This window comes from Arvicola amphibius, chromosome 6 (genome assembly GCF_903992535.2).
Source record: "Arvicola amphibius chromosome 6, mArvAmp1.2, whole genome shotgun sequence".
Taxonomy (NCBI): Eukaryota; Metazoa; Chordata; class Mammalia; order Rodentia; family Cricetidae; genus Arvicola; species Arvicola amphibius.
The window spans coordinates 155,567,932-155,712,110 of NC_052052.2; the positions used below are offsets into that span (position 1 = coordinate 155,567,932).

Below are 144,179 nucleotides of genomic sequence, written 5' to 3' on the forward strand. Positions count from 1 at the left end.
TCCCTACAGTCCTGGGGTGCACCGTCAGCCTGGCCAGGATCTCCCCACAGTCCTGGGGTGCACCGTCAGCCTGGCCAGGATCTCCCTACAGTCCTGGGGTGCACCAGCAGCCTGACCAGGATCTCCCTACAGTCCTGGGGTGCACCAGCAGCCTGACCAGGATCTCCCTACAGTCCTGGGGTGCACCAGCCACCAGCAGCCTGGCCAGGATCTCCCTACCCTCCTGGGGTGCACCATCAGCCTGGCCAGGATCTCCCTACAGTCCTGGGGTGCACCAGCAGCCTGGCCAGGATCTCCCTACCCTCCTGGGGTGCACCGCCAGCCTGGCCAGGATCTCTCTACAGTCCTGGGGTGCACCAGCAGCCTGGCCAGGATCTCCCTACAGTCCTGGGGTGCACCAGCAGCCTGGCCAGCCTCTTTGCACAGCACCTCTGCTGTGTTTTTAACATGGCTCCCAAGACACCAAAGAGAACCTGTATTTATCTTAAATAAGATGATAAAAAGCTTTGATTTAGGAAAATGCATATATCCAAAGTATATTTTAGTCATTTATTTTCCATTTTAAAAGGTTTAAAAATGGCTCTAACCTAGGAGTAACCAGGAGACAGACACACAGCGGCACCTAAGCACGAGCCATAGAGGAGCTGGCTAGCTAGCAGTCTTCGGAAGTTTCATTTACAACAGCAAAATTCAGCACATAAAGCAAGTATCTAGTCACTGAGTTTGTTTTATTTAGTGATGATGCTTACCCTTGCCACAGGATGGCCAACCCTCAGCAACAAACCCTCAGCAAAACATCACTGCAAGAAAAATTTAAACTGACTGGGGTCACTTAGGGCTTCTGCTACTACTGGCATGCTCTGAAGAAACCACCTCACAAGACACAGCTCAGCTCATGCACGGGACTGCAGTGAGGGTCTTGCAGGACATCCATGCAACACAGCCAGCAAGGGTGCAGCTCAGTGGGAGGCACGGGCATCCACAGCATCACTCCCAAGCCTGGGAAGCTAGGCTGTTTAGGGAAGCTCTTATCAAGTGTCAGACACAGGGTTTTTAAAAGTTCTTCAAACTGATAACCTGAGCTGCTAAAAAGATGACAAAATGAATGCAGTATTTGATACGGTTTTTATTAACGGATGGCTTCAAGGCCACGGTCCACAGTTCACATGATTCTGAAGAGCAGTCTTATCTTCAGGAACTACCCACCTCCACACAAGCGTCTCTAGAGAAACCCACGTACAGGGGTATTAGCTTTCAACACTATCATTTAGATTTTGTACTTGGACACACTTCAAATTTATCTACTTGATGCAGGTGCCACAGGAGATAAAAATTCATGCAATGATATTTGGGTTCTTTTTTAAAGTAAATCTATCATTTGATAATTCAATGCTATATAAAGTACATTGAATATCTAAAATAAAACAAATGCCAATTATATCATCAATTAATAATATATTTATTCTCTTGAAACCAAACAGGCCCAAGTTCCTTTTTGTCTTCTTTGAGTCAGCTGTCTAAAAGCTTGTCCCTCTCAAATTTCCTGTGTAATGAAAACCAAGACATTTCATTTCTTCTTGGCAGTTAACAAAGATGGCAGAAAGTTCAAGACAGGTGAGCTCTTGAGACCTCGGAGTCGGAAAGGGCGTCTTCTTGGGCAGAAGGCTCATGATCACCTGTGGTTTCCGCTAATTCAACCTCTAACTCGTCATTGCTTTCTGCACTGTAATCAACTTCTTCAAGGAATCGAGGTTCATCTTCATCCAAAACATAAGTGGTAGGGCTGCAGCCAAAGCACAGAACACACAAGGCTTCGTGAGACCCAGACTTGGACACAGCACTCACAGGCACCAACCTGGACCTCAGTAATACAAGCAGCTCGGATTAACTGGAGACTTTACACAAATGAACAAGGTGTTTATAACAGCTGAAGGCCACCTGCCCCAGCAGTGGGGGTGACACGGCTGTCTTTAGTGACACTGAAGGGTCCATACACAGCACATCATAGGCACAAGGGAAATGGATTCACTCAAGGGTTAGTTCAAGGATTTCATCAACCCACACATTTTGAAGATTTATCTTAAAGTCCTACTTTAATCCCTGCAAATCAGGCAACAGGGAGTTCCAACAGGCTGTGTGAGAAACTGCGGCACCTAACTGCCTCCTGGGAGAATGAGTTAGAACCACTGACATCTACAGTGACTCACCGCTGTGACACTCAACACACAGACTACTTCCCAAGGCCACACCCCACAATGTGACACTCAACACACAGACTACTTCCCACCAGGTAGAGAATAAGATGTTTGTGCATTTCTTCAGGTAGTGTGTGAGGGATGAAAACAGCTCTCCCATTACTGCTTCCCAGTGGTAGGAATTACACACTCACATCAAGGGCACACTGCTGGGACAATCTACACACCCCGCAGTTGTGTCCAAATGAACACAAATTTCATATGTATGTTTGTTTACAGGCCACTTCCAAACAACTATTTCTGGTTGGTGAAACAACCACAAGCTATGCAACTAGACAAAAGAGAAAACAGTCTGTTAAAATAAGGAGAAGTGGAGGGTCAGTCGACCCTGGAGATGAGAGAATACACAGCTGAGCACAAAATCCCAGGCCGGCACGCTGGAGCAGAAGGCAAGGAGATCCTATAGTTGCAATTGTGAATGGAAAAAGTCAATTCTGTTTGAAAAAGCACTTCTTCCTCCAGTGAGCTTTACCCTTGCAGAGGAAAGTGTGGGTGTGGGTGTTGGTGTGTGCACGCGCGCGCACACATATGTCTGTGTGTCTGTGTTGGGAGTGGGGATGGGACTGCAAGCCATCTTATTCTGACACATAATGATTTCTCTTAGAAGTTCAGAGCTTTCTTGCCCAGTGGTTGTGGAGCACACCTTCAATCCCACCACTTGGGAGGCAGAGGCAGATGGCTCTCTGAGTTCCAGGCCAGACTAGTCTACAGAGCAAATTTCAGGATGGCCAGGACTACAAAAAGAAACCCTGTCTTGAAACAAGCAAACAAACAAAAAGTTCATAGCTTACACAGCATACCACAGTCCAGATAAAGATGCTGACTGGCTTGGAAAATGAACAACAGACCCAACATTCACAAGGACAACTTACTATGAAATTTAAACACATAGTTAAAAATTCCATAGGTAGTTCTTCATGGGCAGAAAGACTGTAAAAAAGATTGTCTGTTTTTTGACATGGTTGTTACTATCTCTCTTGCTTTTGAAATATAATAATTGGTTCACCTTTGACCTCAGTATTTCAGACACTCCTAAGAGTTGTAGGTGAGTCTTAAGAGGCTGAGACGGGAACAGAGTGAGGAGAACAGGCAAACTCCTGGCACACATCTGCTTAGTGCTGGCTGCGGACTGACAGCCAGAGAGGAGCACGGCAGGCCCAGCAGAAAGCTGCTAGAGGGCGGAGGACGGGGCAGCTCCAGGCAGGCGAGGCACTGAGGCAGAGACAGTGCTTGGCAAGAGGGAGCAAGGCGACAGACCCCACACGTTAGGAGCAGCGCTGGAGAGACCCTGAACCAGCAGATGTAGCTCAATGGCCACTGGGAGAGGAGAGGCTGGAACCAGGTGGGTTACAAGGAGCAGGGTCAAAATTAGGATTGATTGTGTGTGTAAAAGTGGATACAAAGTCCATTAACGGGAAATCAGAAAAGGGTCTGAGACCGTCTCCTAAAGCTGTACACCAATGAGAAGACAGAACAGGAGAATTGCAGAGTAAGGACAGCAAGGACTTGGGAGCCTCAGACCAACAGAGCAAGCTCCAGGGGAGTGCAGCAAGAGGCCGGCAGGGCTGTGCCAGAGGCTGTTTCCCTCTGGCAGGTCATGGTTTACTCCTCAGTTTGGCGTGAACAAACCACACCTGCTTTGTTCACCAAGCACCCTGCTCATGGTGCCGCCTGCTCTGGTAAAGAGAACAGAAGGAGTAGGAAACAAAGCCCTCCTCTTAGTCCACACCTGTACCTACCACGGTCACCCAGACCCTCGTCTCTCCAGATCCTCAGAACGCTCTGCTCCTAGGCTCACAGCAGCACTGGCCCTGCAACACGGTCACCACTGCTAGGAAAGGAGACACGGGAGTCTGCCAGGAAGGGTAGGGATCAGAGAGGAGAGAGAGCAGAGCAGATGTGTCTATGAGCCAAGCTTATGGAAGGAGAGGAAGGGAAGGAAGGCATGCAGTTCTCCACACTGCACATGCCCAGCCCTCACAATCTGATTACACTGCCATTTCCACCATCAGCTTGGCTGCATTCACTGCGGAGAGAGTTCTGACTCTTACACTCTGGTTTGCTTTCTCTCCTCTCTGTTGCTGCCCTACAGAGCATACAATCTGATAAAGATACTCTTGGTTCCTAGCTCTCCGTTTATGCATTCTCTTAAGTTCCAAGAGCAAACATGTAACCTGACTTCACCTAACCCTCTTGCATGGAGTTCTAGAGACATTACATAGCTATCTCACCTACACCACAGACACTGCATGTTAAAAACTCATTGTTTCCCCACTAAATCTATTCCTCTTCTGTATACACTCAGGAAGTCACACAACCCAAAATTCTCCAGAAGGAAGCTAGCCTTAATCTCCAGACAATACCAAGCCCTACATGATCTCTGACACACTTTGGTCATACTTGTTTCCTCTGGACAGGAAGTATGTCCCACTTTCTTCTCCCAAGGGCTCATGTTTCTTTTCAAAGTACAGCTTGACTTCATCCTCAGTTCTCCTAAACGCCTTGGCATGAGTTCCCCCTCCACACTTCCTTTGTGCCCTACACAGACATTCCATCTGACCATCATACACAGCTGAAGCTGCCCGTTCCCATGCCTGTTTTCTCAATACTAAGCCAAAGGTCAGGAACTATGACTTACCCACTTCCTGTGCCCCCAGAAAGGTCTAGAAGCACTTTTCAGGTGCTTCAATAAAGGTTTGTTGTATACTTTATGAATGTAAGAATGTGATGTCAGGATCCTACAATAAAGGTTTGTTGTATACTTTATGAATGTAAGAATGTGATGTCAGGATCCTACAATAAAGGTTTGTTGTATACTTTATGAACGTAAGAATGTGAGGTCGGGATCCTACCTACAGCAGCCCTTCCCCTCCGGGCACCAACTGAAACACGGCCATTCTCTCTCCCTAACAGGCTCCCAGGTGCCAGGGCTCTTATCTGGACAAGAGTTTTCACTGAAGGGTTATTTCCTGGTGGCTCCCCTTCCTGCTCCCCTCCCCATCTGCTAGTTCCTACCTGGGAATCAGCCCAGCTGCAGGCTTGTGTTGTGAAACCACTTCCACCTTGAGGCCCTTATCTTCTGCAGAGCCCCCACTACACTGACTGTGTCTGGGAATTAGGACTGAAGCACTGTGCTGTGGTCTGTCTACCTGGCATGGCATTTCACTCTTCCACTTGATCTCCCTGACCCTCCACCTCAGCCCGTTCAGTGAGGAGCAGCAAGGCAGCTGACAAGGTCATCAATACTCCTGTTTCCCTCCCCCCATTATTTTACTTCAGTGGGAAAGACTTAGGGCACAAGGCCAATCGCACCAATTAATTTTCATCTGCTGAACTCTGGTGTATGTCCTGTGTACTTTACAACTTAAAAAGAATCTTCACATAAATTACCTAACATAGTCATAAACACCTTCCTTTTCATAGGAAATATATGTATGTGTGTCACTCTGAAGTGACTATGACATACTTACAAGCATGTGCAAGCACACTCAGAGGTCAGCTAAGCTACTGGACAATATGGCTGGCCAAAGGACATCTATTTGGAAAAAAAGAAAGGAAGGAAGGAAGGAAGGAAGGAAAAAAGAAAGAAAGGAAGAAAGAAAGAAAGAAAGAAAGAAAGAAAGAAAGAAAGAAAGAAAGAAAGAAAGAAAAAGAGAGAAGGGGAGGGAGGAATAGAAGGAGGGAAGGGCACATCACTAAGCTCCAGCTATGAGCCAGAAGTCAGTCCTCAGAGAAGGGAGCCAGACGGTCAGGTCACCCATCATGCACAGAGTCACAACACACAAATGGCACCATCTTGTATACAGAGAATATCAACTACAATGAAGACGGTGGAGTTTAGAGGAGACCATCTGCAGAAACCAGCCCACGGCAACACTGGCAACTCTGAGCTACAGCTGTACAGTATGATCTAGCTCCAGTTGTTCTCGGCAAGAGCACTAGCATCTCTGTGACAACCAACAAGGAAGAAACTCAGAATGGGCAGACGAGCCGAGCGAAAGCCTCTGGAGCAGCAGGCTGAGAGGAAGAGGAGCACACAGCGGATCCACACTCATGGCTTATTGCGGTGAAAGGATACAGAGCAAAGTCGGCAAGGAAAGTGCGGGGCAAAGTCCAGTGGGAAGCAGGGCAAAGAAGGCAGCAGCCAAGGGTAGGGTGTCATCAGAGCGCCAGCCATTTCAAGGCACTGCAGGGGAAAGCCGGAGTGCAGAGCTGTCAGGATCCCTGAAAAAAGGGAGTTGCAGAGAGGTGACCCCAACATTCGAGTTTCCCAGAGGCATTTGACAAAACTGTTAAATGACAGCGCAAGAAGCTAAGCAGCACAGGAGCAAACGCAGAGGGACAGGGCCACAGGAGCGCTCTGGCAGCTGTGTGGAGCCAAGGACAGGAGGGCCCTGGGCCTCCACTGTGAACCCTGGGGGCTGCCACTTAGAGAGCCAAGGGGACTGAACCAGGAGTCAACTAAATTTCACACATTCACTTAAACCCTACTCCTTGAAGCTCAGCTGAGGACAGAGGAATCCTCTGATCTTTACATGACACCCCACTGGCATTTGGTAAACTGCCAGGCATGCCAAGAAACACAACTAGAAAACCCCCAACAGAAACAGCTCTAGTGTGCTAATTATCACATGGGAACTCTAAAATAACTGTGATCCCAATAAAAGGGAAAAATGAGAAAATGTAGTAACTGAAATAATCTATTCCCAGCAGACATACACACAAAGACATACATACACAGACACACAAACATACACAGAGACACAGACATTAGCACACAGACACACACAAAAACAGATACACACATGCACACTGACACATAAACAGATACATACACAGAGACAGACACATAAAAGATACATACACAGACACACATATAAATAGACACACATACACAAACACACAGAGAGACAGACACATACATATACACATAGATACACAGACACACAGAGACACAGACACTAAACAGATATACACAGAGAGACAGACAAACAAATGCACACACAGACACATAGACAATACAGATATGCATACACACACACACACACACACACACACACACACACCAGTTTAAGAGCACACTACATGACCCTAACCTGGAATAGACGCAGAGGAATCCAGCTGGGGCTGGCACACACTGCAATCCCAGCACTCAGAAGCTGACATAGCAGGGCTGTCAAGTCTGAGTCCAGCCAGGGCGGCTTAAAGTATGAACAGTTCAATTAAATACATGACAACAGTATAAAAAGTGAGGTCATAAAATTAATGTGTCCTAAGGTCTCAGCATTCATTGTCTGAGGAAGCAGACACAGCAATTTATACTGTGCACTAGTAAATTAAGGGTCCATTATGCACTGATAAACCTCTAGGGTACCAATGAAAGAATAACAAAAGAAAATAGAACAAGCTTATGCAGAGACAAAAGTGAATAACAAAATCATCCCCAAGATAAGGTTAAAAAAATTAAATAAAATAGAACACCAGATGTAAAAGAAAAATTAAACTCTTTTAATTTTATCAGTAATTCACTAAATGGAAAAAGAATGAATATACCATTACATGAAGACAATAGAACAAGTAATAAACCATACAGTTGTATTCTACACACACATTCACATCCTAAATAAGAATGCAGAAGAGCTGAGACTCAGACTAGCCAGGGTCTGTCTGTGCTGCTGGTGCAGGGTGGGGGGCTGTGCCACACAGAAAGAACACTTCACTGCGAGGCTTAACTAGACATTTCACGGCCCCTCAGACGGCACAGTTCGACCTGCCTGCACCTCTGACACAACCTCAACATAAACAAGGCACTGAGAGCTCAGCGCATTAGAAACAATTCCATCTCCTAAGGCCGGGTCTGCATAGAAACACAGCTGCAAAATAGAGAAGCATGCTCCTAAATACCTCTCATTACAGCATAGTCAAGCATGTCTTTGAAGTGTCAGTGACTGTTACATGATTTAAAACATACAACTACCACTTCCTCTTCATAAAAGCCACGATCATCATTATAAGGAAAACATATTTTTCTTTGATACTTTTTCTTTTGTGTTTTTAGCACTAAGGTCCACTGGACCCAGATTAGTGTATTTAAAATTGCTAAATTTGTTGGTTTAAGTTTAGCTGTTATTTCTTTACCAAACCTTGTCTATTTTCAGCCAAGTCCTAGTCTAAAATTTAGCAACAGTCCAAATAACTCCATGAGGGGTTCCTGCAGGTGTCGTCTAGAGAAGCAAACATAACAGAGTAAGAATGAAAACCTAGCTGGGTGGTGGTGGTGGTGCACACCTTTAATCCCAGCACTCAGAAGCCAGAGGCAGGTGATCTCTGTGAGTTCAAGGCCAGCCTGGTCTACAAGAGCTAGTTCCAGGATAGCTAGAATTGTTACACAAAGAAACCCTGACTCTAAAAACCAAAAGGGGGGGGGTGGAGAAGAATGATAAAAATCTGGTACAGATTGATTTTGATTTGTCAGCCTAGATCAGACTTCAGGGAGTCTAAGGCCAGGAAGTTCATTGTCAGCATATTTAAAACACAGTGCAATTTAGAAAAAGGTTTCCAGGCAACAATCAGTCCAATCAGTCCCATTCCAGGTACACAATAAAGCATGCAAGTGTGCAAGTGTGTGTACATGTGTACGTGATGTATATGTGTGCAAATAGGCATGCAGGTGTATGCCACAAGTCTTCCCCAGCTGGTCTCCACCTTAGTTTTTGAGACAGAGAACAAGCTCACTGACAGTGAGGCTGGATGGTCCCTGCTGGCATGACGTGCACATGCTGTCAGAGCCTGGCATGTCTGTGGAAGCTGCGGATCTGAAGGTAGGGCTCATGCTTGCACAGAAAGCACTTTATCAACAGACAAACTCCCCAGAGTAGGTTTTTCATGGATTTTTCTGCATATTCTTACAGTAGTCACCTCACAAATGTAATGATCCTTCCAGCACCCAGCAGCTCCCTCAAATAATTCCTTCTGTGTCTTCTACCCTCACCACAAGGTAGCTGCAACACTTTCCACCAGAACTTGCAACTAACACTTAAACCTAAGGGCTCATCAATACAACATGATCAGTCAGGGAACAGCAACACTGCCAAGCACTGACAGCACAAGACATCTTTTCCCAAGAGACCTCAGAAAGGAAAGGAAGGCAGAGCAAGGGAGAGCAGGTCAGAAGTAAGGGTGGGAATGCTGATTCTCACTGTCACTGAAGTGAGCTACAAATTTTAAAACAAGGTTAAGTCTATGCTGTGTTGTTTATGTAAGCACACATGTACACATGGATATCCATGGGTGTAATTACCTGAATAGAGAGTCTATGCTGTGCGGTTAGATGTAAAGGTGTTGCTTGTGTAAGCACACATGTACACATGGATACCCGTGGGTGTAATTACCTGAATAGAGAGTCTATGCTGTGCAGTTAGATGTAAAGGTGTTGTTTGTGTAAGCACACATGTACACATGGATACCCGTGGGTGTAATTACCTGAACAGAGAGTTTTGCATAAAAGAACTTAAGAATAGTGATGGCAAAGAAGCAACAAATAAAACTATCACTACACATTGATATAAATACTACTTTAACCTACAAGTCATCAAGACAGGCTAGAAACAGTGGCTAATTCCAACTTCAAGAAAAACTATGCACAAGATGGGCTTGAGGTCCTGCTGCTCCAGAGGGGAATGGACCAGCGAACAAGGTGGACATGCATAAGCATACAAAAGTGCTGTAGGGAAACAGGGCCATTCTGAGCACCAAGATGAACTAATGGTGGTTGTAGTTAGAGTGAATTAAACTTTAAATTATAAGCCCACCACGCACGTGCACATGCACGCACGCACGCACACACACACATCTAAAAATCAATAAATTAAAAGTTTGATGAGAAAGAGGACGCAGGCATAGCTGTAAAGTAATCCCAATGGAAAAAAAACTACCTAATTACTAACAGGGAAAAACTATATTTCCAATGGGAAACTTCAGCAAACCATCTTAACAGGTGACCAGAGGGAAGGTTCTCAGCAACAGGAGAAAGCAAAGCTATACAGCATACCAGGATGCCACAGGAGAACCCAGCATCCGCAGTACGCTTGCCTAAGATGAATGGCCTAGGTACATTAAGAGATGGAGGCAAATTCAGACTGAGGACCTGAAAACTACGGAAGCCTTAAGGTATAAAAGTCAAGGGAAAAAATCAGAAGTTAGGGGAAAACTAATCTGAGACAGACTAAGAATGATAGCCAGGGAAAGAGGTAGCTGAGTTCCTAAGGGCAGAAAAAGGGTGAAAATACACACAAAATCACCCCATCTCAGCTGCAGACTGTCAGAGAAAACACCCCATCTTAACTGAAGATTGCTGGGTATTTTTATAGTAGTTACACAGATGTTTATACAGTGGTGAGAATCAGATACACTCAATCTGTTCTTGTACTACACCCTCTCAAGAGAGTCTGATACAGTATGAACTCCCCATGACACAGAAGTAAACAAACACACTTACAAAAGGAAACAGTTATACTGATATTTGAAATGTTAAATATGATATGGCAGTAGTTAGCAGTATAATTCTTCTGAACAAACTTTTCAAATATACATTTCTTCCTTTTGAATGAATGAGTGTGTTGGGAGGAAGGCACAAATGGTGATCATCTGTGTAGATCACTAATAAACAAAGCTGGTCCTCTGGACTACTGGAGGCGAGCAACCTCCTTCCATGGGCCATGGTAACACTGTGACTCCAAGTCAGTGTCTGACTTCAGGGAAAGCTGACCACCCTCCACATTTTGTATTAGCACCGCATGTGGGTATGCATGTGTGGACGCCAGAGGAGAACTGAAGAGTCAGGTCTCTGCTCTCACCTGACATGGGTTCTGGACCTGAACTCAGGTCATCTGGCTCGCATGGCAATGCTCTACCCATTGAGTCATTCATCTGCCCACCAACACCATGGTGAACTCCGCATTTGCTTGCACTGGGGTTGGGCAGTATGTTAAAGAACAATGGCTGGGGGCTGGAGAGATGGCTCAGAGGTTAAGAGTATTGCCTGCTCTTCCAAAGGTCCTGAGTTCAATTCCCAGCAACCACAGGGTGGCTCACAACCATCTGTAATGGGATCTGGTGCCCTCTTCTGGCCTGCAGGCATACAGACAGACAGAATATTGTATACAAAATAAATAAATATTATTTAGAAAAAAGAACAATGGCTGCCAGAGATCACTGTCTAATGACCACGTCCACAAAGAGCCCGGTTCCTTTCTCACTATACTTGAGGCTGCTGTGCTGATTCACCTAACAGTGCACTGATGGATTAACTCAATGGCAAACTGGTACCCAGTAACACAAGTCATCACGGTTCTAGAGAATGGGACTATTCTTACCATACACACACACCACAGAAGAGAAGGCTACAGTCTGACACTATGACTAACAACTTTAGCTCTGAACTCTATGCTTACAAATAGTTCAAATGTCATATACAATGCATTTTAAAAGTGAATATTATTTTAAAAACCATTTGACATAAATAAATTGTCAAATGCGTGCTAAATTCAGCTGTTTTCAACATATAATCAGGTTACTGAACAGCCATCTCAAGTATGTATACATTAATAAAATAATTAATAAAATAAATTAATAAAATCTCTTGAAATATAAAACGTGACTCCAAGTCTTCTTAAGTTAGATATTATCTAAATGCCGTATTTCTCTGCTCCTTGTTTTCAGGTTCAAAGCGAAGTATTGCAGTTATAAAAGCAAAACTCAATGCAGAAGGCTCTTTCATGGCAGCGTTATTAAACATTAATAAATGAATCAACCACTACAGCTAGAAGCAAGTATTAGACATGTGACCTAATCCTGTTAACTGTACACGTGTTGTTGGCTACTGTGGTTGTCACACTTGCCCACTGACTGTCCCTGCGAGGTCTCACTAGCAGATAGCACCCAGGGGAAAAGAAGAGTGTCCTACCTTGTCACTTTACAGGTTGATTCGATTAAGTCATTTTCAAAGTCAAGCATGTTGGAAGGCAGATTATATTCCAATGAAGAAGTCAGTCTTTTCAAACGCATTAAACCAACACAAAATTTTGCTCCCATTTCTTCCAATTCTCGAGTCCCAATCTGTAAACCCTAGAAATAAAGTAAACACAGATTCTCAGAACCTTTGGTCTCCTTCGGCTGCAACTCACTGAAGTCATTGAAGTCACATCCAAAGAACGCTGATGCACTAGCAGAGCTGAACCACAGCTGTGGACACAGAGCTGCTCTGTGACATGGGGGGCACGCAGTGTTCTAGGTAACACAGGAAACTGCCCTATGCCATGGCATCTTATCGTGGCTCTCTGGGGTTGATTTAGAGACAGCGTCTCACCATGTACCCCAAATTTTCACCTTCCTTCCCCTGCCCCCCCCAACAACCCGACAAGTCTAAAAGAATATCCTGAAATCTGGACTCAGCTCTGGCTTCTGTGGGACTAACCTGAACTCTGCAATAAAACACATACTGCCACTGACCAGGATGCAAATCACGTTACCAACAATCTGAGGGAACAGAATACACGAGCAGAGAATTTTCTGACTAACATTACTCTTGTTCATGTGTGAAACAAAGTCTTCCTAACACTTCCTGTGAGCCATGGTTCTGACTGTCAATGCTGAAGTCTTCCTAACGTTGTACTGAGTCTGGACCTCCAAAGACCACCAAGAGACCACATCTAACGCAAAGGCAGAGTGTTTTTTATTATTATTATTATTCCAGCATGCTGGGGCTGACCATCCTACACAAAGGAAAGATGACTGTGACCCCGAGAAGGACGTGTGGGCTTCTTTTCAGCCTTACTGAGGGGAGTATCTAAGGAAGGTAGGTCATTTTAGATATGATGGCTTATTCATGTAGAAATCATATTAGTACATTTTAATTGGTTAGGGCTAGTCGGGGGTTAGTCAGGGCTACAGTTTCCATTTTGGGCAGGCCTGGACAAGTCCCAGGCCCTATCCTCAAGCTGCTGTGGAGACCACTCAAGCTTGGCCTGGCCCAGCACTGCATGGACTAGACCTCCTCCTGGCTTTTCAGGGTGTTACAGATTGACTGTCCTTTATTTGTGGCTTTTCCTCAGAAACTGCTTGTACAGTCTGAGGAAACTGAGAGAAGACTGAGCAGACTGTTATGGTGTCTGCTCAGCCCTTTCACACACCGTGTGAGCCGTGGCTCTGGCTGCCAATGCTGAAGCACTCGTACTGAAGTCGAAGCATTATGCACTTCTGAACACTGCCTTATAGATACTCAGTGTCTAAGCTGGTAAAAAGAAACGAAAGTAAGTTCCTAAACAAAAGAGAATGAATTCAACCAAAGTGGTAAATCATTTCTATGTTCCACGTCAAGTGAGAGTGCTTGTTTTAATTTTTCTGCTCCATCGAAAAGAAAATTACACATGGTTCCCATCACCTTCTTTAACATTTCCCCAAATATAAGGTTATCAAATGTTAAATGTCACCATATAAAACCACAAATACTGACTGCAAACTATAGAGCTTATCATTTATTTTCCAGATACAAAATGAACCAAAACAACTGAAAGCTTTAGGCCATCGAGAGCTGTGGGTGTGGCGGAGAGCGCAGCCTAGCAAGGATGGACTACAGCCAGCTGCAGTGCCGGCCTGCAGGAGTCCACTGCATGTGCAATGACGCACAGCTAGCACAGCAGGCAATTTACCCGAGAATGACCTTTCCTCCTGACCCACACAGCAAACATGTAAGACCGCAGAGGAAGAAGCATTTCCCTCCATAGGGTATTCAATTTGTTTTTTAAAAGCTTACATGTTTATACATTAAAAAACAAATAGGTCTGATGGGATGGCTCATCCAGTAAAGGTATTTGCCACCAAGCCTGACCACCTAAGTTCATCCTGAGACCCACTTGGTAAGAGAAAAAAAACTAACTCCTACAGATTGTCCTCTGGCCTCCATGTCTCACACACACAAACACACACACACACGCACGCACGCACACACAGCCATGTATGTACACACACACGCACACATAGCCATGTATGTACACACACACACACACGCACGCACACACAGCCATGTATGTACACGCACACACACACGCACGCACGCACACACAGCCATGTATGTACACACACACACACACACACGCACGCACGCGCACACACGCACGCACGCACGCACACACAGCCATGTATGTACGCACACACACACACACAGCCATGTATGTACACACACAAAAAGGTCACACACCCAAATCTAAATATAACTAGTTACTAATATACTTATTTTAAATTCATAAAAATAATATTTAAACTACTAAATTGACAGGAATTTTTCATAATAGAATGCTACTTGTGTAGCTTCTTATAAATTACTAAATAAATGTGTGATCCAATGTACCAATGTACTTTCCTTAAAATTATGGATCTAAATAGAGTTGAATAATTAAAATTCTTAAAGATTCCTAAGCAAGTGATCTAGTTTAGAGAAATTAAAAAGCAACAAAAAGCAGGGTCAGGAAGATGGCTCAGTGGGTAAACTGACTCATCTTCAAGCACAACGACTTGAGTTCAAATCCTATGCAAAGCTGTGTGTGCCTGGAGCAGGTAAGAGGAATTGGTAGATTCTAGGAACTCATTGGCTGGCCAGCCAAGGGCATTTCTACTTCTATAAATGGAAGGTTTGTATACACTTCAGAGAGATCCTATGTCAGAGAACAAAGTGGACAGTAACAGAACAGCAGAGTTCTCAACCTGGAGGCCAAGAGACCCTTTTACAGGGGCTGCCTAAGACCACTGAAAAACAGATTTAATTACAATTCATTATCAGTAGCAAATTATAGTTATGAATTAGCAATAAATAATTTTATGACTGGGAGTCACCACGACACGAGGAACTGTGTTAAAGGCCACGACAACAGGAAGGTTCAGAACCACTGCCTCAGAGGAAGACATTCCACATCTTCTTCTGGCATGGATGCATAGACAGGCGTGCACCCTGACACACCACATACATGCATAGACAGGCGTGCACCCTGACATACCACATACATGCACCCTGACACACCACATACATGCATAGACAGGCATGCACCCTGACATACCACATACATGCATAGACAGGCATGCACCCTGACATACCACATACATGCATAGACAGGCATGCACCCTGACACACCACATACATGCATAGACAGGCATGCACCCTGACATACCACATACATGCATAGACAGGCATGCACCCTGACACACCACATACATGCATAGACAGGCATGCACCCTGACACACCACACACATGCAGTCCTCACTCTGACCCAGAAACTGTCATGCTGTGTCACTCGGTCCCATTACTGTATGTTACGCACAGAGCTCAGTAAGGCAGATGTACATTTGACCTGAAAGAGCATGCATGAAGGGACACGGCGAGCATCTTCACGTCTAACCTCTCCCGGTGGGAGAGGCGGCTTGGTGGTTGCGAGTGCAGAGGAGCAGGGCGCAAGGCCCAGCGGTCACACGCACAGCTGACACGGCCTGGAACTTCAGCCCCAGAGCCTCTTCGGGCGTTGCACTCACGAGCCCGTGCGCACACAGACACACAAGTCTTCAGGTGCTTTACCTTGTATCTCCCCTGGTCACAGCCACACAGAGTGCTCTCCATGGTGTAGCTCCTTTGAACGCCTATTTCCCGCCACACCACAACCCGAGCTGTGGACTCTTTGGATTTCTCCACTACAAAGCTGCAGCTGCTCATGCAAAATGCTGGAGCAATGTGGCTCAGTATCTTGGGCAGAGTCTGTAAAAATAACATTGTGACCCAGAAGTTATTAATTCAAATACTGCTTTGTTTTTAAGTATCTATGCTCCTCCCGCTCACTCAACCTTAGCTAATTTAGAGTCTTCTGCTGTTCCAAATGGTAACCAGTGAGGAAACACATTTATAGCAGCAAGCAACGTACAGAGTACACATTTAAAAGTGTCTACAACAAACATGGCTAAAAATATAAAGAAAGGGACTTGAGAGATGGCTTAGAGGTTAAGAGCACTTGCTGCTCACGCGAAGGGCCTGAGTTCAGTACTGAAAACTCACATTGGTAACTGAAGCTCCAGGCATCTAATACTCCCTTATGGCTCCTGGGCAACCACATGCATGTGTGAAAACTTTCACACAGACACACATACATAGACATGCACAAGTAAATAATAAGCAAATAAAATATGAAGAAAAACATGCTTAAAATTAAAACAAATTAACCCAGAAAAGGTTAACTGATTTAACACTAAATGTCAATGACCTCAAGATTTAAAAAAAAAAAAAGCCCAACTAATGAAATCTTAATCTAAGCAGTACCAATACTTTTTCTAACTCAAATTCTCAAGCTCACCTAATATTGTAAACACGTGAGCAAACTCTAAAAACCATCACAGACAAAAAGAATGACTGTCTGGAGAAACAATCTCATACATGTCAATGTGGCCTCTATGTCTAAAGTGACCCACATGTGGGCAGAAATGCAGGAAACACTGAGCTCTGCAAAGAGGGTTCAGAAACAGAACCAAAAGCATTAGTGCTGCTAACATGGGCTCAGCTGTTGTCAGTGAGAAAGACTTGAAGTCATTCTTCGCCAGTTAAATTAAACATGAAGCAACTTTAAAAAATCTGTGGGGCTGAGAATGTGGTTCAGGAGTCCACAGGATTTGCTAAGCACACAGAAGGCCCTACGTTCTCAGCCCATTGCTATCAAAAAGAGGGGAAAAGGCAACAAATATCAGTTTTAAATTACTACACACCAGAAAAAAAATTAGAAAATGTGGTGGTTTTTTATATAAAAATGATTTAATTATTTATTATGTATACACTCCAGAAGAGGGCATCAGATCTCATTGCAGATGGTTGTGAGCCACCATATGGTGACTGAGAATTGAACTCAGGACCTCTGAAAAACAGCCAGTGCTCTTAACTTCTGAGCCTTCTCTCCAGCCCTAGAAAATGTGTTTGTAATACATGTAAAGCATCCTTATTTTTAAAATACTAATAATTAGATGAACATTACAAAAGCCAGACTTATGATAAAGTACTTCCAAAGGATAGTGTAATGTGCAAACATGAAAGCCTCAACCGCACTTCCAATTGTCACTGTGTAAATTCAGAGAACCAGGCACTGGTTTCCCGGGAAAGATGCTGCAGTAAAAAGGATGTGGATCACAGCAGTACCTCTCGTGGCATTCTGAGCATTAACTGGTTTCATTTGTATTACGGAGAATTTGGCAATAGTATTCAAATGGCCACCTACAAGAGACTATTCAAGAAATACATGTGGGTGCTCTAATATTGCAAACCCAAACCGCACAATCTGAATTTTGTGTTTTGATACAATAATGGAGATAAATCCAGATATGATGATCTAAAGTGATAATCAACAAACACCAAGCTGCTGTGTAGGTAAAGAGGGACGGCATGAGGGTGGGGTGGGCTGGAGAGACGTGCCATGGTTAGGAGAGCTGACTGCTCTTGCAGTGGCGGACCACAGCAAGCTGTGACTCCAGCTCCCACTCACCCAGACAGCAGGCATAAGCTCCAGAGCACTGGATGTTTTACAGAGAAGGAAGCTGATGTCTGCAGAATAGCTCAGGAACCGGCTGTCTCTTGCTAGTCCCTTCCAGTGTTTCGGCCCTCTTGCTATTCACTTTCAAACATCCTTTACCAGAATCTAAATTAAGTATTCCCTATTTCACCTCTCTGTCTGAGGCTGTGACTGTTGGATGCTGACACGAGACACGGCAGATCCTGTGACTCTCCTCCACAGCGCTACATGCTCTGCTTCTCTTTTCAGAATACTCAATCCTGAGAACCTTCCAGGAACTAGACACGGCTCAGCAGTTAAGAGCACTATTCTTTCAAAGGATCTGGGTTCAGGTCCCAAAACCCACAGGCAGTTCCCAATTGTCTGTATGGCAGTGTCAGTGCTTCTAGTACCCTCTCTGGCCTCTGCAGGCACTGCACACATACGGTGCACAGACACATGCAGGCAAAACATCCACACATAAAATAAAACCTTTAAAAAAATACCTTTTAGAAGATTACTACCCAGTAGCTTCGGGGAAAAGGTTAGTTGAGAAGCAAATATCAGGTACTTTCAGTGTCTAACATAGTCTTACTTCATTTTCACGTTTATTGATAGGCAGGAAGATGCATTTTGATATGCAATGATTTTTGAAGAATCATAAAACTCATAGCAATTTCTAGTGAAAGAGTTAATAGTTTTCCTAATGGCAAACAATGCTCTACCAAAGGGTAGCAGATATGTGAGGGAAAAGTTCTTAATCCCAACTGCCATTAGATCCAGAGTATTTGGGAATAAAACTAATAAATAAAAATTTTATTAAGAAAATAAGATTTGATCAAATAGACAAGCAATGTTTATGAATACAAATGCTCTTAAGTAATTTTCTCAAACTTAATTTAGATGCAACACTACTCTGACTCAAATCTCAAAGTTAATCTACAAATGAATATTCTAGAATTCACAAGGAAAATAAAGACAAAATAAATAGCAACTGAACAAAAAACACAAAGAACAAAAAGAAACTGCAGCCAACAAAAGTTTTAAAGGAATAATAAAACATGTCAGGATTCACATTATTAAAATGATGTGGCACACAGAGAAATAACTGAAATGTCTACAGTGATAAGACCCTCCTAGTGCACATGAGCACAGAATATACATGTATCAATACTACCATTCAGTAAAATAAATTGTGCTCACAGAACTAGTATCCACAGACAAAATAACATTGCACCAAAGTGTAACTGGCCCCCATAATCTCTTGGGAGTGACAATATTAAGAGGTATGGCTTTGTTGGAGTGGGTGGGTATGGTCTCGTTGGAGGAAGTGTGTCACTGTGGGGGTGGGCTTTGAGGTTTTCTATGCTCAGGATACTGCCCAGTGTCTCAGTTGACTTCCTGCTGCCTGCAAGATGTAAGACTCAGCTACCTCTCCAGCACCATGTCTGCCTTCACACTGTTCCCCACCATGATGATAATGGACTGAACCTCTAAAACTGTAAGTGAGCCACCCCAATTAAATGTTTTCTTTATAGGAGCTGCCATGGTCATAGTGTCTCTTCACAGCAATAAAAACCCTACCTAAGGCACATCTCCATACTAAATACAAAAATAAATTCTAAATGGATAGCAAAGATCAATATGAAAGCAAACCTAAAAATAAAAACTTTAAACAAAAACAGCAAGATGTAGACATTGAATCTGATCAATTCACATGCATTAAAATTTTCTAAGAGCTTACATGCATTTGCAATTCAAGTATTCATGAACTGTGTATTACCCTGTATCCCATGTCTTCCACGATGTCACAGGGAGCCGCGCTGTCGTGGGTGTGCCACACTGTCTCTTTGATGCTGCAGCCATACATAAACACATTCTTTTTTCGAGAATGGCCATGGTAGTCACAATACACCTTAAAAAGAGCATATGTTTTCACAGTTAAAGCCTTGGGTCTACACACATCACATTCCAAAAGACGTGTCTACCGGCTGACCCAGCAGCTCACATGTTAAAGACATGAGTGATGGTGTGAACCCGTAACTGCAGGCTCTGAATTCATTCAACTCCATTCCATGTACAAAATCATTTCCCTACACACAGCTTATTGCGCTCAAAGTTGTGAAAGAATGCTTTATCATGATCTTTAGTAACTTTAGGATGAATTAAAACTACACTGTTGCCAAAACAAAAATTTTAATATTTAGACTCATATATTACCAAATAAATGCAGATATATCAAGCCAACCAACAGCTCTGTCTTCTTTGGTCTTTAAATTTAGAAGAATCATCATTTAATAAAAAGTAAAACCAAGTTTTGCTAAGGATTTATAATTAATGTTTGAATTGCTAAATCCCTGAAGGTCTCACATGCTGTAGGACAATGATTTTTACCCTATAAAGATTTGTTTCTTGTACTTGTTTAATACATGCTGACTGGCCAGTAGCCAGGCAGGAAGTATAAGCAGGGCAACGAGAATTCTGAAAATAGGAAAGTTTCAGTCCGCAGTCGTGACCCAGCCACAGAGGAAGCAGGATGTGACTGCCTCGCCAGATAAGGTACCCAGCCACGTGGCTAACACAGATAAGAATAATGGGCTAATGTAAGTTATAAGAATTAGTTAATAAGAAGCCTGAGCTAATGGGCCAATCAGTTTAGAACTAACGTAGACCTCTGTGTGCTTGGGACTTAAGGGCTGCAGGACCAGGTGGGACAGAAAACCATCAACTGTCTTCTAAAACTGGTCTGGATTGTGATGTCTTCTCAGTTACAGAGAAGTAACCAAGACAACAGCCTCCTTAGCAATGGCCTGGAGAATCTGGGCTCCCGCACCTCTGGACAGACCAGTCTGCATCTCACACCAGAATCCATCAAAACGAATCAATGGCCTGAATGAGACCTGAAGCTTTCAAAGCGGTAGAGGAAAGCACTTCAAGAAGCCAGCACAGGCAAGGATTTTCTCAAGAGGACCCACAGTACAGGAAATAATTCCAACTGGCAAACGGGGTTACATGAAATCAAAATGTCTGCATGGAAAAGGAGGAAGATGGGCTGGAGAGAAGGCTCAAGAGCACTAGCTGTTCTTCTGAGAGGCTCTGGGCTCAGTGCCCAGCACCCATGTCGGCCTCCAAGGGACCTAGGCAGGCTCTCTTCAGAGCTGCTCAGGACCCTGAACACGTGTGTCATCTATTCACAGAAATGAGTAATTCTTTATTCTTTAAAGCTATAAAAACTATTTTATTTAGCCAGGCAGTGGTGGCGCATGCCTTTAATCCTAGCACTCGGATCTCTGTGAGTTCGAGGCCAGCCTGGTCTACAAGAGCTAGTTCCAGGACAGGCTCCAAAGCTACAGAGAAACCCTGTCTCAAAAAAAATTTATTTAATGTTTACAAATGTTTTACCTGCATGTACGTATATACACCAAGGGTGAGCCTGGTGCCTTCAAAGGCCAGAAGTGTTGGATGCCCTGAAACTGGAGTTACAGATCATTTTGAGCAATCATGTGGGTGTGGGAATCAAACTGGATCTTCTGGAAGAGCAGCCAGTGATCTTAAACACTGACACATCCCTCCAACCCTAAACCTTGGGTTTTTGGTTTTGTTTTTTTGGTTGGTATGGGGGAAATCTTTGACAACTACACATCAGAGGACTAATATCTAAACACTATAAAGAATTTTTTAAAAAATTACTAAAAAATAAAATCACCCACTCAGTAAATGGTATAATGAATCAAAAACAGAGTTCTCAAAGGAAGGAATATGGGTGCCTGGAAACCCACATAGAAGAGGGAGAGAACCAACTCCTAGAATTGCCCTTTGACCTCCATGCCTGCACTGTGGACAGGAATGCCAACCCTCACACAAGGAAGATAAATAAATATAATTTAAAAAAAGTATTTGGCATCCTTAGCCAACCACCAGAGAAATGTAAATTAAAACTGCTCTGAGATTTTATCTCACACCAACCAGGGTATTTGTCCTTAAAATCCAAGTAACAGGTACTGACAGGGAGGGAGGAAAGAGGAACCCTGCTCACTGTTCAGAAAGAGACGTGTGGAGCAGCTGTGGAGTCAGGACGGGCACTTCTCAACACAGCTAAAACAGAGCTCCTGGAGGACCCGGCCAAATCACACTCTTGATGAGAGTTTTATGCATCTGTAGAAACAGATGTAACTGGAAATGATCACATTAAGTTCAATTAAGTAAACACAGAAAAACAAATACCAGTATATGTGGAACCTAGGTTTAAAACTGTGTGTGTAGATGTATGGTTAATATATGCACATGTATGCAGGTCACAATCTAGAAAGGGGGACGGGCACAGGTGAGAAGACAGAGTAGTGGGACCTGCTGGGGTGGGAGGTGAGGATGGAAGAGAGCGAGGTCTAATGACACAGGGGTGTAAAGATGTCACTTTGCACGCCAATCTAAAAATGTAACTTAATATATACTATCATAATCAATAAGTACACTTGTGTATTCAAGGGCAAACAAATACAGCCACGTACCAGAGGTAAGCGCTTCACTGCGGCCAGGTACTGTAGTAACCCCTTCGCGTGGTAAATCGTGGGGTGCAAGTCTGGGTTTGGACTTTGCCACTGTCTGTTCAAATCCTCTCCACTTAAAGAGCAGCGGTGGCTGCACAAGACAGAAACACAATTGCCACAGACCGCCACACACCCGCCTGATTCAACTGTATGACTTATTCCAGTAAGCAGTCAAGTAAATGCAGACAGTGCTCAACTGAACATATATAGTATTCATTAAGTAAACACACATCCAACATTTGCTATGTATACAATCTTATGTCATATTAATGTAACAATGGTGATTTCAAATTTTAAAATAAAGTTTTAAATTTTAAATCAAGTTTTTTAAGTTATAAAAAAAATTAAATTGTGAATTCTTTGCTTTTCTTCTGTACTTTATAAAACACATCAATGGACACATCCTCTGCTGACTAACTAGTAACCATCTGCAATACTAATTCTATATGCTGAGTGCATTAGCTGCCTTGTAGACATGCAATCTGAGTCCTCCACCAGAGAAGGGCAAATACATGAAAACTATGCAGTCTGTTTTCCTTTGTCCATAGGAGTGATGTACTAACGTCATCAAGCACAGCACAATCTCTGGCGACACTGTTAATGAAGAAGGCAGAACTAAAGCATGAAAGGCCTTCCTCATACCTGGCACAGCTTCCCCAAAACAACTCAAGATTTCATGAAATGACATTCCATAGAAACAACACTAACACAGCCATTTAAAAGTCTATCAATGAATTACTCACCAAAGCTTGCTTTCTTCTAGAAAAAAAAAATCATCAAATCCATTTTCTGTATTAATTGAACGCTACCAGATCAGCGAATTCACAGAACAGCCACCCTAAGACTACGACATGGCTGAAACTGTGGCTCAACTCACTTTCCATTGATGACACCGTCTGGATTGAGCATAGGGACGATTTTAAAGATGTAGGATTCCCGTAAGCTCTGGGCGGTAGGGCTATTACCCATGAGGTATTCCAGTGTTCCTTTCATGACCCAGCTTGCGTTAGTTTCTCCAGGATGGACCCGAGCAGACAAGAAAATATAAGGGCGATTTCCTAAAGTGCACATAAAATATCAATTAAAATGAACAGCTAGCATGCTAAAAACCTGAACGACTTATCACTTTGGGGTCCAGAACTCTCCTCAGTTTTGAATTCCAATGTAAACTCAGGGTAATTCACTATGCACACACACTACACTAGGCCCTACAGTAGGAAATGCAAGCAAGCTGCCACATGAAGGAACTTGCAGTGTGAACACACACAGCGCAATAATGTACACTGTTGGAACCACTTTCCTATTTTCTAATGATTAAAATAACTTGAGGGGAAACAGTTTTACAAGGACTATCACCTGGTAAAGCTTAAAATATAAAATTACATTTCATACCCTCGTGGGGAAAAGGAGAACACTGACACTAACTCTGTATGACAGCACAGCGGGACAGCATGCACAGATGGGCAGAGCAGTCACTATGCGCTGACACAATCTACCAACACTGCATTTATAGAGCCCACAATCATACTACTCACCACCCCTACATCCATGCATAGCATTTCTTTTTGCTGTTGGTAATTTGAAATACTTATCAAAAATTGAACTATGATCTTATTTTTATTACCTCAGCTGTAAAACTGAAGTAATGTTAAAATTTTAAATGGTGGAGAAAAAGCAAGCAGCTATTTAATAGTGCCAGCTATTAAATGTCTCAGCTCTAAAATACCGCTGCCCTTCTGCTTCAGCACCTGGACCTGAGCACTAAAAGCAGGGCTGTGGAAGGAGTGCCGGGAGGAGATCTCCGCTGACTCTCACTCTCCAGAGGAGACATCGGAGACACAGAGGGAGGGCTACAGCTAGGTGAGGACCAAGACTAGAGCCCTAATCTCAGGCCGCTCTTAGTATTATTTCTATTATAAATACATAGAAAGCAAACGCAAATCAGAGTGCGTGGCATTCTGAGTGAAGAACATGGACTTACTGAATTGACAGACATGCTCATAATAATTGGACTCTGGCATTGCTGTAATGGTCACCAGGGGACAGCTGTTTCCAGACAAGGTTTCACACAGCACATCTTTTCGAAAATAAATTTGCTGAGGATTGTGTGCTGATTCCAATTTTTGAAGATGCATCTTGACAAAAATTTAAAAGCAAAGTATATAATCATTTCAAAACTTCCTATTGATATACATAAGTAACACATCTAAGATATCCACAGAACCAGAAGTAAATCTGGTTCCTAAAACTCTTCTTTAAAACCCTCAAGGCCAAATATAGGCCTCAGCCTGTGCAGGATGGGAGAAAGGTGTTGTCTGCTAGCTACACAGCACAGCAGCAGGGTTTCCCTCAGTGGAATCAATGTTCTAAATGAGTTCACACACGCTCAGCTGCCAATCTGAACCATAAAAAAGCATTTGGTTTGCAAAGCATTTAGAATGTTGGAATTGTAACTAAGGTCACGTAATAGCAAGCTAAAACTACATAACACAAATTATGAACAATTCCTTCTGATTTCAAGGTTAGTAATATATGTGTGTAATAATGAATATATATGTGTGTGTGTATATATGTGTGTGTGTGTGTGTGTGTGTGTGTGTGTGTGTGTGTGTGTGTGTGTGTGTGTGTGTGTATATATATATATATATTCCCTTGGAGGAAGAACTTCAAAACAGAACTTAATGTCACTCAGGCAGGGAGGGCTCCTGACGCCACCCTCTACTGAAAAGCAGTCAAGCTTGGAGCCACCAGCCTTTCCCCTCTGTTCTACAGGCTAGAGTGTACAGTCACGTCCTCCAGTTCCCTTCCTGTACGTGACCATCCCTTCAGCACCCTTGCCATTAGATCAGATACTCTGCAGTGAGGATAAATCTACCCCACCTGGCTTGATTTAGCTTGTTTAGTTTTGATATACAATGCAAACATTCAGCAATCTCACAGTTTATATCCACATTCTAAGAAACTGGAGTCTTGGATTACAGAATGAACCTAGTCCTTAAGCCAAAAAATTAATCTCCCTGCAGAAAAAATTCAAAATGTGGCCATACTTTCCTACTGTTAAATTAAAAAAAAGATTTAGTGCTTTTAATTAAGAAAACTGAAATCCCATTTAGTAAAAATTTGCTCACAGAAAGTTTGGAGAAATATCAATTTCTACAAATGATATGTGAAATACATAAATTTTCCTTCCTACTTCTTTTTTAAATTCTTCTTCATTTGTGCAAGCATGGGCGTGTGTATGTGTGCACACGTGTGCAGATGTGCTTACCCATGTGGGTACATGTGAAAGCAAATGCTGCCACGCAGTGTCAACATTCACTGCCTTCTATTTTTCATTTTCTTTTCTGAGATAAGGGCTCTGACTAAACCAGAGCCAAGAACCCAGGATCCAGCTGCTTTTGCTCCCAGCGCTGGGGTTCAGGAGCTCACTACACAAAGCTGTCTTTTTCCTGTGTGGGAGCTACAGACCTAAAGCTGGGACCTCGAGCCGTGCAGTGAGCGCCCTGGCTCTGCCAGCCCCAGGCTTTCACAGTTATCACGTCGTCTCATTTCCACCTGTAATGTTTGCTGGGCCCAAGCCTTCCCCTGCTCTATTTATTTCTTCAACCAGAAGCAACTTATCTCCAACTGTCTGATACTTACCCACAATACAGAGTGATATTCTAAAGTTTACAATCAGCATCTCTCACCTGCAGAGTTGAATATGTATATGGATAGTGATAGGCAAAATAGCAGACATCATCTTTATGTGGGAAGTTCACAGTGAATGTAATTGTATAGTAGGACTTTCCCTTCTGTCCACCTGCAGCAACTGAACTTCTTGAGAAGTGATTTCTGCAATTAAAAAGCATAAGGCATAGATGTTCTGATTTTCCTTTGCTAATTTTATTAAGTAGAATTTCAAAGAGAAAGAGAAAGCCCCCAGTGGATAGTCAGTTTAACTAACTGTTTTATTCCACAGACACTGGTATTACTCTTCTACTGCCTTGGTAAGACGCCTTGACCAGCACCTTATGGAAGAGAGCGTTTACCAGGGTTACAGTTTCAGGTGAGCGTCCATCACGTCATGACCATCACAGCAGGGGCACAGCAGCAGGCAGGCAGGCACTGGCGAGTAGCTCAGCAATAACGCCTTGACCCACAAGCACGAGGCAGGGGAAAAGCACACGGGGGATGGTGGGGACTTTGGAAACTTCAAAGCCTCCCCCCAGTGACACATCTCCTCCAACAAGGCCACACCTCCTAACCCTTCCCTAACAGTTCCATCAACTAGGGACGGCATGTTCAAGCAGCTGAGCCTTTGGAGGCCACCAGTGCTGTCCAGTGATTTCCAGCTTGTTCTTCAGATCCCCTGCTGTTAGATCTCGACGCTGCTCATCAAAGGCCTCCATCAGACGACAGGCTGAGGACTGCGTTCACGGAACACAGTACTAGCACTTCTCCGTAGTTAGTGCTGAGACTACCACAGGGACATAGCCAGGAAAGATGCTGCTTCCTAATGCGGCGTAAGGGAAACTGGCAGCATCACAGCTGCAGTGCTCTTGCCAAAAACAAACAAACTTAAGCTTTTATATCTAACTGACAGTGTATAAGAAATCAGCAAGATACACTTGTTAATAGCAAAGATGCATTCAACAAGACAAACACAAAACTCCTATATGAGAAATGAACCAGTTTACTGATAAAGAAACATTTAAGAAACACACTACCCACACTAAGTGTGATACGTGATGAGCAAGGGCAGTCAGCAGCATCCTCAGATAATTTTAACATGGAATATTCTGAAGGGCATTTTCCAATGACACTTCGGGATGAAGAGGTCACGAGGAAACCAGACTAAGTGACAAATGATGCAAAGAACTGCTGACAACTATACAGGAGTCATGTGCTTTTAATGTATTGTCATAGTAAATAAAATAAGCATTAAAAATACAGAGTGGAGGTCACCTGAACATTAGAGTAAAATGGGAAGCATGGACTCTAAGTTCTAGGTTGTTTAGAAGCAAAGCTACAGTCACAAACAGGACATCTATATCACACACACCACCTACCCTCCCACACAGGCTCAGGGACCACTTCAGAGGAGAAGGAGGAAGAACATTCTGCAGTCTAATGTCAGGGAGGACCAGTCTCAAACAGTGACCACTGGACATGACATGGTGGCGCATGCCTTTAATCCCAGCACTCGGGAGGCAGAGATAGGTGGATCTCTGTGAGTTCAAGGACAGCCTGGTCTACAGAGTGAGTTCCAGGACAGGCTCCAAAACTACACAGAAACCCTGTCTCAGAAAGAGAGAGAGAGAAAGAGAGAAGAGGAGGTCACTTGGCTCGCACTCCCACATCACTGTTCATCATGGAAGGACATCAGGACAGGAGCCTGGAGACCAGAGCAATGGTACTGCTCACAGCGGGCTGGGCCCCCCACACCCTACAGCCTGGTCTAGAGGAAGCATCTTCTCGACTGGCTCCCTCTTTTCCAGTGACTCTAGCTTCTGTCGAGTTGACATAAAACAAGCCAGCACACATACTAAGCCTGTTTTCACTGTTTTCCATGAACTTCTGTAAGAATACTTACTTGTAGTAACAAATGTCAGTCCCCATACGAATCCACCATGGTCTGGCATTTAGAGCTTCCTGAACTGAATACATAAGTGGCTGCATACCTTTGAAAAAAGAGGAAAGGGAAGAAAATATTTTTTTCAGAACTGTTGATGTAAAAATGAATCTTGTATTTCTAGAAAGCACCAAAAATTCAGGAAAGCTGAGGTACACTGTATGTCATTATTTTAGGATGAATTAAAGAAATCTCAGAGAGTTCTTCAATTATAATTTACCAATAATAACCCCTTTTAAATTTTAACTAAAATGGAATAACTTCAGAGTGAATGGCTACCATTTTTCTGATATATTGTATGTATTCAATCAATTAAAGATCATGTACTCCTTGAAGAAAGTAAAACAGCCATACATTAAGATATGAGAATCTACGGAAGATGGCCCTGAAGGTAAAACTCATCACCCAAGTATGAGGCTCTGTGTTCCAGGCCCCAGAACCCACATATAAGAAGCTGGAGGCAGTAGCACACGTCTGTAATGAAGTGCTCTTAGAGGACGGGAAGAGGCTCAACCAGCTAGCCTGGCTGAGGCAGCAGTCCAAACCACACACACATACACACAAATGAGTATCACTCCTCTCACTCTTTCTCTCTCCACCTGAGTGTTAACATAGGGTGGTGTCCTGGCTCGTTTTATGTCAATTCGATACAAGCTAGAATCATCTGAGAGAAGGGAACCGCAATTAAGATCAGACTGTAGGGCATCTTCTTAATTAGTGATTGAAATGGGAGGGCCCAGTACATGGTAGGTGATGTCAGCCCTAGGTTCCATAAGAAAGCAGGCTGAGCCTGAGCAAGCCATGGAGAGCAAGCTAGCCTAGTAGGCAGCATCAGCTCCAGCCTCCAGGTTTCTGCCATTTGAGCTCCTTTTCTGGCTTCCTTTGCTGATGAACAGAGCTGTGGAAGTGTGAGCTGAATCAACCCTTCCTTCCCAAGTTGATTTTGGTCATGGTGTTTCATCACAGCCATAGAAACTCTAACTAGAACAGGCAGGAACTGATAAAGAAATAGAGTTAAGTATACAAGGTACTTTCCAGATGTTGGTGAGCTTTAGAGCTGCATTGCTTGGTAGGCACAGTGGTGCCTCCTTTAATCCAGCACTCGGAGACTTGGGGCCATCTGCCCTCCAGGCAGCCATAGTCACAGTGAGATCTTATCTTCCTCTTCTCCCCCCACAAAAAAACCATAAAATCACCTCATTTCATTCCCTAACCTGATACAGTAGACTTTTTAACTGGAATTGAATTAAATTCATGTGTTAATTTTAGAAATACTGACAGCTTTTACTGAGATTAAGTTTGACTTTAAATTCTACTTTCAGTGCGTAATTACTTTCCTGGTGCAGGAATATTTCACTAAATGTATTTGCATTTCATAAGTTTTTTCCTCTCCCTTTCCAACTGGCTCTTTCAAAGCTATTTGTTGCTCACCTTAAAAGTGTGCTGCCTGACACACACACCAGCCCACAGCAGCGATGCTGCCTCCTGGATCTCCGAGTGAATAACATTCTACTGCGAGCTCCTTATCCACCTAGCCCCTCACATGGAAGTTACTGTTATTTTCTATTTTCATTGCATTTCAGGAGATCACAACCTCAAATGTTGACGGTGAATATACTGGTAAGAATAAACAATTGTTTTCTCTTAATTTTAATCAAAATGTTACATACTACTTGATCCAATATTGGTATAATACAAGATACAGTGAGTAACGTCTATATGCCCGACACTGCTGGTCTTAAATAACGGTCAGTATGCTCTCCCAACCTCCTGCCCTAGATGGTAAGTGCTATCAAGGCCACAATTCACATAATTTCACAAAAACTATTACTGCATTTAAAAGTCAGGATCATTTTACTTTGGGCCTCTCGTTACCCACAACAGAATAGCGTGGCTACTTCTCACACCACTGATGGGCACACTGTATGCTGGAGGCTTCTTACTGTGGGCTATCTTAGTTCTGAGAAACTACTGTTCTTTTAGCAGTAACTTGTTATATTGGCTATTACTTGGAATCCTGCACCTAGATTCTTAGGCTTCTTATTTCTTAGATTTATGTGCATTTGAGTGCAGGTAACCACACAGGATGGAGGTGTAGGGTTCCCTGGAGCTGGAGTCCGAGTCAGCTGTGAGCCTCCTGGTACAGATGGTGGCAACCGAACAGCCGTCTCTGCAAAAGCAGCTTGCACTCTCCGCCGTAAGCCAGCTCTCCAGCCCCTTAACGCAGCTCTTTTAAAAGTAAGTGTGGAGATCACACTAGGTTCAGAAAAGAAAACTTAAAACCATTTGATCTTTTCATCATTTGCTAAAATAAACAACAAAAGTATAATTTAGTTTTACAGGGTTAAAAACCTAATGTATTATTTTTTCCCGTTTTTTTGTTTCTGTTTTGTTTTGTTTTGTTTTTTTGAAGCAGGTGCCCAAGGTGGTTTAAATTCACTACGCAGCTGAAGCTGGCCTTGAACTCCTGATTCTTCTACTTTCCACCTCCCAGGTGCTGAAATCAGGGGTGCACCACTATGCTTAGCTCTCAGCTTTCAAGAGTTCACAGCCTGTCTAAATTTCTACCTCGGAGGCTGGAGAGACAGCTCAGGTGAGAGCGCTTATCGCTCCTCTCCAGGACCCAGGTTTGATTCCCAACACATGGTCACTCACAACTATCTCTACCTCTAGGTCCCGGAGATGGTCCTCTTCTTCCAATCAGCAGTACCTAACACACATACATACAGGCAAGACACTCAATCACATACAATTTTAAAATCTTAAATCTACTTTGGGGGACTGGTTAGATGGCTCGGTGGCAAAGTCCACTTTATACAAGCATGAAGACCTGAGTTCAAATCCCTAGAACACATGTGAAAAGCTGGGTGTGGTTATATGTATGCCTTTAATCCCAGCACTAAATGGGACACAGAGAGGATCTCTGGGGCTTACTGTTGGCCAGCCTATCTCCAGGTTCAGTAAGAATCCTGTCTCAAGCAAATAAAGCAGAGACAGATAGGGCACCGTAACATCCTCCTCCAACCTCTGCACCCATATACACCAAACACACCACACATACCAAACACATAGCACACACACACACACCACATACACACCTACAGTTGTGCTCTGGCCTCAACATTCATGTCATAACATGCATGCACATATACATGTCATATATACACACGACACACAAGTCATATACATACATACTCACACAACACACTTCACACTCTCACACACCATACACACATATACATACATACAAACACATATACTCATATAACATACATCCTAACGAGACTAGGGTCTTTGACAAATATCTTGTGCATGCTTGTTTTATGCTACCAACATGATCGTTATGATGCTCACATTCACTGCATCAATCAACAAACACCAAACAGCTACTAAGAGCCACATTATCAATGTACTCACATACATGTTGAAACAACAGGGAAGTATTAGTAACACAGCTAACTAGCATAAAGCCTCCATAGCAGCAGAGGGAAAGGTCACAACCCAGAAAGCCCCAGCTAACCTCCAGGGCATGGGGCATAGATTCCTGCTGTGTGCTGTGGCCTGTTTCCAAGCATGTTTGATACACATCAGAAGGTAGAGACTAATGCATGGAGAGAATAAAACAGCCTGAAACTAAAGCCTACTTATTAAATGTAAAACTGCCATCTAGTGGCAATTTAAGAAAATCCATTTCAAGTAACAGAGAGGGTGTGGAGATAGTGACACAGATTCTCAAATTTAGCAGAGTATTATTCTCAGAAATATGTTGTAAAACTGCTTTAGGATCATTTGCAAAAAAATAACAGTAATTAACAGAATCACCAAAAATGTCCCCAAAAGTGGAGCCGGGGTGGCAATTTCTCTAAGTGAAAGCAATGGTGAGGTCATCAATGGACCCTCTGCCTCCTGAGTCCACTTCCAAGTGTCCATCTCTCAGCAATGGTGAGGCCATCAATGGACCCTCTGCCTCCTGAGTCCACTTCCAAGTGTCCATCTCTCAGCATCCCCCAGTCCAAATGCCCAAACTTCCCCACCAAGTTGGGGAAAGGGCACGCCTTTAATCCCAGCACTCAGGAGGCAGAGGCACGGGACATCTCTGAGTTCATGCCAGTCTGGTCTACAGAGGGGTTTCCAGGACAGCCATGGCTATACAGAGAAACCCTGTCTCAAAAGAACAAAACAAACAAAAAATAGAAAACAAAATCAAAAAGATACAAAAAGACAAATATTAAAATCAGGGAGGGATACAAAATTAAGTTGTAATAAAGAGAAATTTTAATGTTTTGATTGTCTACAAAAACAAAACAAAGAAGTAAGAAAAGTACTAATTTACAGGGAGGTAAAGGTCAAAATTAAAGAAAACGTCTAAAGGAGATGAACAGAGCAGCAGCTGTGGTTTATGAAAACAGAGTATTTTAAATACATAAAGAAAAGCCCGTCCAGGACAGGCTCTAGAAACTACAGGGAAACCCTGTCTCGAAAAAACCAAAAAAAAAAAAAAGAAAAGAAAAGAAAAGCCCAAGCACAAAGACACACACTACTGTAGTTCTGTTCACAACTCTGAGCTACTGATGAAAATCTAAACGTCACTCACACAAGAAACACTCCATGTCAACACTGTCCAAACGGAACAGCCACTCAGAGGGAGGACACTAGACAGCATGTTTTATTTTGACTTTAATTTTGATATTTACCTTACGCAAGACCATGTAAAGAAAAATCTAAATTATCCTATAATTAATTAAAATTTTCTGGCACCTGATAAAATTGTACTATTTATAACAGATGTCCGTGAGCAGTAGTGGTGCACACCTTTCTTTTATCCCACGACTTGAGATGGGCACAGGAGGACCAGGTGTTCAAGGTCATTTAACATGATGAGGTCAAGACTAGTTAGGACTATGTTGAGACTCAAAAAATAATAATAAACTATTCAGAGAAACAAAGATTTTTAATTTTTTTGAAAATGGTAAAATGTTAAACTATCATACTACAATCAATATTATCCAAACAAATGCTAGCGTGTAGCTGAGGCCCCAGCTTATAAGAAATAATGTTTTTAACTCAAAGGAGACATATAAAACAATTCAAATGCCAGAATAATTTTTAAAAACCTGATAAACTATGACCAATAATGTGTGATAATAAAAGTTTGGATAACCCTCATTAAAATTATATCGAAGGAATATTTGAGGACCAGAGAAAATGACAGCAATACAATTTTTAATTAAAATATAGAATGAAACAGCATGGTTATGGTTTTATTTTCTTAAATGAGGCACAATTATGTGTCCGAAATGTCAGCACTGTGGTAAAGGCTATAGAAAGCTGCGTCAAGGGGACTGTCTCCACACAGGGCAGCATCGGTTTTATTTCCTTCTGAGCACCATTGTGTGAGACTGGAAGTGTGAAATACACACAAGCACATCCAGGGAGAAATGCACACAAGCACACCCAGGGGGAAATACACACAAGCACATCCAGGGAGAAATGCACACAAGCACGTTCAGGGGGAAATACACGCAAGCACATCCAGGAGGAAATACGCGCAAGCATGTCCAGGGAAAACTACACACAAGCACGTCCAGGGAGAAATGCACACAAGCACATCCAGGGGGAAATACACGCAAGCACATCCAGGGAGAAAAACACACAAGCACGTCCAGGGAAAACTACACACAAGCACGTCCAGAGAGAAATGCACACAAGCACACCCAGGGGGAAATACACGCAAGCACGTCCAGGGGAAATACACGCAAGCACGTCCAGGGAGAAATGCACACAAGCACATCCAGGGAGAAATACACGCAAGCACATCCAAGGAGAAATACACATAAGCACGTCCAGGGAGAAATAAACGCAAGCACGTCCAGGGAGAAATAAACGCAAGCACGTCCAGGGAGAAATACACGCAAGCACATCCAGGGAGAAATACACGCAAGCACGTCCAGGGAGAAATACACGCAAGCACATCCAGGGAGAAATACACGCAAGCACGTCCAGGGAGAAATACACGCAAGCACATCCAGGGAGAAATACACGCAAGCACGTCCAGGGAGAAATACACGCAAGCACGTCCAGGGAGAAATACACGCAAGCACATCCAGGGAGAAATACACGCAAGCACGTCCAGGGAGAAATGCACGCAAGCACGTCCGGGGAGAAATGCACGCAAGCACATCCGGGGAGAAATGCACACAAGCACGTCCGGGGAGAAATACACACAAGCACGTCCGGGGAGAAATACACACAAGCACGTCCAGGGAGAAATACACGCAAGCATGTCCGGGGAGAAATGCACACAAGCACGTTCAGGGAGAGTCAGAAGAGACTTCAGAACATGGTGCATCAGACATCTTCCTGAGGGAGTCAGCACAGAATCTGGAAGGACACTGAAGGAAGAGACTGCTTCACCTCTCACAGGGAGGGAGAGCTTTCTAAAGCATCCAGATGAGCACTTTCTATGTAAATCCTTCACTACTCAGCCGAGGTTAAAATGTTAAGAACATTATTTTTAAGAGAATAAATGAAGGTTAGAAAAAGACTACCTTACAGCACTGTTCAAAAATTACACTACTGCACAGAGATAAATATATCTTCATATTTTACTCTTAAAGGACATCCAACACACAAATAAAATCAATATACCTAACTGTTTTACTCTAAAAACTCTGTACTCAAATAAGGAACTAGTAGATATCTTTATTTATCTTGATGATACTTTGAATGAGTTTCACTTTGAAAGATACAACGAGGTTGAATGAAGGTGAGCAAATGTTTCTGAGAAAGGTCCTATTCTGGTGGCCCCACCACTCCAATCTGGCCTCAGAGGCTAAGCCACGTGCCTAGTACTTGGATGGATATGAACATCACAGTCAGTGACCGTGCTGTGCACTAGCGTCATGGAGAACAGGAGTATGGAGCAAACAACACAAGGACAGTCCTGTCACCAGCCATGCAAACCAAGGACACTATGGATGTTTTCAACAAAATAGACACATTTACAAGATTGCTTGAAAATTAAATACGGCTTCAAATCTCTTAAAAACTATTTATAACCATGCCAGATATTAAAATATCTATTCATCCCAATATTTCATTAAATGACAAAGCTTTTATCTCATACAAGTGGGTCATTCTAGAATACATTATTTCCTACTTCCACACAGCAGCTGGCAGCAACCTCTTCAACTACCAAAAGCTTTAATTTAACAACTTAGGGAAATGACTTGAAACACAGGACACCAGTATCTCAGATCTCCTGTTTAAAGCTTTCCAATCTTCGTAACCAATTATTGAGACCAATATCATTTTGCAACATATTTCTCCTCAATAAAGGGATGCTTTGTATGTTAGAGAGTATGTGTGTACTATATAAAAACTTGCTAGATTTGATATTTGAAGTTTTGATTTTTAAATACAAATGCTGAGTTTATGTAATCAGCCTCCATAGACATAGTCCTTGATTGCTGACCAGATGCTGAACAAATAATCCTTAAGTTTCGTATTTAAGGTATGAACATAGCAGCCTTAAATGACAAGCTATACTTCAGATTCCTATTCCAAAACACTAGAATTTTATTTAAAAAGAAAAAAGAAAGTGATCCAGAGAGCAGCAGTAAGGAAGGCAATAAACACAACAGTCCTTCTTCAACACTGTCAATAAACTGTGCAGTAAGGACTCATTCTTCAAGGGATGAAACTGGCCAAGAACAGACACACATCTGTCCTGCGGCAGATACCCAGTGAACCCAAGGGAAGCGAAGCGCGAGTTCTGTGTGGGCAGCTAAGCAGGATCTGGAGTCACAGCTACGATTATAGAAAATGAAACTGGGGTTATCAGCACAGGCCGTGCAAACAGAAACAGCAACACAGGAACAGTCACCAGTGACCCCTGGGAAGAAATGGACCCACTAGTAAAAGCAGAGGCTACTGCAGCACAGTCCCCACATAACAGAGCACCAACAATTCTCATCCAGTAAGGAAATGATGCCAACAAGAGAAAACTGCAAAGCCCGGACGGTTTCACTAGAAAAGACCATCATGCCTTGCAGAATTAGCGCCAGTTCTACACAAGGACTTCCAAAAGATGGAAGATGTGCCATGTTGTACCAAGTCAGTATGACCATGATACCAAAAGTGGGTTATGGTGGGGGCAGTTAGGGAGGGGGAAGTACAGCTTCCTAAGCAAAGAAAATATTTTTCTTTGCTTTTTTCCTCTCTTCTGGAGCTGAGAATAGAATCCAGAGCTTTCTGGACTGAACCACCACTGAACTGGTCTAAAATGCACACGCCCTCCACACATCTTCTCCACATGTGCCTTATCAGGCAGGACTAAGATCACAGGCGTTCAGCACTGTGCCCAGCTTAAAATGGAAAAATTTTTAACAAAACATTAGTAATTCTGTGATTTAATCTATAAATGAAAAAGGGCTAATTTAATATCCTAAAATAAAACCTATGCAGAATATTAGCAGACTACATAAAGAAGAAACCCCTGACCTACTGCTGCTGCTGCTGCTGCTGCTGCTGCTGCTGCCCAGGCAATATCTGAATTGTGTTCCATTTGGATGAGATCACCAACAGCTACTGCAGCCTAAAGGGATGTCTACACGAGGGTAGCCCTTCTTACCAACCAACCAGACTTTAAGCTATTTCAAACTGTGCATGATGACTGAATACATCTAAGGCAATGCTTCCATGCTGATTTCTGGTCCTGAATGCTCCTCACAGGAAAGAACAAGAGGCTCACCATAATTAAACTGGCTGTTGGACTTCTCACAGTTGATGATGTTGAACCTGTACGCAACGCCAGGCCGCATCCCGCTGACTTCAAAGTAGAACCACTGGTGATAATGATTACTGTTTATATCTGAGTTCAGAATGAGGTCATACTCGTTTCTAAAACACAAGACAAAGACACCTGATGGCAAGTCGGGAGTGTCTGTGCACACACAAAATGAGAAAGTTTGAACGGCTTACTTTCTAATTTGAATTACTTTGCGTAGATTCCCAGATTCAAATTTTGAGTTAAACTTCAAAATATCTCCTTCTTCTGGAGTGGCATAGCTAAATGAAAATTTTAAAATAAATATATTAAAATATATCACACTTAAACAGATAAGCAAAGACTAAAACTAGAGGACATTGCTTCCCTCCCTCCTTTTAAAAAAAAACTATAGCAAACAAGAAAATTCTGATGTCCATTTATAGTCAAATTATAATCACAAGAGTCTTGTTACTACATTTATACCCATAATAAGGACTTTGCCTTGCTGAATAAATGTCATTTCTAAAATACTGATTATCACATAGGAAAACAGAGACTTATTTTTAAAACTGCCTGGTAAGTAGCCATAATTTAACAAACCATGAAGTTTTTGATTTCCACTAACATGGACGGTTTAAGGGATTTACTAACATCTGGCTGAGTACCTACATGCCGGGCACTTCCATTGTCTGCCTGCCTGACCCTCAGAGAATGAAAACCCCTGCTCTTCTGAAAATTCTATTCCAAAACAAGAACAAATAAACTCCAAGAATCTCTGTATTTTTGTGCATCGTCACATCTGTTAGGAACAAGCTAGACATGCCCATGCTTGGGGTTCTGAGGTTTGTTTTCCATATCTAACACAGAAGCATGAACAATGAAACAGCTACATGTTTAATAGGGTGTTATTCTTTCCTTGGGTATAATATCTTAAAGTCAAGAATGGTGGCATATGTCTCCTAAACCAGGAAGACTATTTTAAGTTGAAGGTCAGCCTGGGCTACACAGTGAGTTCCACATCAGCCTAAACTACAGTGGAGAACTCTGCCATAAACAACAGCAAAGACTACTCTAGACTCAGGCACCACCTTTGACGGAGCTTTAACTCACAGGTCTACCTACCAACAACCATTCTTAAGCTTGTTTCCTCCAATCATGAAAGGTAAGATGTCAGATTTCCTTAGAACAGCAAGGAGAGGAGAGACCCATATAGAGTTCACTCAACTTCTTTGAGTAGCTGGGATTTCTATGTATTTACTGCAGTTAGGTCCTGACACTTACACACTATCAGTGATAATTCAAAACTAGCAAACGGCTGGCCTGACAAGCCGTATGGCCAGGATGGCAGCTCCAGTGACTGGTCTAGTGCTGCGGCAATAAAGGAAGCATTTCCTGGAAAACCTCACCTTTTAAGTGGAGGTAGTTTCATTTTTCTAAAACCACGTTCTCCTCCTCCCTTCCCTACCACCCTCCCTTCTCACCTCCTCCTGGTTTTCTCAGGAGGTCTTTTCTGTTGAGGCCCTTGGTCTTGCCTCTTAGTGAAGTGTCAGAATTTGCTCACTCCCCATGGGAAGCCTTACACTTTCTGAGGAGAGGATGAGAAGGTGCAGGTGTGTGTGTGTGTGTGTGTGTGTGTGTGTGTGTGTGTGTGTGTGTGTGTGTAGTGGGAACAGGGATAGCTATGTAAAATGAAAAAAGATTGTATTAAAAAAATTCTTAATAAAAAAGAAAAAATCCCATTAAATGACAAAAAACAAAAACACAATATTAGATTACTTTAAACTTTTACCTTAAAAAAAAAGGCTTGTCTCTCAACTTAAATGAAAAATGAACAAGTTTTACAATGATCGTCGGATAAAAACAGCAACAATAAAGGGGAAGATATGATGAAGGATAACGTGTTATAAGAACTTTAGGACTCAGACTCACTTGGGGTTGTCCAGGTCATACACCACCCGGTCTATGATGTCACACTGGTGTATCAGCCTCTCGATGTCTTGGGCAATCTTTGTCCTGAAATCATAAAAGACAAACTTGACAAAATTTACAATTATATGCCAAGGATACCAATGCACAACTTTCTCCAGAGTGAGTTTGTAGTGAAAGGGTATAAAATAAGTAACTGTATAAAATAAAAATAATCATTCTTTTACTTGTATACAAAAAGCTAACACAGAAATAAAAAAATAAAAATCAGTACATATCAAAGCTTGATCTTTAAAAGCTAACCACATAAAATACAGCCACAGTAAAACCTTATAAAGACAGAGGGTGGGAGGGAAGCAAGCCTAAAGTATCTATTGGGCCTCTCTACACAGAAAGCATATGGACTAACCGTTAAGCAAGTAATTCTGTGTGCATAACTGGAGGTAGGACAGAACCGGAGAGTTAAGACATCCTGCAAGATTTTAAAACACAGGTATCTAGGAATTTAGCCCAAGAATCCATCTAGTAGAATGTTATGGAATATTAGTTGAAGATGTGTTACATGTGTTTATGCTGTGGAGCATTTGTTTAATGGTGCAAAGATGTGTTGCATTCTTTTATGTTGCATTTTTTTAATTCTGTGAAGCTGTGTTACTTTGCCTGCCTAAAACACCTGAATGATCTAATAAAGAGCTGATTGGCCAGTAACTAGGTAGGAGAGAGAAAAAGATGGGGCTGGTAGGCAGAGAGAATAAACAGGAAGAAATCTAGGGGAGAGAGTGAGGAGCGAGAAAGGAAGGTGTGGAGGATGACAGGGGTCAGCCACTCAAGCACACAGTCAGTCACAGGGTAAGAAGCAAAGAAAGATATATAGAATAGAGAAAGGTAAAAGGCCCAGAAGCAAAATGTATTTAAAGAGAAACTGGAAAATTTAAGTTAGAAAAGCTGGCTAGAAACAAGCCAAGCTAAGGCCAGGCATTCATAAGTAAAAACACATCTCTGTGTATGTATTTGGGAGCTGGATAGCAGACCCCCAAAGATAATTAATTAATTATAGATAAATAAATAAACGAACCAACTATAACAGTATGCTTGCATGTTCTGCAGAATCCCCTTCCTGTGGGGGTGTGGGAGAAGAAAAGTGGGAAGGAGGAAGCACCAGAAGGACCAAGGTACGGCTGGGACAGAAAATTCAGACCTTAGCACAGATGCTGAGTCTAGGCCAACTGGACACCAAGTCCTGGTGACATTAATACAAAGCCATCTCTCCAATCGATTTTAAGATTTATTTTTATTATTAAATTGTGTGTATGTGTGCGCACCCAATATGTTAAATCCCCCCTAGTAACTAGCGTTACTAGTAACTGCAGTAAACTGCCTGATGTGGGTGCTGGGAACTGAAGTTGGGCCCTTGCAAGAGTAGCATGTACTTTAACCACTGACCCATCTCTTCTTAGAGAGGAGGTCCACTAAGTGAATTGATTTAACCCCTAACTTTGTTCACATTAGCTAAAGACAAACAGTAGAAATTACATGGGTAATAGTAAAAGACAGATCTCCTGAGTAAATTTGGAGCATGGGTTGAAGGGGAGGGGAGAGGCAGGGAGGGGACCAGAGAAAAATGTAGAGCTCAATAAAAATCAATAAAAAAAAAAAAAGAAGAAGCCCAGAGTGACATATCAGGAGCCCTGGCAATGGCTCTGAGTCCACAGTCAAAGGGACAGTGTTGGCTGTTTGGACTGCTTGTGTCTTTTTAAGACCTCCTGCTGGAGGCCCAGTACAGGGCAGCCTGGTAACACAACCTTAACTCTTCCTCACACCTTCAGGAAGGGAAAGGGAGCTTCCCACAAATGCTCAGGAGTCCCCGCTCCCTCAGGCTTCCCAGCTTCTCCAGGGTCTTTCCTTGGCTGTGTGACAGTGTGGCTCCTTGGTTGTCCCTCTGTGCTGATCGGGTAAGAAGCTATCAGCTGAAACCCTTAGCAATGAACCTTGGAGGATCTATAAACTTTCATGACCAGAAAATCCTACTTAATGGTTGTCAAGGGCCTGACCAAGAATGCTTAATGACTCTGGAGAGATGGAAGGTTAACAGTCATGCAAATGGTAACAGCTTCTGAGTTAGCAAACTTCTCAGTATTGCAAGACCTGTCGCATGCTTCTGTCAGTCGGGCCTCAGAGTATCTCTGAGAGACCTGGCAAAGCAGGTAATGTAACCCCCACGGACAATCAATGAAAATAAAAGAATGAGGGAAGAGCTTCAAAAAAAAAAAAAAAAAAGAAAAGGAAAGGAAAGAAAGGAAAAGAAAAGAAAAATAACTCAACACATACAAAATAGATTACAAGGAAAAAAAGCAGTCTGGTAGCTCCTCTTCCTGTTGCTGGAATAAAGCACTTTAAGGAGGAAGTGCTTAGTGACTCACAGTCCAGGGGACCGTCCATCACGACAGCAGGAAGGTGAGGTGCTGCCACCCTGCACCTCCAGTTGGGAAGCAGGGAGATGAAGGCTGCTGCTCACCTCTTTCTCTGCAGCCCAGGCCCCAGGCCTTGGAAAGACACTGCCCACAGCAGAGGTGAGTCTCCCTCAATTAACTTAATCTAATCTCACAGACATGCCCAGAGGCTAACTTAATGTAAATGTGTCTCAAAGGCAAACTAAACGAATGTGGATAATTCCTCCAGAGCAGGCTCTCCTCCGTGGGGTGGGGTGAGTGCACATGTGTTTCTGTATAACAGCCACACATGTATGCAAATGTCCATGCATATTCATCTGACACTGGGAACCTTCCATGAAGCTCTCCTGCCCTATCTGTTGAAAGTTTACCAATACGGCTAGTCTAGCTAGGCCAGCTTGCCCTAGGGATCTGTGTCTCCTTCTGACCACTGGAATTACAAGCAGGCCACCACACCACTCAGCATTTCTGTGGGATTTCAACTCCAGTTCTTGAATTTCCATGGCAAGTACTTTAACCACTGAGCTATCTCCTTAGCCCGTCCTAAGAGGTTATAGACCCTATCAGGTTGACAATATTTGCCATCACATCTAGTTTCAAAGATTAAATTATAGTTTTATTTCGCAACCCAGCTAGTTTACTGGAGACCATCTGTATAGCTATGGGACTGGAAGTGCCCGCTGGAGCCTGCAGGGTCAGCAATGGACACAGCTGAAGATAATGCTGCCCCTCTCTAAATCTATCCGTACAAAAGGCTCAGCTGTATTTTGCCCAGATGATTGACATCTAGAAGTACTGCTTCCTACCCTCTGACCTCATACTATCTCTACCGCCTTTTCCACAATGTTCCCTGAGCCTGAGGAAGGGACTGGGAGGAGCAGTGGGAGAGGACAGTAAAGCTCATGGGAAGAAGGAAGCAGTCTGCATGAGAACTCATAACTGTTCCATTGCCTGATAAAATGAAATGACAAATATACCATATTTAATTTTACTGTTATTTTATCATTTACAATGAATATATATAACAGATTTTTTTATTTTGCAATTGGGTCAGAGACTTTTCAACTGAATTTATTTATTCTATATTTAATTTTTGTTTTTTAAAAGATTAGGATCAATACTACAAAGGCAAGAAAACAACAGAACTCCAAATAACACTAAAACATTCCACAGGATAACTTTTTGAGCATGGGGTCTTGCTATGCTGCTCAGGTTAGCCTGGTTCAGCCTCCCAAGTGGCTGGGACCACACAGGTAAGCATTATCGTGCCTAGCTTACTAAGTAAATTTAAAGAAATGGCTTGCTTCTTTCTTCTGAAAGTAACAAACCAATAAAGCTTCATTAATTTGACACCTCTCATTTATAGTGTTACTAGATTCAGATAGGGAATCTATCACTTGCTTAGAGCAGGCTGAAAGAGACAAGGTAACTGGCATGAGCTAACTAAAGTCAGCATCCTCAATGCATTTCAGGAATAAGCATTTCTGAAAGCTTTCTAAACAGCTGCTCACTAACCACATTTGGTATTTCTGACTTGAATGTAAAACTTTAAAGCCGTAAGACTACCGAGCTATAAGGGCCAGCGAACATCTCCTATAAAGAAAGGAGAGTGTGTATTTTAGGCTGGAAAGCTACGGGATTTCTGTCACAACCCCCCAGTTCTGTCACTGGAGGGGAGGTCCCAAGGCTATCAAGTGAAGTATTAAGTGGTACCACATGCTACGGTAAAATGCACAGCTGGGGCTTAAAGACGCTTGTATTCCAGGATGTTCAGAGGCAACAGCAAGGCCTCCTTTTCAGTACATACTACACTTCTAACAATGTTATATCAAAAACTGACCAGACGTCATCTTTTAAAAATCACAAGAAACAGTTCAGAGACACTAAAAAGATTTATAAAGGTTTTTTGGGATGCCGAGTATGTACTGGCTGTTATCAACAATTTCTATATGTATTTTTGGCACATGAAATATCATCTCACTTAGTGCCTTTGTGAATAACGAAATCTCACTCTTTATTTCCAGCTAAACTTCCAAACAAAAGAATGTATCCTTATTGCCTCATTAACAGCATACTTTAAAAGCATGTCTAAACAAAGTATGAATAAAAAATTACTAAATACTGCTAAGATAGTATTTATTTAAACATCATTAAATAATCCTTCATACTTTTAGGTACAATCTAAACCAATTTTCTACATTATAACAGGTACTTATTCTTTCATTTAAATAAGTAATATGCTGGAAAATAAAGTAAGTCCATAAAATTACATTAATTAAGTATCATTGTGTCCTCTGCACTTGCTGAGAACTGGCAGAGGAAGGAGTAGGCCCCTTGTCTCAGACTCGAGCACCCTCAGAGATCCCTTGTCCTAGAGCAGGCTGATACCCTGACCCTGTGACAAGAAAAAAGGAGACTAGCAAATAACTCAAGGGTAGTAAAAACTGCACCCTTGAGAGCAGCTGTAGGGAAACACTTCCAATAGGTCACTACTGTATCCCCAGACTACAGAACGCCTGAGGTCACTAGGAGGAGGACACCACCTGGGATTCTAAGTTGGTCCTACAGCTCACTGGTTCAGCAAGGCCTCCCTGGCCATTTCTGCTGGATGTTCTAAGTGTCTGATTTGATGTTATCTATCTGCTACCTGCTATGTGTTCTTTTTCTTGCTATATACCCAATGAACTTAGTCATTCAAAATCCAAAGTATAGCAATCATAGCTGATTCTCCAGACACAACTATCAACAGGAACAATTTCAAAGCATCCCAACCAACGTACCTTTAACTTGCAGCAATCTTTTTCCTAGAGACCCCAGATAGAATTTGAGTATGCCTTAGGAGGAGGAAGAGATCTGCAGCTCACCTTTGTACACCATAAGGCCTTTCTAAAATGGGCTCTTTGAATGGAGGTGGAATGTGACCGAAATAGTCAGGATAAGCCACCTCTGAGTACTCTGGAACAGACTTTGTGCTTTTCACGATCTCAATGTAGAGGTCTGGGTCGTGAAGCGTTGGTCCATCGGGGACTTCCACAGAGGAGGCCTGCTCGACTGACGAGTTGGACTCGCTATCTTCATCATCTTCAGTTTCAACTCCAGTACAACAAAGCTTCCCAAGCTGGACCGTCCGCCCTTCAAAAAGAGTACTTCCGCACGTAGCCACCTGTGGACATGCTTTCGTGCACGAGAGGACCGTGAGAGGGGGACCACAGTCCTTCCTCGTGCCTACTTGTGAAGTACTGTTCTGCAATGTGATCCGGTCCAAGGCCTTCACAATGTCACTGCTGAAGCTGTGAGCTGAGAAAGCAGTTCTGTTCTGACCACCACTGCCCTTGCCATCTTCCTTGGCTTCCTCGCCCTTGGAAGACGTCTTCTCCTTCAGTACCGCTCCTTTCTTTACACTACCTGAGTTTCCAGACGCTTCCTCTCCAGCCGTGGGAACAACAATAGGGCCTCGGACTTTCCCCTCAAACACAAGAGGTTTGGGCTCTTTAGAGATTAATTCATAGTCCTGTTTAAGAAAAAGTAAGTTTAACCTGTTATCTGTCAGTATGCTAATAAAGTAAGAGCATGTTTGTTTCACATACTACTTCAGAAAACTTTTCCTCATCTCCATGAACGCCAGGCATGCATATGGTGCACATACATACATGCAGGCAAAACACTCACAAACATGGAAGGGAGGGAGGGAGAGAGGGAGGGAGGTTAAATGAATAAACAAACAGAGGCTGAGAGACCACACAACAATAGAATGCCTGCTTAGTGGGCATAAGAACCTGAGTTCAATTCTCTCCTGCCCTGCAAAAAGTAGCTTCCGAATGCCACCTACAAATGACATTCATTTTACTTCCACCCAGCAACTGAATAACCAGGCTTTACACATTGGAACAAGGTGCATGTTGGTCAGGTGCAGACACATCTAGCTGTCACAGACTTCAATGGCTAATACGGAAAGCAACCAATTTCACATATACTTATTATCATATGATATACCAGGAATTGACTCAATGATGGTTGAATAAAATTCTTCCAAACCCTATTAATAGAACCAATAAACTTTTATAATCCTCAATATTTCTTCTTACTATTCATACATATATTTCAAACTCTGAAATTTAAAGTGAGAAAAAGCAATCAAATGCCAGAACAACTAACTCCTTTGGCAATAAATTCAGTTATGTAAATAAAACAAGGTGCTATTTCCCTAACATATAGGACTAAATTAATTAACAACCTATAACTTAATGGCAAAATACACAACACACTAATAAATGTACATTGCCTTAGTTACTTGAAATAACATAGTTCAAGTGCTCTGACCCTCAGACACATAAGTCTTTACTTGCTACACTTACTGTCCTTGCTATCCTTACTCAGAACCCCTGTGAAAGGGCCTTTCAACCCCCCAAAAGAGGTTGCAACCCACAGGCTGAGAAATACTGATCTAAATCCTAACCCTGACACCAATTATAAAATTACTTTACTGTACTCCCATACCAAAGCAGTAATTTGCATAGCATTATATATTCCTATATGCATATAATTATAGGAAAATAGGTGAAATCATCATATGCTAATCAATTCCCACTCAAAACCACTATATCACTACTTGTCTTCCTTGATTTACAAAGTATTTACCTTCAAACGGTTCAAGTGAAACCAAACACATAAAAAGAGTAACTCTACAGTTGTTCTAGGTTAAATGAAAGAAAAACTTACCCACTCCACACTCTGCCCCCAAATACCTCTTCCCAGCTCCCTCTCCTTCCCCCACTGCTTCCCACCTGACCTCCCTGGCCCACCCCCACTATTTTCTCCCTGACCCCTGACCTCCTTCCACTATGCTCAGCTTCAAAGTTCCAATGAACTTCAAACCTACAGGAAGAGCAGAGAAAGAGGAAGCAGAAGGTCATCTTTTTCACTGTACTCCAAGGTCCTAAGTTTACTCCCAAAGAAAATGAAAAACTGGTAAATAGTTCTCATTTATGTCTCATAAACTCACTGCAATCTTTTTTTTAATCTATTGTGATTAAGGACATGGGATTTGGAGAGCAACAACATTTATATCAAAAGCTACTTAAGACTTAGTGGCTAGCTACCCCAAACACATACTTTCTGGCCTGGAGCTCACGGTGTACAGCTGGCCTCTGAACTCATGAGATCCACCTGGCTCTGTTTTCCTGGTGCTGACTTAAAGATGCATGCTACCATGCCTGCCAAGCTCACTCTAACATCAGATTTCAGAACCCAGCACAGTCACTACAGAGAATAAAAACGGCAGCTCCTGACTGCCTACAGTTCAGTCAACCTGGCTGGCTGTGTAACCCAAGCTGAATAACTCTATCTCAGTAAATGAGAATGAGGAACGCTAACACTGACGACCCAGATTTCAGGGCTGCGGTTGCCCTCTCCCTGTCCTGACCGCTGCCATGTTACACAGTAGGTACCAAGGGAAAAGCAGAGCTGCAGAACTCCTCAGTACTGCTAAAATGGGCAGAACTAACAAGGAAGACTACAGTGTGATTTTACAATGCAATTTTAAGAATATAAGACAAAATTTAAAAGCAAATCAAAGTGATGAACTAAAGTGACTATAAAATGTAAAAACTAGCCCAACACTCTGCCTTCTGACAGGTCATTAACTCAGCGCAAAACGTCACTATCACAGCCCAGTGTCATCCAGGAAAGGAAGACGAGTGTGGCTTTTCAGAAATGGTCTGTATTTATACCTGGAAATCATCAACGAGCTCAGGAAAGAGGTGCTCGTACATCTTCAGTTCTTCTACTGTGCGTCCTGGTACTTGCTGGGGCTTTAACTTGTTAATATCTGTTTCAATATCATCATTCTGAAATAATAAACATGTCATTAGTATAAAACACAAAAATGTTAGAGAAGATATTTTATATTTAAAGTGTCCCGAGATATTATAATTATTTATGATTAGTAAATAATCACTAATAAAATTTATATTCAATTTAATAGTAAATCAGTTCTTTTAATTAGTTATAGATTATCACTGCTGCTGATTTTGTTGTGTGGCCATGATTAATCTTAATGCAGCAGACAGTTTTCAGGCTCATCAAGACCAAAGTAAAATAAAAATAAAGATCACGTATGTTCTCTTTAATGTCCCTATTATTTGTCTATGAAGTAAAACTCAAGAAAATTAAATTGAAAACATTTATACATAACAAAAATGGTGACAATCAAAGTAGCTAGCATTCGCTGGCAGGAACTACACTATCCTCTAAGTCACTCTGCACAACCCCATGAAATATGCTTATTTGATCCCCACCATCTGACTGAGGATGAGGAGTGGTGTACGCCAAATGATAAGGAGCAGGCAATCAGACAGCCTGGCATGAAGAATTAGTTCCGGAGGTTCCGAAGTTTACATTCCAGCCAGTGTGACTCTTGAGCAGAGAAAGACCAGCACACGCTCTCATACTCAGCACTCAGCAGACCCTCTGCACACCCCACTGTCACCGTGTACACTGCTTCCTACAGGTCAGGAAGTAAAGACGTGGTGCAAGTGCCCCAAACCCAACTCCAGGAAAAGGAGAGAGTGCTTCAGGTGTGTCCTCAGACAGACGGGTGTGCTTCATGACGGGGGGGGGGGGGGGGGGGGGGGGGGGGGGGAAGACAAGCGTCAGCTCACCTAGCACCCTCAGTGCCCTCAAAGAGTCTCAACAATTAACTGCACACAAACTCGTAACTTCCACAGATGGGTAAGGAGACATAGGAAGAACAGTTACTAATTTTCAAGTGGGGCTCATTGTTAATTTCCTCTTTATCATACTGTCACAATAAACTACTTGATTTCAATCCTAAAGCAAATTTATTTTACTATATTTTTTTTTTTTTTTTTTTTTTTTTTTTGGTTTTTCGAGACAGGGTTTCTCTGTGGCTTTGGAGCCTGTCCTGGAACTAGCTCTTGTAGACCAGGCTGGTCTCGAACTCACAGAGATCCACCTGCCTCTGCCTCCCGAGTGCTGGGATTAAAGGCGTGCGCCACCACCGCCCGGCTATTTTACTATATTTAAATCCTTCCTATATAGTACCTAACTATATATGAACATTAATGAGTAATCTTAAGGAAAATATATGATATTTCCCAACATTCTATATTTGGGAATTCACTTTTATTTACATAATCAATAAATAAGAGTTTTATAATTACTATTGATAACAGATTGGTTTTGCCAGATGGTAGTGGCACATATCTTTAATTCCAGCACTAGGGAGGCAGAAGCAAGTGGCTCTCTGAGTTTCAGGCCAGCCTGGTCTACACAGTGAGTTCCAGAACAGCCAGGACTACACAGAGGCATACATCTCACTGTTAGGAATGGCCACTCTAGCATCAGAAAGGGAACCTGCAGTTGAGTTGTTGAGAACCTAAAGAGAGCCTAAACTAAAATCTCTGCAGAAAAAAAAAGGCTCATGCTAGTGAGGGAAAGGCAGTCTGGAAGCCAACCACCAACCACAACAGAGCAGCCCCAGTTCTCCTCTGCAGCACAGCCATTCTAAGACGCTGTGCACTGAGGACGCCCAAGTGTAACAGCCAACACAAGTCAGACGCAGACAGCCACGCAGGCAAGAGAGGCTCATGCAGTAACAGCTCACAGTCTCGGCCAATGCACCATGGGCATGCAGAAGACATTTCAGCAGAGCACACAGCAGTGGTGAGGAGGTGGACTTCCACCACACTGCCTGGCCTTGTCTACACAGCTGGGAGGATTTGATGGTCACAGTGCATGAAGAGCTTGAATTGGCACATGGTTAAGTGCTCAATAAATACTATTTTTTCTCATAACTATCACTGTTTTGCTAAGGCAAAGTAGACAATATAACTGCAGACAGCAATAACTGTCACTGGTAAGTCAATGTAAAATGGATGCCAACAACGGTTTTTCAAAAACACCAATGTCAGGAACAAAGAAATCGGTGGAAATATTTCAGATGAACAGACCAAGTAAGAGCCAATGAAATGCAGTCTCTGAGGCTAGATCCTGCAGCAGAGGGAAAACAGCTCACAAAGGGCATTCCAGGAGCAGATGACCAGCTGGACACGGACGGCAAGTGGCAGAATGCTAACAGCTGTTATGGCGGATGGTGAAGGATCAAAAGAGCTGACCTATCCAGCCCACGCTCAAATACCTACTTTTTAACATGTGCACTCACGCACACAGTTTCCAGCAGCCAAGTCAGTCACTGTTCCAATTCTCCTCCCTAATCTTTATACTCTTAATCATCACAGGTCTTGTTAATTAGAAGTGTGAAATGTGAAGAATCAACTATACCAGACATTTTGTGATGTTCATTACTAAAGTCTTCACAGCTGGGAACCTACCAATTCCATTTCTCATGTCAGGTCCAAATACCCGGTTACCCCAGATTTGTGTCTTAACATCAAAGTCTGACCTATTTTTCTTTGTGATCATACTGGTGGTAATAAAATTGGTTCTATATTGTTAATAAGATACAGCTTCTGGTATTCTATACTCTGAAAGGTGAAATATAGAGTGTATCCCAATTTTAAGGTAGTATTTCAAGATTTCAAGTATTAAAAGTATTATTTTAATTCATGTATATGAATGTTTTGCCTGCCTGCACATATATGCATTTCATGTGTGCCTGGTACTTGCAGAGGCCATAAGCAGTGTCAGTCCCATGGAGCGGGAGTTACACATGTTTATGAACTGCCAAGTGGATGCTGGGCATCAAATCTGGTCCTCTGCAAAAGCTGCCAGTGCTCTTAACTGCTCAGCCAGCATCTCTCCAACCCCAATTGTCCAAGATTTAAAAAACAAACAAAACCAGAACCAGACAAAAGTCAAACTAGCTCTCTCCTCAAAGCAGGCAGTAAACAGGCTAAGCCACTGACAATAAAGGGACCACTTTTCTAAAGATGCTGCAATGGCCCTTTAGCAGCAAATAAAGCAGAGACACATCTCTGAGCTGCCAGACACGGCACAGCTCCAAGAGCGCAGACTCTTCAGCTGAATGGCCCCCAGTTCAGCACTCTCCTCCTAAGAATTGTGACCTCAGCACTCAGCACCTCCACTACAGACGATACTCCAAAGATTGCTGACAGAAGAGAAGACCTTCTAGAATAAATCACCATAGCATTCTCAGTCTGCTTTTCCCCAGAGCCCTTATGTTCCCAAAACTAAGTAGAAAGCTTAAAAACTTTTCCTCAGGAACAATGAACATTAGATTAGAGCTGTTTTCAGACCAATAGATTCAGCTACAAGAGAAAGACATGGATGGCCAAAAGACACTTAAGGTCATGCTCAACCTCCCTAGCTATCAGGGAAATGCAAATCAAAACAACTTTGAGATACCATCTTACACCTGTCAGATTGGCTAAAATCCAAAACACCAATGATAATCTTTGCTGGAGAGGATGTGGAGTAAGGGGTACACTCATCCATTGCTGGTGGGAATGCACACTTGTGCAACCACTTTGGAAAGCAGTGTGGCGGTTTCTCAGGAAATTCGGGATCAACCTACCCCAGGACCCAGTAATTCCACTCTTGGGAATTTACCCAAGAGATGCCCAATCATACTACAAAAGCATTTGCTCAACTATGTTCATAGCAGCATTATTTGTAATAGCCAGATCCTGGAAACAACCTAGATGCCCTTCAGTGGAAGAATAGATGAAGAATCTGTGGAATATATACATGTTAGAATACTACTCAGCGGTAAAAAACAATGACATCTTGAATTTTGCATGCAAATGGATGGAAATAGAAAACACTATTCTGAGTGAGGTAACCCAGACCCAAAAAGATGAACATGAGATGTACTCACTCATAATCGGTTTCTAGCCATAATTAAAGGACATCGAGCCTATAATTCGGGATCCTTGAGAAGATAATAAGAAGGTGAACCCAAAGAAAAACATATAGTAATCCTCCTGGATATTGGAAGTAGACACGATCGCCAGGCAAAAATTGGGAACTTGAGGGTGGGGCGAGACGGGGCCAAGGGAAGATGGGGAGAGAGAAGCGTGAAGGGGAGGATGGGGGGAGCTCGGAGGAATGGGATGCTTGGGATACAGGAAGGGTGGATATGGGAGCAGGGAAGCATATATCTTAATTAAGGGAGCCATCTGAGGGTTGTCAAGAGACTTGACTCTAGAGGGGTTCCCGGGCTTCCAGGGAGATGCCCCCAGCTAGTTCCTTGGGCAGCTGAGGAGAGGGAGCCCGAAAAGGCCAGTTCCTATAGCCATACTGATGAATTTCTTGCATATCACCATAGAACCTCCACCTGGCGATAGATGAAGAAAATGACTGAGCCCCACATTGGAGCACCGGACTGAGCTCCCAAGGTTCTGATGAGGAGCAGAAGGAGGGAGAACATGAGAAAGAAAGTCAGGACCGTGAGGGGTACGTTCACCCACTGAGACGGTGGGACAGAACTAACGGGAGATCACCAACTCCAGTTGGAATGGGACTGATGGAACATGAGACCAAACCGGACTCTCTGAATGTGGCCGACGGTGGAGGCTGACTGAGAAGCCAAGGACAATGGCGCTGGGCTTTGATTCTTCTGCATGGACGGGCTCTGTGGGAGCCTTCCTGGACCTGTGGGGAGTTGGGAGGACCTTGGTCTAACATAGAGTAGGGAACCCGGATGGCTCCTTGGCCTGGAGAGCGAGGGAGGGGAGGTATGAGTGGAGGGGAGGGGAGGGGGAGGAGGAGGGGAGGAGATGGAAATTTTTAAATATAAAAAAAACCATGAAAAAAAGAGAAAGACATGGATAAAACATTTTATCTGTAAACCTATGCCCCAGAAAATCTGTTTGGGAGCCGATATACACAATTTATAAAGTTTACTCATGATAAGAATGAACCAACCTTAAAACTCTGATCTCGGTCCTCTTCACTTTCGACTTCATTTTCAGCTTCTAGGTCAGCGTCGTCATTGTCGTCACTGTCATCCACCACGTCATCCGCTGTGGGGGAAACACTGCAGGTCAGGCGGGGTCGGGGCCAGGGCACACACAAGTCCATCACCAAGAAAACACAGGCGGTTTCTTTTCATAAATGAATTATTATGTTCATCTACTCAACAGAAACTTCTTTTTTGTTCTTTGACAATTACATATATTTGGTTTCTTTGTTGTTGATGTTTCCTTTTTAGATGCCTTACTAAAAACATCCATAAAGATAGCTCAGCTCTAGAAACCTGAGAAAGTATGTGGAAAGTATGTGTTTCCGAGCCCTAAAAGTTACAAACACTACAAATTAAACATTTCACTGCTAATGTTCTCAGTTACAAATATAATAATGCCCTACGTTACAGTAGCCCAGATGAAGTATTATGATAAGCCTGAATGACTCACTTCATTCCTTTGCAGTTACTTATTTCCATGACCATGTGTTACAAACTAGGAATTTTTTAAAGATATAATTCCCACCCTAAAGGAGGAATACCATGGGGAAACCAGGCAGACAGTAAGTGGCTGCAAAACTCATAGAGCCAAGAGATGACCACTGACCATTTCACAGGGCAGCACCCAAAGGAGACCTAGGGGCAAGGTAGTGACATTATAAGAGGAAGTAAGAAAGTTAGATGACAGGCAATCGGGAAAATAAATATGACTGGCATGTCGAGTGTGCTTGGTAAATTTAAGTAGAATGAGATGGGATGAAGATTACACGTCAGCTAAGGCGGGGAGACTTGAACCTACAGAATATAGATGGGATTTCCAAGAAGAGAATGGCTTAATGCAACTTGCACTTTCTGGTTTGAGAGGAGAACATGAGTGAAGCAAGGCCAATCAGGATGGACAGGTAAGTGTCTAGGCCAATGCAAGACTAAGGAATGAAAGGAAAAGGCTTGACGAAACACTCAGGGAGTTCCATGAAAAGGGCATGGAGTGTAGTGTGGGTATACAGGAGAAAAGCATCAGGCTACTCACAGAGTAATGGAAGTAGTGAGAGCCACTTTCCTAAGCTCCCTGGCATCTGTACCCAGTGTGGCCTAGACAGAGATTACTGACTGCCCCCAGCAGTACCGTCCTGCTTCGCCTAATGTTAGTAACAGAACCCTTGCATTTTAGCAGAGGAATTGCAGCCTTCACTCAACAGTGACATCAACTCCTAAGGATAATTCAAGACCAGTGTAGTGTGATGCAAATTGATAAACATACACCCCAAATAAGTCGTATTCTCTGGAAGAGAGGAGAAAGCCATCCCTTGTTGCGTGACCTCTGACGGCCTACTCCACTGAGATCCACTGGCCACAAACCACTCGCCAATCAAGCAAATGAGTGAAAGCCTTGCTCCCTGACCTGACCTGCTCAGCTAAGGTGCCCATCTTCACCTCCTACTCTGTCAAGTGTGGGCACCGGCCTGGCATGGGACTCTAACAGCAGCTCAGTCTATCTTCACTAACACTGATATCAAATGATTTAAATTTGGGGGATGCAGAGAGGTTTTATAAAAATAAAAACTAAAAAAAGAAGGTATCATAACACATGCAACCACCTGGATCTATTTACCCTGAGACCTAACAGCAGTCTTTCATGGATGCAGTGGAAAGAGCTGACATATGGAAAAAGAATAGGAGCAAACGCTCTTCAGGAAAATATTCACTAAATTCAACAATAGCCTATCGCGAACAGGAAAAATACCACTTCAACAGTTCAGGAAAACACAGTTCAGATTTGGAGAAAAAAATGTCTTTAATTTGGGGCCAAATGTTCCAAGTATTTTCCTTTAGGTACATGCTCCAGATGTGAAACTTCCTACAGCTTCAGAGCATCTGAGACTCTCACGGCGTTGCACTGGTAAGGAGTAACTACACCTTCAGCATACAATCAAAACCAGTGGCTAGAAATCAAAACTGTCATCTGCTTCTTGTCTATATTAACAACAGCAGTGCAGGGAACAATTTCTACATGTCTCTCTGATAGCTTAGTAAGGCAAATACAGAGCATTTCTGGGACTGAGCCAGCAGCTCCTAAAGGACTTAGAAGCTATAAACATTGTACCTATAAACATGGTCCTCTTCCCCGCTTGCATTGTGTATTAGATCTACAGGTATGGATATATCTGTGTATGCAAATACATTGTTAGGCAGTACATGATATGCTGTGTGTACTGCACACACAGGTTTGATTCTATATACATGAGATACAGACACGGGAAAACTACTATATTTTACTCATTTTTCTTGTGTACCTGGTGCTATTAAATTTTTTGTTTGTCATGGTTTCCTGTAACACTGTAACAATACCCACCACAGTTCATACATCTCACCCTCTCAATAGGTAAGTCCTTTCTTTCTCTGTCTTTCTCTACTGACTTAGCTAATGATTTGAGATACATCTTTTAATATTTTATTACTACTTCTGAGGCATGGTATAGATAAAATTTAGTAATACTGTTCAAAATAACTGTCAGTTTCCTTAATAAACTTTATCTGGAATCTATTCATGATATTTGCTGAAACAGCTGGTTCCCTTATTTTGACCTACTAATAATATTTGTCACCCATTTTAATATTAGAGTGAACTTCGTTTCTTAAAAATAATCAAGATGTGCTACATAAATAAACACTGCCCAGTTCAATTTGCTCTATTTTAAAATTTTCATATTTGTTTTGATTAGCGAGATTTAGCTGTGGATTATTTCTGGTAATCCTTACCAGGTTTTGCTTTCAGCATCATGCTAGCTTCTAAACTTTTCTTTTTTTTCTATGCTCTGGAAAATAAAGCATAGGAAAATCCCTTGAAAGTTGAGAGAACTAATCTATGGCATCATCAACAGTTGATATCACCAAACAAACTTGACTACATATTCCATTTTAGGCTTTTTACTATTCCAGTCAGTTTTAGTCATTTATGTGTCCCTAAAATACTATTTCAATTATATATTCAAATGTATTCTTAAGAGTGTTCTCTCCAGCAGGACTCTGATCTACGTAACCAGGGACTTAGGGGCACATTTACCATCCACTGACTACTCACAGAGGACAGGCTGAACTTGACTGAATGGAGCACCTGCGTGGTCACTCGCTTCCTTCTGGGTCTATATTCCATGTAAACAGTGCTTCCGCACCTCTTTGGGGAAATATACACTTTTCATAGTTTCCCTTCAAGCTGTCTAACCTCCAGACAGTATCTGCTCTTTCACTCAGTGTAAGGGTCCTGATCTTTTCATATAACTTTGTTGTTGTTGACTTTTTGTTTAAGACAGTGTCTCGTTATATAGGTCTCGTTGGCCCAGAAACCACTTAGTAGACCTGGCTGGCATCAAATGCAGAGATCTGCCTATCTACCCCTCCCAAGTGCTGGGATTAAAAATCCCACAACAGCACCCTTTAAGAAGGAATATTTTACCTGTTTAGATCTACTATCGAAAGTGACATGCTTGCTTATGTTTCACAGTCAGATCTCTCAAGGGTTTGTTATTCATCTCTGAAATCCCCTTGCTTTTTACATAGCAGTGGTGGGTTCATTCAAGAAAAACAAAGGCTCCCAGAGTTTTACCCAGAATGACACAGGGGCAGGCTCTAACATACCTGTGTGTTCCTGTGGGCTAAGGAGGTCAGCATAAACACCTCTGTTGAGGAGGTTACATATGAAAATGTACATTTCTGCAATTACCATTTTAGAAATATAAGAACTGTTATTAGGAAATCTATCAACATGAAATGGATTTGTTCATGGAGAGGCTCTGTTTATGGTAACGACATACATTATGAGCCTTGTACTAAAAGTGGTTATTATGTCATGGTGACAAGGTAGCCGCTGTCAGGTGTTACAGAGTGGGAAGGTTGTAGCATTTGGTACAGCTGCTCTTCTGCGGGGCCCTCTGCATTCTCAACATCTAAACTCATCACTCGACTGGCTGCAGCATACTCCAGTAATCATGGCAGGAAGGTCTTAAGGTGCACAGCTCCATACCCACATATCTAAGAGCACACCACCTTCATGATGGAAGCTATAAAGGTTCAGAAACCTCAAATCGAACTTATCCTTCAGATAGATCTCCATAGATGGTACTTCACTACCTTTTGGTACTTACTAATCAAAAAGACAAGTCCTGAGTCCAGCTCCACCCACTCAACAAAGGTGTACCTTCATAACCACCCATGCAATTCAAAAAATGCTAAGGAGGAAAATAGGAGCTAAAACAGTACTGTTGTGATACCGAGCTATTCCATTTTGTCCTGAGGTCATGACAGTTCCCAACCCCCTGGGATTTCCTGGGTGGCAGGAATATCTTCTGTTCTAATGAGAGAACCCTTGGTAGAACCCTAGGTGTAGCTTCAGGATGGAGGCTGGTGACATGAACTTCACACCTGTTTCTCAGCCTCTACGGAGGAAGGAGGACCTACAAATGAATTAGTCATCAACAGCCAATGGTTTAACCGATTATGCCTACTTTATGAGAGCTCCATAAACTTTCTCAAGAATGTGGCTCCGGGAGCTCCTGGGCTGTGGACACAGAAGACACTAGGAGGAGGGTCTGCAAGAGCATGGATCCTGTGCTGCGCTTCCTGCTGATGTGCCTGAGTTATATCCTCTGTAACAATGGTGTACAGAGTGTTCCTGACTTGTGTGAGCTGTCCTAGCACGCATCTCTATGTAGCAGTTTACCAATACTGCCAGAGGCGTGGTAATGCCCTAACATCTTTATAGTCAGTCACTCCAAAATAGAGGAAGCCTGGACACGTAGCAGCTGTCCGACGTGGAGAGTGTCTTGTGAGATGGAGCTCTAGTTCTGTGGTGTCCGTACTAAGTCAGGGAGTAGTCTATAAAATGAGAATGCCATCTCAGCATCTAGAGTATCCAGTTTGTTGATATTATAGACAAGAAACAGTCCAGACCTGTCTCAGAGGAGGTCACATTTTAGCTAAGGAGGCTAAAAAAAAAGTGATTCTGACACACTAGGAAGTAATGGAAAACAAACTGAGAACACCCTCCTCGGCCCAAGACTCTCCAGCAGACTCTTCCCATCCCACTCTGAAGGCTTGTGAGTTAACTTAAATGCATTTCTAGTTTAGTGATTCATCAAGTCTGAGACACACACCGGAAAGGAGCCCACAGGAGGGTAACACCTTTCTCATGTTTTCCATGCCTGGTGAACTCACTACATTGCAGGTAAACTTCTGCTATCCCATAATCTGGACTCTGACTAAACATCACTATGAGGACATATTCTATTTCCTGCCTGTTGTTACTTTCTGCTGCATCACAGAAGAGCTTCCCAGCCACCATCTAACACCCACAGCTCACATCTCCACAATCCTGCATTTAGACAGAGGAAAGATAGATGTCCCTCCAAATTAAATGCTAGTGACATTACTGGAGTCAGAAACACCGTGCTCCAGAGGAGGAAGACTGTGCTCGTCCTGGGCCTGTCTCTACCACAGCAGTGTGACTGCTTTATAAAGACTCCTCTTGCCTGCCTTTCAGAATTGCTACAAATGTCCGCACTTTCAAAGTCTGTGGGAAATTTCAAAAGAACAGAAAGAGAAAATTAGAAAACCATTTCACTCAACTGTCTTACTCAGAACTCTCTAGACTCTATCTTGTTGACTTTTAAACTTTGTATGTTTTAAATTTTTATCAACACACACACACACACAGAGGTCAGGGAGTATTTGCCAGAGTCCACCATCTCCTTTTTCCATGTGGGTCGAGGACTGAACTCAATTCATCAGGCTTGGCATAACACGCCATTACCTAGAAGCTAGCTCACCAGCCTGATTTTTGAAAGGTATTTTTCTAAATGAGGCATTTTGGTATTTTATGTCAATTAAATCTGTTTAGATAATTAGATCTTATTATTTAATAATAATAAACCTTATAAAAATAACTTTTTCAAAGACATAGTAAGAAGAAAAATTTTATGAATATCCATGTAAGCATTGCAGCTGGGATGGAAAGGGAACCTGGCAGTAGGGAGCCAAGGAAGACCACAAAGTCACCTTAAATATAGCAGCTTACAGCCCTGCTCCAGGAAAAAGTTTCTAACAGCTCTGCTCTGCTCTGGAGAAGTGATACAGCTCGGCTCCACTAGGGGAAAGCTTCCCCAGCAAGAATGTTGCAGGTTCTTTATAGCTGGGCTCCACTCTGGCAAAAACATCACACTGCACAACAAACCTCACTAAAGAGAGTTACTGGGAAGAAGGAATGCAGCAGGGTACCTGCCTCGGGTGAGAAGCAGCAGCAAACTGAACAAGGTGCAGACCTTATAGAGGGCTTGGGGGGGTGGGGCGGATTTTTGTGGTCTGATTCTGGGGCAAACTCAGGGATTGGTGGCATTTCCAGCTCAGGGACTTCAGGGATTGGTGGGATTCTGTGCTCAGGAATTGATGGGATTCTGTGCTCAGGGATTGGTGGAATTCCATGCTCAGGAATTGGTGGGATTCCGTGCTCAGGAACTGGTGGAATTCTGTGCTCAGGAATTGGTAGGATTCCATGCTCAGGAATTGGTGGGATTCTGTGCTCAGGGACTGGTGGGATTCCGTGCTCAGGAATTGGTGGGATTCCGTGCTCAGGAATTGGTGGGATTCTGTGCTCAGGAATTGGTGGGATTCTGTGCTCAGGGACTGGTGGGATTCTGTGCTCAGGGATTGGTGGGATTCTGTGCTCAGGGATTGGTGGGATTCTGTGCTCAGGAACTGGTGGGATTCTGTGCTCAGGAATTGGTGGGATTCTGTGCTCAGGGATTGGTGGGATTCTGCAACCTGACTTGGGAACAAGTTCAAGGTTTGGTGGGATTTCAAGTCCTGGTCCTGGTGTTAGGGTTAGGGTTAGGGTTAGGGTCAGAGTGTTTTCCTTTGGCCTTGGGTCTAGTCAGAGGCAGGGCATTTTTCCCCTTGGTCCTTTTTACCATGAAATTCTTAACTACTACTTCTTTTCCATTTCAGTAGATACCACCAAAAACCACCACCAGTAAAAACCACATTGGAAAGTTAAAATTCTCCCATATTACATACCTACAGTGTTGCACTAAAAGTGAAAAACAGCCTACCTCAAGTCATTTCACTTTTTTTCCAAGTAAGTTGTTCAATTTTTGCTAATTGTGATGATTAGGTTTTTAACTTATGGGAGTAGCAATCAAGCCAGCGATGTGACTCAGTGGGGGCTGCCAGCAGCCTGATGTCATGGTTGATCCCTAGGGCCCGTGTGGTGAAAGAACCAACTTCTGGACGCTGTCCTCTGGCCTTCACATGTTCACTCGGCACGAGCATGAATGCAGGTGGCACACACAACACACAACACACATGCTCATCATCACCCTCCTCATCATCATCATCATAAGCAATAAATGTTTTTGAAGTTACACAGGTAATCCTAAACATAATGAAGGGCCTAAGCATCTGAGTCACCATCTTACACTCTGAAAATTTACCCTGATTATTGACTGATTTCCTGTTTTCACAACTCACTCTGACATACATGCAACACAGTACTTCTCTTATTAGACTACAGTTTCTCACATCTAAAGAAATGCTTATTGACAAAGATAGCGTGTAGATTTGTCATGCTCACATTAAGACACAGTTTAAAACAACCATGTCAACAGAGTCCCATAGCAGCCAAGGCCCTACCTTCAGGGGGTAAGCTGTAGAGCTGAGCCACAGGTCCAGTCACAGGGACAATCGGCAACTCGAAGTGGAAAGAGCTTTTGATGGTTGGTAGTGGCAAGCGGTTTTTGGGGAAACACTTCCTCATTATCAGACTAGAGGTGTTGACAAGAGGATCAAGGGTCCTGACGGCCAAGCATTCCTGTTCAAACAAGAATATGTGAGTTAGTGAACCACTCAACACCACTATACTCAAAATGTAACACAATAATCTCCTAGCACAGACATCACACAAATACTGTAACACAATGTAGTTATAGAATGGCATTACTCTTCAGATGTAGCTGTACTCTGGAGTCATGTGACTGGCTCAGTAGGATTTTTTTCCTTGAATGTTCACTAGGCAAAAATCAGTACTTATCTTTGGCAATGAAAGTCATCAAGTAGAGTCACTCAGACACTTGGCCTAGCATGAAGAAGAATACAGAGGCACTGGGAACTAGTAAGAACTAAAGCATCATGTGCACTGACTGCGCCTCTCAAAGCCGTAAGGAACAGTGGGAGCAGACCCCACTTCCACTGCTAAGAGCCTGGCTGGTTGGCCGATTGTCAAGTTCAGGTGATTGGATACTATTGCCAGTGACAACTGGCCTTTCAGTGGTACTTTGACATACTACACAATCTTCAATACATGACTGACTTAAACAGTCAAATTAAGGCTCGACAGTGTTAAAACCACCTGATTCATCAACATACATCAAATAACGATTACTGTATGCATCCAGGTGATAAAAACAGGCATCTATGATTGCTCCAGAAAAATGAAAACACTCAGAATAAACATGCCAAGTGTTTAGAAACCTTAAGCACCATCATGCAGAAAGGTTGTTTATTGTGTGGAAAAACCAAGAGAATGCAACTTGAACAGGTGTCCTGTCATTTCAAAGGGCAGAATATGGCTGCCCTGCAACTGCCCTCTACCTTCTGATGGCATCTCCTACAGGGTCACTAGCGTGCTGTCAGGGCTGTGTGCAGCTAAGATGCTAGCAGGGCTGGCATGCTATTTGTAGCTCTCATCTCTCTCTGTACCCTGTACTGAAAACTGGTCATGGCCAGGGCCCACACTCACAGCAGAGCTGCCCTGCAGCTAGAGCATCCTCATATACCTTGTGAGAGCACACAAAGCTAGGCCCACCTAGTCACCCCTGCAGCACAGCTCTACGGAGCCCTCCTACTGCGTGCCCATTATACAGCTGCAGTGTGAGACCCATGCTCTAGGCATGGGCACTTGCCACGCTCTCCAATCATCTCTGAGGTCACATGTGAAAACTAATGGGAATTATTGGTTTTACAAAATTTTAAAATATATGAACACTTTCCTGAGTACTTACATAATAGTTCATTTTTCTAAGAGCCAAAACAATATCAGTAGTGCACAGGCAGAACTGTGAGCAGAAGTGACTTACTTGTGAAGTGTTGTACAGAATTTTCATCCCGTTCGCATCAATAAACGCTTTCCTTCCCAATTTGATGTTTGTGACACTTTTTAAGCTCTGTAAAATTCCTTTCCGAATAAGCATGTTTCTATGCCGATTATCATGGCGGTGCCAATCTACATAAATTGTTAAAAGCACTTGAACATATCCTCTGTCTACGGCTCTCCTGGCATTTGTTTCTTTAACAAGAGAAAATTGGGAAAGGTTATTTTATATGACAGAATAAAACTTTAAAATGAATCAAACAAAAAGTAAAATATCATATTGTGATAAATTCCCAGCCTTTGAAAAAGAACAACCACATATTTAATAATTTTCTAACAAAATAATTACAGCAAGTTCCAGAAATCATTCCAATTTCTACACACATCCTTGCCTAATTATGTTATCACAATTTACAGTTGAGCCTCCTTCCTAGCCAGGCTTGGGGGCATACCTGCAACACTAATGAGGCAAAGGCAAGGTCACAAGTGTGAGACTGTCTCAAACAAAAAAATTGAAAAATGAGTGCATTTACTAAGACAAGGTCTATAATTTTTTAAATGCTATATGCTGATTTAAAAACTCCATATATTTTGAAACTTATATGGGCATTTTTCATAAGACAAAAGCACAACGCTTTTACTGAATGGCTATGAGCATGACTGTGTTAAAAACAATTGTCACTCTTGCTTATTTTTACTACAAACTCTGTGTTCCAATTAAAATTAACCCTACTGGATTATAGCTCATTACTTATAAAATTTATCTTCCCAGTGAAATTAGCTGTTCTAGATATTTCACAATTGTATAGATATCTACTCCTTAAAACACAAAAATTAAAATACAACTTGTTTTATATAAAAGGTAATAGTGTGTGATTAGAAAATAGTTCTTTCTAGGTACTAAAATCTTAACATAAAAAAACTATAAGTTTTTTGAATTAAGTCAATCTTAATGACCTACAACTATAAGAAACCCTAAATTGAACTGACCTTCTTACACTTAAGATTACTACCCAGAAGAACACGCCTACTAAAGCAGCAGCCATGGAACACCTCCACGGCACCACACAGCGCTACCAGAGCTGCTGTGGCAGGTTTATGAGAACTGCAGGAGCAGAGGAGTGGAGCCAACCCACCTAGGTTAATCTCTTCTTAGCCTCAGATTTACCCAACCTTAGCTTATGTTATGGGCCCCAAGATGCTGCTGCCTTTAACTGCCTAACAGGCACATTAGTTCTACACATGCTTGTGTGACTCGTACACTGCTGACGGTGCTCTGAATGCTCATGAGGAGGAGGTGGTTTCTGAGGAGAGCTCATGGTAAACCAGACAGTGAGTGTCTGACATCAGCACCGGGGAGGTGGAAACAGGAGGACTGTCAGCTTGGGCTATTATAAGACCTTGTCTCAGACAAGAGAGAAAAATAAAACCAAACAAAAAGACACTCTACTGTATCTACAATAGCTAATTTCCTACGAGGCTGTTATTTATATTATCAGTTCAATTTCTTGATTTGATCGATCAACAAAATTTTCTTGTATTTTAGACTGGGGAACTAACAAAGTCCTGGGGTTCAGCCCCCCACACCACGTAAACTGGGCAAGCTGGTGCACATCTGTAATTTTGGCACTCAGGAAATGCAGGCAGGAAGATCAGGAGTTCAAAGTCACCCTTTTCTACACAGCAAGGTCAGGCCAGCCTGGGATGGATCAGACTTGGTCTCAACAACAACACCCGGGAGTTTTAAGTGAGTGCACACTTTTGCTCACACCACTTGAAATTCACACGTCTTTAGTAGCCATGAAGAAGACTTAGTTAACAACTTTTTGGCCACTGCAATATTTACAATTTTGTTTCTGCTGGAATCTGCAACAGCCTAAATGATACTTAGGGGGAATGTTTATATTTTAAAATGAAATGCCAAATAAAGGATTCATTATCATTCAAACATGGGTGCTGTACTGGCCCTTAAAAAATGATGAGAGTCATCTACAATCTTCACTGAGCACAATTAAAACAAATCAATGGAAGAGTTTTACTCAAACTCAGGGTACAAAAGTCCCTAGGAGTCTGTCTGTCCTTTCCTCTCAAAGCACAAAAGCCTGAAGTTTTCCATTAAGCTGCATCATGTGATGTGTGTCCCTGCTCACACTCCTGTCACATTCATTCCTCCTATACACACTTTCCTTACCACATTTACTTCAGAGAGCAAATCTATCCTCTGAGTTAAGTGCCCCACAATAAGCAAGTTTTAATATAAGAGAGGATACTCCAAAATGCACTGGTCCATTTCAAACTATGCAGCCTGCTACATGCTATTTTGCATTATTAGGGTCCTGTGTTGTGTATCCTGTGTGTGCAGTGCAATTGGAAGAGATATTAAATACAAACTACTCATCAGATGCTTGGCTTCATCAAGTGTAACCCTGGTCTAAGTTTCTCACATCACAGACAAAAGGAGTTACCCCACTGAGACCCGTCCATTCCATCCCAAGGGTGAAAGTGTCAATGAGAATTCTGGTAAACAACAAAAAATGTATTTTTAAACTTAATTCTTTTTTTTTATAAAAACACAGAATCTTACTATGTAGCCATGACTGAGCTGAAGCTCACTATGCAGATAAGTTAGCCTTGAACCTGATATCAATGACCCTGCCTCTGACTCCAGCCACTATGCAAGCAAGATTACACTTTAATCATCTCACTGTTAAAAATATAGAGCCATGGAAACTTAGCAAACAAGGTGGCCCCACCCCGGACAATAGTTTCTGAACAACTGCCTGTTATGTACTGGGAGAGGAGGCATATAAAAATCTATCATCTATCAACAGAAATTTGAAGATTAAAAGTCAAGATTAAATGTTAATTAAGCAACTGGTCATATGGGAGAATACTATGACAATGTTTCAAAGACATACTGAGCCTGTTGGTGAGAAAAACCTCAATACATGTAGCACGTGTTCCCCAACAGCATCAGAAGACACATCTCCCATGTTTCAGCTCTGAAGACAGAGTGAGTTCTGGGCAAACAAATTTATCACTGCTATAAATTTGTATCATGTCACTTTTTAAATGGTATTAATGTGAACTTACAAAAATTAGTAAAAACAAAATTCCTAATAAAAATTACTATGTTAATTTATGTGATATGAAAATATGCATTATACTGACATGCTTATTGAGCTAGTTTATTCCATCCATTTGGATAATTTATTCAAGCACATCATTTTTATATTTCTAACTTACTGACATAAGCATAAAGCCTTGCCATTAAAATAAGTAAATGTCATATAAACATCATTTTTCTGAGAAATAAATCTAATATAATATCTGTAACTTTGACTACAAGAAACTAGTTTAACTATATACACTAAATCTAATTTCCAACTTCTTGAACATAGATATATAGAGTAGTTTAATTACTATTATTTCTAGTATTAAGAAACTTACTTGATTTTAGCAATGCAGCAAGAGTGTCTAAAGCAACCCTGTCAACACAACAAGAAAACACAAACAACAACAAAACTAGTGAAATGAATCTACAGCAAGGGCATGCAATCTTGTCAAATATCATTTTGTCCATTATCCATTCCAAATCATTTACTCCTGCAACAGCACTGATTATCTAGTGTTTTCCTCGTGTACATCTATCTCCCCCTCAGTTTAAAATTAAATAATAAAATTAAAATAGTCAAAGTACTTGTAAAATTTTAATAAAATTAACATTGTCTTTATGTCAGAGATTAGATAAATGAAATCAATACAGTGTCTGCATTTGACTTTTGAGAGTACACAAACAGCAAAAGAGATGACTCAGGGGCCCCAGCTACAAAAGAATTAATAAGAACAAGTTATAATGGTCTGGTTCAGACCTACAGGGTGCTTGCTACAGGTGTCTCTAACTTTCCTATGTGACAGCTGTTCAGCGCCATGGGCTAGCATCCTTGGACATAAGGGATAACTGTAAACTGTGCAACTTAGAAGCAAAGCTAATTGTTACCCCTTCACAGGACACAGAAAGAGTCCTAAAAGTTGAAGGGACATACATTTTCTTGAACATACTCATTTATTATATCAGCTGTCAATAATCGCCACAAAGACACCATTATCTATCACTGTAGAAAGTCTGTAAATCAAATGGTTTATAAAAAGTGGGTTACTAGGGGAAAATGTCCCTCGGTTTCAACTTCAGAAGTACAACCCTACATAGTATAATATCTCCTACAATTTTTCACTAAAATATGTGTACTATCAAGATTAAGCATTTCACTCACCATTAAGCATTTGTTGAATGCCTACTACACAGTCCTTCTTCATTTATACAAGTTAAAACAACAGGTAATTTTATAGTCTACATTATATAATAAATTGCACACATCTATGGAAAACTACTTAAAAAATTAAGACTCCGGTGATGGAGCAGCGGGTGCACATGTTGTGGTAGAGACGAAGCTGTGACCCGATGAAGAGATGCATGGATGGTAAGCGACCAGAAGGTCTGCAAGGCATGAATACTGACTCACAGTTAAACCTAGAAACAATCACTCAACTACACCAGAAACGGATGTTTCATGGATGTGGAAGCTACAGAATCTAAACTAAACTGCAGCATGCCAAAAACACACATGAAAAATCCCATAAGGAAACTAAACTAATAAAAGTCATTTGTTGATAAAGGCAATTACAAAATCAGAAAGGTGTCCCTTTAAAGAAATCAACAAGGGTTACTGGTGAGCTGTGTGGCCACTGCAATGCTCCCAAGAGCAAGCAGGGACATACAGAATGGCCAGGCAGCAGAAGCAGTCACCTAGAAAGTACTTCCTGTTTGGGCAAAGGCCTCTGTGTATATCAGACAGTCAGGAATGGAACACTTGGCATGGGGAGGTGTTGCTGCTGGCCACTTGCAGTCAATCCCAAGGGCTGGGCTCTCCTCCGAGACACCGAGGTCGCCAGGACCACCCAGTGGGATCCGCATGTCAGTCATCTACAGTCTTGCTGTGCTGCACAAGTCTAAAACGTGTCTATTTGGAAGACAGAATAGAGACACATCTGGGAAATAAAGGAGACTGTCTGCTGCTCTGTAGGCAATGCTGAGAAGCAAGTCATGCATTACGGATGTGCCAAGAGCCTGCCTGACAGAAAGGTTCCTTGTCTGATGTGTAGGGGCTGGATGTCCATGATTCTTACAGGAGATTATGCAGGAGTTCACCAACCAGCACCATCTTACCCTCAAAAACAGGGAACATACTGCAATCCTCTCTAGAATGGAGAAATAAAGGAGATTCTGTAAGAATACCCCAGGGCTTAAAAGCACAATGGTCTGCAAGCCTGGCATCCTTCTGGAATGTTGAATATTCCCAACCTGTGGAGTTATCACATTATAAAGATTGCATAAAACAACAGCAACATGGACTAAACTGTTCTTACAATTCATATCCTCTTATAACCTTAAAAGTAACAAAAACAATCTGTGGGTCTGTAGACAGAGTAGACACACAAAACTATCTACAAAGCCTAAGGAGGAAGTACACCTGCATACATCAACTATTCTCTAGCTGTTCACTCCCTGAGGATGGACAGTATGCTATGTCAGATGGATGTGTCATATTGCAGGGTGAAATCAAAGAGAACTACGGACTGTCTCTCTGTGGCATCTTAACTTGTATTATGTTATTATGCATCCCTCTACACCACAGTACAACCACTGAAGGGTACAAATCTGTGGGAGAGCACCTGACCATCATGGACAAGGCCCTAGGCTCAATCCCTGTTAGCAAGAGGGAAACTAGTGCATAAACAGACAAAATATATATTCCTCTGAGCATTTAACAATAAAAGCTGCAAGATCCATTGAATTCTTTGCATCTTTACATCAAGGAGGGGGATGTCACTGTGTATTTCTTGCCATGTCAATATAACATTCTCTCTATCAAACTTTTTACTACAGATACTATCATGACCACCTGAAACAGCAACCTCAGATATAAGTACACAGAGAAAAATCAGTATATAAAAGGCATTTCAAGGGACAAGGTACAATGAAGATAGCTGACAATATGGTGACAAAAGACCAGAACTCTCACGAACTATTAACAAATGAAACGAACTTCATCAGTTACAGCTGAACTGTATTCCACATCTCTAACCTCAGGATCTAACCTCACCAGGAAACAGGGTCAGTGAAGATGAAAACCATTAATAGGAGGTCATGCTGCAGGTAGGCAGGCTCTTACTATCGCTTGCAGGACACCCTTAAAGAAGACATTAAGACAAACACACATGGAGAATCCATCTACTGAGGATGAAAGCAGAAGGCACGAAGCTGAGACTGCCAAGGATTGCTCAAGAATTGCCAACAAACCAGCAAAACTGGTGAGAAGGCAGGAGTAAGGCTCTCTCCATGGTTTCAGAAGAGGACAGCCTGCTGAGGATCTGAGACTGGGCACCCAGGCTCTTCAACTGTGAGATAGTAAACGCCTGTCATTTCCAGCCACCAAATCAGCACGGGAAACTGATGCAATGCAATGAACGCAACTACTTACTCATCTTTAGCTAACTCTTTTATAAGTGAGACTGTGGCGGGGGTGGGGGTGGTGATGAAGGACTTTCATTGGTTAATAAAGAAACTGCCTTGGCTTTTTGATAGGGCAGGATTTAGACAGGTGGAGTAGACAGAACAGAATGCTGGGAAGAAGGGAAGTTAGAAAGATGCCATGCCTCTCCTCTCTGAGACAGATGCCATGGAGCCAGCCACCAGGTCAGACATGCTGAATCTTTCCCGGTAAGACACCACCTTGTGGTGCTGCACACATTACTAAATATGGGTTAAAGCAAGATGTGAGAATTAGATAAGAGGCTGAAACTAATGGGCCAGGCAGTGTTTAAATGAATACAGTTTGTGTGTTGTTATTCCGGGTGTAAAGCTAGCCGTGCAGGAGCCGGGTGGGACGAAAAGCAGGCCCTGCTTGCCTCCACTCTACGGTGGGGGGGAGGGCAGAAGAGGGAAGCAGGTGCCCTGGAACTGAGCCACAGGCAGTTGTGACCCACTGAACAAGGGTGATGGGAACCAGACCTGAGCCTCTTGCAAAGTAGCAAGCACATGTTGACCACTGAGCAATCTCTCAATCGAGTCAATGGCTAACTTGATTCCAAACTGTAAAATCCTTGAGAAAGGCTTCCTCCCAGCTGGCAGCTGTTTTCTTCAGGGAGGAAAGCTGAAGCGCGCACAGCCCCAGCACCAGTGGCTCTGAGCTTCACCTCCACAGCTGCATCAGATAAAGAAATTAGCAGCTTGCAATCATCTTGAAACTTTTATCAAAACATTATTCAAAAGGTATAAACTTGGTGCCACTGCCAGTGGCCCCTCAGTCTGCCCCAGCCATGCAACTGTCAACCACAATCAGAGGGACTAATTTGGTCCTATGCTTGTTCCTTCTAAATCTGGCTGGAGTTGATGAGCTCCTATTCGTTCAGATAGACTATTTCAGTGGGTGTACCCATCATGGTCTTGACCTCTTTGCTCATATTCTCACTCCTCCCACTCTTCAGCTGGACTTTGGGAGCTCAGCTCAGTTCTCCGATGTGGGTCTCTGACTGTTTCCATCAGCTGCTGGATGAAGGTTCTATGGTGATATTTAAGCTATTTATCAGTCTGACTACAGGGCAAGGTCAGTTCAGGCACCCTCTCCTCTACTGCTTAGGGTCTTAGCTGGGATCATTCTTTTAGATTCCTGGGAATTTCTCTAGAGCCAAGTTTCTTACTAACCCTATAATGGCTCCCTCAATCAATAAATCTCTTTCCTTGCTCTCATCTCTGTCCTTCCTCCTTCTCGACTATACCATTCCCTCAAGTTCTCCTCACCCCTCCCCTTCTCCCCTCCTCTTCCCCTTCCACTCTCCCTTCTCCCCCAACCCCCATGCTCCCAATTTTGTCAGGCAATCTTGTCTGTTTCGACTTTCCAGGTAGATCTACATATGTTTCTCTTAGGTTCACCAGGATTTATCCCTACTGCATGTACTGGCTTTTTGGGAACCTGTTCTCTTTGGATGATATCTTGCTCAGCCTATATATAGTAGGGAGGGCCTTGGACCTTCCCCCAAACAATGTGCCTTACCCTCTCTGAGGATTGGATGGGGTGGGGTGGGAGGGTTTGTGGAGGGAATGGGAGGAGGGGAGGGAGTGGGAACTTGGATTGGTATGTATAATGAAAAAAAAAGTTTGTTTTCTTTTTTAAAAAATAAAACAAAAGGAAAAAGTATAAACTTCAACATAAAATTTTGAAACTCTATGACATTAATAAGCCAGTCAATTCCTAAAATAAATTCTAAATGCTAAACTTAAAAGATAATATGAATTTATGAATGTTATAAAAATTCTTACATATTTTAAATGAATGATTCGGATTGGGTTAACTGATTAAAGTTTCTCACTTTCCAAATATTTATACTTTCTCCTAGAGTTTTCCAATTTTTGTATTTTCCACCCAGAAGAATACTAACAAGAACCCAAAGGACAGTCCACAAGCAATGAGGCAAGAACAAGGAGAGTAGTTGTTAATCAAGTCAGCACACCTACGTTAAGATGGAGGTCAAGCCCAGCAGTGACCTTCAACGTGAGGTGGGCCCTAATACAACTTGACTGCTCTCCTTGTAGGAGAGCTCACCCAAGGAAATCTCTTCTATTTCCCCTTCCCAGGGAAATACATGCATACCTCATTAGCCCTCCTTGTTACCTAGCTTCTCTGGGGCTGTGGACTGTAGTCTGATTATCCTTTACAGCTAATATCCACTTATGAGTGAGTACATACCGTGTTTGTCTTTCTGGGTCTCGGTTACCTCACTTGGGATGATTTTTCTAGTTCCGTCCATTTGCCTGCAAATTTCATGATATCCTTGTTTTTTACCACTAAATAATACTCCACTGTGTAAATGTATCACATTTTCTTTATTCTTCAATAGAGGTGCATCTAGGTTGTTTCCAGGTTCTGGTTATTATGAATAATGATGCTGTGAACATAGATGAGAAGTGTCCTTGGGATATGACTGAGCATCCTTTGGGTGTACACCCAAGATTGGTAATGCTGGGTCTTGAGATAGGTTGATACCCAATTTTCTGAGAAACTGCCATACACTCCCACCAGCAGTGGAGGACTGTTCCCCTTACTCCACATCCTCTCCAACATAAGCTGTCATCAGTGTTTTTGATTTTAGTTATTCTGACAAATGTAAGCTGGCATCTCAGAGTCATTTTGATTTGCGTTTCCCTGATGGCTAAGGATGAACAATTCTTTAAGTGTGTCTCTGTGATTTGAGATTCTTCTGTTGAGAATTCTCTGTATACCACTTTTAAATTAGATTATTTGGTATTCTGATGTTTGGTTTCTTGAGTTCTTTAGATATTTTGGATATCAGCCCTCTGTCAGATATGGGATTGGCGAATATTCCCATTCTGTAGACTTTCATTTTGTCTTACTGACAGTTTCCTTTGCCTTACAGAAGCTTTTCAGTTTCAGGAGGTCCCGTTTATTAATTGTCAATATCAATTGTGCTACTGGCGTTATATTCAGGAAACTGTCTCCTGTGACAATAAGTTCAACGCAACTTTCCCCTTTTTCTTCTATCAGGTATGCTGTAACTGGATTTATGTTGAGGTCTTTGATCCACTTGAACTTGAGTTTCATGCAATAGATATGGGTCTATTTTCATTCTTCCATATGCTGACATCCAGTTATGTCAGCACCATTTGTTGAAGATGCTTTTTTCCCCCACTGTGTAATTTTGGCTACTTTATCAAAAACTATAAGTGTGTGGATTTATATCAGGGTCTTCGATCTGATTCCACTGATGCATCAATCTGTTTTTATGCCAACACCATGCTGTTTTTATTACTATATCTTTATAGTAGAGCTTGAAGTCAGGAATTGTGATACCTCTAGAAGTTCCTTTATTATACAGGATCGTTTTAGCTATCCTGGGCTTTTTTTTTCCATATGAAATTGAGTATTGTTCTTTCAAAGTCTGTGAAGAATTGTTAGAATTTTGATGGGTATTTCATTAAATCTATGCATTGCTTTTAGTAAAGATTGCTATTTTTACTATGTTAACCCTACCAATCCATGAGCATGAGAGATCTTTCCATTTTCTGCTATCTTCTCCAATTTCTTTCCTCAAAGACTTAAAGTTCTTGTCATACAGGTCTTTCACTGTTTGGTTATAAACTGGGTTGGGTGGGTTGGGGTGGGACAGAGGAAGAGAATAATGAAACAGATATCTTAATGGGGGGCAGTTTGGGGTTAGGGAGAAAAAATTGTCAGGGAAACTCCCAGGAATCCACAGGATGACCCCAGCTGAGACTCCTAGCAATAGTGGGGAGCACGCCTGAACTGATCTTCTCCTGTACTCAGATTGGTGACTACCCTAATTGTCATCAGAGCCTTCATCCAGTAACTGAGGAAGGTGAATACAGAGATCCACAGTCAAGCACTGGCCCAAGCTCCAGGAGTTTAGTCAAAGAGGGAAGAGGGATTGTACAAACTGGGTTGGGGGGTGGGGGGTCAAGGTCATGACCAGGGGAACCTACAGAGACAGTTGACCTGAGTTCATGGGAGTTCACAGATTCTGAACCAATAGAGCTAGGGATCCTGCATGGAACCAACCTAGGCCCTCTGTGTGTGTGACAGGTCTGTTTGTGGGGCCCCTAGCAGTTGGATCAAGACTTGTCCCTGGTACTTGAGCTGGCTTTTGGAAACCTATTCTCCATGCTGGGTTATCTTGCACAACCTTGATGCCGGGGTAGGAGCTTGGTCCTACCTCAACTTGATGTGCCATACTTTGTTGACTCCCATGGTAGGCCTGCCCCTTTATGAATGGAGACAGAGAGGAAACGAATGGGGGAGGGGAAAGATGGAAGGTGGGGGAAAGGAACAGGAGGAGAGAAGGGAGGGGAAACCGTGGTCGTTATGTAAAGTAAATGAAAAATGAAAAAAAATACGAGCACGGTCTCAGTCGGATGGCTTAGCAAGTAAAGGCACTTACTGATAAGCCAGTTACCTGAGTTCAAATCTATGGAAGGAGAGACCTATTACTACAAGTTGTTCCCTGGCCTCCACATGAACATCATGGAAACCACTGGTGCAAGTATGCACACACACACATGTACACATGTGTACACACACATACACACATGTATGCAAATAAATTAAGAAAGATATTAAAAATTAAAGAAAATAAAGATACAAGCTGAGGGCTAGGCAGAGGTCTTAGTCATCTAAAAACAAGCAGTATAAGGCTAAGGCCTGGAGCCCGAGTCCTGTAAGACACACAGACTCTCAGTGCTGTGCATCTGTAACCTCAGCTCCCCCACAGCCTGACGGGAGGTGAAGACTGGAGCGCAGGTGAGAGGCTGCTGGCAAGCTAGCCAAGAGGACAGTGCAGCAGCAAGAGCAACAAGAAAGGCCATGCTCCAAGGTGGGAGGCAAGGACCAACTGCCCAGCATTGTCTTCTGAAGACCACAGCATTGCCATGGCAACACACATATACACAGATACACAGACACATGCACACTCACGCGCACACACTAATTTAAATACCAATAGGAAAAAAGGAATAAACGGGTAATTTAGGTAACTACATTCCTTTCTCAGAAGTTTTTGGCCTATTGCCCTACAATGGAAACATCTAAAAATATCCCATGTATTCCATTACAACAACACTCGTCATTGGTTTATTTGTGGTGCTTTCTTCTGAACCCAGGACTAGCTGGGCAGTCCCTCTAGCACCGCTGGTCTACAAATCAAGTCAAATATAATTTTGAAATGTTCTGTTTCTCCTATGAACATTTAATATTAAATATGGTAGCATGGATACAACAGGATATGTAGGTATTACATAGGAAGGTCATGTATTTTACACTAAAGTACACTAAAGATAAATGATGAACTTCTTTACATAATAAAAGAAAAATGACATGTAAATAAAAAATAAGTCTTGGAATACAGCTCACAAGTACAGCACTTGCCTAGTATGTACAAAGCCATTGGTTCAATCCCCAGAACCACTTTAAAAAAAAAAGCACTGTGTGTATACATCATACACTTTAGTATCATCTAGAGCTTGTCCACATCCAAGTTTCCACACTGCTAAACTAAACAAAATTATTATATTTATAGACACATGTGTGCTCCTAGGATTCATCTCATTAAATCCCTACAATTTATAATGAAGACACCAACACTAAGTATCTTTATATCTGGAAAAGACAAGAATGACGGGTTAGGTAACTTACTCTGGACTAGGCAGCCAGTGAGTAGTCGGGTGACATCACCTCCAGGCCCTGCCTGCACAGCCCACTGCACTACCCTCATTATGCCAAGTGAGCTCTCTAGCTATGATACAAATACTTTATTTTGTTACATTTTACCAGTTATGTTAAGATTGTACATAATGTTTAAAAATAAATAAACATGTGGGCTACAAATACTAAACTAATAATTATATGTGCAAGGAATCTTCCCAAATATTTTGAAATGTTTATTTATTTATTTATTTCCTTAGAGAAAGGCTCTCCCAATGTCCTAGGCTATTCTCCAACTAACAATATTCCTGCTTTACATCTCCCACATGCTAGAACAGGCATCTACCCCCACACTCATTTATTTTGACCTTTATTAAGAAAACAAAAAAAGTCCAAATACTCTGCACCCTCTTGGTTAAAAAATAAAATCTGGAGGTTGGAGAGATGGAGCAGCAGTACATACTCGTATTACAGAGCACCAGAGTGTGGTTCCCCGCAACCACATCAGGTGACTTACAACTACTGTAACTCCAGCTCCACGTGGATCATCTGACGGCTCTGGCCTCCAAAGGTACCCACATGCATGCACATGTATGCATAATTAAAAATATAAGATAAAATATTTAAAGAATAAAGTTCAGTCAAATACTTCAGGTTAACATGTTCATCTTTATAAACATTTCAAAGCTAAAACTTTAAAAAGATGTTTTTGAATATTTATTTTTATAATTTTTAATTATTGTGTGGGGTCATATGGGCAGTTTAGTACAGTGCCTACAGAGGCTCAAAGAGGGCACTGGATTGTCTGGAGCTGGAGTTACAGAAGATGTTGAGCTGGCCAACATGGGTGCTGGGAACAGAACTCAGGACCTCTTCAAGAGCAAGTCACACTCTTAACCTCAAGCTGATCTACTTCTCCAACCCCAATGGTCATTATATTTTTAGTTGCTTTATACATGCGTATCTATGTGAGTATAGGCTATATGTGGGCAGATGTGCACAGAAGCCGGAAGGGGTGTCAGGGCCTCTGGAGATGGCATTCTGAGTGTTGTGAACCACCCGACATGGAAGAGCAGGAAGTGGTGGCACCAGCAGTTGTTATTTACAAGCCCTCTCTGGCACCAGCAGTTGTTATTTACAAGCCCTAATCAAATAACAAATTCCGGCAGAGGGGGAGTGAACACTGACTCAAGACTCAGCAGGTGGGGGAGTCGTCTGACGAGCAGACACTTCAGCACAGAGATACAATTGGTGCCGCAGCACCCACCACCACCATCACCTCGGAAACATTTCATCTTGAAAAGTAAATGCAGGCAAGCTGCAAGTACACATAAAGGACATACCTGTATGCCAGTCACCTAATCCAGAGGTGACATATTTAAACCTCAAGAGACCCTTCAATAAACACAACACAACAATGGGCTCTTTGTTGTTTTTAAAGAAGTATGAGGGCTGGGCAATGGTGGCACACACCTTTAACCCAAGTATTTTAGAGACAGACATAGAAGGACCTCTGTGTTCAAAGCCAACCTGGTCAACCAAGCAAGTTCCAGGACAGTCAGGATTACACAGAGAACTCCTGTCTCGAAAAAAAACAAATAATAATAATAATAGATATTATTATGAGATACAACCAACAAATAAAACTTATTTGAATGCTAATATTAATAAGCTAAGTATTAAGAAGGCATTTCTTCAGCAGTCAGAAAACACAAAATGAAATTAAGAACCACTATTAATATTGTTAGGCACAGAAATGAACTTGTGGCAACATGAGAAGTTCATACCTGATAGTAATCAAACGTGATGGCAGATATAATACATGGACAGAAAGAAGAGTAAGCTAACAATGGTAGAATGCAGGCCCCTGCTGAGATTGGGAGTTCATGAACTATTCTACTTCTCTGGGAAGCTGCAACTCCCTTAAGATTCTGGGGTAATAATGGAGAGGATGCCTGAACTGGCCCTGCCCTGTAGTCACATTGATGACTATCTTAAATGTCACCATAGAACCTTCATCCAGCAACTGATGGAAGCAGAGCCAGAGACCCACGGCGGAGCACTGGGCTGAGCTCCCAAAGTCTAGTCAAAGAAATGGAAGAGCAATAATATGAGCAGAGGTCAAAACTATGATGGAGACACCCACTGAACCAGCTTACCTGAGCTAATGGAAACTCACCAACTCCAGCCTGACAGCAAAGAAACCAGCATAGGACCAAACTAGGCTCTCTGGATATGGGTGATAGTTATATGGCTCGGGCAGACTCTGGGCCACTAGCAGTGAGACCAGGATTTATCCCTACTTCTTCTTCTGGGTTTTTGGAACCCATTTTCTTTGGAGGGATACCTTGCTCAGCCTAGATATAGTGGGGAGGGCCTTGGTCTTGCCTCAATGCAATGTGCTAGACTTTGTTGACTCTCCATAGAAAGCCTTACCCTCTCTGAGAAGTGGGGCGGGGGAGTGGAGGGAACAGGAGGAGGGGAGGGAGTGGGAACTGGGATTGGTAATAAAAAATGAGAAAAGGTAGTTTTTTAAAAAAATAAAAAAGTTTCTAGGAACAATGTGTATGACTTGTTTATTTCTCATCTAAATAAATCCATGTAACATTTTAACTACAACAACCAAGAACATGGAGATTATTTTCTAGTAAGGCATTATTATCCTCTTGATATCACTGTAGCAGTGATGCTATTTTTCCATCCTTATTTAACAGAGGTGTATGCTCAAGTAGTCTACTAATTTACTGGGAGAAATAACCATACCATATGACCTATCAACAGTCCCCAATAAAACATGCAAACAGCACTGTGGCAGGAGCATAAACAACAGGACAATGATGACACACTGAAACCCATGGGGAGGATACATTCTGAGCCTTGCTGTGTGAGTTTTAAAAACAACTAAACATAACCCCCAAAACAGAGTGCTTCATCTCTGAGGTTAGAGAACCTATAAATTAATGGAAACACATGTGCACAATATAGCATATAACATATACTCATATACCCAGACATGTTTCAATAGAAGAAAAGATAAAAATAACAACATTATTTGAGAAAAAATTATAATTTCAAGACACATCAGGTAGTCTTGAGAAGGAGAATTAGCCAGTTGGTGTGGACAACAGTAGGCACTCAACAAAGGCCTCAGCGAATGATGCTCTGTAAACGGCCTATCCTCTCACAGGCTCTAGAACCATTCAAAGTCGACATGACTAAAATACTAATCTTAGTAAACTGAAAGTTTCTAATTTAAAGATTAAGCTGTTAATTTAGAACATCTTCACCATTATAAAGAGTCACTACTTAAGAACTAGAGACTCTAAATATAACTAACTTCAACTGCTTAGGCAACGGCAATGACTAAGGACATATTTCTACTCATGCCAAAACATTTACTCACTTCATAAGACCCGAATTCTTCTTATTGAAAGGTCCAATGATTTTAAACATCAGCTCCACAACTCCATTTTTACCTAAAGATACTGCGTTCACAGCTGAGAAACAGGAGAAAAACACAAAATAATATGGGTCTTAGTGATGAATCCAAAAGTATTCCAAAGTATTTAGTAAGTGTGAATGTGAGCTACCAGTACACGCTAAAGGTCTGCTGTAGGGTTGGGGGTTGATGAAAGAGCTACCCAGCACACGCTGAAGGTCTGCTGTAGGGTTGGGGGTTGATGAAAGAGCTACCCAGCACACGCTGAAGGTCTGCTGTAGGGTTGGGGGTTGATGAAAGAGCTACCCAGCACACGCTGAAGGTCTGCTGTAGGGCTCTGGGGTTGGTAGGTATTTTGCTTTATTTGTATGGGAAGCTGGAAGCAACTAGCACTCCAAAAAGAGTTATGATGAGATGACACAGGAAAGTGAATGTGGGGAGAAAGGGACAAGCACTGGCTCTGCTCTGAGAAAACTGAGCACAGCGAGAGCAGCAGAGACTATAAGCCACGACTACGTCATTGTCTAGATGCAGTAAGCGGTGTAGGCTGTTTATTCCCCATGGGCATCCCCACTTCAGAGTGAGACGGGGGACTTCTGGGAAAAATGATGCCTAAGTCCACTCAATGAGAACATGAGTTAGCTCTTAAAGGAACAAGGTGGAGTTTAGAAGGCAGAAGTTTCTGGAACAGCTCAACAGCTATGTACACCATGGGCATTGACAGATTATCAATGGCTACATGTGATAACACCTGTAAATGGGAAGGTGAGAAAAGACAGACAAGGGCCTTCAGCTATAGCAACTGACACCCAGTAACACACTAGCTGCCCATTCCAACAGCCTGGGCAGAGCAGGGGCCTCTGGAGAGTCCAACCTAGTGTGATGCAACCAGGGCCTTCACTAAAGCAAAACTGAAGACTTAACATTCTACAGAGGATGGGCAGTAAGAAAACTGCTCCATAATTTAAATTCTGAACAAGTATTAAATAAATTACACATAAACTGTGTGTGGTAGTTGTCTGCCTTTAATCCCAGCACTCAAGAAACAGAAGCAGGTGGATCTCTCTGAGTTTGAAGCCAGGCTGCTCTACATCGTAAGTTCTAAGACAGACAAGACAACATAGGGAGAATCGGTCTCAAAAACAAACAAGCACACACAAAAAAATTTACACAGAAACCATTTGTTAGCCTTCTAGTGCTTTATTCAATAAAATGCCACCAAAAAATACAGCTCTTCTATTCCCTGGGAACCGCAGCCCCTGCTCTCTGCCTGTGCCAGCCTTCACCATCACCCTGGGAACCGCAGCCCCTGCTCTCCGCCTGTGCCAGCCTTCACCATCACCCTGGGAACCGCAGCCCCTGCTCTCTGTCTGTGCCAGCCTTCACCATCACCCTGGGAACCGCAGCCCCTGCTCCGCCTGTGCCAGCCTTCACCATCACCCTGGGAACCCCAGCCCCTGCTCTCCGCCTGTGCCAGCCTTCACCATCATCCTGGGAACCCCAGCCCCTGCTCTCCGCCTGTGCCAGCCTTCACCATCACCCTGGGAACCCCAGCCCCTGCTCTCCGCCTGTGCCAGCCTCCCACAGTCACATCTCCAGCATCTTCTTTCCTCAACTGGCTGCTGTATTTAAAATTGTTTCACTTTTATTTCAAATCAAGTTTTAATTTTTCAATCAATTTTTCTCTTTCCTAATCAATGTGGTTTTTGTTTTGTTTGGTTGGCTTTGGTTTTCAACACAGGGTTTGATTCCTCTGTGAGACCTGGCTGTCCTAGAACTTGTTATATAGACTAAGTTGGCCTTAAACTCAGAGATTCACCTGCCTCTGCCTCCCAAGTGCTGGGATCTAAATTACTTTTTTTTTCCTAATTCATTCCTCAATTTTACTGTTTATGTCTGTTCTTTGTTGATTAAATATCAAATTCTTTCCTTATGTCCCTAGTCATGTAAGTGTTCGTTGCTTTTCTGAGTACACCTTCAACTAAGCGCTCAGCATATACGTGCACATGTGTATACACATATACCTTATACTGCATCAATATTTCTTCGTGATATTCAGACACTCTATAATTTATTTCTAATTTGTGTGTGTGTGTGTGTGTGAGAGAGAGAGAGAGAGAGAGAGAGAGAGAGAGAGTACATATGGAGGCCAGAGGTCAATGTCAAGTGGCTTTTCCTATTGTTCTACATTTTTTGAGATGGGTCTCTCATTGTATCTGGAGTTCAGTGATTCATTAAAACAGACTGGCCAGCAAGCTCCCTCTCACCTCTGCTGTAGGACAATGGCTTGTACTCTGTCACTTGTATTTTAAATAAATGCTGATTGGCCAGTAGTCAGGCAGCAAGTACAGGCTGGCTGACCAGGCAGGAAGTAGAGGCAGGGCAAAAGCAGGAGAATCCTGGGAACAGGAAAGAGACAGTCTGCAGTCATCACGCAGAAAGAGAGGAAGCCAGACACAAAGCAAGCAAGATATGACTGCCTCGCTGAAAAAGGTACCAAGCCACATGGCTAACACAGACAAGAATAATGGGCTAATATAAGATATAAGAAAGAGTTAATAAGAAGCCTGAGCTACTAGGCCAACCACTTTATGATTAATCTAGACCTTTGTGTGTTTATTTGGGTTATAAACAAGGACACTAGGGACCGAAGCTCAGGGCCTCATGCATGTACAACAAGAATTTACTAACTGAGCCATCTCCCTATGGTTCATGTGTTAACTGAGATTTCAGTCAGAAAACACACGGCAAATGTTTACCTCATAGGTTTGAGACCTAATATATCAAAGTGAGAGTATGGGGGGAGTAATTAGAAACAATCTCCCTTCAATTGCTCTTTTCTCTAACTTCCTGAGATGCCTGCACCATTCTCTGTGTGCTCTGCTGCCTCCCTGGCGATAAGCCAGTGCTGCAGGTAAAAGACTACGTGCCTTCCGCCTCTTCCTCTGTCTGTGAACGCCCAGAGTATCTTACTTTTGTTTTCTGTTGCTGTAATCAAAATACACTGACAAAAGCAACTTATGGGGAAAAGTTTTTATTTAGCATGTAAGTCCAGGAAACTGCCCATCATAACGGGGGCGGGGGGGGGGGGGGGGCAAGGCAGCAAGAGCCTGAAGTAGCTGCTCACACGAACCACGTCAGGGATAGAGAGCAGCACATGTACCCATCTCCTCTCCCCCTCTCCTTAGAGAACAGATCCACACACAAGGGCAGGGTCCTTCCATCTCCCAGACCGACTATCCCTTCCTGAGACCCTCCTTCCCAGGAGACTCTACATCCGTCTCCCACACAGACAGAAGCACTTCCCAGTGGCCAGCGCTCCACACTCTTCCACTGGAGGCTTGCCACGGGCTCTCCTCTCAGCCCAGTCCTTTTCAAAGTAAAGGAACATGTGAGAATTCTCACCTTCTCACTCCAAATCACTGTAGTTGACTTATGAGCCATATTGAAGCTTACTTTCCACAAATTGTAGAGATTTATAGACATTAGATGGTTTTTAAACTTCGTTTGTGTAAGCTCACAGCCCTGAGTAGATCACATCCACCCGTAAGTACTTACAGTTGGTAGAATAGACTCGCAAGAGCTGCAGACAAGGGAGAGCCAAGCGGTAGTTGTGAAAGTGCTGCTTGACCAGACTCAGGGTGACACTCAGCGCCCCGTTCACTCGGGCCTTCACTCCAAACTTTTTATCTGTTTAAAAAAATTTATTCAATTATTCACATAAAACTTTTGGAGAAAACTAAGTTGGAAAATAATTTAGACTAAGGATATAACTCAATGGTAGAGGGCTTGCGTAGAATTGCCAGGCCTGGATGTAACCACCAGAACTGACAAAACAGCAGTGACATATTAAATCTGTCTATACATTCATGTCGGATGTAAAGTTGATATGAAATAATCAAACTGATAATCATTTTTGGATAATTTCTAATACACCTTACCCTTCTGAAGCACATCCTATACCAACAAGGCAGGAAAATAAGACGGGGAGGGGCTAGAGTAGTTAGTCCAACATAGATGATCCCATGCAAGGCGAGCATAGCTGGTCTACTATCCCATAAGTTAATTCAATACACCTCCAACAAACACAGTCAGGAAGAGGAGTAAATAATTTAAATATCCATTACCAGTATTATTTAATATAAACATATTTTCATAACTATAAAAATAATATACACATTAATAAAAACATGAATATCTTAAAATAAAAATTAACGTGGCAAATATATCAAACAAATTTTTAAGGGGAAGCTGGAGAGATGGCTCAACAGTTAAAAGTGCTTACTACTCTTCCAGGAGACCCAAGTTCAGTGCCCAAAACCACAGCAAGCACCTTACAACTACATATCATCCCAGTGGGGAGATCTGATAACTCTGGCCTCATACACACACTAAAACGATAAAAAAATAAATCTTTTAAAATGCATGAGCAAACAGAGGAACTATTCTGATAACTCAGTACATGCTGTGGCAGGTAACAACTAAGTCATGGCTACTAACACTTCCATCTCCTTAAATATCTTATTTTTAATTTCTGATTAAGATGATAATTATACATATTTGTAGAATACAAGGTGATAATCTTAGTACACATATATTTAGCATGTGCAATTCAGGGTAAAGGACATTTCCACCTGGGAGCATCACTGTGTCTATAGAGACCCACAGAAGTCAGTCACCAACAACACAGATTTCAAGGCAGAAAGAATGAATATCCCTACGGTAAAGTAACCTATATGTCACAAGAAAAAAAAAACAAAAAGAATCACTCAAAAAATTACTGTACAACCTGAATGAATGGCATAAGAACAGAAAAGTTGTACAAATGCTAATAGGGAAAGTACAAATTTAAGATGCAGAATAAAGTAAAGACTTATGAATTATAATGGAAGAAACAGACACACTGATATCTTCATTTCACAAAAAGTAAAAGATAATTTGGTTATAACTAGTAGAGGAAGGATATTACCAATAAATAAAACTTTATTTCATTTTCATTTTCTACAAAATTATCAAAAAAGGGAATTCAGGAATCTCAAGTATAGAACTTAAAGAAAAATAAGGGCCAAGACAGATTTGTACTACATTTAGTCTCAAAGTCACCAAAGTTGCATTCCTTAAAACACGGTCTGTTAACAATACAAGCTAAATGCCTGCATCCTACATGCCAACATGTATGTGTAGCATGTTCACATCAAGACTCTTCAAAGTTAAGACAACATACAGACACTCTACACTTTCAGGTTCCACCCAAAGAGCACGACATGTTCTGTTTGCCTGAATAAGCAGCCTCTCCTTCTCCTGGGCCTGCCTCTCCTTATTCGCTGTGCTTTTAGTATTTACGTGCCTCTCTGCGGCTCGAACCCTCACAGTTTTTCACGTCTGCTTGGTCTTTGTAAATAGGAAGTTTCCAGAACACTGACCTGCACACAAATGTGACTATCAGTGAAAATACTGTCCAGCAACATGCTCACTTCTACACACTGTACTCACACTGCTCCTTCTAACTTCACCAGAAGACACATAGCATTCACTCTCTACATGTATATGTGTGTAAACGTATATACATATGCACGCACATGTATATGCACATGAGCGCACCCACAAGCACTAAGGCACTGACACTGGCATTCTTCCCCTTGTATGCCACATTCAAAACACCTCTTCATGAATCCTGGATCCTCAGTTCCTGCTGGTTAACTGTAAAACATTCCACTGTTAAACCCAAGATAAAGTAGTGCTTTACATTTCAAAATTTAAGCAGTTTAAGACAAAGATTGGCTGGGTGGTGGTGGCAAACACCTTTCATCCCAGCACTCGGGAGGCAAAGGCAGGTAGATCTCTGTGAATTCGAGGCCAGCCTGGTCTACGAGAGCTAGTTTCAGGACAGCCAGAGTTACCCAGAGAAACCCTGTCTCAAAAAACAAAATTTAAAAAAAAAATTTAAAAAGACATAAAGATTCAAAGTCACAAAGATGGTTCTAGATTCAGTAACCATAAAACAGAGCTCTCACCTTTGGGTCCGATCTTTGCGAGGATGCAATGAGTCTGTACCATCAACTCCTCGTGGGGAGGGGAGTCTTTGCTGGCATTCATTAGCAGTTGTAACAGTATTTGTGAACCACCTTTGGCAACTAAGAAACTTGCTCTTCGGCCTCCACCTAAAAAGTTTTTAAAAAATATTGCAAACAGCATATCCTCCCACTGTGAGCATCACAGTAAGTTAGTATTCAAGAAATGTTTCAATCCAAGCATTCATTTCTACAACTAAATACTATCTAAATCATATTTTGTGTTTTGGTTATAGGGTCTCATTGTACAGCCCAAATTAGCCTTAAAATCTGTGATCCTCCTACACCAGTTTTGTGAAGGCTGGGAAGACAGAAATGTGCCTTCATACCTTGCTCCTATTTTATTTCATTTCACTTATTTATTTAAAATGCAATATACAAAAACAAACACAAACGACACTAAAATTCTAGGGTTAAGGTGCTGTATAAGTAGGCAAGGAAATTTTGAGGAGTATCTGAAGATGTCAAAAATAAAGCACTGCCCTGGAGAGATGGCCCAGCGGGTAAGAGCTTGCTGTGCAACCAACCCTAAGGCCATCTCAGCCACCCATGGAGTAAGCTGAGCACAGTCTCACAGCGCTGTGGACATGGGATCTGCTGGCTAACAGCCTAGCTGAAACCCTTCAGCTCCAGGGTCAGACCATGCTTGAAGGAACATGGGGGAGGAGAGTAAGAAAGTGCCCTCTGCTAGCACACACATTCCCCACACAAGGAGCAACAACAAGGACAGGGCATTTCACTTCCACAACTTTAACCTCAAGAACCTTTAAGTACATAAGATACAAAGCTGGTCACTACTTACAAACACAACTCAAACCAAAGTAAATCAAAACTCACCAGAAGATACCAGCTCGACAAGAATGCTTAAGATATTAAGTATAGTTTGAAGATCTTTCGTGTTCTGAAACAAACAGATGATTTGCTTTATTAAAACACTGGTTTTTTGGTTTCAACTATTTTAACCTGCTGGTAACTACCTATGTCTAACAAATGACTTTTCCAATTTCTCTAGGCCCAATTATATTGACCTCTACTATACTCATATTAAAATTTCAATATCTTTATCATTTTTCTTACATTTACTTATTTATGTATATGGAGGTGGGCATGGAGTTCCTGAGACAACTGCAGACACAGAGTCTCTCCTTCTACCATGTGGGTCCTTGGAATTGAACCGTCATCAGTTAAACAGCTCACAAGCACCTAGGGATCCTGGGGGTCCAACACCTCGAGCCTTCATGGGCACCTGCACTCACATGAACATGCACATGCACACAGACACAGACAGATAATTAAAACAATAACTAAAATCAAGGCCATTCTGACGGCTCTGCAGTGTCTCTGATCCTCAGAGCCCACATCAAGGTAGGAGGAGAACCGACTCCACAAAATGTCCTCTGGTCCACATGAGTCATGGCAGGTGTGCTCTCTGTCACAGACAGAATAGTAACAAAATGTTTTAAAATATCTAAGATTAAATTTTAAGTTAGTATAATAATTTAGAAATATATGTTTACGTAATACATATTAGTGTACTTGTGTGTGTGTAACTCAACAAACCCTCTGTGACAGTCCTACCACTACGGCTGTGGTGCGTACCTCCAATGTTGACAACAGAACTTCCATGCCCGTAGAACCTTTGGTTGTCATTTCCCTCCTTGTTTTTTCTGAAAGGTAAAAAATGATTTCTTTAAATGTGAACCAAAAACACACACACAAAAAAAAAAAAAAAAAAAAAAAAAAAACCCGTAACATTTTGTTAGATATAGCTAACACTGTAAACACTTTAAGCTGACTCATGGATGCTCATCCCTCTAAAGCTTTTTTTTTTTTTTTTTTTTTTTTTTTTTTTTTTTTTGGTTTTTCGAGACAGGGTTTCCCTGTAGTTTCTAGAGCCTGTCCTGGGACTAGCTCTTGTAGACCAGGCTGGCCCTGAACTCACAGAGATCTGCCTGCCTCTGCCTCCCGAATGCTGGGATTAAAGGTGTGCACCACCACCACCTGAATGTTAAGTCCATTTTTAATCGGGTGACTTGTCTTTTGCTGTTGTTGAATTCTTCTATATTCTAAATGCAAGTCCAGTATCAGACACGTGACTTGAAAATCTTCCATTCTGCAATAGCTCTCAATTTAAGTAAGAGCGTCCTTTGAAGCAAAAAGTTTTTAAGTTTGTGTGTGCTCATGTGAGTTCATATGTTTATGTGTGCATGTACTACGGAGACCAGAGGTACCCTCTCCTATCACTCTTTACCTGATTCCCTTGAGACAGGCGCTCTCTCTCTCTCTCTCTCTCTCTCTCTCTCTCTCCCTCCCTCCCTCCCTCCCTCCCCCCCTCCCTCCCTCCCTCTCTCTCTCTCTCTCTCTCTCTCTCTCTCTCTGAATCTGGACCTCCCTGTTTTCTGGATAGGCAGATATATCTACCAGGGCCAGGGTTACAAGGGCATGCTACCACACTTGTGTGTGTGTGTGTATGTGTGTGTGTGAATGAACTTAGGTACTAAAGCTTTTTTTATTTTTTTGGTTTTTCGAGACAGGGTTTCCCTGTAGTTTCTAGAGCCTGTCCTGGAACTAGCTCTTGTAGACCAGGCTGGCCTCGAACTCAGAGATCCGCCTGCCTCTGCCTCCCAAGTACTGGGATTAAAGGCGTGCACCACCACCGCCCGGCTCCTCTAAAGCTTTTCATTCTATCCTGTGGATGGGATTCCATTTTCAGTTAGCAAGACTTTCTCTTCTTAAATATCATAGTTTAGGAAAAGTCCCCGCCAATCCTTCCAAAATCTTAAAATTAGAACTGGCAGTGAGTTGTAAACGGGGGAGATTATGATGGAAGACTTTTCAACCATTATGAGCAGAACTGAAGAACAGCTCATCAAAACCAGTAATGGCAGAAACCTCAGGCCATTTTCAAACATTTCCATTGTATTTAATACTTAGATCAAAATTCTGAATCACATAAATGAACCACCAAAGGAAGCTGCAGATGCTCTCACTCAAATGCCTGTCCTTATTACTGGGGTGGGAACTCGGCCAATACTTCTGTTTTACTCTGAAGTCCCTGCATCTTCTTTACTATTCTTTGATTCACAGAGAGATAAAGTTCACAACCATAAAGAACCAACTATTCCTATTCCGTGTATTTCACCTACATTCTCTCTGCTCCGGGAACAGGGAAGTTGAGAAGAGAAGGAACGAGACAGACCTGGAGCTCCCGCCTCTACCGAGTCTGCAGACCTCTCAGAACACAGCCATTGCACTCAGAGGTTGAGCCCTTTTCTACTTTTTCAGACTTGGACATTGATGTCAGAACTGTTAATGCAGGGGACCATAACATTAATCTCAATATTCTGAAGTATAAAAAGTGAAAGAAAAAGGATCCAGTATCAATGTAGTATATATTCTAAGCTTCAAAGACAGGAGAGCTAAATTCTGTGTTTCCTACGGAGATAATCAAGGCAGTTCAGGAGCAGAGGGCTACATGAGAGAAAAACTCAACTGTAGGATATTTATGGGAAAGACTAACACTACAGTTTTCCACAAGGATTTCAAGTCTCTAACATTTATTTCTCCCTTCACTGCCTTCTTCTGTGTTGATTTCTCAAAACTATTAAGTTCTACTCTGAGGACTTCCCCTTGGAATTAAGTTCTGCTTCCTACGCAGTCTACGCTTGCCCAGGGCGATGCTCTCACACAGGAGCAGAGGCTGCAGTGGGACCCTGCTCGTGGCAGGTGCCATGCGCTATACCAGGACACAGCCCTGTCTTCACCAGTCCACGGGATGGTCACAACTTAGAGAAACCATGCATCTCCACAAATGGCATGAAGACATAATACCCCTGCGACATTCTGCTAGTGCTAAACACCGTGGAAACTCACCTCCAGACATACTGTGCTCATAAACTGAAATTCTTTTTTTTAAGTATATATTCCACTCCTCAGCCCTCTGTCCCCACCAAAAAAATTACTAGATTTTACAAGAAAACAAAGCCAGGCAGTGATGGCACATGCCTTTAATCCCAGCAGTCGGGAAGCAGAGACAGGTGGATCTCTGTGAGTTTGAGGCCAGCCTGGTCTACAAGAGCTAGTCCCAGGACAGCTAGGTCTGTTACAGAGAGAAACCCTGCCTCAAAGGGGAAAAAAGAAAAGAAAATACTGTTTCAAAGAGTCATCTTGGTATAGAAATAAGGCTGGTGTCTCACTACAGCCAAGTCACTATTCACACTAATGCTGGAGACATCCTCAGAAGACGCGGAGCTCTGCATCACCAGAGCCACTGCACTGTAGCTGCAAACAGTGGGAACCTCTGCCTGTGGGCACAGTCCAATGCGTCTCTAGCTCTTCATCAGCCTGAACCATCATCTTATGATTCTAGACACTAAATGAAAACAAACTGTTAAACTAGCAGTTTTCCACTCCACTCCAGGTTCTCCATGACTTTGACATTCATGTGGAAAATCCTTTAAACGCCATCGTTTGCCAAGCAGTAGTGGCATATGCCTTTAATCCCATCTATTAGGAGAAAAAGGCATACAGATCTCTGTGAAGTCGAGGCCAGCATGGTCTACAAAGTGAGTTCCAGGACAGTTAGGGTAGTTACATAGAGAAACCCTATCTCAAAAACTCCAAAAGATATAAAAATTAAAAAAAAAATAAAATAAAAAAATAAACATCATAGTTTCTTGGCCTCCTTACAACAAAATCCATTCCTGTGCTTCAATCTGTTAGCCTTTTCAATAAATGTTCTCAGGACCTGCGTGATAAAGATCCCAAGAACAAGGACACCTGCTGAGTAAATTTGCAAGCAAAAAGCAAAGCCCCACAGGGAAGAAGCCAGACGGGCTACAGCTGGGAACACTGCACAGACAGGATGATCCCAGCGGGCTACAGCTGGGAACACTGCACAGACAGGATGATCCCAGCATGTAAGAGCTCACATCATGCTAGCACATGCACCACATGTCAGGCAATAAGCAACAGAATTGAGCAGTTGACTAGGATTGGAACTGTGCAGTGGACGCAAGTGGGTCCTGCGGGCTCACAGCAGAGTGAGTCTCCGGAGAGCCTTCAGGCTTAGACTTGAGAGGACCAGAACTGTTGAGACCTAGGCGGGAAACTGTTATGGATGTGGTTTTACCAGGGCCAGTGATGTCGTGTCAGAAGGAAATGTAAAACTATGATCTTCTTTGGACATTGGGTACAAAATATGTTTCAGTGCTGAGTGAAGACTGCTCTGGGCTGAGATGCTGGGACATCTAAGTGGAGAGTGCAGGCATCTCTACCCGACACACTGGGGTTTCCAACAGGATAAGATGAGGGATGTGTACACACACACACACACACACACACACGCACACACACAGGCTCTCTCTGCTCACTGACTGTTGTGAAGGGAACAACTTAGCTCCCCACACTCTTCCACTGCAGCGTGCGGCCTCCTGAAAGCAATGCCAGCTGACCATGAACTGTGCCTCTGAAGCAGAGTCAAAATACATATTTTCTCCATAATCTGTTTCTCAGGCATCTGATCAGGGATCAAATCTAAAAAGGTGCACTGACAATCAATTTCCTCCAAAGTCATTCAGTTTCCTACTTCCTTAAGTCAGGCTGAGAAAGGCCATTTTTTACAGAAAATCATTAATTCTCAAAAACTGGAATATTCTTCATATCAAAACTCAGAACATTCTTAGTATCTACTTTTAAAGAACTGAAAAAGTATTCCAAAAACAAGAAGGGATTGATTTCAGCCTACCTTGACTTTGGGCCAGATGCAGAATCTTGGATGTGACATATCTGACATTATCCGACTCTGTGGGGTCCGTATTGATCTTCTCCAGCTGAGCCAGGAGCCCGACAACCCGAGAACTATTGGTAAGGCTACAAAGAACATGGCTCTCCATTAGTGTGGGTTCTGTGCCAGCTGCAAAGAGAATGTTTCTCAGAGAGGCCACTGTTTAAACATTAACCACTCTATGCCACAGCCCTTCACTGCCTCTATAACCGCTGCTAACTTCTGACTGGAAAACACACTCTGTTTCAGCAAATCACAAACAACGAACATGCATTCACCCATCCAGGAATCCCCTATCACACCTGCCAAGTTTTCTACTTTCCAAGGCTTTGTACTTCCTCCGCTCTTCTCAAAACTGAAACCCTGTTCTCCTGCCCTACTCCATGCTTTTTACAGAACTGTTATCAGTAAACCCACAACTTGGAAGGCTGAGGCAAAAGAGCTACCTCAAGTTCCAGGCCACACTGGGTATAGAGTAAGACATCATCTTTAAAAAAAATAAAATAAAATAAAAAATGTACCTCTCACACACAAGTCAAATAAGTGTATGCATGAATTACACAGCTTTTCAGGTGGTAGGAAGTGATCTGGAGGGAGGGTGGAAGATACACATGTACGAGGTGGGACAGTCTCCACGCTCACCTCGCTGGACAGCCATACCCAACAGTAAGATGTGAGCCACATAGACTGCAGCAGATAGGGTCACAGCCACCAGAGCTCCAAGACAAGAACATGCCTGCTGGGCTCAGAGATGGCCACGTGGCTGCACTAGCTACCACAGCCGGCAAGAAGAACAGCAGTCAGGGCTGCGAATGGAGACCAGCGGCAGCACAGGGCCACTCACCACTCAGAGCCAGCAAGTTCTCGGACAGCTTGGGCTTTCCAGTTCTTTGACTTGGCTTGGATTTTTGGCAGAAAAGCAATATATTCTCTTTCTTAAAACCTCTTTTTGGAGAACCAACTCCACAGTGGTTCACTGACCTCACACACCACAGAGCATGTGCACTCCCACACATGTTACACACACAGTAACAACACAATTGTCACACTCCCTTTGGCTGGTGTGTTGGATTGTGTCTGATCTGACTGACCATCTGTGAATGAGAATGTTCCCACAGGCCCAAATGTTTGAACACTTTGTTCCCGTAGGTGGAACTCTTTGGAGAAGACTGAGGACTGTGGCCCTGCTGAAGGATGTGTGTTACTGTGGACAGGCTTTGAGGTTTCAAAAGACTTGTACCATGCCTAGTGTGCTCTTGGCCTTCTGGTTGGGGTTCAAAATATGAGCGCTCAGCTGCTGTTCTGGCTACCTGAACCTGCTACCTCCCCTCTGCCATCATGGGCCCTATGAAATTATAAGCTCAAAAAAAAAAAAAAAAAAAAAAAAAAAAAACCTCTTCTGTAAGCTGCCTTCCTCATAGTGTCTTATCATAGCAACAGAAACCCTAAGTGACGATCTGCCAGGGCTACACAAATGACTCTGTCTCAGAAACAGAGAGGAGGAAGAGGTGGATGAGGAGGAGGAGGAGATGGTGGTGCTAACAACGATGATGATAACAATGCCATCAAACTTCCTCTTACTAGATCAGATCCGCCAGCACACACACTAGCTAGGATCTCAAGCCAGCTGTCCCCATCTCTTCTCTCCCTTTCCTCACACATGGTGCCTTTTAAACCCCTCGTCTGCCTTCTGGAGATCAGAAATGCCTTTCGCTTCTTTTCACTACTTCCTCAACAAGTCACACAGTGGGTTTTAAAGAAAATATATCTGAATGTGTCGTGATGTTAGTTTTAAATGTCCACTTACACAACCTGTAGCTGCCAGGAAGAGCTGTAATACAGAATGTCTAGATCGGGTTGGCCATGCAAATGATGTAGGAGGACGTAACCCATCATGGATGACACCACAGCACTCCCACTGCTTGACTCCCCGATACCATGGACTGTAACACTGAGCTCTACGCTAAAATGAACGCTTTTCTCTACGTTGTTTTTTTTGTAAGAATATTTCATCACAGTGACAGCAATGAAACTGGGCCAGTGCCCAAAGGAAGAGAACTCAAATATCTATGATTAGTCCTGTGACTGCCACACAACATATGACCATGTATCTAAGTCCTAGCCAAATGAGATGTAAGCACACATGAGAAAGGCAATTTATCTTTATCTGCTCCCATTTCTACTGGTTATATGATGTTAAGAAGTGGAGAAAATGCTCAGAGACAAACAGAAGTGATACACCAGGAAAAGCAGAGTCACTCTGCTGGCCTTGAACAACCCTTAAACATGGCAGTAGCACATTTGAACCTATGCTCCTACTGCATTTTGGGCCTCTCCTCCATCAGCTCAGCCTATAGCTCATCTCACACAAGGCTTTATCAGTTACACTGTACTCTTCTCTAAGTTCAATGTCTGTTGTTTATGTGTAAATTTTAAATCCATTGAGGAGATATTTATTAACTGTGGAGGCTAGAGGGGAACTTGAAGGAATTGGTTCTATCCTTTTACTATGTGGGTCCCCAGGTTCAAACTTAGGGTGTCAATCTTGGTGCCAACTGCCTTTACCTCCTGACCCATCTCATCAGCCTAGTACTTATATATAATTATATCAATTACCAGAGCAGTAAAACAGCACAAAATAATGTAAAACCTTCAACAGACACAAAACCCAGATAGCAGATTATAAACAGATAATCTCCACTCCATTGTGACACTCGTAAACAAATGTAAGCCTGAAAGAATGATCTACATAGTCTACATGCTACCCTACCATTTATCCCTCTTTATCCATAGGTCAACCAGGGTTAACAACATTAACTCCTTTGCGAGAACTGTGTTCCCTATTCTCAAAGGCAAGTGTCTAATGCTTTCCTCACCACACTCAAGACATTCTGCAATTTCCATTTCCTCCCCACACCCAGACTCTACCTGCCCCAACCCCCACCTGCTGTCAGGCCAGAGCCAGGAAGAGTCCGGAATTTGCAGGGATTGATGTATTCAATCAAACTGCTTCCCGATCACCTGCAGCTGATGAGCAAACAAGGGGAGACCTTCTGACTCTAGTCGTTTTCACAAGTCTCCCATTCCTCTCTCGTCCACTTCCCTTTCCTGAGAAATCCTTCTTCCTCAAAAAGTCCAGCCTCCTGCCTTCATGTCTTCTGGGTGTGGCCAACCAAGTTTAATTAAAATTGTCTGCTCGCAAGAGCATGGGTGGGAGATTGTTTACTAGAGCATGGGCAACTTCTGAGTGGCTAGATCCCTGAAGAAGCTTTTCTCCTCTTTCAGTCACCATTAGCTGCCAATAGCTCCTCAGGGAGAGGGAGGTGACATGCTGAGAGCCCAGTCCTAGGCAGGTCTGGGAAGCTAACAACAGCTGTGCTGAGTGTGTGAGAACAGCAGCTATTGTCCTTGGTTCACTGTGGCAGTGAGTGCCACACTGTCCGGTGGCCACCTTCTGAGCAAGAAGGTGGTCAGAAAGATGCTCAAAATGGAAAGATAAAAGCACCTACTGTGTGATGGGTATTTTAAGCACAAATGAACTACTTAAGTTTGTGCTTTTTAAAAAAAAATCATAATGGAACATAGCATGGTCTTCCAGGTTTTATTAACTTCAGTTGCATGTGGTATACCAAGACTGAAGCATCCATGCCTTATTTCTTTAAAGAGCCTCTTCAACACTAGGCATGAGGCTCAGTTGATATGTGACCCTAGACTCAATTCCCAGCCCCATGGGGCCAGCTGTGATGGTGCACAACAGTCACTTCAGATGCTCCTGGGAAGGGGAAGTATGGGGGTCAGAAGTGCAAGGCCACCCTTGGCCACACATTAAGTCTAAGGCTGACTATGAATACCTGAGGCTCTGTTTAAAAACAACGACAGCAAATTAGAAAGATATTTTGTCTATAAATGTCCATAATTAGTGCCTCAGTCCCTCACTATAAAATCTAGATAAATATATATTTTTTCTATTAAATATCCTCAAAGTTATAAACAAAACAATCTCACAGTTTTTAATAAAGAGTAAGCACGGAAACCTGATGAGTATAAAGAGACTATCCAAGGAGCACTCGAGAAGTGCAGGATGTAAGTGATCTGAACAGATAAATGAAAAAAATAGGGGAGGGTTTAAATTACAAAAGGGAAGGGCAGTCAACCCAGGACGAGAGGGCAGGATGAGGGGGAAATGACAGTAATGATGTCTGAAAAAGTCATTATATATATATATATATATATATATATATATATATATATATACACATATATACTTATCTAAAATTACATATAAGCCTATGTTTGTACAGATACACAGTTTAAAATTTTCCCACCTGGGTTGACAACACTCCTCTCCAAGAAACATAAACTAACAAAAATCCCCATACTGGGCATGAGAAGCCCCCTTTGGGCTGTTAGTCAAGGGAGTTCAAGTAGACTACATGCTACTGCTGTTTCCTTGGCTGCTCCCAGAGACGGAAGACAAGTCATTTTACTGGAGACACACTGCACTTCAGACACAGCCCAGAGGACTCGCTCTCATGGTACCAAGAAAGTCCCACACAAGCTAGGAAGGGAAGAAAGCAGCCAATAGTCCTGCCCAGTTATGATGCCTACAAATCACAACAGCAACCAGTACAGCACAACAGCCCCAAGTGTGGGATGTGGCATTTCTTGGTGGTAACTAACAGCTCTCTAATTGGACGTAAGGCACTTTCAACACAAGGGAAACCCAGCCAATACTCGGAGTTAGTGAGGTCATGGATCTTGGATCTAGTAATTCCTAACGACATTCTAAATATCATCCTTATACCCACAGATAAGTGTCACTCTTATCCCTCATCAAAACAAACAACCTTCACTTTGCAACAGATGAAGACCATTAATGAAAGTCACATCCGCCCACAAAGCAGAGAACAGGTGGTGCCAGCCCCAGCTGACGCACCGACAACACAACTATGGTACCCGCGGCTCAGAGAACACTGTGGAACAGGAGGGGAGACTCCAGCAGAACAGCAAGTGTACTGTGAGGTTATGTCTTCTATAAATGACAGAAAAGCTACCTACCACCCATGAGGGCTCATCAACATGGCTGCCTAAAGAAGACCTGAGCGTGGACAATACCAACAGACATGCAACATGGTGGGGGACTCTCCTGGGGCTCCAGCCCTAGACAAAGAACTATGGGCAACTAAGGATGGCTGAGAGTGCAAGAAACAGCCTTCCCCTGGAAGAACCCCCTCAAATGGTTATCTAATTCCAAGTGGTCAACCCTGAAAACATACACACACACACACACACACACACACACACACACATACATACATGTATACATACATACATGTATGCATGCAACACTGTATAGACTAAGCAGGCTATTTATACATTTTGGAATATATGTCAACAATTAAAGAAAAAGAAGCTATGAATTTGAGAGAGAATATGATAGGGTTACATGGAAGGGGTTGGAGGGCCGAGTGAAAAGAAGAAAAATTATGTAATTGAACTATATTTTAATTTCAAAATAAAATATATTCTAAAATAGTAGAATAAAAATAATATTTCCTTGAAGGAAAGGTAGACAAAAAGTAAATCAATAGGGGCTGAGAGATAGCTCAGGGTTAAAGAATTCTGGCTGCCTTTCCAGAGGACCTGGGTTCAATTCCCAGAATCCAAAGAACAGTTCATGACTGTCTTTAACTCCAGTTCAAAAAATCCAATGCCCACTTCACACCTTGGAGGGCACCAAGCACACAGTACAGAGACAGACATGAAGACATTCATATATACACATAAAATAAAACTTGTAATAAAACTTGTAAAATAAAGATTGTGGATATATATGTTAATTCTAATTGTTTTTAAAAGCTAGAGTGGTTATATTAACATCAGAAAAATAGACTTAAGAGAGAAAGGAGAGGAGAGGAGGCAACCAGGAACAAAGGACATTTTGTAATGATCAAGCCTTGATAACTTCTTAAAAACATAATACTTTCAAAATTTATAAAGCAAAATTTACAGAACATAAAAGCAAATTTATGGAGATCCCAATATCAACAGACAGAAGTGGGAGAGCGATGAAGTATCTGAATATAGCACACATCAGTGTGACTGGCTATTCCCAGGGCCTCCAGCAGCAGGATGCACATCCACATACAACATGGATGGAGCATGCTCCACAGGGAAGCACAAACACATGCAACACGGATGGAGCATGCTCCCCAAGGGGAAGCGCAGCTACACAGTGTCTACACAGTGTCAACATGGATGGAGCTCGCTCCACGGGGAAGCGTAGCTACACAGTGTCAAAAGAACTCCATCAGACAGTGCATCTTCTCATCCACAAATAAACTAAAATAACATCAGTTAAAACCACTGAAAATTCCTCACATACTTAGAAATTAACACTTTAAAACACAGATAAAAGGAAATTTTAAAACAGAATTAAAAGTAATCACAAGGGAGCTAGAGAGATGCCTCAGTGGTGAGAAGCACTGGCTGCTTATTGGCTGCTCTTCCAGAGTCATGATGAGTTCAGTTCCCAGCACCAAAATGGTAGCTCACAGCCACCTGTAACTGTAGTACCTGATGGCTTCTTTTGGTATGAAGACTATATGCAGACAAAACACCCATATATATAAATGCATAAAAATCAGTCTTTTTAAAAAGTAATCTTGAACTGAATAAAAACAAAACATTAGAATTAATCAGATATGCAATGCCGTGACAAAGAAGAAAATTAATTAATTGATTAATTAATAGCCCAATCAGAAAAGAAATATACTGTCAGACAGTGGTAGCACATGACTTTAATCCCAGCACTTGGGAGGCAGTGGATTTCTGTTGAGTTCAGAGGTCAACCTGGTCTACAGAGGGAGTTCCAAGACAGTCATGGCTACACAGAGAAACCCTGTTTCAAAAAAAAAAAAAAAAAGAAAGGGAGGGAGGGAGGGAGGGAAACATCTCAAGTCACTTAGCTTACAACAGGTATTTTTTAACTTGGGGTGGGAGGCAAACTACTCTAAATGGGGCTGTAGAGAAGGCTCAGTGGTTAAGAGCACTGGCTGTTCTTCCAGGGATCCAGGTTCAATTCCCAGCATCCACATGGCAGCTCATGACTGTCTGTAACTCCAGTTCCAGGGGATGTGACACCCTCACACAGACATATGTGCACATAAGCACCAATGCACATAAAAGATAAATAATTTAAAAAAAAACTACTCTGGGTTAGCAAAGCAGAAAACAGTAACACAAAAGACACAAAGTTCCCCAAAATCACTGAAACCAGAAGGTTGGTTTTTTTGGAAAAAAAAAATCAATAAAAATAAACTTCCAGCCAAACTGTTCAAGAAAAAAGAGAGAGTACACAAATGATCAAAAAAGAACAGGAAACCTCCCTAGCTTTTATAGAAATTAAAACAGAATTACTTTGAACAATTTTATAGAAGAAATGAACTTGCCTCAAACAAGAAAAACATGCCAAACTAAAGTGTGTCCTCTAACCTGGGCACTGTGATATATGCATGCCTACACTCACCACACATAAACATGCACACATATATGCACACAGTACTATGCTAGACCCAAGTGCTAAGGAGACTCACATCATGACCATGAAATAAATCATAAAATAGGAAAAAAGCATCCACAAAGCATCTGGAGATAGGAGAAAATACAAAAACAAAATTTCCTGTGGAAACTGATGTGGTTTTGATATAATTCAAATAAAAAGTAATTCAAAACAACTCCTGAGACTGTTCTTTCCCTGATTCAGATCTTTGGCGGATACATTTTTGAATTCTCAATTTCATTATCTGTATAGATACTCTTAGAACTTCTAGAACCTCACAGAAATCCAAATCAATTTCCTTATGTAAGCCACACACACTCCGGGTCATCTCTAGATCCCTTACAATATCTAATACGGTGTAAATCATAAGTCTACGGTTAGGAAACAATGACAAGAAAAGATCTGCACATACTCAGTGCAGACACCAAGTGTGTGTCCAGGTCTTTGTGATGCACGGTTCATTGACCACAGTTCCATGAGTGCAGCTGTGGGCACTGAGTCCACCTTACTGAACTCAGCGGTCACTCACCGAGCAGTATGGAAAGTACCATGGTTTGAACAGGTAACGCTTCCATAGCTTACAATTTAGATGGTTGGTCTCTAGAGGTGCTGCTACTTTAGAAAATTATGGAAACAGGAAATAGGGAACAGCTAGAAGTTACTGGGTAAGTTTTCGCAGGTGTATTATCTGCTTCACTACTCCTCTATATGCTCAAACCACCACCATAGTCTTCCCAAGGTCAACGGGACAGTGACATGGACTTCATGCTCTAAAACTATGAGCTAACATAAATATTTTCTCTGTAAGTTGTCTGTCATGTGTTGTGACCACAGAAATGCAAGAACTACTGCAATATTAATAGAAATTATAAATTGTTTTAATACAGTAAAAATGTATAGTAGCTGACTAGCCTAAAACAAAAACAATAAATATATAGTAGAATTCATTTTAGAAACCAAAAACAAACTGACAAGAGAAGTCTGAGCTTTACAAGCTGTGTATAGCAGTGTCCTATAAATTAGACAACTTAACTAACTCGTGAGAAAACAGGATAGTTATTTGACCTGCTCAGAAAAGTAAGGCTTAGGGCCAGAGAGATGGCTCAGCAGGTAAGGGTACTTGTCATCTCCAGACTGACTCCCAAAAGATGTTGTTCTCTGACTTCCACAAGCACAACATGCCATATATGCCCCCACATTTATGCACTTGCAGAGGAAGGGAGGGAAGAAGAAAGGAGTGATGAGGAAATGAAGACAGGAGGGAGGGAGGTACTTTTCAATATAAAAAAAGATCCTAACTAACTTCCTGTAGAAACTATACAGTTAATGAAATAACGCAATTTATTATGGTATGATTATGTCAAATAACCAGAAAACCTAACTATTCAAAGAAATAAACATTATCTAATAAGTTGTTATGTATTTCATAACATAGTATCTACAAAAGCAAAACCATGCACAGGAACACATGAGCTCCAGTCCTGCCCTCAGAGCAGAAGCCTTGATTATCATCAGTGTTAACAAGACATCATTTATTTTCTCAGTGAGGCATTACTTAGCCATTGACACCACAGAACATTAACATCAAGACAATTTTACAGAGAAAACAGATATAACAGAGTTAATTTGTTTCAAGGCTGTATAGCCAATCTAATCAGTAAGGTTTGTCTGACTTAAACTCTTTAGGGTTATGGGCCATGTAGCCACAACAAATTAGCGGGTAGGCTGTGTACCAATAAAATGTCAACGATGTGCACTAAGTCTCTGAGTTTCTTATTATTTCACATGTCAAAATGTACTACACTTTAAGCTATTTTAAAATGTAAGACCACTCTTAGTTCATTAGACACGCTGGAAGTGAGCCAGGCTTAGCCTTTAACTGAAAGTATTAGTGAAATATGCACAACATGCCACTACACAACACGCATATTTAATCAGTCCCAATAACTGTACTGCACATTATTTGCACACCACACATCTACCAATATCCACACATATCAAGGCTGCAGTACCTTTTCTCTCCTACCACTTTTAGCTTGCTCATCTTGAGTTACTTCGTTCCAGCATGGCAGATAACCTGAAAGAAAAATGTTAATACTATCAGGCGCCTAACACAATTCTGTTTCCTGGGCATTAGGGTTATAAAGGCCATATAACTGGGAGATTGGAACACTGGAACACAAGGAAGTCAGTCTATGGAGGCCATCACTGCAGCTGCCATACAGAACTACTGAGATACCTAAAAGCAGCAAGAAAAACGTCATCAAAATTCTAGAGCTACAGAAACGCAGAAAGCAAACTTAACATTTATGTGGTAGTTTGAATGAAAATGTCCCCCACGGGCTCACACATGCTGAACACTTGGCCCCCAGATGTAGTGCTGCTCGAGGAGGCTGTGGATCCTTTAGGAGGTGCAGCCTTGCTGCAGGGATTATGTAGGGGAGGAGGATTGTTATTACCTTGTCCTACTTCCTGTTCCTTGGCCCCTCTACCTTTCCTCCTCCTCAAACTGCCCCCACCCCAGGCCTGCATGCCATGCCTTTGCCACCACAGTTAAAGACTCTGGTCCTCTGGAACCCTCCGGAACTGTAAGCCCACATAAACTTCCTTCATGAAGCTGTTTTTGATCACGGCAATTTATCGCTTCAGCTGAAAAGTAGCTCATACAGTCATGTATTTCTGAGACGGTGTGCATGCATCATCAATACTCAGGCCAGCCACAGCACCCCATGATCAGTGCAGTCACCAAACTGTTAGTATGTGAAGATTTCTATACGGAAACAGTTTTAACACCGAGTTGTTTAAACAAAGTGAAAGGCTTCCCTGACACCACCACCTTGGCCGTGGTCTCATCTTTAGTCTGCACTATGTAATCTAAACAACCTTCCATCTCGACTTGCAGTTTTATAATTTCCAGATGTACTTTAAAACAAGTCACAAAAAATATCCTAGATATCTTTTAATTTTATATATCAATGTTTAATGAGACACAATTTTGTTGATTCACTAGAAAACAAAACAACGGCTATGAATCTAAGAAGTTAATCACATCTATACATATTTAATAACGCTATACTTCAAAGAAAATGTGCAAAAATAAAGATTTTAAGGTTTCATTCAAAAGATACAAATACAAGTCTTTTCAATAAAATATAAAATGTTTCCTTTGTTAAGTACGTCAAAAAATATATGTATTTAAGATTTTAAAAACATGTGGACCTTTTTTTTTTTTTTTGGTTTTTCAAGACAGGGTTTCTCTGTGGCTTTGGAGCCTGTCCTGGAACTAGCTCTTGTAGACCAGGCTGGTCTCAAACTCACAGAGATCCGCCTGCCTCTGCCTCCCGAGTGCTGGGATTAAAGGCATGCGCCACCACCGCCCGGCCATGTGGACCATTTTTGAAGTCACTGAGAAACTAAAATTGCATTTTTTTCCCTTTAGTTATTTCTCTAGGTAGTTAGCTACATGAAGCCAAAGTAACTTTCTCCAGTTTCCAGGATAAATAAGACAGGACGCACCCAAAGGTGGCAGAAAGCCTCATAAGAGCTTTTAAAGCCCTGTTGCTGCCTGCACAAGCAGGGGCTGTCCTTTCCAATTTAAAGCTGGACCTGGACATACAACCCTCGATCCCAGAAATAAGAGCTGGAGGCAGGAGGACTGGGGTTCAAAACCACTGTGACATAGAGGACACCAGACCCAGCCTCAAAGAGAAACCACCCAGGGCTGGAGGGTGTGGTTGCAGAAATTCCTGGCCTAGAGTGCACAAGGCAGGTTAGGCAGGTGAGCCTGCAATCCCAGCACTCTCTAAACAAGTAAGCAAGGAAAGGTTGACCAGGCTTTTTGTTTGTTTGTTTGTTTTGGGTTTTGGTTTGTTTTTGTTTTTTCAGTTTTCCCAACCTCCTCTAGACCCTAGCGCATGTCTGACTCTACAACACTTACTGCCTTCTAATGCAGAATAATTCTAAAGTAAATGAAGACGAAGTCTTGTAATACCAGCAATGGGAGGCTGATGTAGAAGGAATACTGAGTTCAAGACCAATCTGGGCTACATAGTGAGGTCCAACTTACACACCCCACCCCAACATACACACAACGAACAAACCACATGTGGCTATGGTCTGAACGGTGGTGTAACCACCAAGGTGACAGCGCTGAGGAGACAGTCTTCTGCAACAAAATGAGGTCATGGGGGTAAAGTCCCTCAAGTATGGTAGTTAGTATCCTTGCTAAAGTGTGCACGTGAGTGTGTGAGTGTGTGTGTGTGCGTGTGTGTGTTTAAAAAAATAAACTGGCTTGTTCATTCACCGTCTATAGAAACTTCCAATGCCTTGTGAACTTCCAGCTTCCAAACCATGAGCAAAACTATATGCTGGTTAAAAGCTACCCCACTTAGGGAAGTTTGTTACAGAAGCCCAAATGGAGTAACGATTTGTTTTTATTTTTAAACTTTTAAATTAGTACAGTATTAGGTTTCATCCTGGCATTTTCAAACAGAATTTGTTTTTGCTGACTCTCCTCCATCTCCTCTTCTCCCTCTCCCTGTGCATACCCCTTTGTACCCTTCACTCCATCCACAGCATCCTGTCCCCCTTCATATGAGGCCTTCTGCCTCCTTGCCTCCTCGACAGCCCCACACTGTCATCTCCTGTCCAGTCTCATGGCCTAGGCCCACACTTACTCCACTGATACCTGCACAGACAAGCAGCAGAATAAGCTAGGATTCCCAAATGAGGAAGAGCATACGATGCATTCCAGAATGGCGGCTGGAGAGACGGCTCGGTAGTTAAGAGAGAAATGGCTGGGTAGTTAAGAGAGTTTGCTCTTAGCCGGGCGGTGGTGGCGCATGCCTTTAATCCCAGCACTTGGGAGGCAGAAGCAGGCGGATCTCTGTGAGTTCGAGACCAGCCTGGCCTACAAGAGCTAGTTCCAGGACAGGCTCTAAAGCTGCAGAGAAACCCTGTTTCAAAAAAAAAAAAAAAAGAGAGAGAGAGAGAGAGAGAGAGTTTGCTCTTTCAGAGAAACTGAGTTCAGTTCTCAGCATCCACATGATGACTTACAACCATCTGTAACTCCAATTACAGGGGATCCAAGCCCTCTGACCTCCACAAGTGCCAACCACATGTGGTACACATACACATATACAAGCAAATACTCACGCACATAAATATTTAAATGTTTAAATACTTTCTAGATCCATTCATTTTCCTTCAAATTTCATTTTCCTTTTTTACAGCTAAGTAAAATTTACTGATAGATATACACATTTATTATCCGCTCGTCTGCTGAAGGTCATCTAGGCCAGTTCCGGTTTCCTGCAACTGTGAATAATGGAGCAGTGAGCAAGGACATGCATGCAGGTGTCTCTGTGGTAGGATCAGAGTCCTCTGGTGCACTCCCAGGAGAAGTACATCTTGGTCATGTATCAGGTCCATTTTAATAATTCCCATACGGGGAGCACTAGCTCACACTAGAACCAGCAGTGGGTAAGATACCTCTTCCCGCATCCGCACCAGCATTCCATGTCTATTTTCTTTTAAAAAAAAAAATTTACCTGGAGCTAGAGAGTTGGCTCAGCAGTTAAGAGGCCCGGATGGAGCCTAACAATTACCTTTAACACCAGTTCTAGGGATCTGATGCCCTCTCTGACTCCCAGAGACTCCTGCATGCTCCCGCACATACATGATACACAGATGGACACACAGGCAAAACACTCATACACATAAAAATAAAAACATTGCTGGGCAATGGTGGCACACACCTCTAATCTCACACTTGGGAGACAGAGGCAGGTGGATCTCTTTGAGTTTTAGGATCTACAGAGCTAGTTCCAGGAAAGCTCCAAAGTTACAGAGAAGCACTGTCTCGAAAAACAAAACAAAACAAAAAAGCACATTATCTTTTTAAAAAATCAAAAGGGGATAGGGACCATGCCAGGTGGTGGTGGCACACCTTTAATCCCAGTACTTTGAAGGCAGAGGCAGGAGGATGTCTGAGTCTGAGGCTAGCCTAGTCCACAGAGCAAGTTCTAGAGCAGCCAGGATACAAAGGGAAACCCTGTCTTTAAAAAACCAAAACCAAAACCCTCCTTTATTCACTGGGGGTGGGGTGTGCGTGCCCAGCGTGCACGTGGGTAGCAGAAATGATCACTGGGGGTGGGGTGTGCGTGCCCAGCGTGCACGTGGGTAGCAGAAATGATCACTGGGGGTGGGGTGTGCGTGCCCAGCGTGCACGTGGGTAGCAGAAATGACTTCCGGGCAACAGTGCTCTCCTTCCAGTCTCTGGGCTCTGAGGATCAAACTCAGGACTTCAGGCTTGGCAGAGAGCTTCTTTGCATTTCTTTTCTGGAGTGAGATGAAATATCAAAGTAAGCTTTGGGTTATTTTTTACTCATGTATGTGTGGTATACATACATGTATATATGCATGTTCTCATGTATAGGCATACTGTATGTACATGTGTAACTTTGAAAGATTGAGACGGAAAGCCAGGCAAAGACTGACTGACTCCACAGACAAAGTACCGTCTGGAACAGAACAATCAGAGGCCTCAGTTTCTTGTCCAATCTGTTTCAATCTGGGATCTAAAGAGATTACTTTGAAAGATCAGAAATTGTTATTTTTGTTTTCTAAAAGTTTTTAAAAATGCACCAAGCAATAGTGGTCCTCATAGTAAATAAAAACAGCAATATTTTACTAGAAATCAGTGGAGGGGGGCAGTACACAGCAGAACTGCACTCATTTGGCTAGAGGTGTGGCCTTTGCAGCTTGAGGCTGCATTACACAGCCTAGTTACCCTCTGCCTCCTCTAACAGGATACAATAATTTTAGGGACAAACACACTATAAGTGTACAGAAACTTAGAGTGACATTCTAATTCTAACAAAAACTGTTCATACTTTATAACCCATTGCACCTGACTCCCACGCTTGCTCCAAGGTAAACATCTATAATCTACAAACTGAATACCTTTCAGGCATCAGAATTTTGGATTTGGGGACACTCATAGTTTTGGTTTGTTAAATCTATACAAATATTCCCTTCCAAAAACAAAAATAAAATAAAATAAAGCAAAGGAAGCCGTGCTGGTCTAAGGCATTTCAAATACGGGTGAGCTTTCCAGACTGTACTAACTACAAGGGAACTGAAATGTTCCATCGCCCTTGTTCAGTTGTTATGGCCTTAACTATTAAACACTAACAACTGTAGTTTACACATATGCTTAATAACATAGCAGTTTTGAGGATAAAGCACAAGAAGCAACCAGAAAGCCATTCTGGGACATGAGCAATGAAGACCTTCACTACTCTTGGAAATCCCTACACTAAAGAACAAGAAATCACACCAAACAAGCCCACCTTCACAATCAAAGCAATCCCTGTACACCTGTGGTGACAGACCCATTCACACCCGTGATGTACAGGGCTTCCGGCTGCATGGTGCAGCCCTCCTAGCTGCGGAACAGTCTGCAATTCTGACTGTATTTCCCTAGAGATTACTCTCTTGAGAATCTTATCATGTGCTTACTGACCACCTACTGAAGAACTGTCCACTCAGGTCTTTTCCTATTTTTCAATTAAGTTATCTTTATTATATTGACTTCTTGGGTTATACCTCAAATAATCCAACAGATATGTCACACCAATGTTCATGCCAGAATTATTCACAACACAGGTAGAAACAACCCAGTGTTCACTAACAGATGAATGCAGGAGCAAACTGTGGTGTATTTAAACCAGAGTATTATTCAGTCATAAAAATAAGCTTTTTTTATAGCTACAACATGAATGAACCTTTAAACATTATGCTAATGAATTAAAAACCCAGGCGTAAGACATAAAATTATGGAACTCCTAGGGGAAAACTCACTCAGTACTAGCCGTAGTAATGACTGGATAGTGAATAAAATCACAGGCAACAAAACAAATAAGTTGACTATGTAAATTTAAGAAAACTTGGATTAGAGAGATGGCTCAGTGGTTCAGAACCCTGGCCGCTCTTGCAGAACCTAAGTAACAGCTCACAACCATCCAAAACTCCAGTTCTAGGGGATCTGATGTCCTCTTCTGGCCTCTGTAGGCACAGCACACATAGTACACTAACATACATGTAGGCAACACACCTGCACACATTGAAAATAAATCTTTTTCAAATGTTTTTAGAAATTGCTTTCCAGGCAGTGGTAGGGCATGCCTTTAATCCCAGCACTCAGGAGACAGAAGCAGGCAGATCTCTGTGAGTTCAAGGCCACCCTGGTCTACAGAGCCAGTTCAAGGACAACCAGAGCTTCACACAGAGAAACCCTGTCTTAAAACAACAACAACAACAACGGCTTAGGGAGATGGCTCAGTGGTTAAGAGCACTGCTCTAAAGGTCCTGAGTTCAATTACCAGCAATCACAGGATGGTTCATAAGCATCTGTAATGAGATCTGGTGCCCTCTTCTGACTTGTAGGCATACATGCAAGTAGAACACTGTATCTATAACAAATACATGAATAAATAAAATCTTTTACCAGGCAGTGGTGGCAGATGTCTTTAATTCCAGCACTTGGGAGGCAGAGACATGTGGATCTCTGTGAGTTTAAAGCCAGGCTGGTTAACAAGAGCTAGTTCCAGAACAGCTAGGACTATTACACAGAGACACCCTGTCTCAAAAAACCAAAAAAGAGGAAAAAAAAGGGAAAAAAAAACCACACTCAAACACATTTTAAAAATATTTAAGAAATCACATGCAGCCGGGCGGTGGTGGCGCACGCCTGTAGTCCCAGCACTCGGGAGGCAGAGGCAGGCGGATCTCTGAGTTCGAAGCCAGCCTGGTCTACAAGAGCTAGTTCCAGGACAGGCTCTAGAAACTACAGGGAAACCCTGTCTCGAAAAACCAAAAAAAAAAAAAAAAAAAAATCACATGCGTACCAAAGTCAACAATAAACAAAGCAAAGTCAACCTGTGGATTGGAAGAAAATATTTTCCAGATATACACGTGATAAGGAGGCATACATATGAAAATCACACTACTTGGCAGCCAAAAATAAATAACTTAATTTAAAAATTAACCAATAACCTAAATTAAAATTTCTACAAAGACATAATAGTTGATTTATTTATTGGTGGACTAAAGGTTGATTTATTAAAAGGTACTCCCATCACGCGTTCTGATACTGAAAGCCATATTATCACTTCATACCTGTATCAGAAACTGTTACTAAGAAAAAAACATGTCCCGGAAGACAACCCAGTCCCAGGACACTGATGGGCCAGGACTGAGCCAGTGACCTGACCCAGCGACCTGACCCAGAGTCAGAAATCTCCACTGGAACAGGTACAAGGGAGTAACTGCTGAACAAGTGAGCCAGAGCCAGAGACTGCTGAGGGTCCGGACATGAATCTGGGACCTTCAAGGGAGTAGACCTAAGCCAGGACCTGGGTGGGTCCAGGTGAGTCTAGGACCTCCCAGGAACTAGGCCTGGACCAGGACCTCTGCCAGTCTGGGCGTAAGTGAACCTGGAACCTTCCAGGAAATAGGCAGGAACCAGAGATCTCTGCGGGGCCAGGCATGAGTCTGGGTCCTCAGAAGGAGTAGGCCTGAGCCAGGACCTCTGTGGGTCCAGGCATTGGTCTGGGACATCAAAGGGAATAGGCAGAAACCAGGAACCTCTGCAGGTCCGAGTGAGAGTCTGGGACTTCTGAGGGAGTAAGCAGGTCTTCTGCGATTCTGGGCACACCCGAGCCTGGGACCTCCGAGGCAGTAAACCAGAGCCAAAAACCTTTCCAGGTCCAACTCCAACCTAGGAACTTCTGCATGAGGGGTTCCAGACCAGGATTTACAGATACAGAGCAAAGCCAGCTACCTAGACCAAAGTAGGCCTGAGACAGCAAACTCCAAGGGAGCAGAGCAAAGCACAGGAGCACTGAACTATCTCCAGGATCACAGAGTAACCAACAAGGTAACTAGAACTGTGACACTGACTGTATCACAGAGAACAACCATCTGAGCTTTATATTCACTGGCACCTAGAAGATTATTCAACAGAATCTCAGAGAGTCCCAACCACACCTATTAAAGGAAAAGATGAGTAAACAAGATAAGATCACATGCTACAAAGAGCAACACAACACCAGCAAAACCTAAACACCCTACAACAGCAAGACCTGAACAACCAAATATGGATGAAGCAGAAGAAAATGATCTAAAAAATAACTTCAAGAGGATGTTTGATACTCTAAAAGAGGAAATGAGAAATTCCCTTGGAGAAATGGAGGAAAAGACAAACAAAAAATTTAAAGACATCAGCAAATCCCTTAAAGAGAACCAAGAAAAAGAAATCAAACATATGAAAGAAACTATTCAGGACTTGAAAACTGAAATAGAGGCAACAAAGAAAACAAAAACCGAGGGAATTATAGAAACAAAAATCATGAGAAAACAATCAGGAACCACAAACACAAGCATGAACAGCAGAATACAAGACATGGAAGAGAAAATCTTGAGCACTAGAGATACAATAGAGGAAATAGACTCATCGGTTAAAGAAAACATTAAATCTAACAAGAGCTTAATCCAAAATATCCAGGAAATATGGAACACCATGAAAAGACCAAATCTAAGAATAATAGGTATAGAATAAGAAGTTCAACTCAAAAGCACAGGAAATATATTTAACAAAATCATAGAACACTTTCCCAACCTAAGGAAAGATATGCCTATGAAGATACAAGAAGCTTACAGAAGACCAAATAGACTGGATCCAAATAAAAAGTCCTCTTGCCACATAATAATCAAAACTCTAAACATACAGAGTAAAGAAAGAATATTAAGAGCTGCAAAGAAAAAAGGCCAACTAACATATAAAGGTAGACCTATCAGAATTACACCTGACTTCTCATTGGAGACAATGAAAGCCAGAAGGTCCTGGTCAAGCGTTATGCAGACATTTAGAGACCATGGATGGAAGCCCAGACTACTATACCCAGCAAAACTGTCAATCACCGACCTGATCTCAGCACCAGAAGATACAGCCAGGAGAACCTTCATCTGGCGATGGATGGAGATAGAGACAGAGCCCCACATTGGAGCACCAGACTGAGCTCCCAAGGTCCAAATGAGGAGCAGAAGGAGGCAGAACCCGCGAGGGGTGCACCCACCTACCGAGATGGTGGGGCTGGTCTAATCAGAGCTCACCAAGGCCAGCTGGACTGGGACTGAAAAACCCCAGGATAAAACCAGACTCCCTGAACATGGCGGACAATGAGGGCTGCTGAGAAGCCAAGGACAATGGCACTGGATTTTGATCCTACTACACATACTGGCTTGGTGTGGGGGGGGGGGGACCTAGCCTATTCGGATGCTCACCTTCCTAGACCTGGATGGAGGGGGGAGGAAATTGGACTTCCCACAGGGCAGGGAACCCTTACTGCTCTTCGGGCACGAGAGGGAGGGGGAGTGAAGGGGGAAGGAGGAGGTAAATGGGAGGCAGGGAGGAGGCAGAAATTTTTAATAATATAAAAATAAAAAACTGTCAATCACCATAGAAGGACAAAACAAGATATTCCATGACAAAACTAGATTTCACCAATACCTAGCCATAAACCCAATCCTACATAAAATACTAGAAGGAAAACTCCAACCCAAGGAAGATGGCTACACCAACAAAAACACAGACAATTGATGGTCTCATAGCAGCAAATCCCGAAGAAGGGAAAAACGCACAAATTAACATCACCAATGATGAAAACTAAATTAACAGGAGATAGCAATCACTAGTCATTAGTATCCCTTAATGTAAATGGACTCCACTAACCTATAAAAAGGCACAGGCTAACAGACTGGATACGAAAACAGAATCCATCCTTCTTCTGCATACAAGAAACACATCTCAACCTCAAAGACAGACATCGTCTCAGAGTAAAGGGTTGGGAAAAATATACCAACCAAATGGACCTAAGAAACAAGCAGGTGTTGCTATCCTAGTTTCTAACAAAATAGACTTCAAGCTAAAATCAGTCAAAAGAGACAAAGAAGGACATTTCATATTAGTCACAGGAAAAATCCATCAAGAGGAAATTTCAATACTGAGCATCTATGCCCCAAATACAAGGGTACCCTCATATGTCAAAGAAATACTTCTAAAGCTTAAATCATACATTAAACCCCACACACTAATAGTGGGAGAATTCAATACTCCACTAGACAGGTCAATCAGACAAAAAATGAACAGAGAAATAAGGAAACCAACAGATGTTATGACTCAAATGGACTTAACAGACATCTATAGAACATTCCATCCAAACATAAAAGAATATGCCTTCTTCTCAGCACCTCATGGAACCTTCTCAAAAATTGACCACATACTCAGTAACAAAACAAACCTCAACAAATTCAAAAAAATTGGAATAACCCAATGTACCTTGGGTCAGATCACCATGGTCTAAAGCTGGAAGTCAACAGCAATACTAATTGCAGAAAACCCACAAACACATGGAAATTAAACAATGCCCACCTGAATCATCAATGGGTCAAATAAGAAATAAAGGGAGAAATTAAAGACTTCCTAAAATTCAATGAAAATGACCACACAACATATCCAAATGTATGGGACACAATGAAAGCAGAGTTAAGAGGAAAGTTCATAGCACTAAGTGCCTAACAAAAAGAAGCTGGAAAAATCCCACACTAGTGAATTAACAGAACATTTGAAAACTTTAGAACAAAAAGAAGCAAACTCACCCAAGAGAACTAGACGGCAGGAAATAATCAAAGTGAGACCTGAAATCAACAAAGTAGAAACAAAACAATACAAAGAATCAATGAGACAAAGAGTTGGTTCTTCGAGAAAATCAACAAAATAGAAAACCTTTATCCAAACTAACCAAAACGCAGAGACAGAATATCCAAATTAACAAAATCAGAAATGAAAATGGGGACATAATAACAGACATGGAGGAAATACAGAGAATCATCAGGTCATATCTCGAAAACCTGTAATCCACAAAATTGGAAAACTTGAAACAGACAACTTTCTAGATAAATATCACTTACCAAAATTAAATCAAGACCAAATAAGCAAATTAAACAGACCTATAAGTACTGAAGAAATAGAAACAGTCATCAAAAGTCTCCCAACCAAAAAAAGCCCAGGACCATATGGTTTTTAGCTCAGAATTCTACAAGACTTTCAAAGAAGAACTAATACCAATACTCCTCAAATTATTCCACACAATAGAAAACAGAAGGAACATTGCCAAACTCTTTTTATGAGGCTACAATTACCCTGATACCCAAACCACAGAAAAACATTACAAAGAAAGAGAATTACAGACCAATCTCACTCATGAATATTGATGCAAAAATACTAAATAAAATACTGGCAAATCGACTCCAAGAACACATCAGAACCATCATCCACCATGATCAAGTCGGCTTCATCCCAGAGATGCAGGGATGGTTCAGCATATGAAAACCTGCCAATGTAATCCACCGTATAAACAAGCTGAAAAGTAAAAACTACACGTCATCTCATCAGATGCTGAAAAGGCTTCTGACAGAACACAACATCCCCTCATGATAAAGGTCCTGTAGAGAGCAGGGATACAAGGAACATACCTAAACATGATTAAGGCAATATACAGCAAGCCAACAACCAACATCAACTAAATGAAGAGAAACTCCCAGTGATTCCACTGAAATCAGGAACAAGACAAGGTTGCCCACTCTCTCCGTATCTATTCAATAGAGTTCTTGAGGTCCTAGCTAGAGCAATAAGACACCAAAAGGAGATCAAGGGGATACAAATCAGAAAAGAAGTCAAACTCTGCTGATGATATGACAGTTTACATAAGCAACCCCAAAATTCTACCAAGGAACTTCTACAACTCATAAACACTTTCAGTAATGTAGCAGGACACAAGATTAACTCAAAAAAATCAGTAGCCCTCCTGTATACAGATGATAAAAGGTCTGGGGAAGAAATCAAAGAATCAACACCCTAGCCAGGCGGTGGTGGCGCATGCCTTTAATCCCAGCACTCGGGAGGCAGAGGCAGGCGGATCTCTGAGTTCGAGGCCAGCCTGGTCTACAAGAGCTAGTTCCAGGACAGGCTCTAGAAACTACATGGAAACCCTGTCTCAAAAAAAAAACAAACAAACAAAAAAAGAATCAACACCCTTCACAATAGCCACAAATAGCATAAAATATCTCAGAGTAACTCTAATCAAACAAGCGGAAGACTTGTATGACAAGAACTTTAAATCTTTGAAGAAATAAATTGAAGACGACACCAGAAAGTGGAAAGATCTCCCATGTTCTTGGGTAGGCAGAATTAACATAGTAAAAATGGCAATCTTACCAGAAGCAATCTACAGATTCAACACAATGCCCATCAAAATCCCAGGAAAATTCTCCAAAGACCTCAAAAGAATGGTACTCAACTTCATATGGAAAAGCATAAAACCCAGAATACCCAAAACAATCCTGTACAATAAAAGAACTTCTGGAGGCATCATAATCCCTGACTTCAAACTCTACTACAGAGCTATCGTACTGAAAACAGCCTGGTATTGGCATAAGAACAGACAGGAGGACCAATGGAACAGAATAGAAGACTCAGATATCAATCCACACATCTTCGAAGACCTGATTTTTGACAAAGAAGGAATATCAAATGGAAAAAAGAAAGCATATTTAACAAGCAGTGCTGGCATACCTGGATATCAACATGTAGGAAAATGAAAATAGACCCATATCTATCACCATGCACAAAACTCAAGCCCAAATGGATCAAAGACCTCAACATAAAGCCAGCCACACTGAACCTTATAGAAGAGAAAGTGGGAAATACATTTGAATGCATTGGCACTGGAGACCACTTCTTAAATATAACCCCAGCAGTACAGACACTGAGAGAAACAATTAATAAATGGGAACTCCTGAATCTGAAAAGCTTCTGTAAAGCAAAGGACACGGTCAACAAAACAAAATGACAGCCTACAGAATGGGAAAAGATCTTCACTAACCCCACATCAGACAGAGGTCTGATCTTCAAAATATACAAAGAACTCAAGAGATTTGTCACCAAAAGAACACATAATCCCATTTAAAAAAAAATGGAGTACAGATCTAAACAGAGAACTCTCAATAGAGGAATCTAAAATGGCTGAAAGACACTTAAGGTAATGTTCAACATCCTTAGTCATCAGAGAAATGCCAATCAAAACAACTCTTGAAATTTCATCTTATACCTGTAAGAATGGCCAAGATCAAAAACACTGATGACAACTTATGCTGGAGAGGTTGTAGGGAAAAGGGAACATTTCTGCATTGCTGGTGGATGTCAATATGGCGATTTCTCAGAAAAAAATAGGAAACAACCTCTTCAAGACCCAACAATACTACTTTTGGGTATATATCCAAAGGATGCTCAATCGTGCCACAAGGACATATGCTCAACTATGCTCATAGCAGCTTTGTTTGTCATAGCCAGAACCTAGAAACAACCTAAATACCCTTGACTGAAGAATGGATAAGGAAAATGTGATACACACAGAAAAAAAAAAAGACATCATGAATTTTGCAGGAAAATGGATGGAGCTGAAAAACATTGAGTGAGGTAACCCAGACAAAGAAAGACAATTATCACACGTACTCACTCATAGGTGGTTTTTAAACATAAAGCAAAGAAAGCCAGCCTTCAAACCACAATCCCAGAGAACTTAGACAACAATGAGGACATTAAGAGAGACTTACATAGATCTAATCTACATGGGAAGTAGAAAGTAGAAAAAGACAAGATCTCCTGAGTAAATTGGGAGCATGGGGACCTTGGGGAAAGGTTGAAGGGGAAGGAGAGAGACAGGGAGGGGAGCAGAGAAAAATGTAGAGCTCAATAAAAATTGATAAAAGTGGGGGGAGAAAACAACATGTGAGGGTGGGCCTGGGTGGTGAATGCAGAAGGCAGACTGGGAGACCTAGGGAGGGCAGTGGTGTGCGTGACAATGCCGCAGTGAAAGCGACAACTCACCTGCCAGTTTGTGTCTTATACACACGTGTATGTGGAGACAGCCGCTTCGCACACCATTTCATGTTCCCATTGGTTCCAGAGTCTGAGAAGGGCTGGTGTCACCACTGTTAATGGCAAAATGGATACAAACCACAAGAGGCCTAATGCTGAGTCCACAGTCAAGTGCACACAGAACCCAACAACCTCCTGAGCCAGCAGTTTCCTGATTCTGCAACAACACCATGGCTCCAGAAATGAGGCTCTAGATGCAAGCTCACAATCAGGCAGGCTTCCTAATCACAAAACAGCACCTCCCTTCCTCCCTGTACTCTGGTTCCTAAATTAAGGCTCAATAGGGCCAGCAAGATGGCTCAGTGCATAAAGTTACTTTTTGTCAAGCCTGACAACCTAAGTCCTACGAGGTGGAAGGAGAGAACCAATTTCTGAAAGTTTGTCCTCTGACCTCCCTGCATGCACTCTGGGATGCACATACATGCTCATACATGCACACAGGTACACACACACACACACATGCTCACAAAAAGTAAATGTAATTTTTAAAGATAAATTTCAACCTAGAATCTCTTCAGATGTCCAAACAACACTGCAAGCTCCTTACTACCTGTGCAGAAGATATTTGATTCACAGCCCTTCATTTCCAAGTTTATCCTTTCTATATGTTCTATGGAATGTGCCCTGTACATATATTTCCTTAACCAGCTGGCATGATGCTAAATTCTTCCAGTAGAGGCCACTGGAAAGATACTGCAGGAGAGGGGCTTGAACTTGCTGCCTTCGGGATGTTTCCTTGGTCTCAGCAGGCAAGGCAACTCAGGGTCCACTGCTGCATCAAGGCTGGCTTCTCTAACAAAGGCCCCTGTGATGACACAGCTTCCCCAAGAACACAAGCACAGTGCCTCTACTGAGTCACCTCCCATCAGCAGCATTCTCTAAACTCTGAAGTGCAGCCACTGCCTAGGACTGCCCTCATCAGCACACACACTCTGCACAGCACACACCTGGAGATGGGAAGTATGCTGGAGTCTCAGTTCGCATCTTTTCAACCCACATCTGTACATTCCTAACAAGTCCTTCAACTATTTAACAGCCGATAGTAAACCCTCTCTACTGAGGGCAGAGTGGACCCTTGATCCACAACTGCCCCTTCCCATTTTCTTGTTGTAAACATTTATGTAGGGAAGATGGGTGATAGAATTCCCTCAAAGTCAAGGAAGAACCTGGGCAACACCAACCATGCACAGCCAAGGGTACGGTCTTCCACTGTTGGCAGTAGTCTTGGGTCAGCCTAGTAAATATTCTAAATATAAAACTAATCTATTTTAGAAAGCTGTTGTTTCTGCTAGGCCAAATCTCTATTTTGAAATTTAGTCTACACTTTACAAGCACTCAAGTGGTTGGAATGAAGGTGGGGGGGGGGTAACAATGCCTGTTGAGAATGTGGAGAAAATGGCCCCTTCCACTTCGCTGGTGGGAATCTGCTAGTGTGGCTGCTTTGTAAGCAGTCTGACAACCCTCAAAACTGAACACGAGTGTGACTCTGTTTTTAATCTTATTGTACTCACTAACAAATGCCTATAAGGCCAGTGGGTGTGCAGAGGGCACCACAGTGGGTTGTGCATGGGCACCACAGTGGGTTGTGCATGGGCACCACAGTGGGTGTGCGGTGGGCACCACAGTGGGTTGTGCATAGGCACCACAGTGGGTGTGTGCATGGGCACCACAGTGAGTGTGCATGGGCACCACAGTGGGTGTGCGGTGGGCACCACAGAGGGTGTGCATAGGCATCACAGTGGGTGTGCATGGGCACCACAGTGGGTGTGCATGGGCACCACACTGTGCATGTGAAGGCCAGAGCAGCGGCTTCTCTCCTTTCACTTTCACACGGCTCTAGGAATCAAATCGGGTTCCCAGGCTTGTGCAGCAAACACCTTTACCTGCTGAGCCATCTTCAGTTCTGATTTTTGAGTGAAAACTCGGGTATTACCATTGTCACAAATACAACTTTCTTTTGTTTACATGAAGAGAAGGTAGACTTTGTTCATTTCTGTGAAAACCTCTGCCAAGACACCCAAGTTTGAGCATGCACAGTTCCATTCAAATGGTGTCTCATGGGAAAAGGGAGGCTAATTCAAGCTCTTAACTCCATTGCGGAACTTTTTTGCCCCGAGACAGCCATCAACTCTTCAGTACAGTACATGGCGTCAATGTTTCGTGGATACTACCCATGCGTCATATAGAATAAGGTCTTGAACTGACCAGTGGTGCAGCAGGTAAAGGCACTTGCAACCAAGCCTAGCAACCTGAGTTCAGTTGCCAGGAAGCACAAGGCGGAAGGAAAGAAAGTGGCAACCACTGTCCTCTGCCTCCACATGCACACCACAGCACAGACACACACAATAATATTTCTTCTCTAAAACTCATATCCTCCATCATATTTCAACCCAAACAACTTCTACTAATTCTCATGGAATAAGCATATTAACAATGTGCTTATTGAATATTACTATTGCTTATTATTATGTGCTTCTGTTGGGCCTGGGAGAACAAGCCTGCAATCCTAGCAGACAAACTTAATAAAACTATGCCAAAAATTAAGGTTTTTTTCTTGCAACTAACCTTCAAGAAAGTGCCAGTTATTGAGTTTTGATGGCATACCAAATGAAAATATCCACAATTATTGCCTCCCCTTTATAGCCATTAACTGTGCCTGGCTGGATGTTCTCCATATATATACTTCAACCTAAACAACATATTGCAATAGACTGAATGCTGAAGCAGAAATAACCTAGCTGCTTGTATTACTTGATATTAAAGAATTATACAAATTAAGTCTGGGGTATAACTCTGTGGTAGAGGCCTTCCTTGCCTAGAACAATTCCAAAAACAAAGGGTGGGAGGAGGGGAAGAGAAGGAAAGGAAAGGAAAGAAGAGATTGAGAAAAAGCATGGAAAACTTACAAATATGTAAAACACTACCACTCTTCTCACAAGGTCTGTTGTCCTGCTTTTTCTCATTTAAAAATATGTTGTTTATATTAATATGTAATGTGTTTAAGGCTACAATTATAAGTGAATTAACAAAAAAGTAATAAAATAAATATGGATATAACCTACAAAAAATGTAAAAGGAATCCTGAGTTCAAGTTGAATATATCTGATTTAAGAACAGACTTTGAATATAGGCTGCACAACTCTAATCTAAAATTCCAAACCCCAAACCTTCTGAACACTAACCTGATACCACCAACAGAAAGCTCGCAGCTGACCTCATCTGCCACACTGCAGACAAAATGTAGGCACGCTAAAATCTTTCATGTAACATCACATTCTACGTATATACAAATGCCTATCATGTTCGGATGGGGTACCGTCTTCAAAACATCTCAGAGGTATGGAAATATCCCAAAATCTAAAACACCTGTGGGCCCCAAGAATATCAGATAAGAGATGCCCAAGTTGCATCAAATCTTTGCAAACCATGAATAAAAATATGAAATTATTAATGGGGGAGACCCATTTCCTAGGGAAATTAGATGAAAGTTGAACATGAATATAAGGCAAAATCAAAGCACCATTTTATGTAACATCAATAAAGACAAACAGAATGCGTACATAAAAATTACTCTGTATGCCAGGTGGTGGTGGCACACACTTTTAATCCCAGCACTCGGAAGGCAGAGGCCAGCCTGGTCTACAAGAGGTAGTTCCAGCACAAGCTCCAAAGCTACAGAGAAACCCTGTCTCAAAAATAATAATAATAATAGTAATAATAATAATAATTACTCTGTATATCCTAGAAACATTCATGTGCCCACCAGTGTTTTGATAATGCATCCAATACCAACATATGACAGAGAAACAGTCAATAACTGGAAAACAGGTGATTAAAATAGCAGCCACCACCAACATGAGGCAGGCATTCCAAGGTTCTGTCCAGGGGACAGGCCAAGATACTCAGCTTTCCAGCACCATCCCAGGGCAGTCTGCTCAGGGTGTACCTATTCTACTGAAAACTTCATGTTTCCAAGAAACAACAGTGAGACTACACACTCGCAGCTTCAAAGAAGAAGATGGATCACGGGAATTAACCTGTGCTGATGTTGCCCAGCCAGTCTGAAGTTTCCTTTGGCTGATTAACTGTGGGAAACCGCAGCAAGAAGAGTAATGCCCACCAAACACCGCCTATTACACGCTGCAAAAAGACACTTGCATTAACTTATTTCATGCTTGAGATCATCCTAAGGGCATAAACACCATCATCTCCATTTTTGGCATGGAGAGAGTTGAATCCAGAGGATAAACAAATGCCTACAGCAAGCCAGGACACAAATTCAGCCTCTCTGGCTGAGCCCCAACGCCTTAGCCACTGCACGACAGCACATGAGGTTTAAAATGTAGCACCCACTCTTAACCACGTCCAGCGTTTACCTGGATACCCACTGCTGAACGACAGCGCCTTAACAATGTGCTCACCAATTACCATCTGCTGTCTGAACTCTGAGGCGCTAAAGCACTCGAGCTATTCGAGATGACTAATGCGAAAGAAGCATAAAGACAAAATCCAGAATGTAGTGCTACGTTAATAAACAGTAATACAATTTGTATTTGTAATATAAATTAAAATATTTCACACATCATGGACCTCCTCTTCCAGCCAGACTTCTCTCAAGAGAATGCTTCGATTCAAGAGGAGAGCAAGATGGTTCTGCAGGCAGGGGCATCTGCCCATGACCACCTGAGGTCCATCCCCTGTACCCATAAGGTCAAAGAGAGAACCAAAACTCTCAAGTCGTCTGACCTACACCTAAGCACATGCGCACGCGCACACACACATGCACGCACACACACACGCACACACACACACACACGAAAACCGGGGGTACCTCAGTCAAAAGCATTATAAGAATTGCTATAAGGCTGAAGGGGTGGCTCAGTGTTCCCAGGCACTGGCTGCTGTTCTTCCAGAGAACCTGGGTGGGTCTGATTCCCAGCCCCCACATGGTAGCTCACAACAAAAGTACTCCAATTCCAGGGAATCAGACGCCCTCTTTTGACCTCCTCCGGCTTCAGGTACACACGTGGTGAACATGTATACATGAAGCAAGCAAACACTCGTACATATATATAAAACAAATTCTAAAAAAAATGATTGCTACCACAAAAGCGTGTTACATTGATGTATTTCACATTTTGTAACGTTGGTCAAACACAAAAAGCGTCTGTTTCAGAGTTTAACGAAGATTACAATTTTAAACACTGATCCAGCAATTCAAGGCAAAACTCCACGGTCACTCAACATGAACGTGTAACTTCACGGTAGAATATGACTCAGGAGAAGCGGAACGGTAACCCGAGCAAATGGGGAGAAATCCGGGTGGACCAAGGCAAGGCCGAGTGCCTCTTTAGCGAGGTCGGCTTACAGGTCTCCAAGGACTTGGTTTTGACTTTTAAAATCTGTGCCTTCCATAAACCATTTCTTTTTTGGTCAACTAGACCGAAAACATTCCAAAGCACAATTACAAAAATAACTTCCTATCTCAGGAGGGCTGTGAGGATAACTCGGAGGCTGGCCAAGTGAGCGCAAGCGTGGCCACTCGTCCCCGCCGACTACGAACTGCCCTGCACCGCATGGGCGCCGTTCCCATTCCCGACACCTGGAGGGAGGGCTCGCCACCGAGAACCCGCCATGCCAGCCAGCGGGGTGGCCGCCGTTACCTCACACAGCGAGCGAGCCCAGCAGCGAGGTACCGCAGACGAGCCTTTACCCTGTCAACGTCCACCCGGGCTACCCGGGGCGGTGTTGGAACTGCCTTCCGCGGCGCTAAACTGTCAACCAGGAGCCAATCAAAGAGTCCCGGGGCGCGGCCGGGCGGAGGTCGGGGGAGTGGCGGGCAGCGGAGCGCGGCGGGGAGTGCACGGGGCGGCGGCGGTGGCCGCCGCGGCTCGCTCGACACACAGCCGGCCGGCCGGCCTCCCCGCCTCGCAGCGCGCCTCGCCCCCGCCCGCCAGGTGAGCGGAGGCGCCGCTGGGAGCCAGGCCGGCGGGCGGGCGGGCGAGCGGGACGCGCGGACGGCGGGGACGCTCACCGGCTCGGCGTGGGCGCTGGTGGGGACTGCGCTCGGCCTCCGCCCGCGGCTCCCGGGCCGCACGGAGGAGGGTCCCTCGCCGCCCGCCGCCCGCCGCCCGGTGTTTTCATACAAACCCCGGTGGCAGGAGAGGCGGTGGCGGCGAAGACGGCTGCGGAACCTGCCCGCATCCCGGGGCAACGTCAGCGCGGCGCCCCGCCCAACTCACGCCTCGGACAGCCGGCTCGCGGGCGCCCGCAAGGCGCGTGCGCGTGAGGGAGAGGTGCCCCCCCCTCCCACTACACACACCCGGGGAGGCGCGGGACGCCGGAGGACGACCAGTACGGGCGCGTGCCCGCGGGCGGGGGCGGGGCTGTGAGAGGGAGGGAGGGCACAGGGCGCGTGCGCGCGGGGCGGGACGGGGCTCTGGCAGGGAGGAGTGGGTGCCAAGGCGCCGGGTGGGGCAGGGCGGGTCTGCAGGTCTGAGCTCCCGGCTATGGGCGCTCGCGCCCTTGACTGCCTGCGGGCCACCGGCCGGTGTAACCGAGATCGACCCGTTCTTCAGATGGCCTCAGCCTTTTTTTTTCCGGAACTGAGCCGGGGCCCATCATTGTCAACCACCCAAGCTGCTAGGAGGCTTCGTTGAGGCTCGGGATAGTGGTTCTTAGTTACCCAGATCCCATCAAATCTTGGGGACACGGTGGTAAGGCTGGTCCTTTCCTGACCCCAAGGAAACCCAGAACAGGCTGGGAAGGCTGTGCCGCCTGGTTTCTGCAAACACGAACTGCACCCCTGGTCAGACCCAGATAAAGGAGATATCTGAACAAGATGCCATGCTGGTTCGTCTCGAAAACATTGCTGCGAAGTTGCTCGCTAAAGGCAAAATCCTAGAAACAAGCTTGTGTTTTGTTTGACTGCGTTTAAACGCTCCGAGATACATAGTTAATAAAGACATAATTTGCTTTTTTAAGGAGCACAGATCATGCTTGGTGTTTATGGTAGTTGGTAAAGGATGTAAAATTATCACAGCAGAATAGGGGACTGAACTGATCCCTTTCGGGGTTTTATTTTGTTCTTATTGTTTTTGCTTAAGCAAAATGTAGCAGGCTCCTGAAGGCGATTCAAAACATAATTCAAGGTGTGAAACAGCTTCATGCAGTTTGCCATGAGGGCTTTACTAAGAGGACAAGAGACCTCTATTTTATGAAATGTTACCGTTTTCCCCGTGTAAGCACAAGATGATAAATTATAGAACTTAAAATATTAGTAAACCACACCCCAAACTTCCCCCATCTGAAAATTTGATTATCTATGAGTATTTATGACTTCAAACTGTTTAAATACTAGTATGCATAAGATATTTAAAGAACATATTTCTAAATAAATCAATTTGCAATACTGAAAGACATAAATGTGTACGTGTTAGAATTTGAATTTCTCTTTAGCAAAGTACTGTTAATGGTCAGAACAAAGACTTAGAAAATTGGCCCATACAGATGGGTAAATAGCAGCGTCATTTGGCTTTGCAATGATTGCTAACACATAATTTGCAAATAAATGACATATGTTTGGCTGTTATAATAACTTGAACCAGGATTTATCCCTAATCCTTCAACTGATGTCTTGGAGCACATTCTGTTTGGAGGGATTACCTTGCTCAGCCTAGATATAGAGGGGAGGGCCTTGGTCTTGCCCTGAAGTGAAGTGTCAGACTTTGTTGACCCCCCATGGGAAGTCTTACCCTTTCTGAAGGGGGGGGGGGGGGGGGGGGAGGATTGGATGGAAAAAGGGGAGGGAGTGGGAACTGAGATAGCTATATAAAATGAGAAAAAATGTATTAAAAAGTTTTTAATAAAAATTTTTGAAACACACACATACACACCTAGAGAATGATGAGAGTTCCTGGCCTCAACTCTACTATGATTTTTTTTTTTTTTTTTTTTTTTTTTTTTGGTTTTTTGAGACAGGGTTTCTCTGTAGCTTTGGAGGCTGTCCTGGAACTAGCTCTTGTAAACCTGAACTACTACGATCTTAAACACATGTAAACACAGAGTTTAACACGAGGTTTGAGTGCTCAGGAAATGAACAGGCTTCTTCTCCAAGCAGCACCAGCCCCAGCTGACTCCAAACCCTCACCCAGAGCACCAGGCAGGGGCAGGTCTTGCAGGATTCTCCTCCACGGTGCTAGAAACCATCTCTTCCTGGAGCAGCTCTTTGGAGACACATCGCAATCGTTCATTCCTCAACTTCCCTTCTCCCCAAAGCCCTGCTTTCATCCTAACTGAACAATGAGCTGAATTTAAATAATTTTGAAACCTCACTCATTTTGTGATTAATGTGCTTTCATATATAAATAACTGTATTACCTGTGAATTTTGTTCTAATTCTCTCAATGAATACATAAACCTCATGTGGAGAAAATCCTCTTGGTGTGGCAGTAAACGCTAAGGTGGTATATAATTGAATATAAATAATCAGAGGGAGAGCTCTGTAGTAGAGCACATGCTTTGTGTGTCTGAGATCCCAAGTTCAATGCCAAGCACCACAAAAAAATAAATATTAAAAAAATCAAATGTAGGTCAGAGTAAGTATATGATGATATTCACTTACCTGGAACTCCTCAGTCAACCTGTGTTGTGTGATTTTTTTTTTAACTCTTTTGGCTCTTTAGGGGAGCCTACCACCTAGCTACCAAATAAATCACACACCGCAGACTTATTCTTCAGTATGAATGTCTGACCTAAGCTTGGCTTGTTTCTGATCAGCTGGTCTTAAATTATGCTATCTATCTTTTGCCTCTGGGCTTTTATCTTTCTCTATTTCTATATACCTTACTTTAATTTTTTCTCCGTGGCTTGCTGTGTAGCTGGGTGACTGGCCGCTGGTGTCCTCCTCTCCTCTCTTGCTCCTCTTCCTCTCTTCCCAGAGTTCTCCTATTTATACTCTTTGCTCACCAGCCCCACCTATCCTTGCTCCTGCCTTGTTATTGGCTGTTCAGCTCTTTATTAGACCAATCAGGTGTTTTATACGGGAAAAGTAACATAGCTTCACAGAGTTAAACAAATACAGCCTAAACAAAAGTAACACACCTTAAAGTAATTTTCCCCAACAAACCTGATACCCATAGGTATTCCATAAAGCTTTGCTTATTTCAGCTTTAGCGGTGAAGCATAAAGATTGCTCTTGCTAATTTACCTCTAAACCTTTAATAAAGTAGCTCACAAAATACAACAAACTTAACTGTGGAACTGTAGCTGGAAGACTGAGAAGACGGGCCTCACCAAGAGTCTGCAGTGTTGATGGGAAGCAGCATCGTGAAGGGAGAAAGGTTGGTCCTGACACTTCTGACCCGGCCCGTCCTCTGGAGTGGCAGGATCATTGCAGTTCTTCATCATATTCGACATCAGCAATGCACTGAGTACCTGTGCAAGTCAGAGGGGATCAGCTGGAGATCTTTGGGGAAATTAAGCCAATAATTACACAGGACAAAATATCTAGCAATTGCCCTGGGTCTGTCTAAACGTTAGACTCCAAAAGATTTACTACAAATAGGCCACAGAACAGAAATGCAAGATGAATAACTTGAGCTGAACCTAAAAAAGAAAGAAAAAGGGGGGGAGAAAAGAAAAAGAAAAAAAAAAGAAAAAGGCCAAGCTGGGAGATGGGAGGAACAACCCTTGCATGGCACATCGTGGAATGGTTCTAGTTGCAAAAGTTTGTACTGTGGCAAATGGCTTCCATTTGGTAGCTGCAAATGACATGGTATATGGGGTCACACCTATCAACTACCACACCTTTATTCTCTTCATTTGTAGGATGGAATCTGAATGTCCCTGACAACTAAAATCTAGCAGGTCATACCCGTGGTCTATGAAGGCCCCAAAACATGGGCCCATTCCCACCTTGTCTGGCAGTCAGGGCGTCAGGAGGTTGCTCAAATGATTGACAAGCCCACCTTGTCTGACAGGGCGTCAGGAGGTTGCTCAAATGATCAACAAGCACGGCTGTGCATCACAACTCAGGATGTGATTGCCTGGTTCTTTTAACGTTAAAATGGCTCATCCAAGTAGGTCCCTGCCATCCTGACAGGCGGTCAGAGTATGCGAATGTACTTCTGCTTCTTTAGTAACTCTGTGGTCACCTGGGGAGGAGCAGCCTTCTGGACACCTGAACTGGAGCACCTTTGCTACCTAGATAAAAGGATGCTAGTGATTTGGTGTCTCAGAGTGCTAAAGCGATTATGATGATCCTCTGTATCATGTTAATAAAGTCTTTTGTTACCACCCCCCCCCCCTTACATTAGGTATAAAAGCTGTGGAAAAATAACTGTCGTGACTTCAGTCACTGGAATGCCCTCCCCATACTTTCTATGGTTTCTGTCCTATTATTTTTTATGTGTCTTCATGTTCTTTACTTATATTTCTAAATTCCCATGTTCCACACTGGTAAGAATATTTTTATGGAGGCCAGTCCTTGACAGTGGTCCAAGGAAACAACTGGGAAACTGAGGCAGTAAATTAAATTGAAAACAAAACGGAAAGAGGGTTTCCCTCCAGATCATGTGATCACGGAGGCCCACAAGGTCTAGGTCACCCTCATTCACTGAGATGTGTGGCCTCTGGCCTTGCCTAGCTACTGCTTCAGTAGTGCTGGGAATAAAGTTTCCCTCCATTCTTTCAGGTGTTTTGAGACAGGGTCTTACTTTGTATCCCTGGCTGACCGAGAACTCACTTCATAGACCAGGCTGTCCTTGAGCCAACAGAGATAAGCCTTCTACCTCCTGAGCACTGGGATTAAATGTGTGCTACCATGCCCATCTTTCTTTCCAGGCTTAACAATATAGCATTTGTAATGATTGTTCTGTCTCTTTAAGAGACAAGCCACGGATGACCTTGAATTTCCAATCCCCCTGCCTCATCCTCTGATTGCTAGAACTACAGGTGTAGGCTGCCATTCTTGTGAGATGCTGGTTATCAAACCCAGATTTTCATGGATGCGAGGTAAATACATTACCACATTATTAACAAATTTAGACAAAACCCCCTTTCAGGAACACATCCGTCCTCTCAGAATTAGACCATATCGTAATTTTTCTCATCACAATGAGACAGGTATTTCAGGACAATGATTTCTCGCTGTGTCAGTCACCAGGTCTGTCAGCCAGACCTTGGGCGGTGGCACAGCTCCAACTCACTGGTGGGTAAATACTTTGCTACGGTGCAGTGCCAGTGAAATTGGACAGAACTATGTCTTCAGGAACTTTCTGGAAATCGACTTGGTAGGATGCTAGGGAACGATGTTCATCACAGCCTGGAGGGGTGCTAGTCAGGATGACAGTGGACTTCACAGACAAGTGTGGCAGGAGCCGCCTGTGTAGATAGATTAGGGGTCTCAGCTGCTGTCAGATTGCCTTCTCGCCATGAGCATTCACCAAAGTGAGCCTTAGTATCAGTGAATCTGCATCGGTGAATTCATACAAATCTTCCATCTTGGCCACGGGTTAGCTGTAAACATTGCAGCTCAGATGGAAAGGGATCCTGGCAGTCAGGAGCCAAGGAATACCACAAGTCACCGTAAGTGTAGCCTCCAGGGAAAGGTTTCTCCAATATAAGTGTAACAACTCTGCTCCAGCAGGGGGCGGTTTCCCCAGAGAAGCTGTTGTAGTTAAGCGCAAGTCCCCCAGAGTGTATCAACTCTGCTCGGCTAGGGGAAGGTTTCCCCAGCTAAAGTGTTGGTTCTGCCCTGCTCCTGCTCAGGGGAAAGCTGTTACTTCTCTGGTCTGCTCCATTCCAAAGGAAAGAAGGTCTCACCCAAACCTCTTTCAAGAGATTAGGAAGGGAAAAATCCAGGAGAGTAGCTGCCTCTGCCAGGGTATAAAAGGGCAGCTCCCAACTGAACAGGCACAGGGCTTATAAAGGGCTTCTCAGGGCAGGGTTTTTCCAGAGTGAAGATTTTCAGGCTGGGAATTGGTTGGATTTTAATCCCTGAGTTTGGACAAGCTCAGAGATGGGCTGGATTTCATACTCAGGGATTGATTGGTTTTCCTGCTAAGGGATTGGTTGGTTTTCATGCTGAGTTGGTCAGGGGCAGAGTGTGTTTCTTTGGTTCTGGTTTCAGTGCCAAAGTGTGGATTTTGGCTCTTGTTTCAGGGTGGGGGTATGTTTCTTTGGCTGGCCCTTTTACCCCACAGCCACATTTTGTGTGGCTAGGTTCATGGAACTCATATGATGGTGGCTGGGCAAAGAGACTGATGATCTCTGTAGATGCTCAAGCTGGCCATTACCTGCCTCCACTGCAGTCCATGCCCGTTGATGAGTTTCGCATGAAATACAACGATAAGTGCCCATTCAAGAGGAACCCATCCACCCACACACCGCTTTCCCTAACTTCTTGTCACCAGACTTGCTGTCGTATTCTCTCCATTCCTCTGACCCCCCAGGCCAAACAATGAGTGTAAAAATGAGTGGAGTGGCATTGAGAGCCATCCTCCCGGTCAGCTCTAACACAGGACACAGACCAACAATTGTTAACCGTTCTTTCTACTGGACAGCAGCCCGTGTCCCTTGGGCTGCTGTCCAGCAGTGCTGACATCTACTTGTGAATGGCACAACTTATTATACGTGCTTGTAAACCAGCTAAATGTATCTCTTTCTCAGACTGTGTTCTTAGACATACTGTCTCTAAAACACCTAGGTATTGTCTGTTTCTAGTCTTCCTACTGTTAGGATCTGTTCTTTCTGTGTTGCAAGGAGAGGGCTACTTGTTCTCCCAGGCCACCAGGTTAGCTCAGCCCCAAAATAATCACACAGAAACTATATTAATTAAACACTGCTTGGCCCATTAGCTCTAACTTTTTATTGGCTAACTCTTTCCTCTTAGTTTAACCCATTTCTATTAATCTGTGTATCGCCATGTGACAGTGGCTTACAGGCTAAGTTCTGGCAGCATGTCTTACTCTGGTGGCGGACCCGTGGTGTCTCCTGACTCTGCTTTCTTCCTCCCAGAATTCAGTTCTGTCTTCTCCACCTACCTAAGTTCTGCCCTATCAGGCCAAGACAGTTTCTTTATTAATTAACCAATACAAGCGACACACAGAGGGGACTCCCACATCATTTCCAAACAACTCTAGACTTGGTATTCCTAGGGTTCTTGCAGGCCTACAGCAAGCTCAACTAGTCTTAAATCCTGCAACTTCGGTGAAATGCTTCCACAACCCCTTTTATGTTGTCTGGAGTTCAGAATGACTCGTTTACACGCAGGCCGTTTACAAGAAATGCATTGAAGAAAGTGTGAAGGCACAATAAAAAAAATGTATCTTGCTGTTTCTTTTGTTTCTTGCTACAGAGTTCCCCAAACTTTTTCAGTCTTTTAAATGCTAAGTCTTTTTGTATGCTAACGAGATGGTGGGTAAGGGTGGACTCCTGGATATCCTCCAAAGGAAGCCTGGTTTGGGGGGCACCAACCTAACAATGAAAGGGTTGGAACTTTTCCACCTTCCCACACAGAGCTTTGGAACCCAGTGAAACTGAAGGAAGAGCTGGTCATCAGTGACCAACGTAAGGGCACAAAACCCAAATAGCATAAGGTCCAAAGGGCTACCAACTGCTGAACACGGGGGAGTGTACAATAGTGTAACCAAAAGAGCAGAGGCTCACACTTTGCTCCCACATTGTCTCTTCCATGGAGCCAACATACCTGGGTTCTCATAACAATGAGCATTATAGTTTGGATCTGGGATGCCTTACAGAGGCTCCTAAGTTGGAGTCTTTGCCCCCATTCAGTGGCACTATTGGGAGATGGAGGAAACATTGGGAGTGGGGCCTTGTTGGAGAAAGCAGGTCATTGGAAAAATATATTCTCTTTAATGAATCTATCGGGACTCTGTTCCTATCTTGATAATTTATAGTTTTCCTGAACTCCACCATCTCTGGACTGGTCCTATGAGACAGATTAGCTCTCTGTCCCTGGCTCTGCTGAGAGCAGCCAGATCCCAGAAGCCCAGCTCTTTACCGGCAATAGTGACAGGCTACAAACATTCCTTTGAGCAGTGATGAGCTTGTTGCTTACCACAATTTTTCTGTGCTGAGTCAGCATTCTTGGAAGCCAGATGGACAGATTTTAAATAATGCTGTACTCATGAGGCTATGGTGAAACTGGACCTGAACAGTTAGACTCAGTGGCCAGTTCCTCTTCCTATGATAAGGTACACCCTTTCAAAGATCATATATGGTAGGATAAGAAGGTAGATCATTGAATCAACTCTTAAAAGAAAAGATTGAGAAATGATAGGATAAGAAGGTAGATCATTGAATCAACTCTTAAAAGACAAAGAGAGGATATAGATGTGATAAGATAAAAAGTAGATTATTAAATCTACTTTTAACAAGCAACTACTAGTTTTAAATGTTTTACATTGGATTGGACTTGTATATTGCATACAAATTTTGTATATTGAAACAAATTTGAGATAAATTTTGTTAGAATATACTGTACATATATTGCTACTCTTGTTCAAGGTATTGTACCTATATAACTCATTAACAATGTAATGCAAATGTCTAGGGCTTGAAAATTATTATTACCAACTGTTTAGGATAATAAGGAAATACAGGTTAGTAGTTAATCACCTATTTCAATCAAACCTGTAGTCACTTTTAGGTATATTTTTAAGGTCAAACAAAGATAATATTTTTAGATAGACAAGTCATCTTCAAACACTTCAGAGATCTACAGAATATGACATTTAAGATGTTTTAATAACATAGGTTCTTTTTTTATGACAATGAGACACATCTGCTCCTGGGAGTACCAATCTACTTCAGAGAAATGTAGTTCTGGCTATTCTGGAAATTGCTCTGTAGCCCAGGTTTGACCTCAACTTCAGAAATTCGCTGGCCTCTGCCTCCTGAGTGCTGGGATTAAAGGCATGCACCACCACTGCCTGGCTCATCATCTTTTTATGAGAACAGAACAAAAAATCATAAACTGAAGGACATTTCTTTTTAAAAATATCCACTGGTCAGGGTCCGGAGAGATGTCTCAGCGGTTGAGAGCACTAGCTGGTCATGGAGAGAGGACCTGAGTCCTGTTCCAGCACCGGCGAGCCAGCTCACAGAGGGCAGCTACTCCATTTCTAGGCGAACTCTGGTGCCCTCTTCTGGCCTGCACAGGTACTGTACATATGTGATGTACTTAAAGACAGGCAGAACACCAGTATACTTAAAATAAAAATACTTTAAATTTTTTTTTAAAAAAAGCAACTGGGTTTCTCTGGCTGGTTGAAATCAGTTTTAACTGGAACAAAGAACAACTTGAAAAGAAGTTAAAGTTATGAATGAGCAGTGGTCTAGACACTTTCCCTTAAATGCCTAGTGGCCATTGATATAAAATAAAGAACTTACATAACTTTCTACCCCACCACATCTACACTGCAGCAGATACAACCAGACCCCTAAAATTCTCAGCCTAGGAGCCCTTCACTGAAGCTAAACTTCAATTGGCCAGATGAATGGATAGGTGCTGGATCTTTAATCAGTAGGACATAGGCCTTGGCCAGAAACACAATTTTGAAATAACATTAATGAAAAGAAAATAGGTCACAGAAGAGATGATGCTGATGGAAAAGCTCAGAGCTTGGGTAAGTGCCACATGCACACTCTGGGTCTCAGGTAATAAAAGGCCACAAGGGCGGAGGTGAGACAGCAGAAAACAGATTTTATTGTGTGGCATTTCCTTTATGCTTTGTGTCTTAGTCATCGAAGAGCAGGGTTTGGAGGACACCCCTGAAAGGTACAAGCACCCCCAAAGAGGGAACAGACCAGAAACACATCATTTCAGTAGAGCAGTAAGTGGGTACATTTTCAAGGCAGAAGAAATAGACCAAAACCAACAGAGTTCTATAATGCATCCAGTACTGCTGCGCAGAGAACAGGGCCTTTTATGTCAAAGACTCATTTACCCAGCACAAGATTTTCCCTCGATGCTTTCACCTGCCATGTGTGGTTCTAGACACAATTTTTATGTGTGCTATGTCTCCTTAACACTGTGAGTCTTCACCCAGGGTTGTGTGTTTCAGTGATGAAACAAGCCAAGGTGACCATGGTTGGGAACATATTTAGAGTACCCCAAGTCTCGTGTTCCAATGAGGTAGTAATTCCATGAAGTTCTTACGGGAACAGAACAAAGACCACAAATGAAAACACTTTTCAAACGCACTGATGGAAATATTAGGCAGATGGTTAGAAGAAATGGGGAAACTCTCATGTAGGCCTCACGTGCTGTCTGACAACACTCTTAGCTTTGGAGCTGATGAAAGATATAGCGGTCTACTACCTAATGCATTTCAAAAAGTTTCTCTGAGCTGTGCATAGAGGTGCATGACTTAATCCCAGCACTTAGGGTGCCAGGGCAGGCAGATCTCTGTGAATTCCAGGCCAGGGCAGGAAGAGCTACAAAGTGAGACCTCATTAAAGAAGAAGAAGAAGAAGGAGAAGGAGAAGGAGGAGAAGGAGAAGGAGGAGAAGGAGAAGGAGAAGAAGAGAGGAATGGAGGAAAGAGAAAGGGGAGTAAAAAGAGGGAGGGGAGAGAGAGAGAGAGAATGTACCTGATAGTCATAGTCACAGGGAAGTCATATTAGATCAGACAGAGAGGGAAATGAATGGCTACCGTGGAAGCTAAAGATAACCCAAGACCCAAGATAAACTGTAATTTGGCTCTGAACCTGCAACATTTCAACCTCTCCGCAATCATTGAAATTCTAATCAGTTAACCAGCCTTGCAGAAGGTTTGGCAGCAAGCATGGCTTCGCTCCAGGAACTCTCAGTCACATCACTTAACTGTAAGGGAAGATGAAAGGACCACAGCTAATGGGAACAGTAATCTGAGTTCAGGCAAGCATTCCAAAAGAGCTGAAGAGCCAAATCACAGCGTGTCCGAAACTGTCCTTCCAGTCAGCCCGTCCTAGGCTCCTTCCCTGCCAGGAAGAGTCTAATTCAATTAGGGAAGGCTTGGAGGAAAAGGCTTTCACAATCTTGAGCCTGATTGAGCATCCTTAGTGTCAACCCAGCTATTCTGAGAGATTCATCACTCAACTGTGTCAGTACGTAAGGCCATCCTGGGATGCTCAGGAAGGCTCAGTGGAACATTCTGGCCCACATCCTGTGTTTCAGCATGCAGCTTACCACTACGCTACATCCTTGTTTCCCCTGCACCCACCCCTCCCAGTGTCTGCCGTGTCTCTACTGCTCATCCTTTAAAAATAATACTTATTTGTATGTGCACGATGTATATCAATGTTTTGTATGCATTGATGTATGTGCATCAGGGATTGCTTGGTACCTGCAGAAGAAGGCATCAGATGTCCTAGAACTGAATTACAGGTGTTGTTAGACATCATGTAGGTGTTGAGAGCTGAACCCAGTTCCTTGGCGAGAAAATGCTCTAAACCTCTGAGCCATCTCTTCAGTACCTACTGTACTTTTTATTTCAAGCTAAACGCGCATCTGTGTTGAATAAGACAGAATGACTGGGTAGAATTACACGGTTGTATTTCATCACAGCAACATCAAAGCAAGTAAGATGTTTCTTTAGTGTTAGAACAGAAGGAAGCTGACCTGATGTCTACCCTCAGAGTGCCAGCCTGTGTGAATGCGGGCTGCTGGGGGAGCATTGTCACCAACTGTTGGGAGCAGTGAATCCCCAGATCCTGAATTTCTTGTAAACAACTTGTTTTCCCCTGATCTGAGTGCTTACAGCTGCTCTGAGCACGAGACCCTCAGGAGTTCCTGATGGCAGGGGAATGGTTTCTGGTGCGTTTGGCTGGGGCGTGGCTATCCCTATGTAAGCTGCCCCTGGACACAATAAAGGGGGCATTCTTGGAGCATTCTGGCATCAAGAATGACCCGTGTCTCTGTCTGTGAGTCTTTGTGTGTTTCAATCTCCAGCCCCTTGCCTGGTTCACGAACTGTATGGTAGCGCATAGAGCGCAGACGGGCGTGGTGCACCGCAGCCACCCGTGTCACTCAGCCGTGACCCCAGCATATTGACTACTAACCAAATAGGTGTGTCACATCTGTTACGGTGACAACCAATGCTTTCTGGCTGGATTTGAGACTCCGCCTTCACTAGATAATTCATATCTGTACCATAAACCTTGCCAAGGTGAAGAAGGACACTTAAAAGAAATCCCACACTAGCTCAGACTTGAGTATATTAGAGGATTATTTATTTAGGGGTAGACTCACAGATCACAATCCTCTGCTGGAACAGGGAACAGCAACTGAATCCACCAGCCGGAAAGGAGGCCGGATGCGCACTTTACATCAGCATTTATAGTATAAGTGGGCGGGCAACTTAAAGGCTACCAACGGTAGGAATTCCTACAGCATCAAGGACCTGTGGCTGGGATGTCATAGGCCCCAGTAGGGAAGCTACCATTGTGATTGTGCTAAACAGACATAATATGTTTCTCACATTGACTTCTAAAAAATTATGTTTACGTCTGAACTGTCATCCGCTTTTGTCAGAGAAGCTTCTGGGTAACAACAACTTGTCGACACGATGAGAATAACTGACTCCCGCATGCTCATCCATAAATGGGGCATCTATACCAACCCCTCGCGGTTCAGGGAGCATCATAAAAGAGGGGAGGAGAGAACTGAGCTGCAGGAAGAGACACGGGGGAGCGTTGTGGAATGCTGTCTTCCAGGCATAACGTGGCCATTGCACCCGTGAACGCATAGCAGCTGTGATTACCTGTGCACAGCTTACACAAGACTGGGCCTGTCAGCATCCTGTCGTGAAAAGGAGAAGATCTATTGCTTCAGTCATGCAGCCACTGGTGAGGTGCAGCCACTGGTGAGGGGCCCATGCTCCCATAACTGAGGCCTTGCTCATACTCCTGTAGACAACCTTAATGACATTAATTAGAATGCCTTACATGCAAATGCGCACACGCACAAGTAGAAGTAGAAAGGGAACTAGTTGGAAGAGAAGGGGTCAGCCAGAGCTGGAGGAAGACACAAAAGGAGTGCATATGATCAAATTAATATCTGTTAAAATAATCACCATGTAAAGGAAGAATATACGCCAGCTAAGAGGCAGGGTCCTATGCTGTATCTCACAACAGATGAATGGATGCTCTTTTCTTTCTACCCTTTTTTCCCTCCCTTTGGTTTTTTAAGACAGGGTTTCTCTGTGTAGCTCTGACTGTCCTGGAACTCACCCTGTAGAGCAGACCAGCCTTGAACTCAGATCTGTCTGCCTCCGCCCCAAGTGCTGGACTTGAAGGCATGTGCCACCATGCCTGTCGGGCTCTCTTCTATTTTATAAAAGTCGTTCTTCACGAGGCTGGGGAGAAGAGCTCAGAGGTAGAAAGTGTGATCACACCCAGCACTAAGACAACAATAACCAAAACCACACAAACCTAAGCTGCTGTTTGTCAGTCCCTGGAAACCATCTTTATACAACAAAAACTGAAAGTATATGAAATATGAAAAGATAAGTTTTCCAATCTTCCTAACAACAAACATTTTGACTAGACATAGTGGTGTTCGCTTATAGCCCAATTATTGGGGGAGCTGAGGCTGAATAATTACTTGAACCTGGGTCCTGGGCCAGCTTGGGCACCACAGTAAGACCACCTCAGTACAAAAACACAAGCTAGAAACGTAAAGTGATGCCTTAATTTATTCTCTCATCTGATATCTAATGAACGACAGTGTCTATTGCCATTATCCATGCAAGTGAAAACCCAGAAACATTCATTTTATCACTGTCTCCAGAATAAATGTCATTTTAAAGTCGGCCAGAGTTGCTGAAACAAGGACAGCTCAGATGCGCAGCAGTGCTGACACCCGAAGTCCAGATCGATGGGGTGCAGGTGCCGTCCACCAGGTGACTCTGGAACCCAGGCTCTCCCACTTCTCTAGTTCAAAGTCTCACTGTAGCAACCAGTGGCAGAAGTGGGAAGGGGTCACATGGTAGACACTTCTGTCTTACTGACCTGTTGCTATGAAGAGACACCACGACCAAGGCAGTTTATTAAGGACAGCAGTTAATGGGGAGCCTGCTTGCAGTTTTAGAGAGCAAGTCCATGACTGTGGTGGTTTGAATGAAAACGGTCCCCATAGGCTCAGAAGGAGGGCACCATTAGGAGGGTGGCCCTGTTGGAGTAGGGTGGCACTGTTGGAGAAAATACTTCACTGGGGTGGATTCTGAGGTCTCAGATGCTCAAGCCAGGCCCTGTGTGATGCTCTCTTCCTGCTGATCCAGATGTAGAACTCTCAGCTACCTCTCCAGCACCTTGTCTGCCCGTGTGCCACCATGCTGCTTGCCATCGTGGCAACGGACTAAACCTCTGAGCTGCCAGCCGGCCCCGTGAAATGTTTCCCTTTATGAGTGTTCTCGTGGTCACAGCGTCTCTTCACAGCAACAGAACAGCCGCACCGCAGCTGCCATCACAATCAGCCACACTGTCCGTGCCACCCTGAGAAAGGCTGGGGGATGTCTCGCTGTGCTGTGGAGAGAGGCGGCATGCTCTGTCTGCAAGTAGCCAGCAGTTTCTGCCATGTCTGGGAACATAACTGCTCATAATTAAAGTTATTTAGACCATTTTCTAGGTTTGAGAATTGTTCTGGGTGGAATTTAGGTGAGATTTTTTTTTTTCTTTATAAGATCTCAGTCTGGAAGAATGGGCATGCTTGCACTGTGGACAAAATGAGATTTGCTTTTCTTGAGACACCCAAACACTCAACTGGCCAAGCTTGCCTTTTTCCGGTAACAGGGAATGCTGCCCCCTGGAGGGCAAGCGCCACAGTGAAAGGTCTGGTTTACTAGCTGAGCGCTTCCCTGTGAGCGCACCTTTGTCTTAAGGTTTGCCGCACAAGTGATGCAGACAGAAGGCCTTTCTGTCCACCTAAAGTGTACCCTAGCCACCTAAAGCTTGTTCATAGTTAATGGTCTCTTCCCTCAGAGCATGTGAGCACTATCCAAGGAAAACTGAGGCAGCACTGGTGGGGAAAGCCATATTTGACACCTGAGAGCTGCAGCCCCATAACCTAAAGGGTCAAAGTCATCTTATTTTTAAGAGATTCGTGAAACAAAGAGAAATGGCTTCTACTATTTAAACTGCCTATTGACATTTCCAGTGTGAGAAACAAGTCAGGTTCCAGTCTGATGCAACTGGCATGGGCTCATTTAGCTTCTCTCTGGTTGTTCAGCACCCTGCCCCAGCCACAGAGAAACATCCCTGAGGTCACCTGTGCTGGCTCCTGCTCCAGCCACAGTGAACTGTCCCTGAGGTCACCTGTGCTGGCTCCTGCTCCAGCCACAGAGAAACATCCCTGAGGTCACCTGTGCTGGCTCCTGCCCCAGCCACAGAGAAATGTCCCTGAGGTCACCTGCATACAGGCAGACATGGTGCTGGAGAAGGAACTGAGAGTTCTTACATCTTGATCCAAAGGCAATAGGAAGTGAACTGGGATACTGGGCATGGCTTGAGGAAACGTGAGACCTCAAAGCCGGCCTCTACAGGGACACACTCCCTCCAACAAGACCACACCTCCTAATAGTGCCACTCCCTATGAGATTATGGGAATCAGTCACACTCAAACCTCCACAACAATTCACATGCTTATGTCATGGTAGTGCTTTACAGTGGCACACTTGAGACTTTCAAGTTGTACGTGTGTGACTCACGAACACATGGGATGGATCTTGCTACTGTAGCTATTCCTAAAGAAAAACAAAGCGGAGGAGGCTGGTGAGGCAGGAATGTGGGTGCTTTCTGATAACCTGAGTTCAAACCCCAGGACCCAGATGGCGAAAACACAGGTATATGAGTCTGCAAGCTTGTCCTCTAACTTCAACACGCGTGCTGTGGTACATATACACACATAATTAACTATGTTAATTGCGTGCTGTGGTACATATACACACATAATTAACTATGTTAATTGCGTGCTGTGGTACATATACACACATAATTAACTATGTTAAAATGATTTTTTGAAAGGGAAAGAAGATGATTGTGATGGCAAACACCTGCAATCCCAGTGTTCGGGAACTAGAGGCAGGATATCAGGAGTTCAAGCCCAGCCTGGGCTACATGAGGAAAAACAAAGGATGGAAGGAAGAGATACATAGATAGAGGAGTGTCTGGGTGATAGGTAGACAGACAGATAGAAGATAGATACATGATAGAAGATAGATAGATGATAGATAGATAGACAGACAGACAGACAGAGATATGAAAGAAACCTGACACCCTACAGAGCACTCTGAATATGGTACCACTTAGTACATACCTATATAATACACAGATGAATGCAACATGGTTTTTAATACATTGTTTTCTGTGACCCAGCATGTAAGCTTGCCTATTAAATATATATGACAGCTGCACCTTTATTCACTGGACAGTTATAATTGTCTTCAGCCATCTTTCTCACCTTTGGGCGGCAGGGGAAGATAGGGTTTCTCTCCATAACCCTAGCTGTCCTGGAACTCACTATGTAGACCAGGCTGACCTTAAACTCGCAGAGATCCACCTGCCTCTGCCTCTCAAGTGCTGGGATTAAAGGTGTGGACCACCACACCCAGCACTTTATTACCCTAATCGTTTTTTAAAATCTGTCTCTATCTATCTCTCTCAAAATAGAAACTTGCTGCTGCCATTTCAGTGAATTCCAAACTGTACTTTTTACTTTGGGAGAAAAGGAATGGACATAGTAATATCATTGTAAATAGAAAAAAAACAAACTATATATGTGTGTGTGTGTGTGTGTGTGTGTGTGTGTGTGTGTGTGTGTATTCAACAAGTTAGTTACACAGTTTCACTTTTAACACTAACAAATAAATTACTGGCAGGTCAGTTAGCCTATCAACTTAGGATGTGAAATTCTAATTATGTTGAGAGAAGAGTAAGGTATTTCAATATTGAATTTTCAAATTTAGAGGAAATATATGATTTGACTAAATTGTTCAAAGTCATCAGAAACTGCCAGGCTTGGTGGCAAATGCTTGTGACCGCACTTGAGAGGCCGAGGCAAGAGAACTGGCTCAAGTTGGAGGCTACTCTGGGTTACTTAGTGATGGAGACTGAACAGGATTAAGGAAAGACGAACTGGGATGCTCGCTCAGTTAGCAAAGTGCTTGTCACCCAAGGGCTGTGTTTGGTCCTCAGAACCCATGTGAGCAGAGTAGGTGGATGTGCTCACGATCCCACTGCTAGGAGGCAGAGACAGAGAACCCCTATAGACTCTTATATTTGAATGCTTGGCCCATAGGGAATGGCACTCTTAGGAGGTGTGCCCTTGGAGCAGGTATGGTCTTTTTGAGGAAGTGTGTCACTGTGGGGATGGGCTTTGAGGTCTCATATGCCCAAGCTATGCCCAGTGTGTTACACAGTCTCTCCATCGGATGCCTGTAGATCAGCATGTATAACTCTCAGCGCCCTTGGAGACCACAAAGGATAGCAGAGGGCATCCCTGGAGTTGGAGTTGTGAGCAGTTGTAAGCTGCTCAACATGGGAACCACACTCAGACCTGTGCAAGAGCACCATGCTTTTAACCTGAGCCATCTTCTGGCCCCCAATCTTTAATTTTTAGTAAAATTCTACTTCAAAAATATCGTCTCTTATTCCCTCATCTCCAGTGCTGAAAAACATGTAACCTACCCTACCTCCAAGCTAAATCAGAACTCTCAACATTAATTCCAGACAGAAAATCTTTGCAAATTAACATAAAGAACAAAAATAGGAAAATCTATATATGTGTGTATGCATATGTATTTATGCTGGCTCGCATGCTGCAACAATATAAAATCACTTTGGAAATGAATTCTGGGCTGGCATCACCCACAATCCCAATATTCATATGGGTTTCAGGACTTTGCATATTCTACAGAAAAATTCAGAGTAGTCATGGCTCAGACTTAATGAGAAGAGAGGTTTGAAATGGTGTCTGCTGTTGCTTTGTTCTTGCTTTGGTTGGGGGAGACATGTTCTTGGCATCTCATCAAGTCACTAAAACCAAGCTGAGCCCTAGGGCTCAACTGGCAGCTCAGGTCCCTGTGAGATGTGCCCTGGGGATCATAGTGCCTCTACTACTACTATAGTAGTGCCTTGCTTCTGTTTGCTTCTGTGGTTTCTTGGAGCTTCACGAGAACTCTGTTCTCTTGATTTCCAATGGGCGCAAAGACCTCGGGGTAACATACAAGAACGGGGGTGTTACTATAATAAAACATACACCACTAACATTTTAATTAAAAGATTCAAAAATAGATATATGCATTTATTTATTCATTCATTTTTGGTTTGTCTGTCTGTTTGTTTGTTTGCAAGACAGAGTTTCTCTGTGTAGCCCTGGCTGTCCTGGAACTCACTCTTTAGACTAAGCTGGCCTTGAATGCAGAGATTCACCTGCCTCTGCCTCCCAAGTTCTGGGTTTAAAGGCATGTGCCACCACCGCCTATCTGGCAGTTTTAAACTGTAATAAATCTACCTGTGTAGCCAGTTCACATCTGTCCAATTTGTCCAGTAAGTTGGCTTGAGAGGCTTTGCTAGAAGTCCTGGTGAAGTCCACGTACATACCAGAGCATACCTAACCTAAGTCTCAGAGTGTTTCTGTGTTGGGGCAGAGTGGCAACAGGAATGTAATCCAGAGCTTCCTGTACTTACAGGTATTAGAACTGTTGGACATTACTTGTCTTCCTCCAGTAATGGGAACTGAGCCTGGGGCCTCAGGCATGTTAGACAAATGCTTTACTACTGACTTAATGTTCCCAGCGCTGGACATTACTTTTAAAAGGAGAGATCATGCTGGGCTAGTGGTTCACTGAGAATCCAGCCATCAGGAAGGGGTAGAGGGCGTGAGAGCTCAACACCAGCCTTGTCTGCACTGCCTATCCTGTCAGAGGGGCAGGACAGCTGAGGATGCAGTTCAGTTAGCAGAGTGTTGGCCTGGCTTGCATGAAGCCTAGACTCGATCCCCAGCACAAAATTCTCATTCATGGCATGGTGGTGCATACCTACACTCTCAGAACAGGGAAGGTGGAGAGAGGTGCTGGGTTCAGGGCTGCATTGCAATTCCAGGCCAGGCTGGTCTACAAGAGACCCTGTCTCAAAGAGTATTAATAGTAAAGAGACACCAACTTGGAATGTGCTGGATTTTGAGAAATCCAACTGTGATTGCAAATATTACTAAGAGCTTTTAGAGATTTAGCACAGGAGTCTCCACCATCTATAACATCCTTATGGAGTTCATCTGAGGCTCCCAGGGCACTGGTCTGAGAGATCGAGGTGAAGGTGATCTGTGGATATCATAGTTCTGATGTTCTTCAGAGGACCTGAAACCACGGCAGTGGACATTCCCAGGCTTCTGAAGGTACCAGATGCTTTATACCACACAGAAAAACAACCCTGGTTCAAGGAAATTCATGATTTCACCAAATCAAACTCAGAGACAGAGTGGACTTCAAGGGCTGGTGAACTCCACTGAGGGATTTCCCCACCATTCCACTTTGGGAGACAAAGAGAATTACTAAAGTCAACTTAGACTTGTCTTTCTGGGTCTCACCGAGCATTCATGAGTAGAATGTCCTTTATGGAGTTTTGAGTCATGCCTTTTAGTTCAACGTATTTCTTTTCTGACTTTTAATACAAACTGGCTCGAAGGCAAGATTGACATGATTTAAGAATGGAGCCAAATGCTTGTGGCTTCACCCCTCGCTGCACACCTGAACACAGTCCTCACATACCCAAGAACAATAGCACAGTGTTCTTAAGTTCCAGTCAGAGACTTGGTGTAGCTAGCATTGGAGAGCCCTTGCTCCAGAGATAGTTTGAGGAAGAAGTCCTTCTTTCCTTGTGGGAGCTTGTGGAAGAAAGATGCCCAGGTCCCTTTCTAATTGAGAAGAGATCTAACTTGAGCAAATGGTAAGACAAATGATTCTTTATCTCTTGTCTATTCAATAATAGATTTAAGGAAGAAAGGTAGAAAGAATGATTCAACTAAGGAATAGGCACTGTACTACTTCTGTATGTAAATACTCATTAGCTAAGTACTTTAGCAGCAATAAGATTTTGCTTGCCCTGGCTGGCCTAGAACTCACTATGTAGACTAGGCTAGCCTCAAACTTGGAGATCCTGCTATATCTTCTGCTTCCAGAATGCTGGAATTAAAGGCACATGCCACAATACCCAGTCTTGTTTATTTCTTAACTATTTGTTTTCTCTCTCTTTCTTTCCATTCTTTTTTTCTTTCTTTCTAACAGAGAAAAGTGAAAGGGATTGTTGCTTTATTTATAGTTTTGGGGTTTTTTGGGGGGGTGGTGCTTAGAATTGAACTCAGGACCTTGGGCACTCTAGGAAAATGCTCTCCTACTGGACCCCACCTGCAGAGAGATGTTGGGGGATATCTGATCACACTGTGTAATGATGTCTTCGTTTTACCTCACCTGCCTAAGGCACCTTCTGATTGGTTCAATAAAGAGCTGAATGGCCAATAGCTAGGCAGGAGAAGAGAAGTGGGACTTCTGGAAAAAGATTCAGGGGAAGAATCTGAGAGGTGGCAGGGGAATTTACCAGCGAAATGTGGTGGAAATCAAACTTATGATACCAATTATAGGCATATACCATAACTTCTCATTTGCTTACCCTCATCAAATATATATATATATCACATGCTATGTAATAGACAATATATTCCCAATTAACAACAGCTATGAACATATACCTCATTTGTTTGTTGTTGGAGACTATTATTTTAAGGAGTGTGACTTTTGTTAATTCTGCATTTGATTAGTTGAGAAGCTGTGATTCTTTGCCTGTCTAAAACACCTGATGATCCTAATAAGAAGCTGAATGGCCAATAGCAAGGCAGTAGCAAGGACAGGCAGGGCTGGCAAGCAGGGAGTATAAATAGAAGGTATAGTTGAAGCGGCAGAGGGCTGCTTCCCGCCACCCAGCTAGCTTTACCCAAAATAATTACACGGAAACTGTATTCATTTAAACACTGCCTGGCCCATTAGTCTCAGCCTCTTATTGGCTAATTCTCACATCTTGCTTTAACCCATATTTAGTAATCTGTGTAGCACCACGAGGTGGTGGCTTACTGGGAAAGATCTTAACCTGCATCCATCTCGGAGAGGAGAGCAATGGTGTCTGCCTTATTGCCTTTTCCCAGCATTCTGTTCTGTTTACTCCACCTGCCTAATTTTCTGTCCTATCAAAGGGCCAAGGCAGTTTCTTTATTAACCAATGAAAGTAACACATAGACAGATGACCCTCCTCCATCAAGAAGGAGCAAGAGAACAAGGAGAGGAGGATATCAGAGTCCAGCCACACAGCAAGTCATGGGGAAAGAAGCAAAGAAAGGTATAAAGAAAGAGAAAGATAAAAGCCTGGAGGCAAAAGGTAGTTGGAATAATAATTTAAGTTAAGAAAAGCTGGCCAGAAACAAGCCAAGCTAAGACCAGGCATTTATAACTAAGAATAAGCCTCTGTGTGTGATTTATTTGGGAGCTGGGTGGTAAGCCCCTAAAAAGCCGAAAGAGTAAAACATCACACAACAGTTTGTATTCAAGAACATTTCTTTTCAAGACAGGGTTTTCCTGTGTATCTCTGGCAGTCCTGGAACTCCTTCTGTAGACCAGGCTGGCCACAGATCTCTGTGAACTCACAGAAATCTGCCTGTCTCTACTTCCCTGAGTGCTGGGATTAAGGATGTGCACCACCACTGCCTGGCTTCAAGTACGTTTTAAGAATAATTGGCATAGAGCTTGAATAGAGATGGCTCAGTGGTTAAGAGCACTTGCTGCTGCTCTTCCTTTCAGATGACCCAGGTTCAGTTCTCAGCACCGACATGGCAATTCACAATCTGATGTAGGTAGGATGTCCTTCTGTTGCAGGGGAGGACTGCTTGTTCATCCCAGCCGCCTGGCTAGCTTAGCCCCCAAATAACCACACAGAAACTGTGTTCATTAAATCACTGCTTGGCCCATTAGCTCTAACATTCTATAAATATAAAAATTCTTTTCCTGATTAACCCACACTTTTAAAATTTGGACAGAGTTCTCCAAAGACTCAGTCAGATAGAAAAGGATTGCACATCTTAGAGTGACCTTTCATATTTAACTTTAAAACGGTAAAATGGCACATGTATAGCTTTTAAAAGTCCTACTAAAGGACACAAAGAGGAATTTATGGATGAGGTGTTGGAAATGTAGGAAGTGAATGATATGTTGAGTGAACATGTATTATAGACATGGACACAGTCATGTAGAGAACTTCAAGATCTCCAACTCATGGGACATTGTTGCAAAGCTTGTCCCCTATACTGGCCAGGATGAAGAGGGTGACAAAGCTGAACTCAGGAGTCCAGGGGTGATTGGTCAGTGTGTGCAAGAACTAGCAGCTGCAACTTTCCCCCTCCTGCATGTTTACAGCCGGGACTGCTGGAAGGGACTCTCGCAGGCCCAAGCAGGGCAGCACGCTCTGGCAGAACTTGCCCTTCCCCCAGTCCCTCTGTCTTCCTAAAGCCAGCCACCAAGGCCTATTCCCTCATTTGCTCACTTCCTCTGCCTGAGGCTGACCACCAAGGTCCACCTATCAAAGTATTGAAGCCCAGCAACCAAAGCCCCCTTTTGGACATCCTAATTAACCTGCCCAATCAAAATTAAATAGCTCATCCTCACACAGGGTCCCTCCAACCCCTCGCTTCATCCCTTTTCTCTTCTTCCTCATCCTCTATCATCTGTCTTTGTCTCTTACTCCCTGATCTTTGTCCCTCTGGGGCAAATGAATGTCCTTGGTGCTGAGTACTTGGTCTTGGAGTGTCTTGTGCCTTGTCCCATTCCTGTTCGCCTACAGAGCCCTCCCACAATGACTAGCTAACCTGTCCTACTGTGCTGTACCCAATAAATGCACCAAGGTTCCAGGTTGCAGCACAATGAAAAACTCCCAACTTGATCCAAGCTTTAAGGTCTGTGTGTCTGTGCATCTGTTCCTGATTCATTCCCTCACACCCTAGACAGGATTCCAGGACCCAAGCAAGTGGGTTCTCATCTGTACTGGCAATCGTTAGAAAGGTGTCCCAAGTCCTTAAGCACCAGGACTCTCCTTTAGGTGACCCGGAACATCTTTTTTCTCCTCTTTGCTGAATACTTGCAAAATGCAGATGCTAAAGCACAATAACATCTTGAAAACCTCAAATCACTAAGTGACAGCAGCATAGAGGTCTCCTCCATACATATTTAAAGTGGGTCCCACAGCTGTCAAATATGCCCTGAATGTGACAGAGTAAAGCACTAACCCCCACTGTTGTGTGGGGCCAAGTAACCCAGATAAGAAGCACTTAACAATGAAGATATCAAAACATCGGAAAGAGTGATGTCTTATGTAATTTTGCAGTTCATCAAACTCTGATTCCTACAACCCTACAGGTGACACAGTCTGCCACTTGCTAGACTTGGTGGCACAGGCCTGTGATCTTGGTTTCAGGAGAGACCAAAGCAGGAGATTCTTAAGTTCAGGGCTAAGCTGGCCTACATAGCAAGATCCCATCTGAAAATAAAAAGACAGCTGGAGGAGTAAGTGAGTGATAGACCACTTGCCCTGCACAAGGAAGGCTGGGTGTCCCATTCACAGTATATCAAAACCACAAGCTTCTTTAAGTAAGGGCATTGGGATGTAGTGTGTTCAGACAGTCACAATCACAAAACCATTCAATGTAGAGGAGTGGAAATGTATCAATCTTTGTCAAAAAAAAGCAAACAAACAAAGAACACAAAGGCAAAGGGAAAGGGAACGGTTAATGAAAAAGTAGAAAATACAGTTTGGTTGGAGCTTCCAGTTCACCCCACATAGTCCTGCAAACACCATTCTTGTCTGTCTCTCTTCCTCAAATCCCCACCCACTCAGAGAATCTCCGAACAAAGGAAAGGTGTCAGAAAGCCCAGTTCTCACTCTTGCCAGCTATTGCATCCCCCCCCACACACACAAAGTTGCCATGCCGGGCGGTGGTGGCGCACGCCTTTAATCCCAGCACTCGGGAGGCAGAGGCAGGCGGATCTCTGTGAGTTCGAGGCCAGCCTGGTCTACAAGAGCTAGTTCCAGGACAGGCTCCAAAAAAGCTGCAGAGAAACCCTGTCTCGAAAAACCAAAAAAAGAAAAAAGAAAAAAAAAAAAGTTGCCAGCAGTCCTGGTCCCCACCTAAGCGCTCAGCTTTGAACCATACTTGGGCACAAACCCAACTTGTGATGAACATATCATCACCCCTTGCTTACAATCAGTAAAATCTCCCTGCTTTACTTTGGGTGTGCAACTTCTCTTGCCTTGATCTCTGGGACAGGAGAACCTGCCTGGGAGTTGCTTTACTCAATATAAAGTCGAAGAGACAGGAAGATGGAAGGAGGCACAAATGGTTTCTCCAAAAGAACCCGGCCATTTGCAAGCACAACTGCATCACAGCGCATTCAGGGACTCGCAGAAGCAGCTCTCTCAAGATGAGGGTTAGACAGAAGCTAAGACAGGGATGCATGTTCAAGCACAAGCCCTGAAAGCTCCTTCTTGGTTACATACAGTTCCCCTTCGCCCCTGTTCAATCCACTTAGAAGACTTAGAAACAGCGAAACAAGCAGGGAGTGTTGTTAGCAAGAAGGGGCCGGCATGGACTTACAAAAGGGTAATCCAACAGACACAGAGGACCTCAGGCAAAAAAGGATTCAGCAAAATGTCATAATGGCTGTTGAGATTTGTCCTTTCTCATGTCCTGGCTTTCTTCCTCCACTCCCAATGGCTAGCAGCTGGCAGATTTTGAGAGCAGGGATGGGTGTGATGCTCTGGGGAGCTTTTAAAGCACACACTATAGCTGTGCAGTAGCTAGTTTGCACAGTCACACATGAAGGCCCTGGATTATAAGTACTCCCTCTCTGAAACTGAAAAAGCTCATAATAGATGGCCCAGACAAATCCAGTGATGTCAGCATTTAACAAGTCCATGTGAGAAGAACAGCACTTTGGTCTACCAACTGGAAGCCAGTAGTCAGGACTCTTTACTATGAAAGAGTGAAGCATGCTTAATAAAAACCCAGAGACAGATATTGGGGTTCAACCTGAAGGTCAGAAAAGCAAAACACGGCTAGAGAGATGGCTCAGAGGTTAAGAGCACTAGCTGCTCTTCCAGAGGTCCTGAGTTCAATTCCCAGCAACCACATGGTGGCTCACAACCATCTATAATAAGATATGGTGTCCTCTTCTGACCTAAAGGGATAAATGTAGACCAAAAACTGTATACATAATAAAATAATAAATAAATCTTTAAAAAATAAAAATACCCAGCTTTAGCTTGACTTGTTTCTAGCCAGCTTTAAAATGAAAAAAAGAAGAAAAAAGAAAAAGAAAAGCAAAAAAGAGGGCTACTAGATCTTACCTCTACTTTAGTCTGAAATGGCAATCCAGACTCCAGGAATCCTCAGAATGAGACTGACTGACAGCTGTCTCCTCCCGTCTAATATTCCTCTCTAGGACTGGAATTAAAGGCATGCACCACCACCGCCCAGTTTCTATGGCAAACTAGTGTGGCTACTGGGATTCAAGGCGTGCGCCACCACTGCCCGGCCTAAGAATTTTTTTTTTTTAAGATAGGGTTTCTCTGTGTAGCTCTGGCTATCCTTGAACTTGCTCTATAGACCAAGTTGGCCTTGAACTCACAGACATCTACTCTCTCTCTGTCTCTCAAATGCTGGAATTAAAGACATGGGCACCACTGCCAAGCCAGAAAAATATTCTTAAC

General features: G+C 42.9%; 1 protein-coding gene across 7 annotated transcripts; it reads right to left on the reverse strand.

Moving 5' to 3' along the window:
• Positions 1–1,106: 1,106 nt before the first annotated feature.
• Positions 1,107–118,640, reverse strand: Agtpbp1 (ATP/GTP binding carboxypeptidase 1). 7 transcript variants are annotated; one of them, XM_038334205.1, is made up of 26 exons: positions 118,528–118,640; positions 98,330–98,394; positions 88,718–88,842; positions 84,571–84,638; positions 83,809–83,872; positions 82,915–83,061; positions 80,459–80,590; positions 76,865–76,958; positions 64,619–64,656; positions 61,155–61,363; positions 59,713–59,890; positions 51,996–52,093; positions 46,859–46,975; positions 43,994–44,640; positions 38,683–38,766; positions 36,966–37,052; positions 36,736–36,884; positions 27,945–28,032; positions 26,059–26,203; positions 24,351–24,504; positions 23,247–23,427; positions 22,331–22,460; positions 19,606–19,737; positions 15,878–16,054; positions 12,220–12,380; positions 1,107–1,783 (listed from the first exon to the last, which is right to left on the reverse strand). In XM_038334205.1, the coding sequence occupies exons 2-26, from the start codon at positions 98,359–98,361 to the stop codon at positions 1,606–1,608; spliced, it is 3,615 nt and encodes a 1,204-aa protein (XP_038190133.1). In that variant the 5' UTR covers positions 98,362–98,394; positions 118,528–118,640; the 3' UTR covers positions 1,107–1,605. The 7 variants fall into 7 exon arrangements, with proteins under 7 accessions (XP_038190133.1, XP_038190128.1, XP_038190130.1 ...); XM_038334200.1 differs by lacking the exon at positions 64,619–64,656 and adding an exon at positions 74,805–75,040; XM_038334202.1 differs by lacking the exon at positions 64,619–64,656 and adding an exon at positions 74,805–75,040 and having other exon boundaries at positions 118,412–118,545.
• Positions 118,641–144,179: the final 25,539 nt, after the last annotated feature.

Excerpts from the sequence above, each read along its gene's own strand:
- Agtpbp1 (XM_038334200.1), bottom strand. The coding sequence starts at position 98,361 with ATGAGCAAGCTAAAAGTGGTAGGAGAGAAAAG. Across the intron at positions 83,062-83,808 it reads TGTCGAGCTGGTATCTTCTG|GTGGAGGCCGAAGAGCAAGT; the intron begins GTGAGTTTTGAT and ends AAAACTTTTTAG. Across the intron at positions 44,641-46,858 it reads AGCTCGTTGATGATTTCCAG|GACTATGAATTAATCTCTAA; the intron begins GTATAAATACAG and ends TTTCTTAAACAG.